A 127159-nucleotide genomic window follows, 5' to 3' on the forward strand; every position below is an offset into this window, starting at 1 on the left:
ACCAACACACACAGGCCACACTGACGTCCTAGTGTGGTGTGGCCTTGTCACGGGGCACCCGCACACTTCTTTTCCCTAAATACTGCCATGTGCCTCTACAGCATGGCTGCAGCATGCACACTCCTACTCGCGAAGCACATCCTCACTGACATGAGGCATACCCACCTTTTTATGGCTTGCCAGTGGCCGTGTCATATTTACTGAACCATTCTCTTGTGGATGGACATTCGTTTTCCATCTTTGCAGATTATAAGAAGCATTGCAGTGGCCCTTCAGGAACATGCCTCCTTATACTTGTCTTTGAATTCCATTTCTCTTCTGCCCCATCTTCCTCCACTCTCCTTGAGCCCTAGTTCCTAAACACGTGCTAACGTTCCCACCCAGCTGCCCTCCCTCGGCTGTGCCCTCCGCTAGGAATGTCCTTTGCTTTCCTTCTCCACTTGTTGAGTGCTTACTCTTCCCTTAATGACCTTTGTCCTAGAAGGCCCTGCCCCCACCGCCCAGGAGGGTTTGCTCTCCTTGGGTCTCCCAGAGGGAGTTGGGTTCTCATTTTCTTCTGGCATCAGTCACCTTCCTATTTTGGACTAGACCAGTTTTTTTCATGGTTTGGGCTTTCTCACCAACCTGGGAGCACACTGAGGCCAGCTGAGATCTAAGGGTGAGTAGAAACAAACTATGCCAATGGAGAGGCTATGGGTAGGGGGAAGGTAGGGAAAGTGCTTTGGCCAGGGGAAACAGCAAGTGCAAAGGCACTGTGGCAGGAGGGAACCTGGAGGAGGCCAATGTGGCTGGAGCCTAAGGAGAAGGGGAGAAGGGCGAAGGAGAGGCTAAATGGATAGGCAAAAGCTAGGTCATAATGGAAGGCCTGGTGGGCAGAGCAAAATTGGAAAGTAGACTCATTCACTTTCTGGACACCAGCTATTACCCAGGAGCTGTGCTGTATCAGTTAACAAGACAGACACGGTCTCTGATCCCACAAAGCTCAATGGGGGCAGATAATGATATTAAGCAGAGGAAGAATAGCTAACCTTTATGGAAGACTTACTATATGCCAGGAAGTGTACTAAGCACTTTCCATGCACTACCTCATTTGATCATTACCACCACCCTATGAGGTAGGATACCCATTTTATTGAAGAGGAAACTGAGGCTTAGCAAGGTGGAATGCTTTACCCATCTGTAAGGAGTCTTGGGGACTTATCAGTCCATTGGAAAGGCCTTTTGCAAGCACTTTCACTCAGTGCTGGTATGTGGAGGATAAACTGGCACAGTCCCTATGGAGGGCATCTGTCAAAACTGTAAACACACATACTATTCAATCAATAAGCCCATTGCTAAGAATTTACTCTACAGATAACCAAAATGGTGTGTCCACAAAGTCATTCACTGAAGTAGGTTGTAAGGGGCAGGAGACAACCTAATTGCGCACAATTTAGGGGAGCGGTGAAGAAGATATGGCACGTGCATGCAACGGAGTGTCCGGTACTATGAAAGAACGAGGTGCTCTCTGTGCACTAATATAGAGCACAGAGATAATCTCCAAAAATGCTGCTATATCAAAAAATGCAAGGTACAAAACTGTAAATTAGGCTGTCATTTGTTTTAAAATGGTGGTGCGTATTGAGATAGGAAAAGGAGAGAGAAGAGAGAAGCAGAGCGGAGGAGAGAGGGAAAGAGAGAGACACACACACACAAGAAATCTTGGTTGCCTTTGGGAAGGTGAGCTGGCAGCTGGAGGACAGGGTAGGAGAGTCACTTTTCCATGTGTCCCCTTTGTACCTTTGAGTTTTGAACCATGTGGAATATATTCACTATTCAATAAATAAATCCAATTATGTTTATTTAAGGGACTTTCGGATTCTATAGGGAAGAAAGACAGTGGAATGGAGAAGGCATCCCAGGATTGTTGAGTTGAAGGTGTCTTAGTGATTCTCTTATTTTACGAAGGAGGAAACTGAGGCCTACAGAGGTAAGGTGAGTTGCTCAAGGTCACCTGAGCAGGTAATGGCAGAATGGGGACTGGCTGTCACCCAAATTGTAGACCTGTGCCCTTTGCTGCCACACAGGGATCTGCTATGTGCCAGGCTCCAGTGACCTCTGAGGGTACAGCGGTGAGGAACATAGGCAGGACTGCTCCTTCACAGACCTTACATTCTAGACAAGAAACAAATAAGTATGCATTATAATGTCGGGTGGTGATAAATGCTAGGAATAAAAAATAAGGCAGGTGAGAAGATAGAGTGTCAAGGGGGAAATGATCAAGAAAAACCCTTCTGCAGAAGCAGCGTTTTAGAGGAGAGAGAGATGGAGCCCTGTGAATATCTGGGGGAACAGCAGGAACAGAAGGCCCTTGGAATGAAAAAGGCTGGTTTGTTAAAGGAACAGCAAGGAGCAGTGTGGCTGGAACAGAGCAAGCAAGGGAAAGACGGTAGGAGGTGAGGTCAGGAAGGTGGGCAGGAGAGGATTGTAGGCAGGGCTGAGGACTTTGGCTCAAAGTGAGGTAGGAAGTCGCTAAGAGGTGCGAAGCAGATGTAGGATCTGATCGGATTTCCCTTTTAAAAAGGCCCCTCTGGCTGAGGGTGGAGATGGAACATTAGGAGGGGAAGGAGAGACTGCAGGGGAAAGCTGGGGCAGTCAGGTCACCCAGAAGAGAGGTGACAAGGCCTTGGCCTGGGGCAGTGTTGTGGGGAGCAGAGGTTGGTGTCCCCATCTGTCCAATGAGGGAGTTGAACAAAATGGTCCTTTAGGGCCTTTGCACCTTTGGAATTTGGTGACTTGGTGAATTGTCTCAGCATACACTAGCTGGGTGAGCCAGCCACTATTTCTTTTCTCATCATCTCTAGGTTTCTCTCTTTGGATTTCGGGTTTGAACAGACCCAGCGATCTGAAGCTCAGCTCGGGGACTCCTGCCCACCCCTCCCTCCCAGCCCACTCCATCCCCACCTCCCAGGGACAGATGGGTGGGCGGCAGGAGCAGCTGGGCCTTGAAGCCTGACGGGCCCCAGGGGAGGGAATTATCTAGAGTTCATAACCCCTCTCTGCCTTCTAGCTCTTGAGTTAAAAGCCCCAAATGTCATAGCCCCAAGAGGCAGGGGTTGGAGGGTGCCAAGAGAGGGGCAGAGCAAGATGCTTTTCTGTCATGCAGCTGCCCACAGGGGACAGGGACCTGGAGTGCTGAGAACTCCAGGAAGCTATTAGGGTTGAGGCTGAAAACTGGTGGCCCTCAGGCTGCATCTAACCCACAGACTTATTTACTTGGCCTGAAAAGTGTTTGACAAAAAATTGGAGCCAATGTTTAAAAATCAAGAAATTTTACAGTAAATCCAGATTTCTGACTTCTCTTGAATAATTAAAAAATCTGACCATACTGACCGCCCATTCCCATATCACAGTATCCGTATAAGCAGAGTAGCCACTGTCCCCATTATTATTTTATTTTATTAATAAGTGAATACACTCACATGATTCCAAAAATAAATTATAAATAGGCAGATAATGAAGTCTCCCTCCCATCTTGGCCCCCCTTCCACCCAGTGCCCCTTCAGTAATCTCTTCTTTCCTTATGTAAACTTGCAAAACTTCTTTATGCATATACAAACACATAAAATATAGGTTAGTATCCCCCCTGTTCACCCAGCTTGACCCCCTCTTCTGTCTGTTCTGTCCCTCGCTTTTCCCTGGGGAAGCCTTTCTGTATTAGGACGTGGAGAGCTTGCTGCTGCGTGCCATCCCATTGTCAGGCAGTCCCATAATTTATTTAGCCAGTTTCCCACTGATGGGCATTTAAGTCATTCTCAATATCTGCTGTTGTGAACAATATTGTATCAATTATGTCATGTATGGTTCGCACAGGTGCAAATATTTCAGTAGGGACTAAAGGAAAATTATTAGGAACTGGTCCGAGCAGAGAGTGCAGTAGGCTGAGCCCTCAGTGAGGCTAAGCGAGGAAACACGATGAAGGCTGCTTCTGAGAGTGATTCAAACAAATCCCAGACACTATGCCCTTGGGGGCAAGGGAAGGGCTCCCAGATTTGCTTCTGCTACTTGCTAAATATGGGACATCAGTCTGGGCCTCAGTGTCCCCATGTGTAAAATGAGAGAGGGGCTCAGGGAGCTGGATGAATCTCAGAGCCTGTCCGTTTCCGACCAGTCATGGCCCACCTTCTCCCTCTGCTCAGCCAGCCCTGCATGTGCCTGGCTCGGTCTCATTGCAGAGCCTTTGCCCAAGCTGCTCCCACACACACGCCTGCCGCTGGCCCCTGGAGCAAACTCTTTGTACACCCCTGTTGGTCCTAGTCTGAATCTCTGAATTTGTGGGCCACTCAGAGTACACCAGTCCAAACTCCCTCAGGGCTGAGTCCCCCTTATGGTGCCCCTGTAAGGTGGGTCACCCTCAAATCTCACCCACACTTCAGACATCCCATCTAATCCTTCCTCTATGTCGCTTCCTCCAGTCTCCTGAACTTTTAGAATAGAGTTCTTAAATGCCAACTCTGCTACATCCTATCAAAGGGCCTTGTGACAGCACATCCCTGAGTCTCAGTTTCCACCTGAAAAGTGGCTGGTTTGAGGATAACATGTGACAATATCAGCAAAGTTCTTAGCACAGCCTCTGACAGTTAATAATTCCATTAAGTCACTGCCCTGATGTGAATTAGTCACCTTGTTTATAAAATGAGAATAGCAGAACCTATTCCATAGGGTTGATCACTCATGTCTTAATTCATCCAGTGACTTTTATAGAATAGCTATTGAGTGCCAGGCACAGCACTGGGAACTAGGAGATTTGGTGGTGAAGAAAATAGATGAATTGTCCCAATCCTCATGAAGCTCCCGGGCAAACAGCCAGTGTGCTGATATTAAGAAGGAAAAGATGAAGGTGTTATGGAAATTCATAACCAGGGGGCATCAGGGGGACTTTTCTGAGGGATGGAGAGCTGGGTGGGAGATCCAGGAGGCTTCCTATGGGAGACATCATCCCAGTTAATAATTACCACTTAATTATCCTCACCAGAGCCCTAGGAGGACAATACTAGTTATCTTCCATTTTACTTTTCTCTGAAGTTAAAAGAAATGAAGTGACTCACCCAAGATCATGGAGCTAGGATGGGATGGTTGGGTTTCAGACTCAGGTTTCCTAGCTCCAGAGTCTCAGACTTAAGAAATTGTTTTCTCCTGCCTCTTTGGATAGGCCAATCCTGGGATACAGAGAGGCATGAGAGGCACAAGGGCTGCCTCCATTTGGGTGAAGCCCAAAGGTGGAAACCTAACTCTGCCAGGCTCTACCCAGACACCGGTGAGAGGGCAGAGATCTAGACACATGCAGGGACTGGCCTGGGACCAGAGCCTCTCCCCTGTCTCCCACCATCCAGGGCTCTGTCCTATCAAGCCAAGAGTGTCCCTGCCTAGGGTTGTAGGAGAGAAAGAAAAGGCAGAGTGGATCTCATCCCTCAGAACTCCCGACCCTGTCTTTCCTTTCTAAATCATACTGGGACTCAGACCTTCAAGCCCAATTCACAGACGTTCTTACTAAACATGCCCGTGGATAGGGAGCTGTCAGCCTTGAATCTGGCCTGGAAAACTCCCTTAATCCCTAACTCTTCCCTCTCTGTTTTCAGCCTTGGGCAACAGCTGGTACCCCAACCTCCTAAGCATTGCTGAGACCAAAACAGTCCCTGGACAGGAAAGGGATGCCAGGCTGCAGGACTGCAGATGGCTGCTCCTTCCTGACCCAGGGCAGCTGTCTGCCTTCATCTTCTCTTCCCTGCCACTCTGAGGCAGGGTGGTCCTCCCTCCTCCCTTTCTCAGCTCCCCTTTCCTCCCCCCTTGCCTTTTTCCCCTCCTCTCCTCCTCCCCTTGAGGAGTAGCAAAGCCTATTCAAAAGGCAGGTAATGGGCTTCAACTTGGCAGTAGCTCTTACTGCGTGAGACTGAACAAATTATTTAACTTCTCTGTGACTCAGTTTCTTCAGCTGCAAAATGGGAGAAAAAAATGTAAACTACCTCACAAATTGTGAAGATAAAATGAGTCAATAATTGTGCAGTGTTTAGAACAGTGCCGGGCAAAAAAGAAACTACTACATGAGTGTTTGTATAATAAATGCTCCCGTATATGCAATCTGATCAAAGGGGGTGAGCTGGGGGTATCCAGGATGTGTGAGCACCACACCCCCTCCCGTGGGTTACGGTTATAATCTCCCTCAGGTCTCTGCAGCCCCAGCCTGCTTCGCTGTGATCAATTCTCTACTCTGGCTGCTAGGTCTTCTTGCTAAATCCTGATGGGACCACATAACTCCCCTGCTCAAATCCTGCAGTGGTTGCCCATTGCCTGCTGGATAAGGGCTACCTTCCGGCTCTTTAGGATCTCATCCCTCAGAACTCCCGACCCTGTCTTTCCCATCTTTCCACCCCCTGGATCTGCGATCCAGACTTCCTTGAAAACAGGACCCCCAGACTCTGGCCTCCAGGCCTTTCCACTTGCTCCTTCCTCCACCTGGCGTTTCCTCCCGTGCCTTTCCTCTACATGTTGGATATTGCCCCTTTACCTCCGCCTACTCTACTAGGGCTACCGCCAGATGAAGGCAGTCCCTGAGGGAGGAAAGGGGAGGGTGAGGAAGAGAAAGCAACTCTCAGAGCTGCAGTTTTCTCAGCTTCAAAAGGAAGACAATAAGAAAAGGGCCCTCTCAAGATCAAAGAAGGGTATGGAACAATATGTGAATACTCAGGAAACTAGGAAGCTATGCGTTATCATCACTGATTGCTACACGGCCACTGGGGGGCCCGCCCAAGCAGCCTGTCCCCCAGCCCCTTACTTCCAACTCCCTGGTCCACTCCTCACCACCCCAGACCCAGGCCACCGAAGGTGAACACAGGAGATAAAGGAGGAGGAGAGGATGGGGAGGAGGGCGGTAAAGGATAAAGAAGGAAGTGGAGTCCGAGGGGAAGTGAGAGACACAGAGCATGTGGCTGGAACCCCACACTAACGAGCAAGGAAGGATAGGGTGACCTGGGATGCTCTCCCCTCCCCGCCCCCGCTCCCTTCCCAGGGGGGCGGCCCCCATCCGGCCACAGCGCGGGAGGGGTGGGGGAGGGGCGGGGCGGCGCCGAGAAGAATGAATAATTGAAGTAGAGGGGAGGAGGAAGAAGAGGAGAAGGAGGAAGAGGAGGAGGCGGGAGCCGCCCGCACAGGGTCCTCCCCACTCGGCACCCCACCCCCTCCGCCGCCCGGAAGTCGCTCCCCGCCTCCTGCTCCGCCAACATGGCCGCGAAGTCGGATGGAGCGGCGGCCGCGGCCGGCCCGGGGCCGGAGGGGGCGGCCGGAGCGGCCCGGGGCAGTGCGGTCGGGCGCGGGGACGTGGCGGCGTTGGCCGGGACCCCAGGGGTGGTGGCGGCGGGAGGCCCGGGGCCGCGCTACGAGCTGCGGGACTGCTGCTGGGTGCTGTGCGCGCTGCTCGTGTTCTTCTCCGACGGCGCCACGGACCTGTGGCTGGCGGCCTCCTACTACCTGCAGGGTCAGCGCACCTACTTCGGCCTCACACTGCTGTTCGTGCTTCTGCCCTCGCTCGTCGTGCAGCTGCTCAGCTTCCGCTGGTTCGTCTACGACTATACCGAGCCCGCAGGGGCCCCGGGACCCGCCGTCAGCACCAAGGACAGCGGCTCCTGCGAAGCCGCCATCAGCACCAAGGACAGCGCCGCCGCCTTCCGGACCAAAGAAGGCAGCGCCGAGCTGGGTCCCCGGCCCGCGCCCTCTCCAGCCGGCGCCTACCGCCGCCGCTGCTGCCGCCTCTGCATCTGGCTGCTGCAGACCCTCGTCCACCTCCTGCAGCTCGGCCAGGTCTGGAGGTAGGAAAAGCGCAGGTGAAGGGAGCTGAGTCCAAGGAGTGCGGGTGGCGAGGGGCTGCCTGCTGCCCTAGCCCTGCTCTCACCTTTCCAGACCCCCTCCCATGCTGACCTCACCTGCCCCACCCCACTGCAGCTCTCATTTCTTTCAATCCACTCCCCCCTGACCTCTGCCCCCAAACCCTGACCAAACCCAGTACCATCCACTCCGATCTGGTCATGAAGTCGGGAGGAGATGAGACAAGAAGGGAGAGAAAGAGATCCTCAGGGGTGTGTGAGGAGGGCTCAGGGCTCGTGGGGGATAAGTGTGAGGCTTGGAACAGGGCCACAGGGCTCCCTCCAGTCCTGACCCACTCCTCTCGTCTGAGTACTGAGCAGGGCTTAGGAAAGATCTTAGAAGTCCTTTCCTGCTCTCTAAGATTCACACTTTGGAATTGCAGCCGATTTCCAACCTTCTAGGAGACACACAGAATTAGAGGCAGCTAAACGAATATCCCGCTTAAACTTCTTGGACTATTTGGGAAAACAGTATGCTGGACCCAGCTGGGACAGGTTCTCAAGCTCCTTCTACTTCCTAATGACTCCCCCAGCACCCTCCCCTCACAACAGGGTCAAGGGGATTTGGAATCTTGAATCTGAGATTAGATGGCCACTAGCTGCCCTTTAATCCCAGAACAGTAGGGCAAAACTGAGGCTTCATTCAAGCTGCCCACTTCCAGGCTTCTTCCTCTGCCAGGACTGAGGGTGCCTGCTGTGCTGAGTTAATTGGAGAGAGAGGGAATTCTAAACCTAAGGCTACTCTTGCATCTGAATTGCTGTAGTAATTTAGGCCCTACTGTGCACTGACAGAGTGAACTTGCTTACTGTGTGATCTTGGGCAAACCTCTCCTCTTTCCAAGCCTCAGTTTGTTCACCTGTGAAATGAGGGAGAATCCCTTCTTCTCTCATCTCACTGGTTTGCTGTTACATTATTCTTACCTGTTGGGATGGTCAGGTGAGAGGTCTGCATGAGAGTGCTGCAGACTGTAGCGTAGTTTAGGAATCCAATGGATTATCATGATTATAACAGATGTGGGGAAAGCATGGAAAAAGTCACTCTAGAGATATAAAGCGTGATTATTACTGTTGTTATATTTATTCTGCTACTTGTTAACACATCCTGCCTAACTCAGAAGATTCAGTTCTGGGCTGAAGGTTGGAAATAGGACTCCCAGGGTTTGTCCCAGCTGCTCACTTGCTGTGTCACCCTTGTTGTGTTGTGGAATCTCTCTCTGCCTTGGTTTCCCTAACTAAGCCTGCCCAGATAATGTGTATATTCCACTTAGCTTGCCCTGGGGGAAGAGGGGGAGTGGAGCTGTAACCACACAAGGTGGTATTATTATTATTAGCTTGACACATAAAAATATTCATGTCTACATCCAGGAACTAATCTGCATTTATCATTCTGTGCCCAAGTGGACAGATGGTGAAAGATATTTTTAGATTCTGAAATGGTAACTTCCTATTCTTGGTAGCCAAGCTTCAGCCCCCTTTTCCTTCAGCCTAAAGTGGGCCAGCTGCCCCTCGACTCACTGGCTGTCCCCCCATTCAGAACCCACTTACAAGAAAATAATACTTCTCTTCTTTCTTGAATATAAACTGAGTTTCCCTCAAAAATGGCAAAAAAAAAAATAGCCACAGGGGATGTGGGGGGTTGTCCCAGGTGAGTAGCTGGAATGGCCAAGGAGCCACTCAGTTCTGGGGTTTCTTGGATAAGAGAGTGAGCTATGTCTACTATGCCGCATTTGTAAAGAGAGGACGTTGGGATGAGATGATTTTGCAGGGATAACAATCTAATAGTTCTTTGGTTGAATGTGGCCTACTGAAGTGTTTTGTGTGGCTTGTATAGTATTTTAAAAACTCAGAGTCATAGTTCTCTTAAAAAAATTTTTGATCTAGCAGTAACAAACCTGTAATAATTTTGACACAGTATATGTGTTCATATGTGTTCAATGTGTCCACTTTTCCCTTTGACCACATCTGTATCATTTTGCTTACACATTCACTTAGGCACGACAGCCCTCATTTACCGTCCTGTAGCAATTATTTTATTAAGCACTCACTTTGTGCCAAGCCTACTGGCTGCCTTTTTACTGCTTTATCTCCTGTATCCCTTCTAATAATCCTGTCATGTGGTTAGCATTATAAAACTCCCACTTGACAGGTGAGGGAAAGAAAGCTCAGAGAGGGGGCATCCTTGCCCAAGGTCACACAGCTAGGGACTGGAAGAGCTGGTGCTAAAGACTGTCTGCCTTCACTCTATCCACCTTGCAATTATGCCACTAACGTGTCCCCCAAGCTTGAAGAATTACGAGTCTTAGGTTCCAAGATTCCAGGGTGATAGAAAGTCAGGGATTCTGTTGCACTGAGATAAGAAAGTGAAAGGGGGAGGGCAAAGAACCATGTGAGTAAGGAGGGGAAACAGTGTGGATTGTGGGAAAAGTGCTGAATTTGGAGAGGAGGGGGTTCTGGTCCAGAGACTTACATCTTCATCCTGGTTTGTAACTAGCTTGCTAGGTGACCTTGAGCAAGGCCCTTCCTAGCTCTGGGCCTCAGTTTCCCTGTGTGTGAAATGAGATTAAATTAAAAGCCTTCCCTGTTCTGAAATTCTGACTCTGGGTCTATAAGCAGAGCTACAGCCTCTGTGCCCTTGCCCCCACAAGCTTTGAATTCTAAAATGGATGAGGGGTCTGGATAAATGGGGGAACATCCAGGGAAGGTATAGAGAAGCTGCCAGGGCTGGCATTCCTGGAAATTAAGCAATGTTGACCTCACATGTTTGTTTACCGTGTGAGATGTTCCCATAGATGTTCCTAGTGACAGGGCTTGGGGCAATGAGGAAGGAGAGGTGTGTCTGAGTCCTCCAGGGTCACACTCACCTGATCAAATGTCCCCAGTTCTGAATATAATAATCTTAGTCACAAAGATATTTTTCAACTTTTTAGGCTTATGCAATGCTGAATCAAAAGTTCAGATGCTTCAAGGAGCCAGGCAGGTAACAGACCATAAGATACATGGGATGTCAGACAGGAGGGCTTTGTGGAGCGAGTAGGATCCCAGGCAAGGAGAAGCTACTACCTGGCTCCAACCGATGTTGCCATGAGAAATCATGGACCCGGTATTGTCAAGTCTTGACTCTCTCACTCTAGCCTGGGCAACAAAGCGAGACTCTGTCTCAAAAAAAAAAAAAAGTCTTGACTCTCAAGAGAAATGAGAAATTGGGATTTTTGTGTGAACTCTCCCAATTTTCAACTATGAATTAAGATTTTAAAAAATAGTGTCAACTGGCACTCTAGCCCAGGCAACAGAATGAGATTCTGTCTCAAAAAAAAAATAATAATAATGTTAACCAAAGGAATCACGTGTGTGGGCCTACCTTCTTTGTAACCTCTGCTCTAGTTCTTCACAATTGATAAGGTCCTTTCACACAGAAGATTTTATTCTTTTGAACATAAAATGAGGCTCTGGGGAGAGTGAGGAGGAGAAAGAATTCACAGGCACTGCACACCTGTCACGTCCCTGCAGGCCCCATGCAAGGTGGTTCAGGCGTGTAATCTCATCTTACCCTGAACCCTTCCCTCTGGTGGCTATTGGTAATACCCATTTATCAGATCAGGAAGTGAGGCTCAGAGAAGTCAGGTAACTTGCCCCTTGAGGAGGTAGGGGACAGGTGAGGTGACAACACAATTTTGTCCTACTCCCAAGCCCAGCTCTATCCTGGGTACCACACAGTGGCTGTTCCGGGAGATCCTGGAGCAATGTCTTTGTGCACAGACAGACTGAATGCCTGGGAGAAGAGCAAACAGATCCTTTGGTGGGGTGTGAAGCTGGCTGTGGGCTGGACACCAGCCAGTCTCCATGCCTCCCCGACCCCTCACCCCTCTGAGCTGTTAAGCCACCCAGGGCTGTTAAGCCAGTTAAAGTCCTAACCCTGTCTCCTCTGACCCTGTGGGCAGCAGAGCAGTAAGCCATGAATCCTGCTTTTCCTAATCTTGAACTCACTGGGCCCCAGCTTTGTCCGGATAAGCATGGTTTGCTAAGCCAATTAGTGGGAGACGAACTGGCATGAGATTTCTCCCAGGCTGTCAGGATCTTGGGACCCAAATATGGGGAGGGAGGGAAGCCACTGGGCTTTGGAGACCCTCCTTCTAGTACCCCCTCTATGCCTGGGCCCCCGGCATTGCTCTCTGTGCCGCCTAACAAGCCCTGGGCTCCAGAGAAGTTCAGAAATGAGTTAGTGACATGCTGGGTGTGAATGTCAGGTTCTGGGGCTTCCCTTTGGGAAACTATTCTTTGCATAATGGTTAAGAGCACGGACTCTGGATTTGCACATCCTCAGTTCAGATTCAGACCCTACTACTTATGTGTGACCTTGACAAGCCACATAATCTCTCATCCCTTGTAAACTAGAGATCATAATGGTATGCACTCACTTCTTGGGTGTTTCAAGATTTAATGAGATAATGTGTAAGGGTTTAGTGAAGGGCTCCTTCCATCACCAAGTGTTTAGACACTGTCGGTAATGATTAGTGCCATCAGCCTGGGCTTTGTTCCCGGAGCATGTGGCCAGTGAGGGGGCAGGAGGGCAAGGGGATCCTGAAGTCCCCTGGAGCCATAGTGACACAGCAGCCATTCATTTAATCTGCAGCTATTTATGGAGCACCTGCTGTATACCGGGCACTGTTCTAAGTGCTGGGAATAGGGTGGTGAATGAGACAAAGTCCTTGTCCCCTTGGAGCTCAACGGTCTAATGGGGGAGATCAATAAACAAATAAAATATCATCTATATTATGTGTGATATATGATACAGTGGGTCAGGTGGTGGTAAGTACTGTGGGAGAAATTGAAACAGAAACAAGGGAGGGAACTACGGAGTGCCAGGGGGGAGGGTGCGGCTGTTTGAGATAAGGTGGTCCAGGCAGGGCTCTCTGGGGAGGTGGCATGTGGGCAGAGGGTCGAATGGGTGAGCACGAGCTGTGGGGAGGTCCTGGGAAGGGTGTTCGTTGCAGGCGAAGGAAGGAGAAGAGCAGGAAGGCCCTTGTGGCAGAAGCCAAGTGAGGGGCGTGTGGGAGATGCTGGTGGCTAGGTTGGCAGGGCCAGGTCGGGCAGGGCCTCAGACGCCACATGAGTCTTGGGCTTTCACCCTGCAAGGCATGGGGAGCCCAGGAGAACTTGACCAGGGGAGGAGCAAGGTCTTGACTTAGGTTTTTCCCTGTCCACTCTGGCTGCTGGATGGAGAATAGACTAGAAGGAGGTCAGGGGAAGCCTGGGGACCCACGAGGAAGTTGCTACGAAGACCCAGGTGAGAGATGATGGGGGCTGGATCAGCAGCAGTGGGGGCAGGAGTCTGCTTCAGGCTGAACTGACGGGATCTCTTTCCTTCTTTGGTCCTCAGTTTCCCCACTGGGGTAGTTAATGGTTCAGAACCCATTCTCTGGAATCAGCCATATCTTATGTCTGACACTTTCTGTGATTTTGGGCATGTGGCATAACTTGTGTGTGCCTTGATTTTCTCATCTGCAAAATGGACATTCTAACATTATCTATCTCATGTGGCTTGGAGGAGTAGCAAATTAAATAGTATATGCATAGTGTTTAGCACAATGCCTAGAACACGGGAACAACTCAACCATTATCATTAGCCATTGTTGTTTGTATTATTATTTGTAAAACACGTCAGGGGTTGGGTTCCACAGTCGTTTTCAAACTGTGTCAGGGCTCTCTCACCATCATTTCAACGTGAGTATCTGAATTCCTCTTTTTTCATATGTCTAAAATTTTGTTTTGAATAGTCAGTCCCACAGCTGAAACATGTTTACAATCCCCTGAACTCGGTGACCATCCACAGGGTCCCTCCCAGCTGTGACTTTTCAGGGCTGCTCCAATCTCTGCCCCACCGCCCACCTCCAGGGAGAACTCTCCCCAGCATGCGCTTCACCTCACCCGCCCTCTTCCCCCACCCACCCAGCTGCCATGGGCCATTAGAGCTGCTCTTAGCAGCCGTCCCCAACCTTTTTGGCACCCAGGGACCAGTTTCATGGAAGACAGTTTTTCCATGGACATGAGGGGGAGGCTGGGCTCAGGCAGTGATCCGAGTGATGGGGGCAGCTGTAAATACGGATGAAACTTTGCCCTCACTCGCCCACCGCTCACCGCCTGCTGTGCGACCCAGTTCCTAACAGGGCATGGACCAGTACTGGTCAGCAGCCTGGGGGCTGGGGACCGTAGTCCTAACAGACACAGCAACGGTTGGGCCCGGTGTCTCCTGTTTGATCTATGAAGACCACACAGGAGAAGCCTTGGGGAGTAGGAGGGGTGGCTGCCAGGAAATGGCTTTGAACCCCAGCAGCTGGGGCGAAGGTCCCCAGGGAGAGGAGGGAGGATGGTTGGGATCTACTCTGGTCTCTCCATTCACCGCCCTGCCTTTGTTTGGGCGTCCAAATTCCTCCCCTGGGAAATCCTATCAGCCTCCAGTAGTCACCCCATCCCCCAATCCTGCCTCCACCTGCAGGCGGCCCTAGAGAGTCCAAGCATGTAGCCTGGCTTCAAGGCTCTTTGCCCCCTGCCCTGTTTTCTTTCTTTGCTGCTCTACTCCTGTGATGACCTGCTGCTGCACCCCACCCAGCAGCTAGCCACTCGCTCTTCCTGCTCCGAGTAGCTGCTGCGCCCTCCTCCTCAACGCCCTGTCCATTCCCCTCCCGGGAAATGCTGCACAGCCTTCAAGGCCGAGCACAAATGCTGCCTCTTCTGAGAAGCTTTCCCTGAACAAACCCAACACACGCCACCCTCTGCCCCTCAGACCCCACCTCCCACTCCGTCAACCAGGCAAAAGTTACTGTGTTTAATCTAAAATGGAAATTGCTTAGCTGTTTTGTCTATTTATCAAAGAGCTCTATATGCACTTTTGTTGAAACCAGGCAGTATAGAAAAGGCACAAAGAAAGACTCCCCTCTACCCTTGGGGCAGGAGGGTTGGGTTAGGGAAATTTTCACTTACTAACTAGATATTTCTTGTATCGCTTGAAGATTTTACCTCTGGTTTTTAATTAGCCAAGAAATACATGTATACGTTCACCTATGTTTAAAAAGTCAGATATTACTGGAATTTGTTGTTTAATACGACTTAGATTAGATCATTCATCTTATGACAATCCTGCCAGGGAGGGAGTGTGATGATGAAGAATAAGGACTGTAGAGCCAAAACCCTGGCTCCTCCACTGACTAGTTGTGTGGCCTTGGGCAAGTCACTTAACCTCTCTGGGCTTCAACTTCCTCATCTGTGAAATGGGGATAATAGTCCCTACCCTAATGAATTAACGTATATGTGCTCTGCACAGTACTCAGCACACAATAGTGCTCAATTAGTGCTAGCTAGCATTATTGGCTCCATTTTACAGATGTGAAAATTGAGGCACAGAGAAGAATAGCTTTCCAATTAGTTAGTAGCAAAGCCAGGGTTTGAAGCCATGTAATTGCGCTCCCAAGCCCATATGTGTAACCACCAGGCCATACTGCCTTCTGCTAGTTAAGTATATGCTTACAAAACATCAATCATGTATTGTTTTGAGAAGCAGAAGGAAAAAAAAATCAGAAAAGTATTTTAAAAGTACTTTAATATACAGTACACACTGTTAACATTCTGGATTCTTCCTCTCAGACTTTCCCCCCAGGCAGGATTACTCATTCCCCTCAGCCCCACAGCCCTGCTCGCATTGCGTTGTGATCATCTGCACACTCGCCTGGTTTTCCCAGCAGATCACAAGCCCCGGGGACGTCAAGGCCTGTACTTCTTCTCTCTGTCCCCCATGGTGACTGGCTCAGAGCAGCCCCACTGTTACTATGGGGTCCTTGCACCCCGCCGTTCTGGCGAGGTCCCTGGCAGGCTCTCGCCTCGAGAACTCTGCGAAGCGGCTCTGCGTCTGGAGCTGGTGTGCGGGGCGCCCAGGCTGCGCGGGCCTCTGCGGCTGTGGACACGGCCCTGAAGTCTGGGTTTTGGCTCTACAGTCCTTATCCTTCATCATCACACTCGCTCCCTGGCAGGATTGTCATAAGAGGACATCCTCAGCCTCCCAAACTGTCAACAGGCTAAGAATAAGGACAGTGCAGGAGATGTCCTAGGAACAACCCCGGGGTGGCTTCCTGGGAGGACACGGTGTGGTTGGCTTAAGAGGTGGAGGAGAGTGCTCAGTGGATGTTGATGTGAACTGGATAGACCTATGAGATCAGAATCTTGGGCAAGTCACTTCATTGCTTGGGGTTCAGTTACACCATCTGTAAAGTCTAGTTGGAGGCTTGTGTATCCTGGTTGCCCAGGACTTGGACAAGAAAGCAGGGTAGCAGAGAGCTAGGGGCGCTGGTGCAGATCAAGGCGCCGTGACTTCGTAGCTGTGTGACAATGGAGAGGTGGCTTCACCAGCCAGGGCTCCCGTCTCCTCTCTGAATGGGGACACTGATAGTATCCACCTTTTAAGTTTCTTCTAAAGACACCTTGAGATAATATAAATGCACGGGGCTTGTCAAATAGGAAACATTTGCTATCACTAGGATTATCGGCCAAGTAGCAGCCCACCCTACTTGCTTAGTAACAAGATAGGGGTAGGAGAGGAACATTAGGGGTCCTACCCCTCTATAACCCCCGTCCACTGATCTGTTGAGGAAGGAGACTTGTTCCATCGCCCTAGAGATAGCGAGAGGACAGATGATGACCCAGAGTAAAGGGAGACAGAGTCATCTGAACGGAAGCAAAAACAGCCGCCAATCAGGCTGCGCAGAAACACAGCTGTCCCAAGGATGTGAACTCCAGTCCCCAGAGGCGTGCAGACGGAAGTGCTATCTTTGGCAGCGATGGTGTAGCAGGGACTCCTGCTTCAGTTTGGAGGATAAACTGGATGATCCCTAAAGCCCCTTACTGCCTTAAGTGTCTGTGGCTCTAACTTTGGGGCTTTATGAGGCTCAGTTCCACGATGCTTAACCGCCAGACCACAGGTTGCCAATCAGTGGCCCAGGGGCAAATCCAGCCTGAGGACGTGTTGAGTTGGCTCTCACGGTATTTTTTATCCTGCTTATTAATGACACTTTGTATTATAGAAAATGTTACACATATACAGAAGTAGAGAGAATAGGATAATGATCCCCCATGAACCATCGCCCTGCTTCAACAATTGCTGACTCCTGGCCAACCTTCTTTTATCTAGGGCAGCACGATCCGATAGAACTTTCTGCAGTCATGGAAATGTTCTATATCTGCTCCATCCAATACAGGAGCCACTGGCCACGCATGGCTCCTGAGCACTTGACATGTGGGTAGAGTGACCGAGGAACTGAATTTTAAACTTTGTTTACTTTTAATTAATTTAAATTTAAATAACCATTTGTGGCGAGTGTTGGACATGTAGGTGTTGGGGAGCATAGCACTGCCTTCCCTTCCATGTTATTTTGAAGCAAATCTCAGACATCATATCATCACATCCATAAATATTTCAGGACATCTCTGTTGTGGACACGGCACTGAAGTCTGTTAGGACTACATCCTCAGCTTCCCAAACTGTCAACAGGCTAAGAATAAGGACAGTGCAGAAGATGTCATAGGAACAACCCCGCGTGGGTTCCCAGGAGGACACAGGTGTGGTTGACTTAAGAGATGGAGGAAAGTGCTCAATGGATGTCTATCTTTTTAAAAGGATAGACTTTTTGGCCGGGCGCGGTGGCTCACGCCTGTAATCCTAGCTCTCTGGGAGGCCGAGGCGGGCGGATTGCTCGAGGTCGGGAGTTCGAAACCAGCCTGAGCAAGAGTGAGACCCCGTCTCTACTATAAATAGAAAGAAACTAATTGGCCAACTAATATATATAGAAAAAATTAGCCGGGCATGGTGGCTCATGCCTGTAGTCCCAGCTACTTGGGAGGCTGAGGCAGGAGGATTGCTTGAGCCCAGGAGTTTGAGGTTGCTGTGAGCTAGGCTGACGCCACGGCACTCACTCTAGCCTAGGCAACAAAGCAAGACTCTGTCTCAAAAAAAAAAAAAATAAAAAAAAAAATAAAAGGATAGACTTTTTAAAAAGCATAACTGAAATATGTAATACTGTTATCACACCTACAGAAAGGAATAATAATTTCTTAAAAATTCATGTGATATTTCTTTAATTTGTTGCCAACATTTCCAAATTGAGATTTTCTTTTCTTTCTTCTTCTGTCCCTCCTCCCTCACCCCTTTTCTTTCTTTCTTTCTTTCTTTCTTTCTTTCTTTCTTTCTTTCTTTCTTTCTTTCTTTCTTTCTTTCTTTCTTTCTTTCATAAATGTCCTCATTTACAGCTATTGAGAAATGGGAACTCTAGCCATGTTGGGCTCACATTCTCCCAGGGCAGCAACTGGCTAGAGTTGACAGGTGGCTGTCACTGTAGACAGGGCACCTCTATAGTTCCCCAGAGTCCCTCATAATGACATCAGCTCAACCCCTTTGAGCACTGGCATTTGAGACTCTGACTACCATCTAGTGTCAGGCACCCACACTAAGATAGAAGTGATGCTTTCTCCCTGCCTTGACCTCCTGGTACCTTCAGAAGCCATCAGGAGACCGGACTCTAACTCCCCTGCCCCACTGGCTCATGACATCCAACTCCATACAGGGATATCAGGAAAAGAGAGAAAGGGGGAGCAGGGGCCTTGGGTTAGAGTAGAGGGTCCTGGGTTTTAGTCTCTGCCCATTTCACCAACCCGTTTCACAGATGGGGAAACTGAAGCCCAGAGAGGGGCGGCAAGCTGGCTGCACCCCTACAGTTAGGGATGAATCTGGTCCCTAACGCTTTGCTGGAGAACGGCTGCCTGCTTCTCTGCTGGGCAAAAAGAAGGACACTGGCTGGGAGTGGATGGGGGTGAGTGGGATGGGAGAGGGTCTCAGCTTCTCAGTCAGAGCCTAAAATTAGTGGCTGGGAAATGCTTGGCCTGAGCCCAGCAAAAATAAGAAAAAGAGGTGCTTTGACTCTGTAGGGGGCTGCTGAGGAGGAGGGAGACAGCCCAGCTCCCAGCGGCACATGAAATGGGAGCCAAACGTGTAAAATCACATCCTTTACTGACATTTATGACTCATTTGGCTGCCAAGCCCAGGAAGGTCCTATTTTGCATCCTTGCAGGCACACTCAGCATTAGGGGTAGGCAGGTGTCGGTAGGGGAGGGCCATTGCCCCCCAAGAGCTTCTCAGGCCCTATTGCAGGTATATATCGGGGGCCCAGTGTTCTGGAAAACCCACAGACTGGATCTGGGTCCTAGGGGCCTGGGGATCCGTGCCCCATGGCGGATGGGCAGTGCACGCCAGTCCAGGTTCAGGTGCAACTCAGGTGCTTTCTGACTCTCTGGCCTCAGGCAAGTCGTGTCTCTACTGTCTCTGGAATCCATCCCCCTTTGACTGGGCCATCCTGACCTTTCACCTGGCAACTGGTCTCTTGTCTTCTACCCTTGTCCCCCTGCAATCTGTTCCCGGCAGCCAGGAGGCTTCCTTTAAAATGCAGCAAGTGGCATCTAATCCTGTCACTCCTCATCACTCTGAAGATAAAGATCAAATCCTTCACCCCAGCCTACTTCATCTCTCACTTTCTCTCCTCCTCTGAGCTCCAGCCATCCCACCACCTGCTGCTCCCTCCCCATTCGGGACCTTTGCCAGAAACTTCCTTCCTTCTTTCCTTCATTCCCTTCCTTCCCTCCTGTACCTGGTTAACTCCTGTGCCTGCTTCAGATCCTGGCTCAGCAGTCACCTCCTCCAGAAAGCCTTCCCTGACTGCCATGCCCTTCCCAAGCTGGGCCGGGTCCTTTCCCAATAGCACTGCCGTCCTCAGTGCTGGAACGTGGGCCTCATTTGGAGTGTGCCTGGCACCCATGGAACATGTTTGTTGCTACACGTTTGCATGACACTTTAATCTTCCATTAGATTGAGTTCTTAGCGGGTGGGCTGGGTTTGCCTTGTTCACCAATGTGTCCACTAGTGGTTTTGCACAGTTCCGGGTGCACAGTAGGTACTAAAGAATGCTTGGTGAACGAATGTCAAATGAACGTTGCCTTTTCTGAAACTCATTTTTCTCACCTGGAAAATGAGAATACTATCCATGAACCTCACAGGGCTACAGAGAGGAATGCAGAAAAGTACACACAGAAGGTATTTGATGAGTTATTTTCTTGGGGGCAGGCAGAGACCCCAAAAAGACCTACCTTGTCAACTCTCCCCAGAGGGGCTTCTCTGACCCTCTGTCCCCTGGGGACAGATTTAGTGAGCACCAGGGAAAGCCAGCCTGGGAGTGGGTTCAGCTCTGCCTGAAACCAGACTGGAGACTACAAGGCCCCCTCCTTCCTCCTGGGGCCTCTGATTCAAACAGCTCCATAAAACCTCTCACTGATCGAGTGTGCAGCCCTGGGCTAGCGTTTTATACATACTACCACTTTCCTATCTCGTGGCTACCCTGCGAGGTAGCTGTTGAGCAGATGGGTTCAGAGAGGGGAAGCAACTTGCCTAAGGCCACACAGCCAGTTAGTGATGGAGCCAGGATCTGCGCCCAGGCTTCACTGCCTCCCTAGCCCGGGCTCTTGCCCTCTGCATGCGGCCACCTTTACTTAGGGAGCCCATAAAGCAGAGTTTGTAAAGTCTATTCACTCACTCACGTAAGGTGTGCCAGGCATGGAGACAGCGCAGAGGACAGGCAGACAAGGTCCCTGCTCTCATGGAACTTACAGTCTCCTGGGGCGAGACAGACAGTAAATATGTAAGTGAGTAATCAGGCGGCTTCAGTTTTGTGAGCTGTGTTGCTGAGAAAACAAAACAGGGTAACACGGCAGAAAGCCATGGGAGGGGTGCGGTGGATAGAAGCGATTTGGGGGTGGCCGGGCCTGGGAGGCCTCCGAGGCGGTGACACTGAGCTGAGGCGGGAGGAGAGGGCTTGGCAGCATTAGTCAGGGCCGTCCTGGGCGGAGGCCCCGAGGCTGGCGCAGCGGAGGGGTGAGCGGGCAGCACGGAGGGACAGGGTCCTGGAGGGGGACAAAGGCTGGATCCTACTGGGCCTCCAAGGTCAGGGTGAGGATTTCATTCTAAGTGTGCTAGGGCAGGGCCTACCCAACCTAGGAGTTTATAAGATCCCTGGATTTAAGATCCCCATGAGTTGATAGGAAGGAGCCCTAGAGGGGGTGCAGTAGCTGCTGGGGTGCGGTCGCTTGGCCCAGGGTGGTGATGGAGCAGAGGGAAGTCCTTGGGTTCAGGACACAGCTGTGGCGCCCGAATGTTACCAGCATCGGGTGGCTGAAAACTCCTCGGTGTACGCAAGAATCCGTGACTCAGGCCCATTTTGTAGAGGAGGATTGAGGCCCACGGAGGGGCTGGACTTTCTGGGAATCACCTGGGTTTCCTGACTCTCCAATTGCTATTATCACCCCTCCCCTAGTTTTCTCTAAACCTGCGTAATCCCAAGTGACGATTTTAGGTCCATCATATCCACCCAGGGTCCCGGTAGGGTCCCCGGCAGCCGCGTGGCATGCCCTCCACGTGAGGAGCCACCATGGCAGGCAGCTGCGGCACCAGAGGGACAGAATGGGGGCTTGTTGAGCTCCCCTGTCCCTGCTCGGGCCCAGGGGGCCATGGAGCGCCAGGTCTGAGTCCTAGATCTGGCGCCAGCTAGCCATGTGACTTTGGACGAGTCCCAGTCCCTTTCTGGGTCTCAGTTTTCCCCATCCGTGAACTGAGGGTAAGAGTGGTACCCACCTCAAAGATCTGCTGCGAGGAATGGACAGGTTCATCTGTATAAAAAGGCTCGGCACAGCCTGTCTGACGGGTGACACTCCATAAATGTAAGCTGTTGTCATTATTATTAACCCTGCAGGCCGGCCATGGGCTCAGCTGGCAGGGGTGTCCTGTCGCCTCCCATCAGCCTACCTCTCCTGCCTCTCCCATCTGCCTGTCCGCCCCGCCCGGGTCTCTCTGCAGGGGTCTGCGGGGCCACGCACCTTGGAGACAGAGAGCTAGCCAGCGCGGAGGGCGCTTCCTGGAGGGAGAGGAGCCGCTGGAAGCTGCTGTGTTTTGGGCCCGGAGCTGTGAGGGGGAGTGGGGAGGGGCGGGAACACACTCGGAAATGCAGGGACCGACAGATGGAGGAGCTGAGGATGTGAGAGACGCAGACAGACAGAGACCCGGACTCAGGGAGGGGGGCAGGCAGGGAGGACGGCCGGGAAGCTGGCAGTCACGCCACACCACGGGCTGAGCAGCAGCCCAGCAGATGGACCAAGCACCCGAGGGACCAAAAGACACAGACAGACAGACCGCCAAGGAGACCCAGTGTCCAACACACAGACAGAAAGATGGACAGAAAAGCAGACCCAGGATCCATAGGGACAGACAGACTGAAGTTTCTGGCCTCTGAGGCCAGACAGACAGGCCGACCCAGGAGCACAGGGTCAGACTAACAGATGGACGTAGTATGTGACCCGTAGTGCAAGGGACAGACAGGTGGACTGACCCAGGGTCCAAGGATGAGACTGACAGTAATGGAGAGACAGATGAAGAGGCCTGGCCCTGTATTCAAGGGACAGACATGACAGACGGGCTGATCTGAGCCACAGACAGAGACAGTGACCCAGGATCTGAGGTCAGACAAAGTGATGGGCCCAGGTTGGACTGCCTGAACGGAATGAGGCCCAGGCCAGAAACCCTGACCTACAACCAGAGACTCAGGAACAAAGAACAGGAGCGAGACAGGGTGACCCAGATGCTTGGCCCAGAAGCTTCCTGGCTTTCCAGGAACGTAGGGTCCCTTCATCCTTCTCCCCTCCCCCCACCCACTAGAGAGGAGCCTCTGAACTCAGGGATTCTGGGAGGTTCCTGGGTCAGGAGAGGAGACCAGGCCTGGGAGAGGGAGTGAGTTCCCGTTCATTTCTTGACCCTGTCACCTGCTCGTGGAGGCACTGTGTCCAGAAGAGACAGCCCTTTGGCTCTCTGAGCGGAAGGATTTCATACCCCACTGCTGGCTCCCCCTCCTCTCTAGGCCTGGCTTCTACGCTCCCAACCCCGGCACCAAGGCACACTTATCTGCTCTTCCACTTTCTTCCGGGACAAGCTTCTTCAAGCATGAGACTGGGAGTCAGCAAATTAGATCCAAAATAGACTCAATGCCTGTTTCCTCATCTATAAAACAGAGGTAGCAAACATTGCCTGTTAGGTTAACAGCACTGACAACAGTGCCCGGCTGTACCCAGCCTCAGGCAGTTTAAGGCTGAGAGCTGTTAGAAGAGGGGAGGCCTGGCTACCTGGAGGTGCATCAGGGAAGGCTTCCTGGAGGAGGAAGGACAGAAGTGAGTCAGCAAGGGCAGGAGGAGCCTGTGAGGTGTCCTGGCTCTTTGCAAACTCAGCCACAGAAACCCCAGGTCCCTCCCAGGTCAGGAGGGAAACACACACATAGACTCACATGTATTCATTCAACAAATATTAATTGAGTGCCTACTACATGCAGTGATGCTGGGGACATGGCGGTGACCAAGACAGACAGGGTACCTGCCCTCCTGGATCCACGGTGGTAGAATAGAAAATATATAAATAAGGTTATTTCATCCCGTATGTTAAGAAGAAAATAAGACAGGGTGGCTCGGTAGACTGCAGCGACTTGGCAAGGGCGGAGCTGCCAACAAGGCCCGGGTGGCGTAGGAGGCCTCTCTAGGAAGGTGACACGTGAGCGGGTGACAGCCCGCCACAGGCGGGCAGAGTGAGCGGCAAGTGCAAAGGTCCTGAGTCAGTGCATCTGGAGTGTGGGGGACACGGGGGACAGCGGTTTGAGATGAGGTAAGAGACACAGAGCCAGATGGTTTCGGGCCTGCGAGCCAAGGGGGGAAGCTTGGGTTTTATTCCAAGAGTGATGGGAGGCCCCGGGAAGGCTTTACGAAGGGGAATGACATGATCTGACAGGTTTTAAAAATATCCCGCCGGTTGCCATGTGGACAATGGACCGTAGGGGGGTGGCAGTGGGTGCAGGGAGCCCACACAGAAGGTTGACATGGCCACTGGGCAGGAGAAGACAGTGGCCCGTACCAGGTGGTGGGCGCATTTTGGAGAAGAGCTGATCTACGACCACCCCAAGGGAGTATTTTTCTCTCAAGTGAAGATCAAAATTTTCCCAACTTCCTTTCAACTAGTGGGAGAGGTGGGATTGGGTGGACTTCCTGGAGGAGGTTCCAAGAGAGGTTGCTCAGTGGTCGGCAGGAACAAGAGGCCTCCAGCCAGTGTGTGCACCCGCTCTCCACGTGCACATCCCTCTGCAGTTCATAAATCATTTTAAAGGCCCATCAACCCACTTAATGCTCATAATAAGGAGAAAAATAAGGCTCAGAGAAGCAGAGAAACTACCCAAGGCCACACAGCAGGTCCAGGACAGGGCTGGGAAGCGAACCCAGAAGCCTAGCCTATACATTGCCATCTCACTTTTCTGATCCTCACCCCAGTGGCTGTGATGTAGGCAGACGGCAAATGCCAGTCCCATTTTAGAGACGGGGAAACTGAGGGACATGGAAATTAGGTTGCAAGTCCTGGGCAGGACTGTTTTAGGACCCCTGTGGGCCCCACATCTATCAAGCATATTAAAATGCAGCCACATCAAACATCAAATGTAAATTATATATCACCAGATAAAAGCCAAATTGCAGTTGACTGGCTGACATCATGTTCTGTTTTGCAGACATTTAATTAAACATTTATTAATTTTGATTCTGTAGTTTTTCCCTGTGTTTTGGAGCCAAGTTTTGTTTTTTTTTCAGGCTTCAAACGTTTTCCTAGGCCCCTGAAAATCTCACAAGCCCTTGGCAGCGAGCATTAGTGCCGGCTGGAAAGAACGGCCAGTTTTGGTCCTGTTGCCAAAAGGGGCAGAGGGAGGCAGAACCCAAGCCTTTCATCCCGGACTGCAGTGTGGTCTTTCCACACTCCCGGGTGACCCGACATTCCCGGCCTCCCTCTCCCCCTCCCCCATGGCTGCTCCTGCCCACAGGGCGCTGGGCTGTGTGAGCCCTTTGTCTGGGGTTGGCTGGGAGCTGGCAGAAAGGGAGGCAGGAGTGGGCGGGGAGGTGGGCAGGCGGCCTGTCAGGTGCTGATGGATGCTGGCCGGGGGCCGGGGCCTCCCTCATGCTGACCCGGGCCCGGAAACAGATGGCCTTCCAGCCTGAGAGAAACTTCCAGGGTGTCACCCTCCCCCAACTCCCCAGGCCCCTTCACATTAGACCAGCTGGTCTCTCCTTCCTTTGCAAAGCCGGAGCCCAGGGAACTCGGAAGGAAGTGAGGTGGAGGGGAGAGGGTGGCTGGGCAAGGTGGCCTGTGTTCTAGGCCCCTTGGAAGCTCTGGGGTCCACCCTGGTCCCTCCCCTAGCCCCTTACCTCTGGCCACCTCCAGATCTGCTCTCTCTGTCCCTTTTCTATCCCCTGCCTTAGCTCAGCCCTGTCATTCCAGGGCTGGACCAAACCCCATCCTTTCCTGGCTTTCCTCCAAGTCAGCCTCCAGAGCGAGCTTTCTAAGCTACTGAGCTGATCACAGCACCCCTGGTTCTGGGATGGAATTCAGATTTAGAATAAAATCTGAACTTGTCAGTCCAGAATTCGATGCCCTTCACGATTCTAGTCTGCTAATGCCCCTGCCCATGGAAACCCCTATCCAAGCCCAGAAAACCACTGGCCGTTCCCCAAAAAGGCCGTGTTCTCTCTGGCCACTGTGCCTCCGTGTTGCCGGTTCTTCTGCCTGGAACACCCTTCTACCTCTTGTCTGCCTCCCAATGCCAGGCCATGCTTCAAAGCTGAGGTCAAACGTTTCTTCCTCCAGGAAGTCTTCCCTGATCCCCTCCCCCAGGTAAAGCTACTCTTCTCTTCTCTGGGTTCCAAAGCATCTTTTACCACCTATTTCACCTATCTTGTCTCTCTCCCATGGAACTGTGAGATACACAAGGGCACAACGCCTGGCACAGAGCAGGTGGTCAAAATCCACCTGCTCTAAGAATGAATGACTCCGGCTGTTGGGATCCTAGTATGTCCAGTAGGCGGGGGCCTAGGCAATGGGAGACACAGGGAGACAAGTCTCTGCTCATCGGAAGAAACACAGTCCAGCCCTGCAGCTGCTCAGAAGCCAAGGGCCCTGCCTCTGGTGGTAGGGACTCCCTCTCTTAGGAAGTACAGGAGCAGTGGGTGTAGACCACCAGGCTGGGCATTGCCAAAGGAATTCCAGTGTGGCAGGGGAGAGTTGGGCTGAGGGGCCTTTGATTTCCCAAGTCAGCTTCTGAGGGAACAGCTGCCTTCCCCAGCTGGGTGCCAATCCTGTAACATATCATGTTGAGGGGGTGTCTACACCACCATCAGTTGGTGCCAGAACGAGCCAGGAATGGGGAAGAGGGCCCTAAATGGGATGTTCCTGGCCATGTTTTGAGAGGAGAGTCTGGCTCTCAGAATTTAAGCTCTGAAAGGATTTCCAGAGTCATCAAGTCCATCCTTTTCATTGGCAGATGAAGAAACTGAGGTTCTGAGTAGGCCACACAGCTGCTAAGACCAGGATACTTATTTGAGGAAACTCTGAATATCAGCTGGTCCCCAATTCCAGGGAGCACTGTGACTCCTCCTTTGGGCTGGCAGCACACAGTGAATAGAGTTGGTTCCCTGGTTCCCAAATAATGTCTTGGAAATGCCAGCACTTCAAACCTGAGAGTAGACCCCTAAATCCCTGACTCCCCAGTTTCAGATTCAGGCAGTAGGGTCACTCAATCTATATTGGGATTGTCCCCCCAGGTTTCCTGGGGAAGCCACTTTTGAAAGAGCCCTCTATGGGGGCTCTGAGACATCTGTGTGGACAGGTCCCTTCTCATCCTGCATGGGCATCGCACTTTACAGTATGCAAAGTTTCTTTTCATCCACATAATCCTCACAGCCACTTTTAGGAGCGATTGACTAGGGCTCAGAGAGAGTCTTGCAAAAGATCACAGAGCAAATTACAAGCAAAGTCAGGAACTGAATTCAGGACTTTGGAGTCCCTTCCATGCCCCCTATATGGTTAGCTGAGATCTATTCAGGTCAGCCAGTCTGCAATCATGCACACATTCATTCATTCAGCGCACGTGGATTGAGCACTTACTTTGTGCTAAGAACTAAAGATGCAGCAGTTAGCAAGCCAACCTAGTCACTCTGGGGTGCATGCATAATCAGGCAGTCACGATCCACTGTGACAAGTGCTAGATTAGAGGAAAGCCTGGGAGAGGCCCTTTCCCCAGGTGGAGGGTGGTCAGCGTAAGCTTTCTGGAGGAAGTCGTGTAAAAGCTGAGCCTTGGAAGAGAAGCGAGAGTCATCCAGGTTTGGGGCTGGGGTGGGGTTAGGGGACAGGGCAGGGTGTTCCAGGCAGAGGGAACGGTATGTGCAAAAGCTCAGTGATGAGGGAGACATTGGGAGCTCTGGAACCTGAGACCTGAACAGAGTAGCCACGGAGAGACATGAAGTCTGTTTGGAGGAGTGGCACAAGAGAATGCAGCGAAGTCTCAAGTGCCGGGAGAAAGTGTCTATGAGCAACTTCCGTGTGCCCTGTGGTGAGAACTGGACACTCAGAGATGAGGTCAGGAAACAGGCCACGGAGCTGCTGGTGACAACAGAACTGGGGCTGTCACCAGGCACAAGGGACTGTCGCTGAAGGAACCTATGTGAGCAAAACTTCATGGCTTACAGTGTGAGACAGTGTGGTTAGAGTGTGGGCCCTGAGGCCAGGCTGGCTGGGTTTGAATCCTGGTTCCAATGCTTCCTAGCTGTGTGACCTTGGATAAATGACATACCTCTCTGGGTCTCCGTTTGTTCATCTATAAAATGGGGGATAATAAGGCTCTTGTAAATTCAGGGCACTCTCAGGTGTCAATAACCCTGCAAGGAAAGCAGGCCCCAACCCATTGTGGAAATGATGACGGTACTGCGACAGCAAAGGCTTGCTTCGTGCTGTACTTTGGCCTAATGAGCCCATTCAGTGCTCTCTCAAAGCTCCACGAGGCTATCCTTTCAATATGCTCATTTTACAGCTGAGGAAACAGGCTGGGGCAGAGCGACGTGCCCCCTGCGCCTGCGGGGTGGCTCCGGGCGGGTGGGACGGGCGAGCGGAACGAGGCGCGGGAGCCGAGCACCTGAGCACCGCGTCCCTCCCGCTCCCGCAGGTACCTGCGCGCCCTGTACCTGGGGCTGCAGAGCCGCTGGCGCGGGGAGCGGCTGCGGCGCCACTTCTACTGGCGGATGCTGTTCGAGAGCGCCGACGTGAGCATGCTGCGCCTGCTGGAGACCTTCCTGCGCAGCGCGCCGCAGCTCGTGCTGCAGCTCAGCCTGCTGGTGCACCGCGGCGGCGCGCCCGACCTGCTGCCCGGTGAGCCCGCGCCCCTCCGCGCCGCCGCCCGCCCGCCCCTCCTCCCCGCGACTCGCCCCCTGGGGTGCCCGGTGCGCCGCCCCCTCAGGGCCCGCCCAGTCAGGGCTTAGGGCGGCCCGCCCTTCTGCCCTCACCGCCCTCCAGGCCTCTCGAGAGACCGTTCCCCTCCGATGGTCCACTTACCGCAGAGTGAGGAAGGCCCTGGCCCCTCCACTCTCTCGCCACCCCTCAGGCCCCCTGGGCGCTCCCCGTCTCCCGGCCTCCCTTCCCCATTGCCGGAGCCGCCCAGACCCCATTCGTGCCAAGTCTAAATAGGCCGTTCACCCCATCAACACCCTTAGACCCTCTGGGCAAGCCCCTGCCTCTTCATTCCCCATACTGCCCTGAGCTCAGCCTGCATCTCCTGGACACCCTCTGCCCCATGGACCGCCCAATCTCCATCAGTTTCCAGAGAACCTGTCCATCTACCCCTTCGCTGTGGGCCCTGGGGCCTCATCCCTCCATAACAGACAGACCAGGTCAACCCCCACCCCGCCTCCATGTCCTGATTCCTGAAGCACCCCATGTTCTCCCTACCCAGACCCTGTCCACCCTCAGTGTCCCTCAAGGCTCTATCACCATGCCTCAGGCTCCCTGGGGATCCTTTGCCCCAAACACTAGGTCCCAATCACAACTCTTCGCACCCCGGGTCTCCTCCCCAGACCCCACCTCATCCTGGGAGCCACTTCTAACAGTCCCCTCCTGGCTCCTCCATGCCCTAACCGTGAACCCCTCTTCACCTCCTCTCCCACACCCAGAGTCCTGGACCCTAATTTCCTATCCTCCCACCAAGACCCCTGAACCCTACCAGCCCCGCGCTAGGGTCCTAGACGGGACCCTTATGGAGACCAAATCTCCCATCTCCCTTTATGCTCCCACCGCCACAGAAGCACCCAGTCCCGCATGGCACTTCATCATTGCTCTTGAAGCCCCCCCACCGAGACCTTCCCCACAACCCTGCTGATCCACAGACCCTCCCCTCACACCTGGAAACCCAGCTCCTGACCCAGAACCCTCCCCCTCTCCCCAGACCCCAACCCGAACCCACCCCTAACCCAGCCCACCCCGCCCCCGCCCTGTCTCCACAGCCCTCTCCACCTCCGCCTCCCTTGTGTCCCTGGCCTGGACACTGGCCTCCTATCAGAAGGTGCTGCGGGACTCCAGGGACGACAAGCGGCCACTGTCCTACAAGGGCGCAGTGGCCCAGGTGCTGTGGCACCTGTTCACCATTGCGGCCCGCAGTCTGGCCTTCGCGCTCTTCGCCAGCGTCTACAAGCTCTACTTTGGCATCTTCATTGTGGCCCACTGGTGTGTCATGACCTTCTGGGTCATCCAGGGGGAGACGGACTTCTGCATGTCCAAGTGGGAGGAGATCATCTACAACATGGTGGTGGGCATCATCTACATCTTCTGCTGGTTCAACGTCAAGGAGGGCCGCAGCCGCCGCCGCATGGCCCTCTACTACTGCATCGTCCTGCTGGAGAACGCGGCGCTCACCGGCTTCTGGTACTCCAGCCGCAACTTCTCCACCGACTTCCACTCGCTCATCCTGGTCTGCGTGGTGGCCTCCAGCTTTGCGCTGGGCATATTCTTCATGTGTGTCTACTACTGTCTCCTGCACCCCAACGGGCCCATGCTGGGTCCCCAAGCACCTGGCTGCATCTTCCCACAGTCCCCAGGGTCCTGTGGCCCACCAACCGATGCTGTCACAAGCCCCCCAAGGTCCCTGCCGAGGACTACAGGCGCTGAGCGGGATGGGGCCTCTGTGGGGGGCGAGCGAGCGGGAACCCCCACGCCACCTGTCTTCCAGGTGCGGCCTGGCTTGCCTCCCACACCAGTGGCCCGCGCCTTGCGGACAGAGGGGCCTGTCATTCGGATTGACTTGCCTCGGAAGAAGTACCCAGCATGGGATGCCCATTTTATTGACCGCCGGCTCCGGAAGACCATTCTGGCACTGGAGTACTCCTCGCCTGCCACGCCCCGGCTGCAGTACCGGAGCGTGGGGACCTCCCAGGAGCTGCTGGAGTATGAGACCACAGTGTAGGCTATGGTCTCTCCCCAAAAAAGGGACAGACTTGGCTGACCCCACATCAGCCACAGTATTGAGCCCGGAATATCAGGGCTAACAGGCTACAGGGGAGTGGATCTCCTGGTCCAAGGGTGGAGCAGCCCCGCTATTGGGTTCCTGCAGGGGAGGGGACAGCCTTGTGAGGCCCCAGCCCTAGGCCCCATTTTCAGCCCTGTGGCCCATTCCCTGGATTCCCCTGAACCAGGGCCCAGGGAACCAACTGGTGCTACACTCCTCACGAGCTGCCCTGCTTTCATGGGGCCCCACACCTTCTCCCCTGCCTGGTGTTGCCCATGTGTCACCCCTGCTGGTCCTGCCAGAGAAAGGGCACTGTCTGGGGTCTGCAACCTAGACCTTGTGCTCCTCAGGGGGGTGTGGGCAGTGGTGGGAAGAGATCTCTTGAGAAGGATGGCGGAGGCTGCAGGTATAGGGTGGGGTTGGACTGTCTTGGGGACAGGGATGGTGCAGCGCCTGCAGGGTCTGAGGCCTGGAGCCAGGGCAAGGAGGGAGCAGAAGGAGGGAGTTGGGGGGATGGGGTGCTGGGGGTGGGGGGCTGGCAGTGCTGGAGATGGACAGGAGAAAGAACCCCAGGGCTTCAGCCTGGCAGAGCAAAAAGGGATGGAAGACTTGGGGGAGGGGAACGCGTAGTCCAGAGCATGGAGGATAGGGACAGTGACTCCTCAGGAGACAGGCTTTGTTGTGGGCTCTGTCATGGATGAGGTTCCAGGCGCCTCTGGTGAAATGTTTCAAGGAGCCATTCTTTGTTCTAGATGAGCATCTGGAACATTTCTTCTAGATAAAGGTATTGAACACAGCAGAAAAAATGTCTAGGAAGATCTCTGTGTGGGTCCAGGTATAGATAAGGTTCTAGTACATTTAGTACATTGAGGAATTGTTCTAGAGACGTGCTTAGTTCTAGATTAAGTTCTAGAACACTCAGCTGATAAAATGTCCTAGAGGGTGGCTCTGATCTATGTTCTGTTATGAAGGGTGGGGACATGGAGCTCTGCTGCTCTGTGGTGGGGGATGCTAGCTCCTGCCATAATCAGGGAAGGGGCTCTAGAACCCAGTATGAATGGAATATTCTAGGAAACGGTGTTCCAATTCTAGACTTTTGGGGCTTATGGGAGCTCTAGGCCCCTGTCCACCTTGGTCCACAGCCATCTTCCTAAAAGGAAATTGTCCGCAGAACCCCTGAGACATTTCAGCTGCCAACTGGTTTCGAGATAGGAAAAAATAGCTCTGGGGACGTGACATGAACCCTGGCTCTCAGCCACCCTGCAGATGGGACTCCCTGGGGCGGCATCTGGGAAACTGACTTGTTTTGCCTCAGACCCCACAACTCCCCAGGACCTGTGGTCCATTCCCATGGCCCAAACCTCCCAGGGGGCCCATGGGACCACTCACCCAGGGCCCCCCCACCTGTGACAGCCAGTCCTGGGTGGGGGTGGGGAAGCAGGCAATTCCATGTGGTGAGGGGACAGAGCCTCTAGGCAGAGCTTGGGACCTCCTCCACGCTCCCCCATGCCAACTAAGGTACATTCACTGGGAGGGGACAGCAGGGGACATTAAGGACAGACACAGACCTGGGCTGGGGTGAGGTGGGCCATGAGAATCCTAGACTATGCAAACTAGAGGGTGCTCATCCCTTCCTGGTTCAGCCTCTCTCGGTTACAGGTGGGAAACTGAGGCCCAGAGTGGCAGCTGCTCCCACAAGGTCCCAGACTCTGGGCTGTCCCATCAAAAGGTGATGGGTACTGGTGACTTTGCTGGGGATGCAGGGAGAGGGCCACACTCAAGGTGCAGGGGAAGCCCAAAGGCAGAGAGGGTAGGACTGCACACATGTACACAAACGAGCACACATCACACTTGTGATACAAGCCACCTCGGCCTGACACACAGGTCAAGATGGTGCGTGCATCCCTGTTGCCAACGCTTTTCCTTCTTTCTTCTACTTCCCTGGTCCCTAAGAAGCCTCAAGAGTGATGGGTAGTGGGAGAAGCCCAAGGCTGACCCAGGCCAGCTCTGGAGGGTTCATCCACCCTCCGTGTCCTTTGCCCAAATCTGGCTGAATTCCATGGCCAGGCACACACGGGGCAAAGCCTTTGTGAGATGGGAGCTTTGAAGACACGGACCCAGGAATTTTCACCCTGCATCATTTCACTTACACCCTCCCCTGCCCGCAACATCCCTACAAGAGAGTTATTATCAACTCATCTTACAGATGAGGAAACTGAGGCCCAGAGAGGTGGCATGAGGGTAACTTGGCAAGTTATTTTACTCCCCAGGGTCCTAGAATGGCCTGTCTGGCTGCTCCAACATCTGAGAAGAAAAAGTCAGAAATGTCCCAGCTGGGTGTGAGGAGTCCTTTACAGCCCCAGGAGACTCCTGGAGAACCAGGCAGCAGGAGCTGGCTGAGCTTTGAGTGGCAGCCATGCCCGCCCCAGCCCCCACGCCTTCTCAATCCCGCACAGCCTGCCCTCAGGGCCTGTCTGCAAGGACGTCTGAGCACCAGAAATGGCCACAGTCCAACTGCGCCAGCTCCTGCTTCTCGTCCTTAGGAAAGTCTTAAGGATGCCCCACCTGGGAGCTCAGCACTCCACCCCTCCCAGGCCTGAGGACCCCTCTTGGCTGGCCGGTCCCTTTGTTCCACGGGACAGGAGTCAGATGAGACAGGGCCCATCCCTTAAAGCAGTTGTTTTGTTTTCTTTTCTATGACATAAGCTACCTCAGTGGTCTCTTTCTTCCCTGCCAGAATAGGACCCCCAGGTCCTCGGCCCCTGCTTCCCTGTCCCCCCTCCCCACAGACTGGATGCTCAGTCCTTCCCAGAATCTGTACAGGGTTCTTGTTGCCCAGAGTGTCCCTTAGGGTTCGCTAAGCCACCTGCCCTCCACATCCATTATACAAGAGAAAGTGAAAGCCAGAGAGGGCCATGTGCTTGCCCGAGATCACACAGGAAGTCAGTGGCAGTTAGGATTTTCCTGGGGATGAGAGGTGGTCAGGTGCATCTTAATTGTGCCAGGAACAGAAGAGAACAGGATGCTCTGGGTACCAAACATGGCAGGCCCTGTCCTCGGTATCTCTAACCCCAGGAAACCAGTGTCCCCATTTCCAGGGCAAGCTTCCGCCTCCCTGTTCTCTTGAGCTCCCACCCTGGAACCGACCCTCCAAGCTGCTGTGTTCCCCAAACCTCTCCAAGCACCACACACCCCTCATGGCACCCACGCACTGACATACCACGTGCCTTGTAGCTGTCACCCCAGCTGAGCAGTGCAGACCTCCACCCCTCCCCAGGAGGGGCTCCCCAACAAGGGAGGCTTGCTTGGTCCCCTCCTCTCATCTGCTCACCCTTGTGTCTCTCCAAAATCTGCCTCACCCCCAGCCAGCCACACTTGTGTCACCCAGGAGAGTTGGGGAAAGCAAAGGGCAGGGAAAGTGAGGCCTAGGGAGCATCCAGGTCTCTGGGTAAGGTCGGGGGATGGGCTAAGAATATCCAGGGAAGGTCTTGCCTGGCAGCCCAAAGCCCTCCGAAGTACTGAAGTTCTGCAGGTCCTTCCCTTGGGACTCACTTGGGCCTAGAGTCCACAGAAGCCTCAGACGGTGAGGAGAAGGTTTTCTGGGGCAGGGGGTGCATGGGTTGCAAATTCAAATGCCTCAAGGTAATGAAAATAAGAGAATGGACAGACAATAGGGAGTGGTGGGGACTGTGGCTAACATGAGAGTATGTGCCCTGCCTCTAGGCACTAAAATTCAAATTTGGGAAAACGCTTTGCTGGCCAAACTACACACTCGTATTTGGCCTACAGGTCCCCAGTGTGAGATGTCTGGTTGAAAATGTTGAGAAGGCTCTGGGGAGTCCTGCAGAATCTGAAATCCCCCTGGGGTAGTCAGGGACAAAGGCCCTGGCTCCCTACCCCTGAGATTTTGCTAGTGCAACCTTAGATCCCCACCACCTGGCCATCTGAGAGCTGACCCCGCTGCCCTCTCTGCTGAAAAGGGGAGGGAAGTCTAGGCATCCACAGGGTCCCAGGTTTGGGGAACCATCATCTGATAAGGGCTATAGGGCCCCCCACCCCAGTGCCTCAGGGGTTTAGGGGCTGGAGTTCTCCAGCTTGGGGCCCCTTGTTAGAGGGAACCTGCATTGGGTAAGAGGGAGCAGGTGCAGGATGAGGGCTGAAAGCCAGGACCCAACTGCCCCCTCCTGTGCTGGCCCCTGCCACCTTTGGCACCTGTCTCCCTCCCAGTTTGAGCTGGGGTAGGGCCTGGGGTTGGGGGTTGGGCTGTCAATTTCTGTATTGAAGTGCTTTGTGCTGTCTCCATGGGAGGGACTGAGTGAGTGCCAAGCCGAATGGGCAGCAGTGGGGAGTCTGAGTCCCTCTTCTCAACCAGAGAAACTACTTCTGAGAGCCTGGGGAGGAAAGGGACTGCAATGTGCCATCCTGGTTGGGGAGGGAGCTGGGACCTTCCTGGGTTCTTGGTGGCTGGGTGAGAGGTGGGGGGAGGACAGACTCTGCAGCAGGAAATTGTGGGAGTGGAGAGGAAGGCACAGTCCAGGCATGGCCTGGTTCCTGGAGGCAGAGAACTCCCCAGGGGACAGAGGCATCACCCCTTGTGCTTGGCTTCTTGCACCCTGCCCTTCTCATGACAGGAGGGGGCTGCCCTCTCCTCAGCAACCCTGGCCTTTATTCTATGCACAATTGCTGTAAGAGCACCCCGAGGCCAGGCTGAAGGGGTGGGGGCCCAGGGGCACCTGCAATAATCTCAGAGTGGAGGGTACCCTGAGACAAAGAGGGGGTAAGAAAGGCACCAGGTGGGAAAAGGATGTTCCTCCATCTCCCTCTCCCCCAAATCCCAACAGACCTACTAATAACCCTCCTTCCACCCGTGTCCATTGGGCTAAACCACCAAATTTGGGGGGCCTCATATAAACACAGCCCCCAACCCCACTGGTTTTCTGAATCAATCATGAAATCGCTGGAAGAAATCACAATGATTCCCAGAGCCATCTCTTATTATTTTCTTCCCTGAGGACCCTATGGTTTGGGAGTTTTTTCTCCCAAAAAGCCTCATTTCTTAAAGAAGAATTCATTTTCCCACATTAAATTAACTCAAGCTGAGCTTCTGATTGCAGATAAATGCTGCCGAGGCTTCAAGTTAGCTTCTAGGGCTCAAGGGTGGGGAAATGTTTGTTTTCTATTGGATTGCTTAATGCAGAATTCTGAAAAAGCACTCGTGGGCCCCCATTCCTGCCTTCATGGACCCTCTGGGGCTGGGACCCCATGTTGAGAATCAGTAATTTAGTCATCTAATGTCCCATTTGACTGAAGGGGCAGGCCCAGAGACAGGAGGCAGCCAGCCCAGGGTCACACAGCAAGTTGGTGGTGGGATGGGACCAGAACCCAGTACCTTTGGGGATCCCACCAGAACACCCCCGGCCCTGATCCCCCACTCCACTCTCTCTCCCCTACCCCAGGAATCACTAGCCATGCCTGAGGGGCTGATTTCCTCTGTCAACACAATTCCAAGTGATTCTTCCTCCATGTTGTCTCTTCCCTCCCTAATTAGCCCTCACCCCGTCCACCTGTTTTCTATTCCTGGCCCCACCACCTGGTATTTACTACATCTGTGCCATCCCCGGTCCCTCAACCCCCACTGCCCCTCTGCGCTTCCCCCAGGACGGGGAGTGGGCTTCAAGCAGGGGGCTTCTGTACTGAGACTCTTTTGTACACCACAAACTTTTTGTATATTTTTAATTTTGCTGCAACATGAGATATTAAAAGTCATTTCAGTACGTGCTGCTTGTGTCCTATTGTTTTGGTTGTCCTGGGCCAGGGGAAGGAGGGATAGGAAGGGTACCACCTGTCACAATCTCTGAGGCCCTTTTAAGAGAGAAAGACCTTTGTCTGGGAGAGGGTGGGACATTACACAATTTCGCTGTTGATTGGACAGTGTCTCAATCTATCAGCCAGAATTCTAGGGCCAAAAAGTTCAAGGAATTATCTCCAAACTCATTTTACAGATAAGGAAAAAAAAGAGATAAGGGGTGGGACATACTTGTCAGAGGTCACAGAATGGGTCTATGACAAAACCAGCACCCAAATTGAAGTTCCTAACTCTACTAAAAACAAATATTTATTGCATACTATGTGCCAGGCAAAGTTCTAGGCATAGCAGGCAAGGAAGACATGAAACAGGAATTGCGTCATGGAGCGTATTGCCTCCAAAAGGTCCCCTACCACCAGGGTTTCCACTTTCTAATCCAGTGGTTCTCAAACTTCAAAATGCATCAGAATCACTCGGGAAAGAGCGGGGATGTTTTAAATGCAGAATTGCCATCTCCATAACCAGGGCGGTGGATGGAACATGCCTGGGAATCTGCATTTTAAAAGTTCTCCAGGGGATCTGGTGCAAGGGGGTCTGAGGACTCCACTTTGAGGCCCACTATTTCAATGCATCCTCCACAGATCTGATTGTGGAATTTCCTTGCTCTAGAACCTTCCATGGCTCCCCAGAGCCTTCGGGATAAAGTTCAAAGCCTTTTGCCTGACTCTGACTTTTTATAAACTGGGCCTATCTCCAGCGCGACCCCACCTGGCCTGCATAGCCTCTCCAAACCACCCATCTTCCTGTTCCCAGGAGCGTCTCCTAACTGCCACCCAACAACTTTTCTCGCCATTCTTTCATGCAGGTAGAGCCCCAGTTTCCTAGGGGTCCCCCTTCCAAAGTGCTCAGGGAATGTAACCCCAACCTGGCCCCAGGAGGCAAATCACGATCAGCCTAAGACTGGTTTTCAAAGTGCGGTCCCAGACTGGCAGGACCAGGGAACTTGTTAGAAATGCAGATTCCGGGGCCTCATCTCAGACCTACTGAATCAGCCACCGTGTGGGTGGGAGCAGCAATCTGCATTGACGAGCCTTCCTGGTGACTCTGGTGCATCCCATGTCTGAGAGAGAACCATGGGTCTGAGACAATTTCCCTGACCAGGGATTAACGGGAGCAGGGGCACGTGACTCGATTCTGGTGAGGTACAGACTGCTAAGTGTCCCCCAGTATGCATGCTCCCTTTTTTCCAGAAAGGAGTTTATAGCTAGGCCCTCGGCCACTTAGAATAAGACATTTCCCAGCCTCCTTTGCAGCTGGGTGTGGCCACAGAACCAAGTTCTGGCCAATGAGATGGGACCAGTAGAACTTTGTGCGACTCCCAGGTCATCTCTTTCAAAAGGAAGGGAGCTTGTTCTCTGTGCCTGTGTGCAGAGCCATCTTGCAGCGAGGGCAAAACCACAGTGAGTAGAGCAACAAGACAGGGAGCGCCAGGGTCTTGGAAACATGGCGCTGCCATACCCAGCCTGGACTGCTTCTGCCTCGACTGTTATGTGAAGAAGAGATAAACATCTCTCCTGTTTAGGCCACTGTTATTTGGGTCTTTGATACAGCTAACGTACATCCTGGCTAATGCATTGGGCCCCTAGGTTCTTAAGGGAAGTCACCTGAAGAGTCTCTGGGAAAGGTTTTCCTCCACGATAAAAAGACATACAAGAAGGGAAACCCTTGGCCCCAACTCCCACAGCCCCTGCTGCCGTCTTGCCGGCTGCGTGAGTCAGCTCGGGCTGCTGTAACAAAATGCCACAGACCAGGAGGCTTAAACAACAAATTTATTTTCTCTCAGTTCTGGAGGCTAGAAGTCCAAGATCAAGGTGTTGGCAGGGTTGGTTTCTCCTGCGGCCTCGTTCCTTGGCTTGCAGACAGCTGCCTTCTCCCCGTGTCCCCGTGTGGCCTTTCCTCTGGGCACCAGCGCCCTGGTGTCTCTGTGTGTCCAAATTTCCTGCTCTTGTAAGGCGACCGGCAAAATTGGATTAGGGCTCGTCCCAACAGCCTCATTTTAACTGAATCACCTTTTTAAAGGCCCTATCTCAAAATACTCTTACATTCTGAGGTCCTGGGGTTTAGGACTTCAATAATAAAAATGGGGAGGGGACACACTTCAGCCCATGACCCCAGCAAGGTAGAAAATATAAGGAACTTGATGCCACATTGAGCTGCTCAATTAACTAGCCCTGAAAGCAAACATCAGACTTCTTGTCTTGAAAGGGACTAAATTGTCCTTCTTGTCTAAGCCACATTTGGTGGGGGCATCTGTTCCTTGCAGCCAGAACTCAGGTGTTTGCTCAAGCTGTTCCCTCTGCCTACAATAACCTTCCTTCCATTCACCCTTCAACTTCTGTCTTGAATGCCAAGGCCACGTGGCAAATGGCTTCTGATCCTGCCTTCCCCATACAAGTGGCTTCCCTTATATCAGAGTTCTCTGCTTATGTGTCTTCTCTTTAACCAGGCCAGGGCCAGCATATGCACTGTCCACCTGCTGCCACTTTCCTTCCTCCTGCCATTGGCAGGAGGCAGCCATTGATAATCAATCCCTTTTTCCCCGCTGGGAGTAGACCTGGTTTTTATAATCCTCTACACAGCCCTCCAGGCAGCTCCTGCCAATCAACTGGAGGTGGCTCAAAAGAGATGAATTTTATCTGCCACAACTGTTAAGACTTTGAGAGCAGGGACTTTGTTTGCTCATCTCTTTTTTGACTCATAAGATAATTTTAATAATATAAGTTATCATTGTATAATTCTGTTTCCATTTAATCCCTGCAGCAGCCTTCGGAGGCAGGCACCGTGATTATCCTGCTTTTGACACGAGGGCTCTGAAAGATGAGGTAACTTGTTCAAGGTCATATACATTTGAACCTAGGTCCCCCTGTCTCTGTCTTCTTCCACTGGTTTCTATTTTTTTTTAATTTTTACTCCCCACTATGCTGAGGATCCTTCCACTGGCATTTCCTAAGCATTTCATCTGTTCATGACTGCACTGCAGCGAATTCGCAGATAGCTTTCTATTTCCAGTGGCATTCGAAACACTTATTGTCCTATTTGGGATCCCCAGCCGTTCAGTGATGTTTGGAGTTAGTCCAGGAGTACTGTAAGTTCCCATTTTATAGATAGGGAAACTGAGGCCCAGAGAGAAGAAAAGGCTGCAAAAGCCAGTCATACAGGCGCCAGAGCAAGAGACCACCTTCATGCCCTGCTACCACTCCAAAAGTGGGAATTCTAGACTGGCTCGAGGGGTTAAGTGGAAGTTTTCATGCCCAGAGCAAGGTCGGGGATTGGCTCACGTGTCCTAGCCTCTTCCTGTTGGCCCGGCAGGCTGAGTGGAGATGTCGCTTCCTGTATTTGGGAGGTGGCCGGCTGGCAGGATGTAGGGGAGCAGGAGACAGTGTGGTGAGAGCCAGCACTAAGCAGCCTGGGCCATTTCCCCTCAGAGGGAGAGAGGGACGGAGGGCAGGAGGGAGGGCGGGCTAGTGGCTGGGAGTTTCCTGTAGCTCTCACACCCAGAGGCAATGGGGACCTCTGACCCTCCCCACAATGGCACTGACCTGGCATTCAAAAAAAACCTCTCAAAACAATCCAATGTATTGGCACCTGCACCTTACAATTTCCAACTGCTTCCTCATCTGTGGCCTGTGTCCTCCTTGGCACACCTCCGACTAGCAAGGCAGGCATTTGGGCATCATTGTTCCCACTGGAAAGACAAGAAAGCTGAGGCCAAGAGAGGTTGCAAAGAGCAACCTGGCCTGGGTCACACAGCAAATCAGTTCCAGAGCTTGGGCCTCCAGAGCCTATGTGTCATGGCAAGGTGTGGATGGGCCGCTCGGAACCTTTCCGGCTGTCCTGGGCAGGGCACGCAGAATGCATAGGTCCTGGAGGTCAGGAACACTAGCCTTCCGGTCCAGACCAGCCAGAAACCCCAGGTCCTCCTCTTATTCACTGTGTGACTGGCTTGAGCCACTCTCTGCACTTGAGCCTCAGTGTTTAAAATCTGTATAATAGGAATAATAATGATACCCCCAAATTGTGAGGAATAAGTGAGATGAAACACACAAAGTGTTCAGCACAAAGGTGGTCTTGCCTCTCTAATATTCTCCTGAGAGAGTAAAACAGACTAGGATTTTGTAAAGTTGTCAGAATCAAAATGGAGTCACTAATGTTAAGAAAACCTTGACAAGTAGAGTGACGGAAGGCCATAAAGAGAGGGTTCTAGGCCGGGTGTGGTGGCTCACGCCTGTAATCCTAGCACTCTGGGAGGCCGAGGCGGGCAGATTACTCAAGGTCAGGAGTTCGAAATCAGCCTGAGCAAGAGTGAGACCCCATCTCTACTACAAATAGAAAGAAATTAATTGGCCAACTAATATATATAGAAAAAATTAGCCGGGCATGTGGCACATGCCTGTAGTCCCAGCTACTCGGGAGGCTGAGGCAGCAGGATTGCTTGAGCCCAGGAGTTTGAGGTTGCTGTGAGCTGGGCTGACGCCACGGCACTCACTCTAGCCTGGGCAACAAAGCGAGACTCTGTCTCAAAAAAAAAGAGAGGGTTCTCACACAGGCATGCCTGATAGCAAAGAAAGACTGTACAAAAATCACAACCTTGCACAAAGACCGTAGCAACCTTACACACAAAATAATACTTTTACAAGGATACTGGCCCAGCAACTGCTTGTCCTACCTTGGACTGGCGTCACACTTGTTATTGATCTTTGTAGCCAAGGACAATTATTGCAAAACAATCATGGAATCCTCCTTATTTTTCCTTGAAAAACCTTTGTTTTCCTTTACCTCCCTGAATATGCACATAGTTCACCTTAATGTGAGTATTCCCATTGCAATGCTTTATCCCCAAATAAACAGCTTTTCTTTCATTTATTTATTTATTTTTGAGATAGGGTCTTGCTCTGTCTCTCAGGCTGGAGTGCAGTGGCATCATTGTAGCTCACTTCAATCTCAAACTCCTGGGCTCGAGCAATCGTCCTGCCTCAGCCTCCCAAGTAGCTGGGACTACAGGCATGCACCACTATACCTAGCTATTTTTTTCTATTTTTTGTAGAGATGGAGTCTCTTGCTCAAGCTGGTCTTGAACTTCTGGCCTCAAGAGATACTCCCACCTTGGCCTCCAAAAGTGCTAGGATTACAGATGTGAATCACTGCACCCAGCCCAGCTTTTCTTTTAGAGAGCCTCTCTCTGTCATTTAGGTTGACAACCCATAGACTGTAAACAGTTTTTATTGAGCACTTACTACATACCAAGAGCTTTTGTAAGGCCACTATGAGGTCAAACTAGTATTATGCCTATTTTACAGATGAGAAAATCTAGGCATAGCTGAGTAAGGAACTTCCCTAAGGTCATAACCCTAGTAAGTGGCAAAGCCAGGACTCAAACTCAGGCAGCCTGTCTCCAAAGCCCATGCATACTGCCTCCCTTAATAGTAATGATTAATTTTTTTAAATCATAGCTTGCTTAGACACAGTACTCTATAGTTGATGAAGCACCTTCCATCCACTTTTTTATTCATTTCTCACCACAGCCCAAGGAGGAAGGCAATGCTTACTCCCACTTTTAGAGGGATAGTGGGGAGGGGGAAACAGGCTCTGAAAGGGACAACTGACTTGCCTTGCCAAGGTCAGACAGCAAGGTCAGTGGCAGAAGTGGGGCTGGAATTTGGAATTTTCCAAATTAATGACTCTGAATATGGGGGTTCCTTCCACAGCCTCACCCAGCTCCCAAACCCCCTCAGCAGCAGATCTTCTGGCTGGAGGCCTTGAGTATTTCTCCCCAAGTCCGTTGTTCTGCCTGGGTTCCCACCGTTCAGCTGTAGGGGCCCAAGGCTGCGTCCTTCACCACCACCCCCACCGGCTGGGAGGGGCAGGAACTCCAGGGCTGGTGGAGTTTCCGACCAGGCAGGAAAAAGAACAAAGGAACTGGGATGGGGGGGTGGAGGGGGTGGCCAGGAGGGTGGCAGGAGCAGAGGGGACGCTTCACCATGGAATATGAAGTCAAGAAAGGGAAGAAGGTAGGTGGGAGGTTGGGAGGGACACAGGGTAGGGAAATGTCCCCAAAGTTGAGGAGGGGACAATAGGGGGGGGGTAGCAAGTGGCATAAGCAGGGCCTTTCTTCTTATTTGGAAAGATCTTCCTTCCCACTCTTGGGCAGCCAGACATTTGGGCTCTAAACTCCCTTACTTGCTTCTCCACTCTCCGTGGCCTCTGCCATCCCTGGAATGGACAGACAGGGACCCTCCCTGAAACTGGCCAGGCAGAATCAGTTTGGGAGAAACTACAACCTGCTTCCCTGGTGTTCCCTTCCTGCGGCTTCTCAGACACCTTGCTGACCCTCCTCCTGCTCCCCACAGCTGCAGACAGGACAATTCTGTGCTAGGAGGTTGCCTGTGCAGGCTTGAGTTCTCACCTGTCCTCACTCTGCCCCCTCCCTATCTTTACACAAGGGCCTCAGGCCAGGATCAGTCCCTGTCCCTCCCCCCCCCTCCACATTTTCTAATATGCTTCTCTGGACATCTTACTGGCTGTCTTTGGGGTTCAGGGAACTGCTCAGATTCCAACTTCCACCCCACCCGGCTCCTCACATACCCCCCTTCTCCCAACAAATCTGGGTATAGGCTGATCCAAAAGGTGCCCACATGAATCATGTAGGGCTCAGAAGGGAGCCAAGACACACGTGCACGTGCACGTTCTCCCTTTGTTCATCTTTTCAGTAGACATTTATTGAGCACCTACTGTGTGCCAGGCACTGTGCCTGGTGCTGCTGATGACGCAGTGGTGAGCAAAGTCAGGCAAGGACCCTGCTCCCTCCCTAGACCTCACAGTCTAGTGGGGGAAGCAACTATTGGTTTTTCTAAAAAGGCAATAAATAATAATTGCATTGTAAAATTGCATAAAAGGCCCCATACTCAGTACTGGAAGACAGAATATTAGAGTGCCCAGCCCTGTACTGGTCAGTTTGTATTGGGAGCTGATGGGTGGGTGGAAGGACAGGGGGTAGGGAAGCGTGTTTTGGGCAGAGGAACAGCATGTGCAAATGGATGGGGAGGAATGTAGCAATAGGAAGGACGGAAAGATGGCTGCGCTGCAGGGGGTGAGAGGGAGGGGGATGAGGCTGGAGAGGAGGGTAGGGCCACAGACAAAATGTTCACACACACTCACACCTGCAAGACAAAGTCCCAGCTCCACAGCCCTCATTCAAGGCTCATCTCGTAACTCAGCCATGACAGACGGCACGTAGCTTCTCCAGAGTCACCCTCGCCAGCCTTTGAAGCCACCAGGATTTTGCACATACCATGCCCTCTGCTCAGCATGCCTCCTCCCAGATAGTGTTCTTTCATTTCTCAGAGCTTTTATCCAGGCTCCACGACGCCGGTTCTAAAACGAACTGAGCATGTGTCAGAATCACCCAAAGGGCTTGTTAAAAAAACACACATCATTGGGTCTCACCCCCAGTGTCTGAGCCAATAGGTCTGGGATCAAAGTCAAGAATTTGCATTTCTGATACACCCCCCCCCCAGGTGATGCTGCTGCTGCTGGCTGTGGGGATCACACTTTGAGAACCGCTGGTTTAGATCCCGGCTGCTCAGAGTTTGGTAGAAATGCCGAATCTCAGCCCCTAACTTGGACCTACTGAATCAGAACTCATGGAAAACACAGAAAAGTTTGTGACTCACTAGTTTAGGTCATTTATCACAAGCCCTGGAGGCAAGCATGGGGTCCTGGTCTCCACTGAATCCTCAGCACCCAGCACAGGGCCCAGCCATATGGGTATGAATAAGTGTTTACTGAATGAATAATTTACTGAGTGAACAATTGTGAGCTTTTGTGGACTTGTGGACTGTCTGCTTATCCAAACTAGAAGGTGAGGGCAGTGGGGTTTTTGCTCACATTTGTCTTGTCTCACTGCAAGAGTTAAATAATCAGACCACACATTCTACACAGTGGTTTTCAGCTGAGCTCCCTTTTGAAATTACCTAAGGAGGCTTTTTTAAGAGATAGGGTCTTGTTCTGTCACCCAGGCTGGAGTGCAGTGTCCCAATCGTCCTGCCTCAGCCTCCCAAGGAGCTAGGACTAATCACCATGCTCAGCTCTAAGGAGGCTTTAAAAATCTTGATGCCTGGGTCCCAGTCCCAGAATTTCTGATTCAATTGGTCTGGGGTGTAGCTTGGACATCTGAAGTTTTAAAAGCTCCCCTGGTGGTTCTAAAGTACAGCCAGGGTTGGGCACAATGGCTCTGAAGTACCATTCTCACACTTGAGCATGTGTCAGAATCACCTGGAGGGGTGGTTAAACCTGCCTGCCTGCTCAGCCCTACTTCCAGAGTCTCTGAACAGCGGGTCTGGGATGGAGCCCAGGAATCTGCATTTCTCTCAATTCCCAGGTGGTGATGCTCCTGCTGCTGGTTCAGGAGCCACATGTTGAGAGCTGTTGCTCTAGATCAGTGCTCTGCTCCATCTTTCTTTTGAGATTTAGATTCTATTGGTTTAGAGTAGGGCCCTGGAATTTGCATCTTAAACCTTGATCCAGGCCATTTTTATGCAGATGCCCCTGGATTATACTTAAATTTACTTTTTATCTTTAACTTTTAGGAAAGCACAGACAGAGCCTAACAAATACCTGTGCACCCACCACACAGCCACACTGAATCCTAATATTTTTCTGTATTCACCCCAACCTAGACCCATTCCATAAACCTGGTTGGAGGGGCTATACTCACCTGGGTGTTTAGAATGAAGGGTTTGGACCCATACTGCTCAAGGTGAACTACTGGTTGCATCACTACTACCTATCAGACAGTTCCCTCTCTGGGGTTAGTTTTTCCATCTGTAAAATGGGAATTGCAGAGGTACCCCTTCGGCAGAGTTTTTGGGAGAACTAAATTAGGTAATATAAGTAAAAGTGAGGATGGTAAGTGCTCATTATGACCGTCATTCCCCTGTCCTCCCCCAGGGCTTTGTGTCCCCCATCCGAAGGCTGGTGTTCCCCAAGGCCGGGCGCCGGGCGGCCTTCAGAAGCAGTGTGAGCCGCCGGCCCCTGCACTCGATGCCCCTGTACCCCCCTGACTACCTCATCGACCCCCAGATTCTGCTGTGTGACTACCTGGAGAAGGAGGTCAAGGTGCGTGTGGGATGAGGAAGGGTGGGAACAATCTTGGGCTGAGGAGAGACCTCACCTCCCCTGGACACCAACCCCTGGCCAGCCCTGTCTCCCACAGGGGAAGTCGTGGCTCATAGGAATGAGGCCTGAGTTCATGTCAGCCTCGCCCCTGCCTTATGCTATGTATGGGCAGCAAGTGACTGCCAGCCACTGAGCCTCGGTGTTCCCATCTCAGCAAGGGGCTCAACAGCTGCCCCCATGGGAGAGTGGATGGCAGAGCATTCTGTGCACCCCAAAGCCCTATCTTCTGTCAACCTAAACAACAAACAGAGAGGGAGACCCTCAAAAAGGAAATGTTTATTCGGGAATAAGTGTTCAGAAAAATAAAGGAAGACGAATGCTTTTAAAGGAAAAGTGAGGAGGACTGCCTAATTGTTTTGAGATGACCATCCTTGGCTATAAGGATCAATAACAAGGGTGGTGCCAGTTCCAGGTTGGACAGGCAGTTGTTGGGCAGATGTCCTTGCAGAAGCATTTTTGTGTGTGCAAGCTTATGATGGCCTTTGTGCAAAGTTGTGGTTTTTGCAGTTTTTTTGTGATAGTTCTTATCATCAGTCATTAGTGCATGAGAACTCTTGCTTCGTGGCCTTCCCTGGCTCTATTTGCCAGGTTTTTAAAAACACAAGTGACTCCATTTTGATTCTGACAACTTTCACACTTCCCTAGAGATTTTACCACAGTGACCTTGTTGTTGCTCAGATGGTATCCAGGTTAACAGCAAACCACAAAGGACTTTGACCATTCGAGAGCTTTACTTCTATTTCATGAACACCACGAAGGAGTAGCCAGGGATCCTCATCTAGCCTAGAAAGATGATGGGGGAAGGGTTATCAGATTTAGCAAACAACAAGCCGCCTAAATTTGAATTTCAGGTAAGTAAGTAATACTTTCTTAACATAAATATGTCTCAAATATTTCAGGGGACTAAAAGTACTAAAAATCTTTTTAAAAATTTTGTTGTTTATCTGAAATTCAGGTCTAACTAGCATCCTATATTTTATCTGGCAACCCTATACAGAACGAAAAGCTAACAAATAAGTCCACTTAAAAATTAGGGAATGACATTTCATAGAGAATAAAAAGAAAAGGTTTGATTGGTGGAGTTCACCTAGAAGAATACAACTAAAAATAATGGAAAGAGTTATTCTTATACTGAATAACATTTAAATGATAACATTAGACTGTAATGGAGAATGAATAAAAAATTTATTTAGAGCATGATTTTTCTGACAAAATGATCTACTGATTTGACATAACATCCTTCCCTTTGCATTTGACTTCTGCAACAAGACCATAAAGAGGGCAAGTGATTTGCAATCAGTTTGACCATGATACTTGCGGTGGAGAGAGCTACTCAGTCCAGAGGAAATTCACAGGTGGTCAGTTCTTTCAAGTTATTATAGTGACTTTTGCTTCCCTATGGAATCTTATAGCTAAATGACTATGTGTTAAGGTAATGTAAAGTAGCAGTTGAGAGTATGGGCTCTGGCAGGTGGAGTCCAGTTTTACCCTTTTAGCTATATAATCCTGGGCAAGTTTTTTATCCTTAAAGCAAGGATGAATGACTACATAGAAAACGCTCAAGGCCGGGCGCTGTGGCTCACGCCTGTAATCCTAGCTCTTGGGAGGCCGAGGCGGGCGGATTGCTCAAGGTCAGGAGTTCAAAACCAGCCTGAGCAAGAGCGAGACCCCGTCTCTACTATAAATAGAAAGAAATTAATTGGCCAACTGATATATATATATAAAATTAGCCGGGCATGGTGGCGCATGCCTGTAGTCCCAGCTACTCGGGAGGCTGAGGCAGAAGGATCACTTGAGCCCAGGAGTGTGAGGTTGCTGTGAGCTAGGCTGACGCCACGGCACTCACTCTAGCCTGGACAACAAAGCGAGACTCTGTCTCAAAAAAAAAAAAAAAAAAAGAAAACGCTCAGAACTGTGCCTGGCTTCTATTATGGGATCAGTAAAATTTAACATCAGGTTATTATTAATAAGATATTTCTATCTCAATCTATCTGCACTGCATCAGTGAGGATGCCAGGGTACTCCAGGGTTTCAGAGTGATCTTTCTGTGCCCTTGTCCCTCCTGGTTTCCCATCCAGTTCTTGGGCCACCTCACCTGGGTGACTTCCTCACTGAACCCCTCCAGTCGGGACGAGCTCCTGCAGCTTCTGGACACGGCCAGGGTAAGGCTCTGGGGAAGGAGGAGGGCAGGGTCTCGTCCCCTTCTCCCTCTTCTACCCACGCGGCCGGGGACTCAGGAGATCCGAACCTCCCTGCAGCAGCTGAAGGAGCTGCCGCTGAAGACCACGGCGGAGCAGGACAGCATCCTGAGCTTGTCTGCCCGCTGTCTGCTGCTCACCTGGCGGGACAACGAGGAGCTCATCCTGCGTATCCCCACGCACGAAATCGCCGCGGCCTCCTACCTGCAGGACGACGCGCTGCACCTGCTAGTGCTTAAGACCGGTACAGCTGGCGAGGGCGGCCCGGAGCGGCCAGGGGAAGAGAAATGGCCCAACACCTGGTCTGGGCGAATGGGCGTGGCCTGCGGCAGGGGCGTGGCCTGAGGCTGGGTGAGGGGCGGTGGAAAAGGCCTGACCGCACTACTCTGAGACCAGGGGCGGAGTCTGGATTGGGGGCGTGGCCATGTGCTCGGGGGCGGAGCTCCTGGTGGGAGATGTCAGACACGCCAAGCTAGGGGCGGGGCCCGAGTCAGGGGCGGGGCTGAGAGCAGGGTCGGGGAGGAGTCGGCATCCAAGGCGTGGCGCCCCTGAAACCTGGGACAGGGTGCGAGTTGAGGCTACAGAGGGAGGGGACAGCCTGCCCACCACCCTCGGGTCAGAGAGCAGGTGTGAGACGAGGGCTAGGCAGTGGGTCCAGGAGGGTCGGACACTGCGGGCCACACCGGGCCAGGGGCGGAGTCAAAAGTAGGAGCGGAGCCTGAGGGCGGGGGCGGGGCCGAAAGTGCACCCGCGGAGTGGGGCGGGGGTGGCCGCACTGCTTTGAAGCCGGCTGGGGGGCCTAGGCCGGGGGCGGCGGGACCCCAGAGAGGCGGGGCCGGGTCCTCCAGAGGGCCTCGGTAGGGTTCTCAGCCCGGATCTTCGGCGGCTGACGCTCCCCGGACTCCCCTAGGTCTGGGCGTGGACCCGGTGCCGGCCGGCGTGGACGCCAGCCCTGGGGGCGCGGGGCGAGACCCGGGCCCGCCGGGCGCGGCGCCCGAGAAGCGGCGGGTGGGCACCGCGGAGCGGCGCCACACCATCTGCAGCCTGGACTGGCGCATGGCGTGGGGCGGCGGCGCCGAGGCCCGGGCCGCGGGCGGCGGCGGCGGCGGCAGCCTGGAGCGCCAGCGCGCGGGGGCGCGGGCGTCGGGCAGCTGGGAGCGCCGGCAGACGTTCAGCGGCAGCTGGGAGCGGCGGCACGGCGCCGGCGGCGGCGGCGGCGCGGGCAAGCCGGGCGGCAGCTGGGAGCGGAGGCAGGCGGGCGGCGGCGGCGGCAGCTGGGAGCGGCGCCACCCGGGCCCCAACCCGCTCGACCCGCAGGACCCCAGCCCAGATGCCTACTGCAACCTGGTCATCCTGGCTGTGGCCAACAGGGTGAGCCCGAGGGCACCCCACGCTCCAGAGTCCTGCCCGCGGGACGCTGCTTCTCCTGTCTCTCCGGCCCGGTCCCGCGCCATTCACGAGGGTGCTGGTCTGCCCCCGACTTTTCCCTTCTCCCTCCTGGGCTCCTCCCAGTCGCCCCTTTGACGCCTAAGGCCTTCTAAACTCCAGCCCTGGACACTTCCAGGACGTCTCCCCCGACTCCCCCAGTGGGGCCTCACAATAGCCCAAACAGACTCGACCTAACCCCTCCCCCAGCCCAGCTCCTTCTCCAGCGTGGTCAGGGTTAGCACCACCACAGTGACAATCAGAGCACATTAATCACCAGCATGAATTGAGTGCCAACTCATGCCAGACACGGACAGCTTCAATCCCTTGCATTCTCACAGCAACCCCTAGAGGTAAATAGTACAACTATTGTATCCCAGTTCTACAGAGAAGGAAACAGATCCAAAGGTTAAGTAAGGTGGGCAAGGTCACACAGGAAGCAGGTAGCGCTTTTTCGAACCACGAAGGTCAGAGCCCGTACTCATGGTAACTAAGGTGGTCACCCAGGGCAGAAGGCTTCCTGCCATTCTTGCCTCTCCTCCCCTCCCCCATCTTCCATATCACTCTGCTTTTATTCATCTGACCGTGTTCATTCAGTGCTAGGCATTGGGCTAGTGCTCCCCATACAGAGGCCAACAAGACATTTGGTGTCCCCCTTACGGAGCTCACAGTCCAGCAGACATCTTCAAGCTCTGAGCCTTCTAAGCTTTTCCTCTGACCCCAAGCCACCACCTCCCTCTGTATATAAACAGTGGTGAAAAATTAGACATGGTGCCTGTCTAGAGAGAGAGAGACGGATGATAACCAGTAAACTCAGACACTGCAGCCGTCTCCCTGCCCTTGAAACACTCTCTCACTCTGCTTCCGGCTCCACATCCTCCCACCTCTCTGGCTCCTCCTCAGAAGCTGGATCCTCCTCTTCTCTCCAGACTCTAAAAGTTGGAGTGTCCAGGCTTAGTCCTTGGTCCCCATCCCTCCTTTATCTACTCGTTTCTAAGTGATCTCTAGTCTCATGGCTTTTAAGACACTGCAAACTCCCCAAATTTCATCTCTCACCAGATCTCTACCCAGCCTCTCCATTGGAAGGTCTAATGACCATTTCAAACCTAACACGCTGAAAACTGAGCCCCAGTCTTCCCCCCTAAACCTGCTCCTCCCTTGGTTCCCCGTCTCTGTTAGTTGACATTATGTTAACTCCATCCTTATGTTGCAGTGATTCTTGGCTCCCCACCCCTTTCCATCTCTCTCTTTCCCTCTCCCTTTCTCTCTCTCCCTCTCTCACCTCCCTCGATCCATATTCATTCCGTCAATAAGTCCTCTTACTTCTTCCCACCCTCCACCATCCCCACCCAGCTCTGTGCCCCATTCTCTCATCTGGACCACGTAGTCACCCCCTCACTGGTTCACCCCTTGCATACAATCTGTTCCCCTAAGCAGACAGAGTATTCCTGTTAACATGTAAGTCACATCCTGTCACTGCTCTAAATCTTCCAACGCTCCCCTTTTCACTTACAGTGAAAGCTAACATCCTGACAGTTGTTTACAAGGCCACCTACAGCTGCCACACCCATTTCCTCTCCACCTCAATCTTTCTACTCTCCCCTTTTATTCAATCCACTCCCACCCGACTGACCTTGTAGAATGCAAGAGGCCTGTGTGTTCTGGATGGTTCACTGTGGCACCCCCAGCACCTAGAACAGGTGCTAGTACCTAGCACCTGGCATGTAACAGGTGCTCAATAAGTATCTGTTGAATGAGTGGATGAGCTAATGCAAATCGAATCATTATACCTTGCCTTGGGGACCTAGAGGAAAACAAGCAGTTTGCAGTGATGGAGAATGGGGGAGGAGATCCATTTCAATAGGGAAAGTGAGTTTGTGCCATTTAAAATGAAATGTGAAGGAGAGCAAGGAGTCAGCAGAGTGAAGAGCCTGGAAACAGATTCCATACAAAGGCAACAGTGACACCCCTGGAATGTGAGAGCTTTGGGGTACAGAGCCTGGCCCAGCCCCTGCCATGCAATAGGAATAAATGAGAAATTGTGGAATGAGTAAATAAGAGTTGCTTTCTAGGCATGTCTGAGCCTCTAACCTCCTATCTGAGACATGCTGGTCCCAAGGAGGGTACAGGAGTTGGAGATGAAAAACTTGGATGCTAACTAAAAGCGTGAACCTGCTGTGTGAGCCTGTGCAAGTCACTTAGCCACTCTAAGCCTCAGTGTCTTTAACTATAAAATAAGGATCATCTCGTCCCTGTCCGCTTATTTTTTTATTTTTATTTTTTTACAAAGTCTCACTCTGTTGCCCAGGCTAGAGTGCCGTGGCATCAGCCTAGCTCACAGCAACCTCAAACTCCTGGGCTCAAGCGATCCTCCTGCTTCAGCCTCCAGAGTATCTCGGACTACAGGCATGTGCCACCATACCTGGCTAATTTTTTGCATATATTTTCAGTTGGCCAATTAATTTGTTTCCATTTTTAGTAGAGACAGGGTCTGGCTCTTGCTCAGGCTGGTTTCAAACTCCTGACCTTGAGTGATCCTCCTGCCTTGTCCTCCCAGAGTGCTAGGATTACAGCAGACATGAGTCACTGTGCCTGGCCTTCCCTGTCCATTTTGTGGGGTTATTGTAAGGCTCAATCCTGGTTTAATGATTAGTGCACCCTTACTATCCCAAAATGCCTATCTTGAGTTAGATTTTAATTTAAACCTTGAGCTTTTTTAGAGACACAATATGGGAACAGCTTCATGAAGATGGTCTCTTCATCAGTTATTGTCTGTGTGTCTTGCTTAAAGACATAAAGAGGTAAATTTCTCTTCAGATTTGCAATCTCAAAAACAATTCACCCAAGAACTCAAACTCTTTGCTTCTACCACAGACTGAAGTTTATGTATTTATCCTGCTTCCATTTTTGTACTGGATGCCAGGAAGCTCATATCTAAATACAGCAGTTGAGCCTAAAAATTTTGATACATTTAATTATTTCTCCTCCTACTAGATATAGGAGAACTGGATTCTAGTCCTGGCTAATCACTTTCCCTCTCTGGGCCTCAGCTTCCATGCCTATACATTAAGCTAAATTTGGGCTTGTTTTAGGTTTATTTAGGTTATTTGAGCATTTATTCAGGAATGCTCATGAATCCTCTAGAAATTTGGGATGTATTTTTCATGGCACAGGAGTCAGAGTTGTTGCTGGATTCTCTAAAGGGGTTCTCTAAGACCAGAGAGTAGCCATATAATTTTGATGAAAAATGTTTTCAAAATCCATTTAAAGGGACCCATATGCGTGTGTTTCTGAGAACCTCTTTACACTGTGTGTCAGGAAGAGGGCGTATCCTGGTCTTGGTGAGGACCTGAGCCTCTCTCTCCCTGGGCCAGGATGCTGCTGAGGAGTCCTGCGCACTGATCTGCCAGGTCTTCCAGATCATCTATGGGGACCAGAGCATTGAGTGCGTGGACCGGGCTGGCTACCACTACACGTCTACACCCGAACGGCCGTGGCTCTGCAGCCGCAGTAAGTAACCACTCCTGGCCTTCCCTCCTGTGGAATATCCTAAAAGGCCAGGGGAAGGGGATGCCCCAGGACTCGGGGCCAATGAAGGCCTTTAGGAGCCGTGATCTCTACCACAATTACAGTGTAGGTTAAATAAAATGTTGATTTTCACAATGACCTCAAACTTAGCTTCTTCAAGGATGTCTGGGTTGCCAAATTTAGAATGAACCTCCTCGCAGCTGAACTCCTTCCCATTTGCTTTTATGTCCCTGCTTTGCAGAAACTGAGGCACATGCATTGTCTGCTCACTGTGCATCCACCCCACTAGGACCCTAGGTCAACACCAAGATTTCCAGATGGGTTCTTGAATGCAATCAAGAGCTAGAATGAGGCCGGGCGCGGTGGCTCACGCCTGTAATCCTAGCACTCTGGGAGGCCGAGGCGGGTGGATTGCTCGAGGTCAGGAGTTCGAAACCAGCCTGAGCAAGAGCGAGACCCCATCTCTACTATAAATAGAAGGAAATTAATTGGCCAACTAATACATATAGAAAAAATTAGCCGGGCATGGTGGCGCATGCCTGTAGTCCCAGCTACTTGGGAGGCTGAGGCAGCAGGATTGCTTGAGCCCAGGAGTTTGAGGTTGCTGTGAGCTAGGCTGACGCCATGGCACTCATTCTAGCCTGGGCAACAAAGTGAGACTCTGTCTCAAAAAAAAAAAAAAAAAAAAAAAAAAAAGAGCTAGAATGAGAATGAGACTAACAGAGGCATTTACTGAGCACCGATTGTATGCCAAACATAGTACCAATGTGCCATGTCTTAATCCTCACAGCAACCTGTTTGTCACTGTATCCCGTGCCTAGCTTGGGATTGGGTACATCACAAATGCTTGGGAAGTATTTTTGAATGGATGAAAGAACTCTCTGAGGCCTTATGATTCCAGTTTCACAGATGAGGATGTTAAGGCTCAGAGTAGTCAATAAATGCTCAAGGTCACATAGCGGGTGAGTGGCAGGGGCAGGATTCAAACCCAGGTTTGTCTGATTCTAAAGCTTCTCTCTGCAACAGCCCCACTCCCCATGCTGCCTTCAAGGCCAGTAGGTGCATTCCCTCAGCCACAGTCCCCTGCAACGCGGTCCCTGTGTGCCCGGCTGCAGCCACAGGGTGCTGGCTCTGTTTTTTCCGAAGGCCTGCCCATCTGTGGGAACCGCTTGTTGGGAAGCTGGGATAGTTCACCGACTGTCACAAGGATGATGGGCAAATAAATGAGATAACTCAACAGATAGCTCAACAAATTCACTCACTCTATGAGTATTTATTGAGCACCTACTATGTGACATCCAGTATTAATCACCAGGATACACAGATGGGCAACACTAGACGTGGCCCTGCCATCACGAAGCGGGCATTGCTGAGGCCGGCTGACAGTGATTAATTAATGACACAAATAAACATGTAGCTACAGATTGTGCTGTGAGAACACACAATGAGGACCTGGCCTTACCTGGGAAGTCAGGGCCAGGAAGTGACACTGAGTGGGCCGAGATCAGAAGGCCGAGGCCACTACCTGGATGGATGAAATGTCAGGACTAGGAAGAGAACATGTGCTCCGTCAGCAGTGCCTCTTTGCTCTGGAGGTTTTGAGATCCCCCTTCACAAAGTTCTTTTTTGTCTAGCCTCAAGCACACACAGTTTACAAAACACTCCTTCACCTGTTCCTTCACCTGCTATTCCCGAGGCCCCACGAGGTAGGGAGGAAGGTGGTATTGTCCCCACGCTGGGGAAGTTGAGGACCAGGAGCAGGGGGTGAGTTGCCCAAGGTCATCAGGGCAGACAGGACTAGACCCCAGGGCGAGGCTGAGGTTGGGGCCTCAGGGAGCCGGGGGATGTTGGTCCCTGCTTCGCCACCTCTGACAGTCCCTCTGTCTGCTGGTCCCAGGTGAGAGCTGCCGCACGGACGGGACTTACGCCTATGACGCCGACTTCAGCTGCTGCAGCTCCTTGTGGGTACCGTCCTGAAGAGGGTGGGGTAGGAAAAGAGAAGCCTGGACCCCTAATGACCACGAAGCCCCGAACTCCTGCTCTATGTTATGTAAGAGATAAGGGAAGAGACTACAGGCGTGAGCCACTGCGCCCAGCCTCCAAGGTTGACTCCTTATTAGGCAGTGTTTATTGAGTACCTTCTATGTGCCAGGCACTGTGCCGTGTGCTGTGGGTGCAGCAGGAAACAAGACAGAGGACAAGACCCATACCTGGCACATAGTAGATGCTCAACAAATGAAGAAAACCAAGGTCCCTGGTCTTTCCAGGTTTACAGTCTAGCACAGGAGGCGATGAAATCATCATCTCATAGTCATAATCACTAATGTTAGTAAGCACTAAAGAGAAGCTCGGAGAGCTGGGAGAGAGGCTAACGGGGACCCCAGCTCATCTGCGGAGTCAGGTGGGCCTCTCAGAGGTGATGCGTGAACCGAGGCCTGGAGGATAAAAAGGGGAAGAGTAAACCAGGTAGAGGGAACAGCAAGTGCAGGAATTCAGAACAGGATAAAGCTTAATGGGCTTGAGGAGCAGCAGGAGGCCACTGTGCTGCAGCAGGGGGTCTGAGGGACAGGATGTTTGCTGGGGGAACTTGGAAAGACCTCGCGTGTCATAGACTACAGGCTGAGGGAGCACGTCTGACAAAGGGTCTAACCCAGCTGGGGGGGTCAGGGAACACTTTCCTGAGCAGATGATACTTAAAATTCAACAATGAGTGGGAGTTAGCCGAGCAAAAGGTAGGGGAGGAGAGGCACTCCAGGCCGAGGGAACAGCATGTGCAAAGGCCCAGAGGTGAGAAGGAGTATTGGAGGAAAGAGGAGAAGGCAGGTGGCTAGAGCATGGAGGGCAAGGGTGAGCGCAATGAGAGTCCAGGCTTGAGAGGTGGCAGGGGCCAGGTCACTGGGGGCCTTGGGGACCAAAATGGGGTCCAGGATGAGCCCCAGAGCATCAGTAGCTGTGCCCTCCCATCTCCAGCCTGCCCTGGGGAGAGGAGCTAGAGGGAGGTCGTGCAAGCCCCTTTCCCCTGTCCCTGCAGCAATGGCTCCCAGGACACTTTTGAAGCGTGTTATAGCGGCACGTCCACACCCTCTTTCCATGGCTCCCACTGCAGCAGCAGTGACCACAGTGGCCTGGGCCTCGAGCAGTTACAGGATTACATGGTCACGGTGAGCTGGGGCAGGCGGTGGGGACAGCACACGCACAGGCCTGGAGGCTGGAGGAAACACGGAGTGTTTCAGGGATTGTGCGTGGTCCTGACACAACCCAGGCAGAAGACCTCAGAGGTCGGGGCGGGGGATGAGGTTAGGAGAGTAAACTGAGGCCAGCCTGTGAAAGGCCCTAACTAATGTTAGCTTGCATTCATTGAGTGCTTGCTGTAAACCAAGCACTGTTCCAGACACCTTTCCTGCATCATTTCTTTTAATCCTTTCAACAGCCCCAAGAGGGAGCTGCCGTCATTATCCTCACTGTGCAGATGAGGAAAGCAAGGGTAGTAGAGGTTGTCACTTACCCGAGATCACAGAGCTGATTAGTGAGGGGCCAGGATTTGAACTGTGGCTGCTCGAGTCCACGTCCCATTCTTAGGTGCAGCCCAAGGGGTCTAGATGTCCCAAGCAGGCCATGAGGGGCTTTCAGAGGAGGGTGGGGCCCCACATACCCTTAGAGAAGGCTCTGGGTCTGTTAGGCAGGGTGGGGGGGATTGCTCCCTGGGATTGATCTCAAGTGTTGTCCCCCCACAGCTGCGGAGTAAGCTGGGGCCCCCCGAGATCCAGCAGTTCGCGGTGCTGCTGCGAGAGTACCGGCTGGGGCTGCCCATCCAGGACTACTGCGCGGGCCTGCTGAAGCTCTACGGGGACCGGCGCAAGTTCCTGCTCCTGGGTGAGCCCCCGCCCACCCTGCGGTCCGCTGAGGCCCCTACTTGGTCCTCGCCATTCCCATTCCCGGTCAGGCACCAGGCTAGGAACATTTTCCTCTTCTCCTTCAGGCTCTGATAAGATGATGAGATCCATGGGGCAGATGAGGAGCCCAAGGTGCAGAGAGGGGAAATGACTTGTCACAGTGCCAGGAGACAGAGCTGATAAGAACAAAGCACTGATGTAGCCATTTCATTGTCACAGCTAAGCTGGGAGAGGGAGCGATTCTTCCCATTTTATCCCATGAGGCTCAGAGAGGCTAAGGAGGTTCTCTAAAGGTCACACAGCTAGTAAATAGGGCCAACAACAGTAATAATACTAACAACATGTATTTGGCAGTTACCCTGTGCCAAGCATCATCTCATTAAATGCCCCCAGCTCTGGGAAGTAGATGCTATAATTTGTTCCCATTTGGCAGTTAAGGAAACTGAGGCTCAGCGTAGCAAAGTAGCGAAGTTACATGGCTAGTAAGGGATGGAAGTAAAAGCAAAGTAATGTTTATGGAACACATGGTGCATGCTAAGTTCCTACGGGGAGAACAGGTACAATTATCTCAATTTTACAGGTGAGAAAAGGGAGGCTCAGAGTAGCTATTTAATGAAGGTGACAAAACTAATAAATGGGACTGTGACAATCATAATAATAGTAACAATAATGAGCTGGCGTGCAGCAAGCATTTACTATGTGCTGAGCGGTGTGTCATTATTTGCTGGCTCAGAGAGTTAAGGAACTTGGGCAAGGCCACAAGGCCGGCGCGTGGCAGAGCAGGGACTTGAACTCAGATCTCCGGAGAGGGCGACTCTCTGCCGGAGGGGAAGGGGCTGAACCTGGGGGGCATCGCCCCACCCCTCGCCCCGCAGGCATGCGGCCCTTCATCCCTGACCAGGACATCGGCTACTTCGAGGGCTTCCTGGAGGGCGTGGGCATCCGCGAGGGCGGCATCCTCACCGACAGCTTCGGCCGCATCAAGCGCAGCATGAGCTCCACGTCGGCGTCCGCCGTGCGCAGCTACGACGGCGCGGCGCAGCGGCCCGAGGCGCAGACCTTCCACCGGCTGCTGGCAGACATCACGCACGACATAGAGGCGCTGGCCCCCGACGACGACGATGACGACAACGACAACGAGGGCGACGATGACGAGTCCCAGCGCTCCCGGGGAGCGGGTGACGCCGCTGAAGACAACTACCTGTAGCCGCCGCCCATCGGGGGGAGTGGACGGGGGTGGGCCCGCAGCCCACCTCTGGCGCTCACTCTTACCTGTGGGACCCCTTCCGCAGGGCCCCTCCTGACACCCTGGCCGGGGTCTTCACTCCCGGGGTTGCTGTCCCTGCCTCCAGGCCCGGATCCGTGCAGTACCAAGGATGTCCTGCAGGGGGCGGGCGAAGCCGGCCCCTCGAGTCCGGGGCGGTCGCCCGGGGCTCAGCAGGGCCCTCTGCCAGCCCGGAGTTGGGCAGCGTCCCACTCCGTCCCCCTAGCCCAGAGGGCTCGGGCCCAGGACCCACCCTCCTCCCCAAGGCTCCCTCGCCGCTTTCCGGAAGGGATGACGGGTGGGCTCCACCTGCTGGCCGACTGAGAAAAGAATTTCCAGAACCCAGAAGCGTCTGTTGGTCCTATTTTACAGAGCGGGAAACTGAGGTTCAAAAAGAGGGGAAGGGACTTGAGGGGATCCCCTGATTCTTGAGATAATTCTTATATTACCTCAAATAGACCGTACTAAACAGTGTAGAAGTTCTTTTTAAGGTCCCCTCTCCTGAGAGCAGGAGTTGCCTCCTCAGTGCAGAGAGAGGTTTCCATTCCCTGAGGTTTGACTCGGTGGGTGATCTGGCTCTCGTTTGGAGTCCTAAGGCCCTAAACAACTTGCTTGTTCAGGTCTTGGATCTGGAGCCCGATTTGGATTTGGGATCTTGGATTTGGAGCCAGACAGACTCGGGCTCTTATCTGGTTAGTGTCCTAGCCTCCCATTTCCTCATCCTCCCTGTGGGGTCAGCCCATCTACCTCCCAGGGCGGCCGTGGAGAGTAATGAAAGCCAAGACCTTAGTTTGGGGTTTAGCCCATGATAGGCACTCAATAAATGACATTCCTTGCCACTTCAAACACTTTCTGATCGGTTTTCCTGTCTTTCCTGGATGCGATGGGATGACAACTGGGGGTGGGGGGTGTTAAGAAGACCCTCATGCAGCTCAGTTCAGGAAGAAGAGACAGGACTTGCCCTTTGAAGCTCAATTACAGTCTGGCTCTGTGTGCAAGGCCCAAACAAGAAATACCCAGGACTCCACAGCCATCTGTGGGTCTGGGGTAGTCAAATCTGACGGCAGGTTGGAGAGGTAGGGAGGTCAGGATCGGCACAGCACTGGACATCCTCTGAGTAAAGACTTGGCAGCTAAGAGGAACGAGGCTGGAGAGGAGGCCAGACACTCATGTAGAAGAGCTCAAATTTATGTACAAAACTGTGCAAAGCTTTCCACAGCCTGGTATATGGTACTTACCATGAGATAGGTACTGTTATCCATTTTCACGTAATACTATTAGGACTTCACATCCAGAGAGTTCCATGATTAATACTACGTTTGTGGCAAGTGATCATCCTATCATTATTGGTCCAGGCAAGGCCATTCTGATGTTTTGTTTTATTTTATTCTCCCCTCCCAATCCACACATTCCCCACATTTCTTCCCTCTCCCCACCCTGAGCACCCACCTCTACGTGCTGATGTGTATCCCTGGACATAAATACACAATGCTTTGTGTGGCTAGTTACACTGCATAAATGGTATTGTATGAGAATCTCATTTTAATGCTTCATTTTCTCTCTCCATACTGTTTTTAAGGTCTACCTGTGTTACTGTGGGAAAATCTAGCTATCTCATCCAGTTGCTGCAAAATATTGTGAGCTGAGCATCCACTGTTTTATTTATCCATCTCCCTAGAGATGGATACCCAGGTTGCTTCCAACTCCCTCTTACCACAAACAACACTGTGATGAATGTCTTTGTACATGATCCTTATGGGCCTATGTGAAAACTTCTCTGGGCTCTACACCCAAGAGTGGAATTACTAGATCACAGGGCATATATGCTTATGTAGATTTCACTAAATTCTTCTAGAATAGCTCCACCTACAGGGTGTGAAAGGTACTGTCTCTCCACATCTTCATTAGGTTTTACACTGACTATAATTTTTGCCTATTCGTTTGTGTGTAAAGTGGCATCTCATTGTTGTTTTCGCTTGCATTTCTCTGTTAATCCTGAGATTTAGAACTTTCTCCTATACTTGTAAGGCATTTGGGCTTTTCCTTCTGTGATTGCTTGTTTGTATCTTTTGTTCACTTTTTCCTGGGTTTCCTCTTTTACTTGTGGCTTTGCAAGAGTAGATGGTAAATTTCAGATATTAAACCCTTTTAGATGTTGATGTTCCAAATATCCTCACCTAATGTGCTGCCCATCTAAGTTTATCTATGGCAATAGTTCTCACACTTCAGCATGCATCAGAATTTCCTGGAAAGCTGCCCAAAACACAGATATCTGAGCCCCACCCCTGAATTTCTGGCTCAATAGAGCAGGGGAAGAGTCCAAGAATTTGCATTTCTAACAAGTACCCAGGCAATGCTGACAGTCCAGGGACCACACTTTGAGAACAGCTGCTCCATGATGCTTTCTATTGAACAAATTTGTAATATGGAACAAATTCCTTAATTTTGATGTTATCAAATTCATTTATCATCATTTTGTGTTTGAAGGAACTGGAGCTCAAAGGTGAAGTGAATGGCCCAAGGTCACAAAGTGGGCTGGGATCTGGACTCACACCTGGCTAACCAGAGCCCATGCTCCTAGCCTCTCCACTTCCCTGACTCGAGCCTTTGGGTGTAGTGGCCATAGGCTGGGGCATTTGGACCTGAGGCTAGAAGGAGACTTAGTGAGTTCCTGAGTGAGGCAGTCATAGAAGGAGAAGTTGGTTGAGTAAGGACAGAGGCCAAAGACACAGGGGTCCCTCTTGAAGGCCTGGAGGCTTTGCAAGAGAGTCAAGCTCAGAAACTGCCCACAGTCCTAGCCAGGGTATGGTGTTGGGGCTGCTGAGAAGCACTGGGTTGGTTCTTACCCCATAGTTCCGGGGATGGGGCAATTTCCCTCACACCCCAAGGAAGTTCCCACCCACCCCAGAACTACCCTGTTACCAAAGCCATGTTACCTCTTCATTTCTGAGGTCCAAAGGGTCCTGGCTGGGGTAGCCAGACTGTGGCCACACTTCCTCCTGTAGCATCCAGAAACCCTGCCAGGGCCACTTCCTTTCATGGTTCAGTTCCTGGCATCGCAAGAAGGGAAAACCCTTGTGGGCGGGACTGCTGGTTCCCAAGGACTTCTAGGGGTAGTGCAAGTATGGAACTTCCCCACCAGCTGGGTCTCCTGGGGACAGTCCTGACCCAAAGACAAGAGGTGAAATTGCTAAATTGTCTCCAGTTACCCCTAGATGGACAACCCTCCCATTGTTAAGCCTTGCAACTTCCTACTTCTTCCCCACTTCTGGCTGGACACTCCTAGTAGTCCTTCCCAACTATGTGTTGGGGAGAAGGAGTCCTGGGGCCACTGTCATTCTGTCACCGAACATTTAGAGAGCATGCATTCTGCCAGGCATTGTGTGAGACGTGGGAGGAAGACGCAGCGCCATCTCTGCCCGCTGCGGGCACACGGTCTGGTTGGTGGGGAAGACAGGTCCCCAGATAATCATGGCACAAAGTTTGCACTTCTATAATCAAAGGGTGAGATGCCAGCTCTTTCTGGGAAAGCTGCAAAAGGCTTCACAGAGGAAGTGACCCACAAGCAGGAGCTTAAAGGACAAACAGGGGTTTGGGTAGGTGGACGTGGAAAGGAGTGCCCCCCAGGTGGGGACCCAGCATGAGTGAAGGCAGGGGAGCTTGAATGAGCATGGCACACTCCAAAACTGGTAGCCAGTTAGGACTGGTGCAGCGACTGGGGTCCCCAACCAGAGGGTCAGACTGCACAGTGTTGAATCCCAACTCTGGCATCTGCTGGTTGGGTGACTTTGTCTAAATGTCTCTGGGTCTTGGCTGCCTCGTCTATAAAGTGGGGAGAATAATGGTATCACCCTCATAGATCTCATAGATTAAACAAGACAATCCATGCAAAAGTATACACAGCAAGTGTTCAATAAATGGGGCCATTCTTATTGCTGGAGAAACATGGTGTGTGTGAGGTGGTGGACAGGACTTGTAGGAGAAGAAACCAGAGAACTAGGCAGATCAGGAAGCCCTTGAAGGGCAGCTGGGAAGGGCAGGCACTGGAGAGCGATCTAAGGGACTCTTGTTTTCCTGGAGAGACTCCAGCTGCTGGGAGGAGGATGGATTGGGGAGCAGAGGAGAGTCTGGGAGGCGGGGGATGGGGCAGAGGGCTGGAACGAGGACCAGATGAAAAATGCTAGGACCTGAGTCAGATGAGGTAAGAGGAAGGAAGAGGAGAGAGTAGATTCAAAGAGGAAGGGGGAAGGGAGAGAACTCCCTCCAGGTTCAGAAATAGCAGCTCTCACATCCTTTAACTAGACTCATTCATTCATTCATTCATTCCATAACTGTTTAGCCCTTTAACCCTCTTGGAGTTTACATTCTACGAGTCTATATAGCTATTAAATAATGCTACCTGGAGTTTACAGATGCAGTAACCACCCGGCCAGGCCTAGGTGACCAGAAATTGATGCCCTATTGGTGGGTCCTCCCACTTCTGACTTGTTGTTTACCTGTAGGTGTCTCAGATGAGGGGCAAAGGGGTCTTCAAGCCAGGCCAGCTTGTTTTGCTCACATCCTGCAATGGGAAGTTCACTGTCTCCTTGGCAGCCCCTTCCATCTAGTGCCAGAGCTAAGAACTGCCTCCCTGTCCTCCCCCTCCTGCCCCTCCCCCACCCCAGCTTCTAGCATCACCTTCTAGAGCCTTACATAGCAGAGCTGCTCCTTCAGCCCAAGGGCAGTCCTGCAGTGATGTGCAGAAAAGGATGTGACCTGCAGAAACTTCTCATTTTTATCTAAAAGCAACTTATTCAAAAAAAATTATTTTTGAAGCTTATCATGCAGACAAGGGGATAGCGCCTTTGACGTGTAAAGCGGACCTACAGATAAGACCCACAGCCCAGTAGAAAACCAGGCACATCATTTACACAGCTAGAAAAGAAAATACAAATGATTCTAAAACTTGTGACTAATGTTCAACCTCACTCCTAATAAGAGAAATGCAAATTAACACTACACGGAGAAACCATTCTTCAATTACTAGATTGGCGAAATTTGGAAAGTGTGATAACTTACCATGCAGGTGTAGGAAAGTGAGGAAACAGGACTCTCACACAGTCCAGGTGGGACAGTGAGTTGGTATAAACCCTACAGAGCAATATCTACCAGTGTTTTAAATGCACGGACCCTTTGCTGCAACAACTCCACAGCCAAGAATTTCTCCCTCGTTTATACCCACATAAGTGGAAATTAATATGAAAGGAATATGCAGCGTTGTCCTCTAAAGACAAGAGATTAGGAATAAACCAAATGTTCAGTGCTAGGGGACTGGTTGAATAAACTGTGGCTTGTGCAGACAATAGATTACCATGCAGCCATAAATAAGAACAAGGCAGCTCTCTGCATACTGGTATGGAATTGTTTCCAACATAGAGGAAGTGGGGGGAAAAAAAGGCAAGGTGCATAACAATGCACTTTGAATAGTGCTGTCTTTTTGTTTAAAAAGGTTGGAAATGTCTTGTGTCTATGTGTGGAATAGTTCTGGAAGGATATACAAAACAAGTTATAGTTGTTGCCTCTGAGCTGGAGGGGTGTGCGTCTGTAGAATAAGGAGGGAAGGGGATTTTCTTTTCATGATGTGTCTTTTTTTTTTTTTTATTTCGGCATATTATGGGGGTACAGATTTTAAGGTTTCAATAAATGCCCATTTCCCCCCCCCTATGATGTGTCTTAAGTTGTGCCACGAGTATGGATTACAGCAAAGCAATTTTTAAAAAACGCTATTCCAATATTACGGTATTTATTGAACTCTATCAACACCCTCTGTTTCCATAACTGACCTCCCCACTCCCACCCCCACCCCCAACACACACACACACACACACACACACACACACACACACACACACACACAGAGATCTTGAACAAAGAGGGCTGGTTCTGACTCTTTCCTAAGCTCCCTGGAGCCCAGCACAGCACCTGGCACAGAGCCTCCTGCCAACAGTGATGGGAGTGAATTATCCTGGAAACAGATCCTCCAGCCCCAGTCCAGACTTCAGATGATTGCAGCCCAGGCTGACATATTGACTGAAGCCTAGTGAGAGACGCCAAGCCAAAACCACCAGGTGAAGCTACTTCCAGATTTCTGAGCTACGGAAACTGCATGAGATAATAAATGTTTATGATGTTTTAAGTTGCTAAATTTGGGGTAATTTGTGGCCGATGCAGTGGCTCACACCTGTAATACTAGTTCTCTGGGAGGTGGAGGTGGGAGAATTCCTTGAAGTCAGGAGTTCAAGACCAACCTGAGCAACAGCAAGACCCTGTCTCTACTAAAAATAGAAAAAATTGTCCAGTGTTGGTGTTGCACACCTATAGTTCCAGCTACTTGGGAGGCTGAGGCAGGAGGAGCACTTGAGCCCAGGAGTTCAAGGCTAGCCTGGGCAACATAGTGAGACCCCATCTAAAAAAACATATACTGTAGGACAAGTGGGAACTTTCTGGAGTGATCAAAATGTATATCTCGATAGTATTAAGTTGCATGGGTATGTATGCATTTGCAAAAACTCAGCAAATGAACACTTAATTTTGTGTATTTTATTGTATGTAAATTTTCTGTCAAAAGAAAAAATACTGTAAACAAATATTAATACACATGCTGAAATAATTTCTTTAAAATGCATTTTAAAAGATGAATTGATGGGCCGGGCGCGGTGGCTCACACCTGTAATCCTAGCACTCTGGGAGGCCGAGGCAGGTGGATTGCTCGAGGTTAGGAGTTTGAAACCAGCCTGAGCAAGAGCGAGACCCCGTCTCTACTATAAATAGAAAGAAATTAGTTGGCCAACTAATATATATAGAAAAAATTAGCCGGGCATGGTGGCACATGCCTGTAGTCCCAGCTACTCGGGAGGCTGAGGCAGGAGGATTGGTTGAGCCCAGGAGTTTGAAGTTGCTGTGAGCTAGGCTAACGCCATGGCACTCACTCTAGCCTGGGCAACAAAGCGAGACTCTGTTTCAAAAAAAAAAAAAAAGATGAATTGATGGATGGATAGGTGGACAGACATGTGATAAAGCATGTAAAATGGTAATGGTAGAATGTAGCATAGAGAATTTGTTGTAAAAGTCTTTCAATTTTGCTGTATATTTGGAAATTTTCATAATAAGATGTTCAGGAGAAAGGACCCTGCAAAACTATGTACACCAATTCCCTCAGTTAGTATTATTATTATTTGTTATACAAATAAACACAAATGCATTCTAGTTAAAAAAGAAATAAAAAACAAATACAAAAAAGTCACAAACGCACCCCCATTTCAAAGTTCTTTTCCTTTTCAGTGACAATGCCTCTGTCTCTTGTTGGCTGTGAAACTTCCAGACTTTTCTTTTTCTTTTTCTTTTTCTTTTTTTTTTTTTTCAGACAGAGTCTCCCTTTGTTGCCCAGGCTGGAGTGAGTACCATGGCGTCAGCCTAGCTCACAGCAACCTCAAACTCCTGGGCTCAAGCAATCCTGCTGCCTCAGCCTCCTGAGTTGCTGGGACTGCAGGCATGCGCCACCATGCCCGGCTAATTTTTTCTCTATATATTAGCTGGCCAATTAATATCTTTCTATTTATAGTAGAAACGGGGTCTCGCTCTTGCTCAGGCTGGTTTTGAACTCCAGATCTCGAGCAATCCACCGACCTCGGCCTCCCAGAGTGCTAGGGTTACAGGCGTGAGCCACCAAGCCCAGCCAGACTTTTCTTTATACATTTAAGTACATATAGAGGTAAATATAAAACCACGTTTGTTTGTTTTTTTAAATGAATATACTCTCTATTCTGAAACCATGTCTTGGGGATCTCTCGTGCTAATTCATGCACATCACTTCAGTTTCAAACTGCTGAGTAAGGATGTGGCCTCTTCTTCAAGAGGCAGGCTCAGAGAAGAGAGGGCCCTGTTTAGGCACACAGCGCAAGTCAGAAGAGCTGGGATAGGAGCCCACTCTCCCAGCTCCCAGGCCTGGCCACGCCCTGCTTGAGGGTGTCCACAGCTGCATGGGGCGCGGGGCCGGGCACAGGCCTCCTTTCTGGCAGAGTACAGGGGGCAGGTCCAGCACTGGTCGGACCCAGGAGGAAGTCTGCAAAATGCTTCCTCTTTTTTTAGCCTCCAGGGACACTGGGGGGATGGGAGAGGGGGAGTTGTGAAAGTGAACCATCCCCCAATCTCCCTTGGGGGACCCATCAGCTGGGGGTGGCCATGCAGCTGGGGACAGAAAAACAATTTCATGGGATCCCCAGCATCCCCCATCCCCACCCAGTCCCACTGCGCCCTGAGCAGGTGGTCGGCTGCCTCTAGGATGGCACCTGGGTAGGTGAGCTTCGAGGACACCCATGTCCTCATGCCCGTGTCCCACGTGAGCAAGCCCCAGCTCCTTATCTGTTCCCAAGCCTCGTCTTCCAAAGACAGTCTATGCCGGGGGCTTCGGGCACCGAGAACACGGAAGTGTCTGTGGTTCCTCAAACAAGCCAGGCTGTTTTCCCCTCACGCCTTTGTCAGCTGTCCCTTCTGTCTGGAATACTCTTTGTCCTGATCTACTAGCACTCTTTAAGCCTCAGCTCGTATCTCACCTTTTTCAAGAAGGACTCCTTAGGCTGGGCATGGTGGATCAGGTCTGTAATCCTAGCACTTTGTGAGGCCAAGGCAGGAGGATTGTTTAGGGCCAAGAGTTTAAGACCAGCTCAAGCAAGAGGAAGACCCCGTCTCTATAAAATATCAAAAAATTAGCTGGGCGTGGTGGTGCTAGTCCCAGCTACTCAGGAGACTGAAGCAAAATAATCGCTCCAGGAGTTTGAGGCTGCAGTGAGATGTGATGACACCACTGCACTCTAGCCTGGGTGACAGAGCAAAACCCTGTCTCAAAAAGACAAAACAAAAAAGTCCTGATGCACCCCAGGCTGGCCTCTCTGTCCCTCCTACTTGGTCCTAAGACATCATGGGCCTCTCTCTGCCTCCAGCAGTCTTTTCTTCTCTGTATCTAAGTTTTTTCTGCATCTAAGTTATTTCCACTCTGTATGTATATTAAGTTATTGGTTTAAGTATTTGTCTCCCTAATTGAATTGGAAGTTACTTGAGGGCAAAAACTATCTTATCCATTTGTGCTCCCAGACCTCAGCAAAAATGCACATATTAGATCTTTAATAAATATTAATGGAATTAATCAAAGAATGAAGGGTTTAGATCCCAGCACTATTGTTCACTGGCTGTTCATAAACCTGGGGCTTCAGTTTCATCTGTAAAGTGAGCACATGAATAGTAACTGCATGGAACTTGCAAAATAGTAGAGGAGACAGGCACTTGAAGGGTTAAAGTACAAGTGTGTAGGATAGTGCCTGGTGGTGACAAGTTCTCTGGAGAAAAATAAGGCAGCGTGGGGGTTAAAGAAGAATGGGGGGTGGAGGAGCTCTCTAAGAAGGGAGATGGGGACCTGCTGGGGGCTGTTGTGAGTTTCTCAGGCGCTAGTCTTCTCACACTTTCATTTGCCCCTCTTGGAAAAGGAGGGCAGCTGTGACCTGCAGCCTGGGAGGGTGTAGCTATGAAATGAAGGCTGATTACTTTGCAAGTAAAAGGGGAAATACTTGAGCCTGAAAAGATGATAGTGGCTCTCTCCCCCATCCCCCATCCTGTTTTGAATATAGAGACAGTGGTCCCAAAGAATTGGAAATATAAAATGCAAATGCCCCTGGAAATAGGTAAATACATTTTTGAAAGAGCCAGCATCTGACTCGCTGAGGAGAGAAGCCTACACCGCGTTCCAGCTCCCACCCTCCCTCCAGGACCGACCCCGGCATCCTGTCCTGCATTCTGCATCTCTCTCTGGGCTCCTTAACCGTCCAGGGACCCTTGCTGTGGTTTGTGTGGTGGTTGCCAGCACAGCTGACGACAGCACACTACACTCACATGGGTTCGAGCCCCAGCTCTGCCCCTTACGGGCTGTGAGGGACATTCAGCAAATGTCTTTACCTCCGTGAGCCAGCTATTTATAATCATTCTTATTTGTGGGAGAAAAAAATGAGATAATGTAAGTGAGGGCAACCACCTGGTGAAGTAGGTACTCTTTCTCTATTTGTAGGCGGGGAAACTAAGGCGGAGAGGACATGCCCAAAGTCACAGCTAACGAGAGGCAGACAGTCCAGCCTCCATGTGTCCATTGTCCATTTCCGTCATTCCTCCACCCTGGCTCCACTGCCAAGCACACACCCCAAACGCCTTTCTTAACTCTTTCATCCCCTAAAACTCCCTCCCAGCTTCAATTCTATCTTGTTCATGAAGTCTCTGGTGTAGGGGTTTTTCTGAGACAGTTTCACTTTGTTGCCCAGGCTAGAGTGTCGTGGCGTCAGCCTAACTCACAGCAACCTCAAACTCCTGGGCTCAAGCAATCCTTCTGCCTCAGCCTCCCAAGTAGCTGGGACTACAGGCATGCACCACCATGCCAAGCTCATTTTTTCTCTATATATTTTTAGTTGTCTGGCTAATATCTATTTTTTTTTTTTTTTAGTAGAGACAGGGTCTCACTCTTGCTCAGGCTGGTCTCTAACTCCTGAGCTCAAATGATCCACCTGCCTCAGCCTCCCAGAGTGCTAGGATTACAGGCGTGAGCCATCGAGCCCGGCCTAATGAACTTTATTTTATTTTTGAACAGCTCATATATTCAGATGGCTCAAAATTCAAGAGCACAAAGGATACACTATGGGGTTCCTCTTCCTGGAGGACACCGTGGGAGCCGTGTGCTGTGTGTGCCCTTCCCGACTCGGCCCAGGCACATGCTAGCAAATTCTCAAGCACGTTTGTTCTCTTGTTCTACCCAAATGGCAAAACACAATACAAGCTGTTGTACACCTTGCTTTCTTCTCTATTTATCGACATAGCTTAGGCACTTGTTTTCTATTAGTACATAAAGAGCTTCCTCATTCTTCTTTTTAGAAAGCATTTTTATTGGATTATTATTTACATACCACACAATTCACCTGTTTAAGTTTTACAGTGTAATGGTTTTTAGTATATTCCAACGTTTGTACAATCATCACCACAATCAATTTTAGAACATTTTCATCATTTCTCCACCCCAGAAAACCTGGTACCCATTGCAGTCACTCTCCATTTCTCCCCAACCCGAAACCCCAGCCCGATGCATACTGATCTCCTTTCTGTCTCTATAGATTTGTTTGTTCTGGGCATTTCATATCAATGGACTCATACAATATGTGGTCTTTTGTGACTGGCTTTTTTCATTTAACACAATATTTTCAAGGCTCATTCATGTGGAAGCACATATCAGCACTTCGTACCTCTTTGTGGAGATTTATATTTAGTATTGCATTTGTTTGTCCATTGATGGACATGGGAGTTGTTTTCACTTCTTGGCTGTTATGAATAATGCTGTTATGAAGTACAGATCTTTGTGTAGACATATGTTTTCAGTTCTTTTGGGTATATACCTAGGAGTGGGATTGCTGAGGCAGATGGTGATTCTATGCTTAACCTTTTGAGGACCTGCCAGACAAATTTCCAAAGCAACTGCACCTTTTCTACTTCCACCAGTAGTGTATGTGGGTTCCGATGTCTCTATTTTCCCACCAACATTTATTATTTGCCTTTTAAAAAACTATAACCATTCTAATGAATGTGAAGTGGCATCTCATTGTGGTTTTCATTTGCATTCCCTAATAACTAATGACATTAAGCACTTTTTCAGTGCTTATTGGCCATTTGTATAGCTTCTCTGGAGAAACATCTATTCAGGGAATTGAACCCCTAACCTCAGTGTTATTACCACCCCACACGGGAAACATCCATTCAAATCTCTTGTCCACTTTTAGATTATGTTGTCTTTTTATCATTGAGCTGTATGTGTTATTTATATGTTCAGCCTTCCAGTCCCTTATCAGATCTGTGATTTGCAAATATTTTCTCCCACTCTGTGGGTTGTCTTTTCATTTTCTTGATAATATCACTTGCATCACAAAAGTTTTTAATTTCGATGAAATCCAATTTACCTATTTTTTTCTTTTGTCCCTTGTGTCACAACTACGAAGGATTTGCCTAACCCAAGGTCATGAAGATTTACTTCTATGTTTTCTTGTAAGAGTTTTATGGTTTTAGCTCATTCATTTAGGTCTATAGTCCATTTCAAGTTATTTTTTGTGTATAGTGTAAGATAGGAGTTCAACTTCATTCTTTTGCATATAAATATCCAGTTGTTCCAGCACCATTTGCTGATAGGACTATGCTTTCCCACCATTGTATTGTCTTGGAACTCTTGTTGAAAATCAATTGGCCATGAATGTGAGGTTTATTTCTCAACTCTCAATTCTGTTCCATTGACTTATATTTCTGTTCTTGTGCCAATGCCATGCTAGCTTTGTAGTAAGTTTAGGAAATTCAGAAGTGTGAATTCGCCAACTTTGTTGTGCTTTTTCAAGATTGTTTTGGCTGTTCTGGGTTCCTTGCATTTCCATATGGGTTTTAGGGCCAATTTGTTTATTTCTGCAACAACAAAAAGGGCAACTGGGGTTTTGATAGGGATTGTGTTGATTAATTTGGAGAGAATTATCATCTTAACAGTATTAAGTTTTCTAATCCATGAGCATGGGATGTCTTTCCCCCAAATGTCCTTTCTATCCCAAAAGATGATTTTATTTAGGTTTTAAGTTTCTTTGAAGAATGTTTTGTAGCTTTCAGAGTATATTGCACTTCTTTTGATAAATTTTTTCCTATTTTGTTCTTTTGGTGATAGTATAGATGGAATTGTTTTCTTTACTTCATTTTCAAATTGTTCATTGCTAGAGTATTAGAATACAACTGGTTTTTATATATGCCCATGACAATGAATGAACAAATAGACAAAATGTTTGCCACCCTAAAGACTGGTAAAACAGTTTCTTAGAATAACATTTATATTAATTGTAATAAAATTATATCAATATTCTTTGATGCAAACATGAGTTGGATGGGAACTTTTTTAAAATTAAAAAGAATGAGAATACCAAATGTTAACAAGAATGTGGAGCAACTAGAAATCATACATCACTGGCGGGAGTGCAAAATGGCATTAACCACTTTGAAAACATATTTAGCAGTTTATTATAAAGTTAAACATACACTTACTATATGATCCAGCAATTCCAATCCTAAATATTTACCCAAGAGGAATAAAAACATGTCCACACAAGATTTGTACATGAATGTTTATAGCAGCTTTATTTATATAGCTCCAAACTGAAAATGATCCAAATATTCATCAATAAATAAATGGATCAACAAATAGTGGTACATCCTTATCATGGAATATTACTCAGCAGCGAAAAGGAACAAACTACTGGAACATGCAACAAGGAAAATCTCAAAAGCAATATGTGAGTAAAAGACAAACATAAAGGAAACATACTGTATTATTGCATTTATGTGACATTCTAGAAAAGGCAAAGCTAATGTGTGACAAAAAGCTAATTGGTGGTTACTCAAGGCCACCTAACATTGGGAGGGTTGGCTACAATAGGGCATAAGGGAACTTTTTGGGGTGATAGAAATGTTCCATATCTTGATTGGGATGGTGGTTATACAAGTATATATATTTGCAAAAACTCATCAAACTAAATATTTATAATGGTGGATTTTATTTATAAAATTAAGCCACATTAAAGGTGATAGTGCTTTGGGAACATGCACAAGGATTTTAACTGGCCTCATTAATAGCAAAAATACTGGAAAATTGTCCATCAGCAGAAGAGTGTTTCAGCTCTCTGTGGTCCTTTGCCAACAGAATGGCAAACTTTTGGAAGCAGATGTTGCTGATGTTGATGTGACCTTCCAATGTCCCCTGGGCCTTTACCAGGACCTGCATGTCTCTTCCTGGAGGCTCTCTGGTGGCTGGAGCATGCATGGGGCAAGCCAAAGGTGCTGGAGGATTGATAACCCTGCAAGTATCCCTCATCCGATATCTGACGGGAGTTGGTGAATAAATGCCCCAACGCCCTCATCTCACTCGTGGGATGACTCTGAAGTAGGTGTCCAGAGTCCCCAGCAGAACTGAACTCCAGCTGCCCACAGTGCTTGCTAATACTCCTTGAATTGGCTTCCTTCCCTTCCCTGTCTCATTCACCCATGCCTCTGCTGGTGTCTTCCGTATCTCCTAAATAAACTACTTCCACCTGAAGCCATGTCCAGGGTCTGCTTCTGGGGAATTCAAATAAAGACCAGTGGATGATACCAAGGGGTGGTGAAGATACAGGAAAATGGTAGGAGAGAGAGGGCAGTGGCCATTCGGCAAGCACCTGTCATTCTTGGCAAGGCAAGCCTTTCCCCACCCCAGCCCCAGAGTCTCACTCTACGGCCAGGGCTAGAGTGCAGTGGTGTCATCATAGCTCACTACAGCTACAACTCTGGGGTCAAGCAATCCTCCTGCATGAGCCTCCCAAGTACCTGGGACTACAATGTGTGCCACCACATCTGGCTCATTGTCCTAATTTTTGTGGAGATGAGGTGAGGTCTTGCTATGTTGCTCAGGCTGGTCTCAAAACCTCTCGAACACTAGGATTACAAGTGTGAGCCACCACACCCAGCCATTTCTTTTTTTAAGTTTAAAAGTCTCAATTGGTTTTATTTGTGATTCTAGAATCAGGCAACACTTCATTCCATAAAATACAATAAATGCTCCTGGCAAAACAAATCTTTACAAAATGTTCACACGTGTCCATGAGGGGTGTGTATGAGGATGTCCACTGAACATTGTTTACAGGAGTGGCGAACAGTGTGCAGTCTAGGTGACCATAACTAGGAGAATGGGTAAATAAAAGGTGAAGATGTAGGCAATGACTACACAGCCTCCACCTTCAGCAACATGGCTAGATATTAACAACAGCGATGGCACAGGGGGAAAGTTCAAAACTGAATAAGTAAATTCATTCAAGTAAATTAAAAATGAATGCATGAGCAGACAAAAGGTCGTTCATTACCTGTTTTTATAAAAAGTGCGTATAGGTACATACATTCAAGCATATATACCAAAGAGATCAGAGTAGGGCATTGTCATTCTCATTCATGGTTCTCCCCCTCCCCACCAGGGGACATTTGGCCTCTCTGGAGACATTTGATTGTCACAACTGGGGAGGAGTGTGGCTACTGGCATCTAGTGGGTAGAGCCTGGGGATGGTGTCAAACACCTACAGTGGGGTGCACAAGACAGTCCACCTCAACAAAGAATCCTGTGGCCCAAATGTCAACAGGGCCAATTCCCAGAAGCCCTGCATACCGCAGCCACCAGCACAGTAACGCTGAGTGAACAAATGCATGCGTGCAGAAAGAAAGGGAGGAAGGAAAGAGAGATGATGGTGGCCGGGACCGGCTAGTAGCGGCGGGAATAGGAAGATGCAGTAGGATTCCTGCACATTTTGGAGGTGTGGGACATAGAATTTAGCGTGATAGCCCCTGTCTTCTCCCAGAGAGGATGTGCTCTGCCCTTGCCTGGCGCTGGGCACAGTCCCATCCTCAGTCGCCCTCCAGCCTCCCCCTCGCTCCCCCTCGACTCGGGAAGTCCTCTGAGCTGCCCAGAAGCCTGCCCGAGATAAGCCAGGGTGGTTCCTGCGGGCGAGCGACTTTGCATGGCGTTTGAATAGCGCACATCCTGCGGGAGGGAGACCGCTGACCACAGAAGGGCCTGGAAGGTTTAGGACTCCGCGTGGGGCAGGGACCAGGGCCAGGAGGGAGGGATCGGAATGGTGGGGGAGACGGATCCTAATGCTTCGAGGGCGGGCGTTAGAATCCTGTGAGAGTGATGAGGGTAGGGTAGCTTCCAGAGCGAGGTTAGAATCTGTGGCGAGAGCGGCTGGAATCCATCGGAAGGTGGGGTTAGAATCCCTGGAGGGCGGGGTTGGAATTTTTGGAAGGGCGGCATTAGACTCCTGCGGATTAAAGCCATGGGGTTGGGATCACTCAGGAGCAGTATTAGAATCCTTGGGGTTAGCGTTGTAAATACTGAGGGTGGAGTTAGAATCCCTTGAAGAAAGGGGTTAGGATCCTTCGGTTGGATGGACTGGGATCCTTAGGTTACGCATCCTTCAGATGTGGGATTAACAATCCTTTGGGAGCAGGGGTAGGATTTTAGGAGCAGGAGGGCGGCAATTGGGGTTCTTGGGCCGGCGGTTAGAATCCCCGGGGGGCGGGGCTTAGAATCCTTTGGGGACAGGGTGAGGCTGTAGGGAGGTGGGATTAAAATGTGTTAGGAGAGGTGTAGGGCGCTTTGAGAGGAGCAGGACCCGGGTTAAGGTCTTTGGCCGACAGGTTAGAATCCTAGATCCTAGGGCCAGGGTTATTATCCTTCAGCGACGGGGTTAGGATCTTGGGGGCAGGGTTTGAAGCCTCGGATGGGTGGTGGGGATTTTTCTGTTTTGTTTTGGTTTGGTTTTGTTGCCGGGTTGGGGCTCCTGCGAGCAGGGCACGTTGGCTATGACCCTCGGGTAGCCGGTTATGATCCTGGGAGCGGAGTTAGAATCTTTGGGGGCGGTCTTAGGGCACTTCGGGGCGGGGTTAGCAGCGCTCTGGGCGCGGCTGAGGCGCCCAGATGGCCTGTGGGCGCCACCGCGTCCCTGGTTCCAGCCCGGGCGCAGGGCGGGCGCTTAGAAGCGGTGGGAGGGGACCCGGCCGCGGCCGCGCGAGGAAAGCCCGAGACCGGCCGCGGCACAGAAGCCCCTCGAAGCGCCGCCCCAGCTTCCTGTTCTCGAAAGTCAGTCCATCTTCCTACGGGCACCAGCGCCCCGGGACCCCGGGGGCTGCGGAGCTGGGGGGGCGCTCGAGCTGCGAGGATCCGGGCTGCCCGCGGGACCAGGAGCGGGCGCCCAGGTGAGTGCGGCGGACTGGGCGCCGGGGACGCCGGCCGCGAGGGTCCTCGGCGGCGGAGGGGCCCAGCGTCCTGGCCAGGGCTGGCCGTGGGTGCAGCTGGGGGCAGCGCGGGGAGAAGGGAACGTCGGGGCGCAGCGGGTAGGAGTGGAGGCGCCCAGGTGAGGGGCGGCACTGCCTCGGCCCAGCCGCGAACCTGGGGTGGCCTGACGGAGGGGAAGCTCCGGCGGGTGGAGTGACTTTATGCTCAAGCTGCCACTTCTCTGGGCCGTCTAAGTTCCCCTTCTGCAATTTTTTTTTTTTTTAAAGAAAGAAAAAAAGGAAGAGATGGGGGCTTCACACAGCCCAGGAGGGGAAGGCCCCTATCGTTCCCAGTGGGGTGGGTGATGGGTCACACCGGGTTGACAGCTGGCGTGGGGAAAGGGGCAGCAGGGCGGAGGCGTGACGTGCTAGCCACACCCCGGCCCGCTGCAGCTGGGTCGGCTCGCAACGCTCCCTCCCCTGGCCCCCGCCACCGGCAGCTCCAAGTCAAACCCCAAAACCTCCTGGACAGAGACTACAGGATGTCTGCCCTGTCACTTTCCTCCTTGTTGGGCAAGTTATTCTCTCTCTGAATTCGCTTCCTCGTTTGTAAAACGGGGCTACCTAAGTCTCTCTTCCGAGGATGCCGTGAACTCGAGCATGTGAGAGGCGACGTGTGCGAGAGGCAGTTAGTGCCGGTTCGGGGCGGGAGGGGCTTCCAGGGCAAACTGCCCGTTGGACCCTGTGCAGAGTGTCTGGCCTTTCTGCGCCTCGGTTTCCACAACTGCAGGATGAGGAGAGTAATAATACCTCCTTCACGGGGTTGTTTTGAAGATTAAATGGAGGAAAGCTCCCAAGCACTTGACGAATACACATGCTTAACCACGCTAACTATTGCCCTGACTGCTGCGCACAGCCCAGCGATCTCGGACATCAGTGTACATCAGCATCCCCTGGAGAGCTTGATAAAACCCAGGTTGCTGGGCCGCAACCCCAGAGCTGCTGATTCAGCGGGTCTGGTGCAGGCCCCTGAGAATGTGCATTCCCCCTTGGTGCTTGGTGCTGCTGGTCCCGGATCCACACTTTGAGAACCGCTGGTGCAACCTATGCCTGGCACACAGCAAGGTCTCAACAGGTACCATTCACCCTACATGCTTTTCTCTTCACTCGCCTGTTTTTGGTTGGTGGGGGAGGAAGTTAAAATACAGAAAAGTGAAGAGAGTGATAAGTATCCCAGGAAGCCACCCCCCACACCCAGAATTAATAAATCTTAGCATTTTGTTATGTTGGCTTCAGATTTTTTAAAAATAAATTTACTAAAAGTGATAGATTAAAATTGTAGCCTCCTACCTTGTATTCTCTGTCAGTTCTGTTTCTCTCCCTCCCTAGGGGCAGCCGGTCATGAATTATAGGCCTTCCAGTCTGGGTCTTTATAAGTGTATTGCATGTATGTGTGTTTGAACAATACATATAATTGTTTTCTGTGTTTTAAAGATCTACATAAATGCTATCTAACTGTGAGCCTCCTGCAATTTCCTTTTTCTCCTATTTCTTATTATTAAGTTGACAAGATCAATCCAGGATGAGAAATAGAGGTCTCATTCATTCATTCCTCCCAGCTGTGGAGTAGCTCAGCAGGTGAAACCTCACATTATTTCTCATTCCCCTGTTGATGGACGTGCAGGCTGTTCGTAGGTGTTCACTACAATAAACAATATTTCCGGGGCCATTCTGGATGTGGAGCCTTGAGCCCATGCATGTTCAGGTGTTTCTTGAGGACACTAAGAGGCTGAGTGGTTCCCCAGAGGGGGCACCTGTCACCCTCCTCTTTGTATGAGAGGAGTACTGAAGCCTGGAAGGGTCACTGAGGGTGTCTGGGGTGGAGAAGAGAAAAGAATCTGGCCCTGCTGACCTCCCAGCTCTTCTTAGACCCAGGGCCCTTCTCCCAGCCCTCATGTTCTCTGCTGCAGACTTTCTGCTGCAGACTGCCCTGGCCTTGCTCACTGTGCTTGGGAGTTAGCAGATACTCAAAAAACAAAAGCGTGAATTTTTTTGTGTGCAGGGGATAGCAAACATTTTAATATATTTTTACGTAGTCTTTTCTATGTACTCTTAAATTAACATAATTAGTATAATGCTGCATATATGCTTTTTATCTTACCCATTTGCTTAGCATTACATTGTGAGCTTCTTTCCAGGCCATTAATGGCTGCATAATATTTCATTGTTTGGATGTACTATAATCTGTTTAACCTTTCTAGCATAGCACTCTTGTGTAGTTTGTAGTTTTTTTAAAAATATATATTTAAATTAAAAATTAAAAATTTTTAATTGAGGTGAAATTCATAACTTTATAAAATTAACTATTTTAAGGTAAACAATTCAGTGGCATTTAGTACATTCACAGTGTTGTACAACCACCATCTCTATATAGTTCCTAAAGGTTTTTCATCACCCCCAAAAGGACACCTGTACCCATTAAGCAGTTACTCCCATTTGCCCATCCCCAGTTTCTGGTAACCACCAATCAGCTTTTTGTCTTTATGGATTAATTTATTCTGGATATTTCATATAAACAGAATCATACAATATAGTATAGGACCTTTTGTGTCTGGCTTCCTTTAATTAACGTAATGTTTCCCAGGTTTACCCACATGGTGTCTTGTATTAGTACTTCATTCCTTTTGTGGCTGAATAATATTCCTTTGTATGCATATACCACAATTTCTTTACCCAATCATCTGTAAATGGAAATTTTGGTTGTTGCCACCTTTTGGCTATTGTGAATAATGCTGCTATGAACATGCATGTACATACATGTATTTGTTTGAGTCCCTGTTTTCGATTCCCTTGGGTATATACCTAGGAGTGGAACTGCTGTGTCATATAATAATTCTGTATTTAACTTTTTGAGGAATCACTAATCTGTTTCCCACCATTTTATATTCCCACCAGTAATGTACGAAGGTTCCGACCTGTTTCACTTCCTTGCCAATACCTGCTATATTCCATATTATTTTTATTATTATTTTATTATGCCATCCTCATGGATGAGGGAAGCATGAATCTTAATCTCATCCAAACCAGGCTGCCGTCTGGGGGTCTTACACCATGGGGCAAGGCTAAGGGTGTCTGCATTCAGGGGACCAGCCAGGGCTTGGGCTTTAAACTCTTCTAGAAAGTAAATTCCTTAAAGCTTTGAATATGTCTGTTTCGTAAACCACTGTATCTTCTAACTCCTGGCACCCAGCACATAGTAGGGCCTCAAGAAAACATTGAAAGAACAAATGTAACCAACGTTGAATATCTCCCCTCCCTGCCTGAGATACACAGGCACACACGCACACATACACAGTGATTCTTTTAAATGAGTTGCTAACATTTAAAGTTAAGAGAGCTCACGTAGTCTGGATTTATCTTTTGAAAAGCTGGAAGAGTTGGCAGCTCTGGGACTAGAACCGGCGTCGCTCCTGCCCCTGTGCTATTCTCTTGGGCAGCCTTGCTGTTGCTGGGCAGGGCTGCCCTGGGTACTGCACGGAGCTGTCCAGTGTGCAGTGCCCTTGCCTGGCCACTTTCCTCGTGCCCCACACCCTCCAGGCTCCTATAGCCATCTGAGTTTTCAAGCCCCACCTTTCAGTCATGACAAGGCTTGTCTTTCTAACAGAAAAGGAATGTGAAGCATAGAGAGGACAAGTAACTTGCCCAAAGTCACACAGCAAGTTAGTGGTACAATCTGTCACAGCCCCTGTCTTTCAGGGACGGGGAATCTGCGGCCTTCTGAGTTCAAGATTGTTCTTTTTTAAGCACCAAAGGAGGCAAGAAAAGCTATGTCTTTCTCTGCTGCAGCCCTTTTAAGAAAAGGATTTGTTCTGTAAAATTTGGATTCGGTCAAAAGGCTGCACTTAAGGACCTAGAAGGCCACAAGTGGCCGTAAGGCTGCAGGCTCCCCACTGAACCAATCCCACAGCACTTTAGTCCCCCCCCATTTCTTCAATTCCCTCCAACCCAGGACTGGGAGTTTGAGTGGGCAATGAGAGGCACAGGCAATGATACAAGAGAAACTCTTGCCTGAAAGTAAAATGCGTCATGTTCCTGGGCAGCGGCCATGACCACACACGCTGCACCCTCTGGACGGTGTCAGGCGCCGGGATGTGCACTCCTAATCCTCCCCTAAAGGCACCTGCTTGATGCCCAGCATCACCCCGAATCCTTTGGCCCAGGAGATACAGGTGCAGCTGAGAGAATAGGAGTTCCACCCTCATCTCTGCTGGAGCAACAAACGGTAGACACAGCACGGGAGACAAACTTGAGTCTGAGTGCCAGCTCCGCTGCATACAAATTTGGATGCATTAGGCAAATCCTTTCACTCTCTGAGTCTCAGTTTCCCCATCTGAAAAGTGGGACTAAAAAGGATACTACCTCAGGATTCCTGCAGCATAATTTCTTTTATGTTAAAATGGACACATGCGCACACACAGACACACGTGCAAACTATACTCCCTAATTCCTGTGGGTATACATGTCTTAGTTTGAGTTTCCTAATAAGGAGGCTCTAGACGAGGTTTGAAATGCATATAGTTTGAGAGCTGATTCCAGAAACCCTCAGAGAGGAGTGGGGAAGTTGGACAGAGAAGAGAAGGCAGCCAATGAATGTGTGTTATCAAGTCAGTTTCTACTGTGGGCACCTAGAGTTCAGTCCCACTGGGGAGTGCTGGGAGCCAGCCTAGAACACACTCAGGAGGCGGGGGACTAAGATACTTGTCCCTCTGATCTTGTCAGTCACTGGTTGAAGGCTGCTCCTGGGGCATCATAATTTTCTAGCACTTTCAGCTTGCCAAGCTCACGGGCAGAGCAGGCACGAGTCGCCTCAGAGATGCAGGTGCTAGCAGTTGAAAGTCTAGCCAGGCTGTTCCGACTCTTGCTAGGCAAAGAGCAAGAACGGTAAGGGTGGGGCACGGGCAGCATCTGCCTCAATATGCGTGTATGGAAATGCAGAGGCAGAGGGAAGAGCTGGCCACAGGGGGCTTATAAAACGAGTAATCCAAGCATCCCTTAGACTTATCTGTAATGTGTTAATTTTTAATAAGAAGGATGCACTAATGTTTTACTAGGTGATGAAAGATAATTTAAAAAAGAAAACACAAACCCCTTCAAAAAATGAAAGAAACTGGCCAGGTGAGGTGGCTCACGCCTGTAATCCTAGCACTCCTGGGAGGCCGAGGTGGGATCACTTGAGGTCAGGAATTCGAGACCAGCCTGAGCAAGAGCAAGACCCCATCTCTACTGAAAATAGAAAAAATTAGCTAGGTATGGTGGCATGTACCTGTAGTCCAAGCTACTTGGGAGGCTGAGACAGGAGGATGACTTGAGCCCAGGAGTTTGAGGTTGCTGTGAGCTATGTATGATGATGCCACTGTGCTCTAGCTGGGCAACAGAGCGAAACTCTGTCTCAAAAAAAATAAAAAAAAGGAAAAAAAAAAGGAGATTTTAAAAAATAAAAGAAACTGAGGCTGGGAGCTTTGTCAACTATTTAAAAAACTGTAAGAAGGTCAGAGCATGTGTTACTGTGGCCGTGAGGGTTCCATTTCTGGAGGCTGACTTCGGAGCACCGCGGCAGGTTAGAGAGGAAAGTTACCGTGCAGCGGGCTGGTCACCGTGTCCTGTCTGAAGGCGGCAACCTCCACTCAGCTCCAGCCAGGGAAAGGCTTTGCTTCTCTCTGAGCGTAAAGGAGCAAACGTGGATGGCCCTTCTCAGCTTAAACACATATTCACAGCCGCTGTTTAGATGGGACTCTGGGGCATCCAGGAAGCTAAAGGGGGCTTCGTTTCATTGTTCAACAAGAATGTATTGAGCCATACTGTGCTCTAGTCTTACGCACTGGGGATGAAGCAGTGAGCAAAACAGCAAAGGCCTTACCCTCCGATGTCGTACACTGTAGTGGGCAGACAGATGACACATCAATAGGAAATACAATAAGGTGTGTTAGTTCAGGTCCTGTGAGAAGCAGATTCCCAGAGTATTAAATGTGCGAGAAATGTATTAGAGGAAACGCCCCTGAGAGAAAGGGGGGAGAACCAGGAGAGGCACGTCTGACCCCTAATGACAAAGGAAAGGGAGGAGAGAAGGGCGGAAGGGCACTCGAAGTGTCTTGGACTGCGGTGCAGTTCTAAGGAAAGTTTGGCAAGGCTGTCAGGGAGCCCTCAGCCAAAGTGTGTTGCTAGAGGTCCCCCGGATGTGAGCCTGCCTCAGTCTCCGCGCCATGCTCAGTCGTTGGCTGGGAGCGGCCCCGAGAACAGCGACGGACTCCAAAGCACAGTGGTCAGTTACACTCTCTGCAGTTGGAGATCTGAGAGGTGCATCCTCATGGCCACCACGTTAAGAGGTGGTTCGGGCCATAAAGAATATAGCTGGGAACGGGCTAGAAAGGGATGTGAGTTGGGGGTAGGGGTTCCTGTTTTAGCCAGGGTGACAAGGTGCAATCTTGGAAGAGACTAGACGAAGGGCAGGAGGCTTTCTGGGTGAAATACGTTGTAGAAAGCCGCACATACGATGGCCCTGGGGGGAAGCATGGCTGGTGAGCTGAAGCGGGTGGCGTGGCTGGAGTGGAATGATCAAGGTAGAGCTGGAAGGAGACTGGTCAGCGAGGTTGAGAGGGGCAGATCATAGTGGTCCTACCCACCGTGGAGGGGACTTGGGTTTTCGCTCCAAGTGAGATAGGAGCCCTGGGAGGTTTGGAGCAGAAGAGGGATGTGACATGACTTATGTTTTGAAAAGCTCGCTGATTTTTAAGAGGCAGAACGAGGATGCAAACCCAATTCCATCTGATTTCAGATCTCATCCAAATCGCCCAGTTTTTCCAAATTGCCCCGCCCCCTGCCTACCTTAGAGATAAAATTATCCCAAGGAGATTCACAGTTGCCCTGGAATTCTGAAGTGGACCAAGTGACCCAAGGGTAACAGCAAACATGTTAAGAGTTTAATAGTTGGAACAAGTCGTTGGAACACGTGCCTCTCAGAGCCAGCCCTCTGGCCGAGCCAGGCAAATGACCAGTGGTGCTGAGTTCTCAGTGTGCTGTTCTGCCGCTCGCTGCTGTGTGAGCCCGGGCACAGCGCTCGCCCTCTCTGGGGCTGTTACCCCACCTGCGCAAGGAAGGCGTTGATCTCCCAAGTCCTTTCCTGTTTGCAAAATCAAAGTTCTGAGCTCTACAAAAGAGATGCTGAGACTCAGAAAAGGGAAGAGGTGAGGAGTCAGGGGTGACTCCCAAATGTCTGTTAGAGACAACAGCCACTTGGGGATAGGGTCGGTTCATGCAGGAGACAGCCAGGGACCTTGAGGAGAGGGAGCTGTGGGGCTCCACACCCCAAGAAACCGCTCAGGGAATTGGCCCCTGTTGGGGGAAGACTTTTCCCACCCCCACGGCTGAGCTGTTCTGAGAAGAGAAAGTTCCTCTAACTGAACAGTCTTGGGCCCTGGGCCCCTGGCGGTCTGCCTTCATGAGCTTTCTGTCTGGGTTCCTCATCCCCCCCCTCCGCTGCATTGCCTACAGCCTCTGGGGCTGACCCCAGTGGATGATGAGAGGCAGGAGAGCTGGGTGCTAGTTCTAGCCGCCACTGACCACCTGGGGGACCCTGTGTCCCATGGGCCTCCATTTCCCTATCTGGAAAATGGGTTCATAATTCTGGTCTGCTGACTTCAGCCAAGTATGGTAGAGAGTAGAACACAATACATTCATTCCGTAAATGTACAGGGATGGCCTATTACATGCCAAACACTTTGAAGACATGGCTTCAGCACCATGAAGGTCCATATTCTACCCATCCTCACCTGCTCTAATGGGTCTAGTACCATCTTAACTTCTCTTCTATCAAAACCTGGTATCAGGGAAGTCTTTGCCATGAGCCATTTACACTTGAGCGTGAATTACAGTCCCTTGTAAGAATTTCCTCTGTACTGGGCAAAATTCTTTGATGTTTAAGGGGGAAGAAATCCCACTGAAACTGGCTCAAGCAGACAAGGGAGGTTATTGAAAAGTCCATGAGATATCAGCTTCAGGCAAGGCTGAATCCAAGCTTGGGAATCTGTATTTCTCTATTTCTTGTCTTTGCCTTGCTGCTGAAAGCCTTTACTGTCATTGGCCAGAACTGAGTCACATGTCCATCTCTGCCTCTATCATTGCAACTCTGGTTGGCCAGACTTGGTCACCGACCAACCTCTACAGCCGGAGGTTGGAATCAGCTCTACGTCAGTCCATGAACTGATACTCGGGGAGGGGTGATGCCCAAAGGAAAACTGGGGAACTGTTGTTAGAAGGAGGAGCAGCTTCTCTGCAGAAAGGAACGACAGCTGTCCCTTTCATACAACTTCTCATCCAACATCTCACTTCACATTTGGAGAAACTGAGGCTTAGAGAGAAGTTGAGACTTGCCTAAGATCACACAGTGAGCTTGTGGCAGAGATGGGACCAGAATCTAGGGCTTCACACCCACAGCCCCTGCAGGCCTCTGCTTGAACATAGAAGCTTCCAGAAAACCATCTCTGGCCCACTCCATGGATGCTCAGGCAGGTTCTGGGCTTGGGCTTGACTCTGAGAGCATAGCAGGACAGGAGGCTCCGCAGCCAGCGTGGTGACCGTGGGAAGCAGCCAAGGCACGCAAGCCCTTCCCTCTTGTGCACCTGGCAAAAGCTGAGGAGGTGGAGCAGGTTTCAGGTTCCCGGGGTCAGCAGTGGCCTGAGGAAGTGTCTTTGCCAGGAGTCAGCAGTTCTGAGTGTGAGGCCAGGCAGGCTACTTCTGCTCTCGGAGCCTAGTTTTGAAGCACATCAGACAAGATATGTGTATGCAGAGGTTTTCAAAAGTCTTTCACATCCCTAGTTACATGGGACGTAAGCCGAGCCTGAGAGGCAGGGGTCCCCTATTTAACAGGAAAGAAAGTGAGGCTCAGAGAGGGGAAGTGACTTGCTTAAGGTCACATAGCCGGTGGGTAGCAGGACTGCCATCCAAACCCAAGTACTCTGACTCCCAAGTTCAGCCTTCATTTCACTAGATTGGTGGGTCTCAGTTTTAGTGTGCGTAAGAATTTCCTGCAGAATGGTTGGAAATGCAGATTCCAGGCTGTCACTCCCAGAGACTCTGGCTCATTTGAACCAGAGTATAGCCCAGGAATATGCAAGAGTCAATGAAGACTCTTTGGGTGCAAGTGGCAGAAACCCAACCCAAATTGACTTAGATGAAATTAAGAATTTATTTGCTCATGAACTGGAAAATCCTGAGGTTTACAGGCTTCAGGCACAGCTGGATCTAGTTGCTCACCATATCTTCAGGAATCACTATCTCCATCCCTCAGCTCTGTTGTCCTCCGCTTTACTCTAAAGCAGCCTTTCCGTTCCCGATGTCAAGTTGGCTCCCAAGATCTCCTACATTCCAACAACACTTACAGAAGCCTTTTTCCTCATTTTTCCAGCAAAATCTCAGAGCAAAGTCTGATTGCCTCAGTGAGGATCACATGCATGTCTATAGCTGAACCAATCACTGTAGCCAGGGCACATGGGATTCTCTGATTGGCCAGGCTTGTATAAACTTGCCAATCCCTGAAGGCAAGGGCGGGATTAGCCCCACCAAAGCTCATGCACTGAGTGGGAGAAGGCTGGTTCCCCAAAGGAAAATCCAGGGGCTGTTGTCAGAAGAGTGGTGGATGCTGAGGATGCAAGAGCAAAAGGGGTTCTCTAAGGCAGGGCTTCTCAACTAGACTGTGCACACAAATCACCTGGGAACCTTGTGAAAATGCACGTTCTGATTTGGGAAGTGGGGCCTGAGATTCTGCTTTCCTAGCAGCTCCTGAATGAGGCTGATGCTGCCAGCTCACAAGCCAGCCACACTCTGAGCAGCCAGGGCCAGGCACCCTGTTGCATTTCTAAGCTCACTTCAAATGTTGTTATTCAGGTGATGAATACCCTCAAAGCCCTGACTTGCCCACTACACGATTTAGCATGTGACAAAATTGCATGTGTGCCCCATAAATGTGTACAAATTAAAAGGAAGAAAAATAAAAATTAAAAAAATAAATTAACTCACATTAAGCCACTCTGTAACAAGGCACTCTGCAGAGAGGCCCTAGGCTAGGTAAACCTCTTCTGTCATCCTCTCCCCACCTTAAACCCATCCCGTGGTCCCCAAACTCACCTGAATAACATCTGTGTCATCTGTCTGGGAGCCACTTATTAAGGTACTATAGACTGCTGCCAAACCACAGTTGGAGAAATCTTCCATTGTGCCCTTCAGTGACCTTTTTATGAGGAGCCGCATAAATTCTCTTTTGAATTTAGTGCTCAAAAAGTATCTTTTTCTGTTGACAAATTGCTGTATTTCCTGGGACCTTATGGTGACATCATACAAGTTTCCATTTTTCTCTTGGCTACTAGGAAGCTCAGAGATAAATCTAACACTCAGTGGTAGTAGCAGTCCCACCCTAAGCTTTGGTTCAATAATCTTTCTCTCCTAAATTGTGGAGAGTTACACTTTTTGAATCTTGAAGTGCTCCATATATGATTTAGTATCGTAAGCCCGCTCAAATTCTTTTTGGAGGTCATTTCTTCTTAGGAACAGTCTTGACTTTCTCCAAATCTTTATCCTATTGAAATCCTCCATGCTCTTTAAAGTTCAACTCATTATCCTGCTGCTCAATTGTTATGAACAGGTTGCTTTTTCTATGAACATACTAACACACACATACATAACATATATTCATTTACAAGAGTGGTTTAGTATTGTACATATTTTGCAGTTGCTTTTTTTCACCCAGTAAGTATCTTAGCAATCTTTGCATGGCCCCTACTATATTTGCTACTCTTGAATAGCTTCTCTTTTTTCTTTCACTTTTTTATTGTGGTAAAATACACGTAAATTTTATCATCTTAAACATTTGTTAAGTGTACAGTTAAGTGGTATTAAATATTTATAATGTTGTGCAACCATCACCATTATTCATCTCCATAATTCTTTTCATCTGAAACTCTATACCTATTGACCAATAACTTCCTATTCCCTTCTTGGTCCTTTTTTATTGCCAAAAAAATGAATGTAAAATATCTAATAATTTTTGTATTTATTACATGTTAATCATTTGGACTTATTAGGTAAAATAAATACATTTTTAAATTAATTCACTTGTTTTTCCTTTTAAAAACACGGCTGTTGGCCGGGCGCTGTGGCTCACGCCTGTAATCCTAGCTCTTGGGAGGCCGAGGCGGGCGGATTGCTCAAGGTCAGGAGTTCGAAACCAGCCTGAGCAAGAGCGAGACCCCGTCTCTACTATAAACAGAAAGAAATTAATTGGCCAACTGATATATATATAAAAAAAAAAAAAAAATTAGCCGGGCATAGTGGCGCATGCCTGTAGTCCCAGCTACTCGGGAGGCTGAGGCAGAAGGATCACTCGAGCCCAGGAGTTTGAGGTTGCTGTGAGCTAGGCTGACGCCACGGCACTCACTCTAGCCTGGACAACAAAGTGAGACTCTGTCTCAAAAAAAATAAAAATAAAAAAATAAAAAAATAAAAAAAATAAAAACACGGCTGTAGAAAACTTAAATTATGCATGTGACATTTCTGGGTCTAGTGAACATGAGAATGGACATTTCTGATGCCCACTGCACACCAGGGAGTGCACAGGATTCTCTCAATTTAGGGGGACAGTCACATTTTATGCAAATTTGACTTTTGCTGGTATATCCCTTTTAAAAATCACACTTTATTGTATAAAAGTGGAAGGAATGGGAATTCCCTATTTTAAAAAGTTAACTTCTCCAGTGTCGCAGTGTCTCTAAGCCTGTGGGCCAAAGGCATTGCATGCAAACTGTGTTTGCTTGCTGCTCCAGGGTAGGGGGCCGTTTGCTAGTAAACAGAAATGATTGTGGTTGTTTCTGCAGTGCTTCCTGTATGCTGGGCACTTCTGCATCCATCGGCTCACTCTTGCCCATCACCACCCTGGAGATAGAACCCCCACCATTCTTTCTCAGAGGTGGCCTTGGACTGTGAATGATCACAGGGCCTTCCAAGACCTATCCCTTATGAATATGCAAATATAATGTCATGAATATGTAAATTAACCATATAAATGATACTTAATAGGTGCTCAGTATGTGTGGGATCAAGAATCATGATTCTGGTCTGCCGCTGGAGCTCTCCTGCCACGCTTTCGCTCCCATCTTGACCACTTTTCAGCTTTCCTGGGACTGGTCCTCTAAGAGTCCAACTTTTGTGCTCTGTAACCTTTCCCGGCTTACCCGGAGGCATAGTTCAATTCTACTTCTCCTTTTTATTTGGAGGGCTTTGGTCTTGGTTGGGACTCAGTTTTCCTCTTCACTCGTGGTTCCTGTGGTCTGCTTGTGTCACAATTCTTTGCAGTAGATTTGAGAGTGCTTTGTAAGCTCCGAAGCGCTGTTATAGTACATGCAGTGTTATTATTTCATTGATGCATTGCAACTCAGTTTTCTTTGCCTTTAAATTACTTTCCCACTCGGCTTTCCCTCCTTTCTTCCCCACCTCTTGAGTTTTTAATCTAATTAGTTGCCCGCACATCTCAACTGTCACCACTTTGGGCTCTTAACCTTGCTTTAGGGGTTGATCCATCATTTTTTAAATATCCTGTTTGCCATAGTCTGTCATTTTTTTTTTACATTATTTTTTATATACTTTTAGTTGGCCAATTAATTTCTTTCTCATTTTTATTTTTTTAGTAGAGATGGGGTCTCACTCTTGCTTAGGCTGGTTTTGAACTCCTGACCTTGAGTGATCCGCCCGCCTCGGCCTCCCAAGAGCTAGGATTACAGGCATGAGCCACCACACCCGGCTGATAGTCTGTCATTTATTACCACCTCTATTGGACATTTAGTATATGGTCTACTAATATTTAGGCTATCTAAAAAATAATAATAAAAATAAATACAAAAAAAATTAAAAAAAAGAATCATGATTCTCACAGCTGCAGATCAGCAGCTGCTCAGAGAGGTGGAGGGAGATGCCCTACCTCACACAGCAGTGCTCTCCCCAGAACATCCTTATGTTGAACAAAATGTATGACATGTGGCGTCATTTTATGTCATATAGAACCACGAAGGTGCTGCTTGTTTCCTAGACCTGTAATACATACTTATCACACATCAAAGAAAGATGTTGACTTTAGTTTTAAACGTACACAAGTACATTATAAAACAGTGATTAATTGCGATAATTTTTCAAATTAATGACGCAGCACTCCCAGAGTCTGAACGTGTCCCTTCCTTACTTTACTCACAAAAGGCAAATGAAGCAAAACCGGCCAAGTCTTGAGGTGATAAATCTTTCGCAATTCCCATAAGAACAGACAAATCTCTGCAAATAAAAGGAATCTTTTTTCCTTTTGTAAAAAGTAACTGCCCTAAGCCTAGGAATTTGGGACTTTTTCTTCCTAAACCACAAGCACATGTTTATTTTAACAAGATAAGTATAACTGGGTTCTGACTGCCTTAGAAGAGAATGGTAATTGTGCAGAGATGAGGGAAGCAATCGCTTCCTTACGTGGCTGTCACAGCCTGCCTCCTCAGCAAGCATATGCACACATTTTGAGAGAAGAAACATTTCTGCCACTTTCGTAATTTTTCTTTCTATTAATTTTTTTTCTTTAGAAAAAGGCTACAGGACCCGGTATTCCCACACTTTTACAATTAACTTTTGACTGTACTCAAGTAAATCTGTTTTTTTTAAGCATCTTTAAATTAAATTAATACAGGAGCAAAGTCTGTGAGCCCTTTTTTTTTTTTTTTTAGACAAAGTCTCATTGTCACCTAGGCTAGAGTGCCGTGGCGTCAACCTAGCTCACAGCAACCTCTGACTCCTGGGCTCAAGCGATTCTCTCCCAAGTAGCTGGGACCATAGGCATGAGCCACCACACCCGGCTAATTTTTCTATTTTTAGTAGAGATGGGGGTCTCACTCTTGCTCAGGCTGGTCTTGAAATCCTGAGCTCAAGCAATCCTCCTTGGCCTCCCAGAGTGCTAGGATTACTGGTGTACAGAGGTGAGCCACTGCTTCCAGCAGAAAGTCTGTGAACTCTACCTCCAAAATGTCCCCCAAATCTGTCCACTTCTTTTTTTTTTTTTTTTTTTTTGCGAAGTGGTCTCGCTCTGTTGCCCAGGCTAGAGTGCAGTGGCATCATCATAGCTCGCTGCAACCTCAAACTCCCAGGCTTAAACGATCCTCCTGCCACAGCTTCCTGTATAGCTGAGACTACAGGCGTATGCCACCATGCCTGGCTAATTTTTCTATTTTTTGGAGAAGTGGAGTCTCACTCTTGCTCAGGCTGGTCTCAAACTCCTGGCCTCAAGCAATCCTCCTGCTTCGGCCTTCCAGAGTGAGTGCTAGGATTACAAGTGTGAGCCACCATACCCAACCCCAAACCCATCCACGTCTTACCTCCTCTACAGCCACCCACCCTGAGCCAGGCCACCATCATCTCCTGCCAGGACACCTGCAGCAGACTCCGTATGGGTTCCCTGGCCCACTGTCTACAGTCCATACTTCACCCAGCAACTGATGGGATTATTTAAAATACAACTTGAATCTCATCATTCTCCTACCAAAAACTTTCCATGGTTATCCATCATCCTTAAATAAAATCTGAATTCCTCACTGGCCCTACAAGATGTGGTGGCCTCATCACATGACCCCCCTCCCCTGCCCACAAGCTCCAGCCATACTGGCCTCCCTCCTGTGCCCTCTTCCCTCCAAGCACGTTCCAGCCTCCAGGCCTTTGCACCTGCTGTTCCCTCTGCCTGGAACACTCGTCCCTCAGAGAGTCACATGACTGGCTCCTTTGTGTCATTCAGACCCCAGTATCACCTCCTCAGAGAGGCCTTCCCCAACCACCCTATCTCAAGGGGTCCTGCACTGCTGCTCCCTATAACCCCCTCTTTTATTGCCCCCACACTTTTCACTAACTAAACTCGTTGTTGTGTTAGTTAGCTGTTACCTGTTTATTGTCTGTTCTGCCATTCCTCTCCAGCTGAGCTCCAGAAGCTCATGAACTTGCTTGTCTTGATCACAGTTTATAAAAGTGCTCAGCAGCTGGGCGCAGTGGCTCATGCCTATAATCCTAGCACTATGGGAGGCCGAGGCGGGAGGATTGCTTGAGCCCAGCAATCTGAGGTTGCTGTGAGCTAAGCTGATGTCACGGCACTCTAGCCCAGGTGACAGAGCAAGACCCTGTCTCAAAAATAAAAGACGAGTGGTCAGTAAATGTTTGCTGAGTAAGTGACAATTCCAGGAATACGGTGCCTTGACTGCTGTAGTCAACCGTGGCTTGGTTGTTTGAGCCACATTACATGACCTCATCTTCATAATTTACTATAAAATGGCAGCTTGTTATACAACAGTAGTATCGTTTTCTGTGCTGTTTGCTCTGCGCCCGGCACTGTGCTGAGTATCTCCCCGCCCACATGCTTGTGCACCCTTCCCACCCCCCCCAGCAGGTTTTCTTATCCCCATTTTGCTGAGGAGGAAGTGAGACTGAGGTGGGGTGGGGAAGAGGCCAGCGAGGTGCTGGTGGGCGGCAGGGCCAGGATCGGCTCGGGCTGTCTGACCTGGCCACTGGCAGCGGCCTCCACCCGCTCCCCACTCTGCTCCACGGCTCTACCTGTTACAGCTCATTATCCTCACGACTTATCCTCTGAATACACTCCCCCATCACACTGGTCCTTGGTACCCACGGCAATGACAACAATGACAGCTTGTCAGCTCTGGGCCAGAGCATGACAGACGTGGACGTGGGGAAGCCCAGAGTGGCCAGGGCAGATGGGCTCCGTTGGGAAGGGTTGTCGGGAAGTGGGCTGGCAGGGGGGTTAAGACAGGGAAGGCCAGTGGGAGCCACCAGGGGCAGGGGCAGGAATGCCAGCATTGGAGGGCTCCCCTGCATGGGGCTCTGGCAACCGGCTCACCTCCCTCTGTCTGCTGCAGGATGGGGTGCGTGAAGTCCAGGTTCCTCCGGGACGGAGGCAAGATCTCAAAACCTGAGCCCAGCACCAACACATACCGCCGTGGGGACATGTCAGACCCCACATCCATGGCCAAGCTGGTGAGTAGGGGAGGAGCCCGGCATCCTGGGGGGGCTGCCTGAGGCTGCCCCAACATTGCCCTAACAGTCTCCTGTGTTCCCAAGGCTGGGCAGGGTGGTTTGGGGTGAAATGGAGCTGACCAGCCACCAGCAGTGCCCTGACTGTCCAGGACACAGATCCAGGATGCATCCAGCACAAGAAAGTCACTTGTCCTTCTTCTGCAGTCCATGCCTTGGCCCGGCAGCCTGGGCCCCAACCAGATCTGAGTGAGCATCACAGGCCTCGGGCCAGGGCGGCAGCAGAAGTAAGAAGCAGCTGACAGCAATGAGTGGATCAGATGAGTAACAGCGACAGTAATGACAGCATCAGCATCATCACAAAAATACAATAACATGTGTAGTGATAACGGTAACGAGAGCAATGGTGAGAGTATAACAGCAGTAGTAGCAGCAGGAACAACAGCAAGGGCAGTAACTAAGAGAAGTGGTAATACTAGCAGAGTCTTTACTGACTTCTGTTATGCTTACCTAGAGCTTGTTATGAACCAAGCACTCTCCTGAGCACTTTGTGATTAACCCCCTACTCCTCACAATAATCCTATTGTAGACAACAATTATTATTACACCCATTTTACAGATGAGGTACAGAGATTAAATAACTTGCCTCAGGCCCTGTGGTTAGTAAGGGGTGGAGTCAGGAGCGCAAACTCTGGGCAGTGCAGGTCCCAAAGTACCAGCGGGAGCAGCGAGCGTGGCAGAAGCAGAAGCCAAATGCTACTGACAGGAACAGCAGCTTGGGGACAGCAGTCACAGTGGCCACGGTAGTGACGGCAGTGGCGGCAGCCTTCGTTGTGGCTGCTAGTAATGGTAGTCATGAGGTGCCAGGCATGAGAGCAGTAATGGTCATGGCAGTAATAGTGGCGGTAACAATTACAGTACTAGCTCGGCGATGGCGACCACAGTACTGACAGCAGCAGTGACAGTTGTAATCGTCGTTACTGTCCTGTGTGTGTGTGTGTGTGTGTGTGTGTGTGTGTGTGTGTTTGAAGAACACAAAATGTGTATGTGTTGGCGAGAGGTCGGCACTGTGGAGGTTAACGGGGTGTAGGGAAGGCCTGTCTGCGGTGGACACTTGGGGAACAGGACAAGGGGGCCACGTGCGTCTGCTCCTGGTTCGGGGCCCGTGTTCCAGCAGAGACGCACTGCCCGTGTGTTTTTTTGATTTTTTAAAATTAATTAATTTATTTAGAGACAGTGTCTTGCTCCGTCACCCAGAACTGGGGTGCAGTGGTACAATCCTAGCTCCCTGTAACCATGAATTCCTGGGCTCAAGAGATCCTCCCACCTCAGCCTCCCGAGTAGCTGGGACTACAGGCATGTGCCACCATGTCCAGCTAAATTTGGGGGGGGGGGGTTTATAGGGATGGGGTCTTGCTAAGTTGCTCAGGCCGGTCTTGAACTTCTGGGCTCAAGCAATCCTCTCACCTCGGCCTCCCAAAGTGCTGGGATGACAGGCGTGACTCACCGTCATTACTGCTCCTTGAGCAGCTCCCAGGGCCCAACCCTGGAGCGAGGCGTTTCTGTGTCGTTGACCCTCACCGAAAGCCGTGATGCGAGGCAGGAGTACGCGGCTTCACAGAGTGACTGAGGCTCGCAGAGGTTACATGGCTGCGGGGGCCACAGAGCTGGGAAGCGGGGTAAAGTCAGGCCCTTCTAACCCCAAACCTGCAGGTCCCTCTCCTCTGCGGCAGTGTAGCCCATCCCCCATCTGAGGTTGTCTGGGGGGCGCAGCCCCTGCTGGATGCCTCCCGAGGAGGGGGTGCACCCCCTTCCTTAGAAAGTTCTTCCCTGTGTTGAAGGAAGGCCTACTGCCCCATAAGCCTTGCTCCTTGATCCCAAACACACCCACTCCCTTCGCCCCATGACAGCGCACAGAGATTGAAGGCAAAGGCCTCATCCCCACCCGCCCAGCCCTTCCCAGTCATCTTTCACAGCACACGGGCGCCTGGCCTCTCCCGATCCTGCTTGCCCTCTCTAGGCACGATGACCAGAACAGGACTGATTCTGGAAATGGGAGAATAATGGAACGGCCACCTCCTTCCCTCTGCCACTCAACCTCTATTAATGCAGCCTGAAATTACACACGCGTCTTGCCCTGGTGGCCCCCTAAGCTGACCACAGGCTGTAAAGGCTAAGTCACTCCCAAGTCTGCTCCTGTCCTACCCTGTGTGTCCCTGGGTCCTTTCTCAGGGAGGGTTCCAGGTTCTCAGGTTCTCTGAGGTCCCCTGGCTTGTCCCCAGCAGAAGGCAGAGGGTTTCTCCCACCAGTTTCTGGTTGTCCTTTTTGAACATCAGATGTGAGGGATGCAGTTATCAGCTGTTCATTGTTCTCTTCCTGCAGAGCTTCAGTTCAGTAAAGTGTTCCTCAGAGAAAGGGTTCCCAGGTCAGTCAGTTTGAGAAACACTGGGTGAAACAGGCTCCTTCCCTGCAGGACTTCTCAGAGCCTTTGTGAACCTCTGTAATGGGTGTTGTGAATCTCCCAAAATACGATGTACTCCTCTGTGTTTCCTAAACTTATTTCTTCAAGTTAACGTTTACTTACAAGTGTGGCACACAAATATGTTCTTCTTAAAGATAAAAAACCACAAATTAAAGGTAAAGCTACAGTGTCTCCTGGCCAGTGCTTCCCTCTGGAGAAGTCTTGCACACTCCCTGTTGTCAGTGTGGTGTGGACCCTGCCAAACCCTTTTCGTGAATCTACACTCACATGCACCTAGTGTGTGTCCACAGAAAACATTTAGGATGTGTGTGTGTATGTACTTTATGTCGATGTATTGCACTTATCATTTTGCAGAACTTTTTTATCATTCAACAAAGTCTCTCTGAGGTCAAGTTATACCATGTAATGAGCCTCCCTCCCTCTGGCGAGACCTGCGTAGAGCACCGTGGCTTACGTGCCAGTTCCCCTTTGGATGGACACTTCTGGGCCAGCCCCATCACGTATATTGGGGGGAAGGGCCAAGCAGCACCCCGAGTCTGCTAAGACCAAAGGTACAGGCCACGACTCAAGAAACCTGCTGGCTGTGCCCCTAACGAGCTGTGTGATATCAGGCACGTCCCCAGCCCTCTCTGGGCCACCTCCCGTGACACGCAGGGCTAGGGTAGGATGCTCTTGGGTGTCCTTTACAACACGGACCTTCCGTGGCCCTCCACACGGCCAGACTCATTCCCTTCTCCGTTTCTTCCCCACAGGGGCCTAACAGCAACAACGGCCACCCGCCGGGGCTCGTGGAGGGTGAGTATGTGACAAGCAGGCGCCGTGGAGTCATGTGTCATGTGTAGGGTTAGGTTCCGTTCTCGGTCAGAGCTGGAGGCAAAAATCCCAAAGAGTCAAAGCTATCCTTGAAAATCCCCTGAGTGGCCCCCGAAGTGCCCTGCACAGGCGACTGTGTGTCTGCACCACTGCTCAGCAACGTGAGCAAAACACTGCTAGCTCTCAACTCAGGAAGCACAGAGGCGTGGAAAGACGCTTACTTATGCCCTGGGTGTGTCCGTGGGTGCAGAGCTGGGTGCCAGGCGCTGGGATGGGGGCCCCCCAGGCTGTGGGTGTGCTTGGGCAAAGCCACGCCGTCCCACCTGTCTCCTTCCCAGCAGGCTCTGAGGACATGATCGTGGTTGCCCTGTACGATTACGACGCCATTCACCATGAAGACCTCAGCTTCCAGAAGGGGGACCAGATGGCGATCCTGGAGGAGTGAGTCCCCACGCCACTGCCCCTAAGACACACCTGCCTCCAACACTCAACCACACCCGCTTTTGTGCTTCAGTAAAGAACCCGCTAGACTGTCTTATCCTGGGGGTAGATGACTGATGAGAACCTGATCAGAGTAGAGGAGGAAGGCTTTGCTGCCAACCCGGGTGACGGCTCGCTCACTAATGGAGCACATCCAGGCCGGGAAGAACAGGTGGAAGCCCTTTCTCGGGGAAGCCTTCCTGGGGTGACTAAGCTACCTGCTCACCTGTGGGCCAGGCCTTACTGAGGTGACTTTGTGTTTAGAAACCCTTAGATCTCTGAGTATGCCACCTCCGATCTCCTACAGCCCCTGCGTCAGTGGGTGTAGTGTCCAGGGTGTTCTGGGGCCCACGCATGGGGACGGTCATGCTTGGCCGGGCTCTGGAGTCCACTCACTCCCGCTCTCGCCCCCCTGAGCCACTTGAGTCTCCCGTGGACACAGGGCCCCGCCTTGGGCGTGGCTAGTAAGGCCAAAGCTGCAAGTCCGGGGAAGAGCAGTGGGGCCAAGGCTTGGGCGGTGGGTTCAGGGACAGGACTTGATTCCAGACCCTCGGATGCCCATCGGGGACTGTTGTAAAGACCCCTACCTAATCTTAGGGCAGCGCTGGGGGCCAGGACGGTCGTGGCCCTGCCTCTCCCCTTACTGGCTTCCTGAGGGTCAGGGGGTTCCTGGGCCAAGGCTGGGAGGCCAAGGAGACTGAAGAATGGTCCTTCTGCCCCATAACACTTTTACTTCCTCCTGTCCCTCAGGTCTGGGGAGTGGTGGAAAGCTCGATCCCTGGCCACCAGGAAAGAGGGCTACATCCCAAGCAACTATGTTGCCCGCGTCAACTCTCTGGAGACAGAGGAGTAAGTATTCCATTTCCTGCCTTCCAGAAGGGAGCAAGAGCCAAGCCAGCCCTGTTCCTGTCTCAGGGCCTTTGCACACACTGTCTCCCCTGCCTGGCACGCTCTTCCTAGGGCTCTTGGCTTGGCTGACTCCTTCTCATCCTTCTGGCCTCAGAAAGGACTTCCCTGACCACCTTGTCTAAATGGGTCTCCTCGGTGGCTCTCTTGTAGAAACCTGTATTATTCCCTTCTGAATGCTTCTCACTGGCAAAATGTGCATTGTCTATCTGCCCCACCCAGCTGAGAGCTCAAAAAAGCAGGGGCTTTGTCCACTGCTGCTGCATCCTTGGCATAGGTTGGCGTGCAGTAGGTGCTCAATAAATGTTTGTCAAATGAAGCCTATGGTCATGCCAAGAGGGGTCTTTGGAGAGGTGAGATGGCTCACGCCTGGCCAGTCCTCTCTCATTTGATGTACCTGAGACTCCCCAGGCCCTGTCCCAGGCAGGGGCCATGAGAAAAAATAAGACACATCCCTGCCCTCGAGAAGCTCCCTCTCATCCGTCACTCTTGGCTGTAGGTTCTTCTTTGTGTCTAGCTTGACTGTGAAATATAGTTTTACCCTAGTCATTCATCCACCCATCCATCCATCCTCCAACAGATCTCTGTTCAGTCCCTACTGTGTGCCTGGCCCTGTGCCAGGGCTACAAGGAGGCCCAGATGGGGCCCCCCCCGGAAACGTTCCCAGCGTGGTGGGCAAGGCTGATGGGTAAAAGATGACTGCACCACGGGGTGGCCAAACATGCAATTAAGAACCATCCAGTCCTCATTGTTTTATCTCCTCTGCCTCCTCCCTCTAGCTCCATGGTACTGTGGGTTTGGGACGCTTGCCTGTTAAAAATTAAAATGTTTAGGCTTTTCCATCTTAAAACCACCCCTTTTCTTAGTGACCATGAAAGTACATGCCACAGGGGGTTCTTAGCTGCTTCTTTCTCCTCCTGGACTTTTTCCTGAGGCATCCCGAGTTCTGCTTTCCACTCCAGGATCTGGGCACTTACAGAGTCCCCACGTCGCGGCATGTGGTCCTTGCAGCAGCCTGGGATTGGCCGGTATTATTCCTCAAAGGCAACATAATTGCTGAGTGGAAAAGGCAGGGTGCTGACAACGTGCATAGTGGGTTATCATTTGCAAACAAAGGCAATAGCTACATGGGTGGTTCTCAAACTTGAGCAGGCATCAGCGGCCTGGAGAGCTGGCTGCTGGCTGGTTTCTGGACCTCACTGTCTGATTCCCAATGAGCATTTCTAGCAAGTTCTCCTGTGAGGCTGTCTGACGCTGCTGGTCCAGGAACCCCTCTTAGGACCATTGGTCTAAATACACGTATTAGTCCTTGCAGCGCACTCACAGGGTTTGTGTCTGCATCAAGAAACTGCCGACAGGCCGGGCACGGTGGCTCACACCTGTAATCCTAGCACTCTGGGAGGCCGAGGCGGGCGGATTGCTCAATGTTGGGAGTTCAAAACCAGCCTGAGCAAGAGTGGGACCCTGTTTCTACTAAAAATAAAAAGAAATTAATTGGCCAACTAAAAATATATAAAAAATATTAGCCGGGCATGGTGGCGCATGCCTGTAGTCCCAGCTACTCGGGAGGCTGAGGCAGGAGGACTGCTTGAGCCCAGGAGTTTGAGGTTGCTGTGAGCTAGGCTGACGCCATGGCACTCACTCTAGCCTGGGCAACAGAGCGAGACTCTGTCTCAAAAAAAAAAAAAGAAGAAGAAGAAGAAGAAGAAGAAGAAACTGCTAAAAGAGTTTGCCTCTGGGGAGGGCAACTGGGACGTTGGGAATCAGGGTGGGACAGAATCTTACTTCCTCCCAGGCTCTCCTGAAATAGACAATACTTTCAAATGTTTCTAAATGCAAATGGTGGGGAAGGATGTATTATATATTATAGACAGAACACAGTGTGAAAGGTCTCCTTCCCACCCTGTCCCCAACCACTTCCCCTTCCCAGAGGCAACCAGTTTCTTGTGAGTCCTCCCAAATGCTTTACACTTACATAAGCAAATACACCTCCCCCTCCTTTACTGTACACAGTGGGAGATACCACACACTGCCCTGCACCTCCTGTTCAGACCCTGCCTGCAGCGCCTCCTTCCCTGCATCTGCAGCGTGTCTGTCCTGCAGATGCCCACGTCTATCGACCAGTCCCCTGTCGGTGGAGGTGCTTCTGGTCTTGTGCTGCAGTCCATGTCCTTGTGTATTTGTCACTTTCCCCTTGTGCAAGGTCTGTGGGATAACTTCCTAGGGGTGGAATAGCCAGGGAGACCGTGCTTACTACCTACCCTCTCGCGTTGTTGAATATTTTACCATGTCACGCATCACTTTACAACATGAAAGCAAACAGGGCAGCATGGTGATTAAGAGCTTGGGCTCTGGAGTTAGACTGCCTAGATTTGCATCTTGCCTCTACAACTTCCCAGCTGTGTGACTCCGGGCAAGTTGCTTGCCCTCTCTGTTCCTCAGCTTCCTCATCTATAAAATGGGGGTGATAAAGGTTACAATGCCATAGAGTTGGTGGGTGGATTACAAGAACTCAATGGATGTTAGCTTTCTCCTCAGTTCATAACAGAGGAAACAGAGGCCCAGAGAGGGAAAGCAACTTGCTCAAAGTCACACAGCAGGTTTATGGCAGGGCCATAGCCTGCTGATGTCTGGTCTGGGGCTTTTTCCATCACAGTAAATGAAATGCTCCTCACCCTAGTAAAGGGAGGAATAGATTTGGCTGCTACTGCTTGAACTTTTCCACCAACATCCCAGATATCCAGGAATAATGAAGAAAAGTCCCCAGGATATGGTCCCCAGTTTAAAATTCTTTGCAATCTCACATTTTAGCTTAGAAATTCAAGCCAACTTTGTATTTGGCTCTGAATACACAGAGGAGGACTGACTGTGAAGCTAACAAACCTCACTCCCACCCAGCCCTCCTCCCACAGGCCTCCAGGGCCCTGAGACAAATCCTCCCCCTCCCTGTGGTCATGTGTGTGTGTGAAATTTGCAAAAGTAAGATTTTTTTTTTTTTTTTGAGACAGAGTCTCGCTTTGTTGCCCAGGCTAGAGTGAGTGCCGTGGTGTCAGCCTAGCTCACAGCAACCTCAAACTCCTGGGCTCAAGCGATCCTACTGCCTCAGCCTCCCGAGTAGCTGGGGCTACAGGCATGCACCACCATGCCCGGCTAATTTTTTCTATATATATTAGTTGGCCAATTAATTTCTATTTATAGTAGAGACGGGGTCTCGCTCTTGCTCAGGCTGGTTTCGAACTGCTGACCTCGAGTGATCCGCCCGCCTTGGCCTCCCAGAGTGCAAAAGTAAGATTTTTTTGACCACAGTTGGCTAAGACTGCTGTCTCACTCCACCCAGCCCTCCTGTCCAGCTCCCTATCCCTCTCACCAAGTGGCCCTGGAATGACCTGTGAGCATTTTGCATTAGCAATGCTGTATTATTTTTCTTAAAGAAAGCCCTCCCTGCCCCCACATTACATTGGCTGCAGTCTCGGCAAACTGGATTTACTACTGGTTGCTTTGATATCAAAACAGTCGCTCTCCGGGCCTCCCAACCAAAAAATAAACCTTTTTTTTTTTTTTGAGACAAGAGTCTCACTCTGTTTCCTGGGCTAGAGTGCTGTGGTGTCAGCCTAGCTCACAGCAACCTCAAAGTCCTGGGCTCAAGCGATCCTACTGCCTCAGCCTCCCGAGTAGCTGGGACAACAGGCATGCACCACCATGCCCGGCTAATTTTTTCCTTCATATATATACTTTTAGTTGGCCAATTAATTTCTTTCTATTTATAGTAGAGACGGGGTCTCGCACTTGCTCAGGCTGGTTTCTAACTCCTGACCTGGAGCAATCCGCCCGCCTCGGCCTCCCAGAGTGCTAGGATTACAGGCGTGAGCCACCACGCCCGGCCCCCCAAAAAATCTTTGAGTAAAAACTGATGGTGCAGGAACCGAGTCCCTCGGTATCCTGACCCCCACGTGGGCCTGTACAGCCACAGAGTCCTGAGTGAGCGGCACAGGGCTGCACACCCCAGGTTCACTGCTCTCCCTTCCCACCAGGTGGTTCTTCAAGGGCATCAGCAGGAAGGACGCAGAGCGCCACCTACTGGCTCCCGGCAACGTGCTGGGCTCCTTCATGATCCGAGACAGCGAGACCACCAAAGGTGACATTTCCCCACCTGGTCCCTCCATTCAGGGATGCCCAGGCTTGACTGGCCACCACTCCTCCCTCGGAAAGGCTGAACAACTCACCAGGCTGCATGACCGGCCGCCGGGCTTTCTCCTGCCCTTTGCCACCCTGAGCCAGGGAGGGTTGAGGTTCTTCGCCTGGCTTGGCCCTTCTTATCCCTGTAGGTGACAGCTTAGGTCAACGGAAGTAGTCCCATGTCATCCAAGCACCATAAATGAACAAACATCCCGCTGAAGCTTGATCTTCACTAGCTTGTATTTTTTAAAAACACCCATCACCACATATCTTGTCCACAAGCCTGGTTCCTCCTCCCTCCCTAAGGAAATGAGGTTGCAGGAAGGGACCCCAACAGGCCTTCTCTGGGACTCTGCTTACAATGCTCCTTGGAAGCATTCGGGAGTCTCAGCATCAGGCGGCCAGCTTCCCGACACGCCCGTTCTGCAAGGGTGGCCTCACGCCGGGTGGGTGCACGAGAGGCAAGAGCAGCGCCCAAAACATCGCAGAACCCAAACTGGCCTCAACCGAGGCTCGTCTCCCTGGAGGAGAGAAGGTCCATAGGATTCTCACGATTCCAGGTTCACACGCAGGTACACTTCACTAACACGCTCAGATTCACAACTGCTTGATCCAAATAAATCAAGGCAATTCAGGGTGTCCTGAAGCAAACAGACTTGGGGACGTCAATCAAAGGCATCTGCATGGCCCTCGACTTGACCCCTAGCTATCTGAGCTGGTGAAGCCTTAGCGTGGCTAGGACAACGCTACTCAGCCCTATGAATGCTTAGGCTTGGTTTCCTCCACCCAACAAGCCCCCTTCCAGCCCTCAAGAGATAAGAAACAGACAAAAAGGCAAAGTTGGGCACAGCCAGCACTTCTCTCCCGCTGTGCCCAGGGCAGCGTGGGGACTGGGCTAGTCCATTCTGCCAGGGTGGAAAACTTAGTATTACAGGTGCTCACACCGAGATTAGGAAATAGATAGATGTATGTGTATGTAAAAAAGTTTATTTTATCTTCTTAGAAGGAGAGAGAATGAAGAGCATAAGAGAGAGAGAGGAGAGGGAGGGCAGGGAGAGGCGTAGCATCCTAAAGAAAGAGAAGGGGGAGCCGGCACTGAGGCCAAGTGGCTTGCTGATTTTATGGGGACAAAGAGAAAGGGGAAAAGGTAGTGATTGCTGGGAGAAACTGTCGACTTTCTTCTCGGAGGCAGGATGAGAAGAGAAGCCTGTGCACATTAGCAGGAGGTAGCGTGAGAGGTCAGCTTGTCCGTCTTTCTTGTTTTCGCTGCTCCTGGAGACTTCGTTAGCTCTGAAATTTAGTCTGAGATTCGATTCCACCCCTGAGATGCAATACAGTTTGGGGCAGGAAGCTCAGGCCTGGAGTTTGCCTCCTGCTGTCCTTCCAGGAGCTTCTCTGGAACACCTTGAGGCTATAAAACAAATTCTAAAGGCAGTGAGCTGGTGAATTTAGGAGAAAGATTTCTGTCTTTTCAGATGTTTGTGAAAACAGAGCCCCTGCAGGGCGCCTGCCGGCCAGGGAGAGAGAGGACAGGGAGCAGGGAGAGCTCATGATTGATCTTTAGTTGTTAATAGGAAGTTATGGGATCCGGTATTTTCCTGTTATTTCAGCGAGGCCGACCCTTTCACATCCTGCAGACGAGTAGAAAAACCAAAGAGACCAAAACAGACCTGTGGGGCAGGAAAGTGAGCCTGGTCCCGTTGTCGTGGCTTTCCAAGATAGAGGCGTGGGGCGAGTAGCTGACATAATAAAACTTGCAGCCTGGGTCCCCTGAATGCCGCGTGCTGCTTCCTGGATTCTGTCCCAGCCCCATCCAGCATCAGCTAAGCCAGTTTCACCTTGACTGGGACAGAGCGACTAAGGGGGAAGTGGCCCTGGAGTCAGCTGCCTGGATTTGAATCCCAGCTGTGCCCCTTATCAGCTGTGTGACTGCAGGTGAGTTACTTCACCTCTCCGGGCCTCAGTTTCCTCATCTGTAAACGAGAATGATGAGGTTATAAAACCTCTACTTCTACCCTGGGGTCATTCATTCATTATAATAAACAATATCATTTACATAATTATAATTCAGTATAATGAATATTATTCATATTCATTCGTTGTTCATTTGTACAGGGTGCTTAGAACAGTGCCTGGCATGTATGGTCAGCTGTTACTCATTCAGAGATAGGGTCTCATTCTGTCACCCAAGCTGGAGTGCAGTGGCACCATCGTAGCTCACTATATCCTTGAACTCCTGGGCTCAGCTTCCTGAGCAGCTAGGATTTCAAGCATGTGCCACTGCATCTAGCTAATCTTTAAAATTTTTTGTACAGCAAGGTCTTGCTACGTTGCCCAGGATGGTCTTGAACTCCTGGCATCAAGCCATCCTGCCATCTCAGCCTCCTGAGTAGCTGGCATTATAGGCACCAGCCACCACACACAGCTTCATTCCGTAATTTAAACCTCCCCAGAATCCTATGACATTGTGCTATTACGGCAGAGAAAACTGAGAGGCAGAGGGGCTAATAACTTGCCCAAGGGCACATGGCTCACAAATTGCAAAACTGTGGTCATGGACTGGGAGACTTATGTGTTTCTGGTCTATGTGATAATGAGTATTAGGTTCATATTGCTGCTATAACAAATTGCTACAAATTTAGTGGCTGAAAACAACATAAGTCTCTTACCTTACAATTCTGGGGGTCAGCAATCTGACCTCACTGGGCTCAAGTCAAGGCATCAGCAGGGCTGGTTCCTTCTGGAGGCTTCGGGAGAGAACACATTTCCCTGCCTCTTCAGCTTCTGAAGGCCACAGCATTCCTTGGCTGACGGCCCCTTCCTGACATCTCTCCAACCTCTTGTTTCCATCTTCACTTCAACTGATGTTGACCTTCTCATCTGCCTCTAGCGAGGACCCATGTAATTACACTGGGGCTGCCTGGATAATCCAGGATGATCTCCCCAACTCCAGATCCTTAATCTCAGCTATAAGCTTTTACCATGTAAGGTAGCGTATTCCCAGGTTCCAGGGCTGGAACCGTGAGGGACCATTGTTCAGCCTCCCACAATGTGTTCACATGTTAATAACTGGACTGGATTTCTGAATAATCTGACTTTTTACCAAACTGGTATGATTTCTTGGCTAAATGATGAAAGAAAGAGAGAGAAGTGAAGGAAGGAAGGAAGGAAGGAAGGAAGGAAGGAAGGAAGGAAGGAAGGAAGGAAAAGATAGATTAGAAATAATAATGAAGATGATGATGATAGCCCACATTGCTGAATGTTTAGGTCCCAAGTGCTTTCCAAGCATTATTTCTTTTAATTGTCAGGCAATGTGGTGAGGTAGGGAGGCCTGACAACTAGTCCCATTTTACAGATGAGGAAACAGAGGCACACAGAAGTGATATAGTCACTTGCCCAAGGTCCCACTAATGAACAAGATAGAGCCTGGACGAGAACCCAGGACGCCTGGTCCACGCACCCACTCTGACCCTTGTGCACTGCTGCCCAGGTGACAGGACGGTGCCAGCGGTGGTCTTACGGGGGTCTCGGGGTGTTGACACGAGGTGGCAGGCCTCTGAGGTGCCATTCTGAGGGGTTTCTCTTTGGCCCATGCAGGGAGCTACTCTTTGTCTGTGCGAGACTATGACCTCCAGCAAGGAGATGCAGTGAAGCATTATAAGATCCGGACCCTGGACAACGGGGGCTACTACATCTCTCCGAGGATGACCTTCAGCACCCTGCAGGACCTGGTGGCCCACTACAAGAGTGAGTCCTGGCCCAGGGCTGTGTCTTGTGGGGATGGGCCTGGGGATCTTAGCCAGGGCGCCCTGCAGCCTCTGAGGCCTGCTGAGCTCTTCCCGGCCCCTTCCGCCCCCACACAGTTGCTTTGAATTCTCCTGAAGGCTCAGCCTGTTGAGCAGGAGGGTGGAGGTGGCCAAGATGTAGAAGTGGACTCCGTCATGCTCTACTCTCTTGGGAATGTCCCTGATGGTGGCAACCAGGTGGAACTGGCCAGAGGCAGTGGACCAGACAGGCAGGCCTACAAGGGTCAGTCTCTGGCTGGCTCGGGTCTCACTGCCCTCAACTGACCAGGGACTCTGTTCCAGAGGGGAGCGACGGACTCTGCCAGAAGTTGTCGGTGCCCTGCGTGTCCTCGAAGCCCCAGAAGCCTTGGGAGAAGGACGCCTGGGAGATCCCCCGGGAATCCCTCAAGCTGGAGAAGAGACTTGGAGCTGGGCAGTTTGGGGAAGTCTGGATGGGTAAGGACCCAGGGCCAGGGGGTGAGAGGGAGGGTACTCACTTCTAGGAACACTTGAAGGCAAAGTGGGAATGCTACCCAAGGCAGAAGGGGAGATTTGAATAGCAACCACAAAAGAGCAGTTCCTCATAGCAAACCAAATTGCCCTGCTGTGCAAAGGCTGATTTGCCTTTGAGACCAGGCCTGTAGGGGTCAGAAACTTCCTGCCTAGAGGAATCTGCCCGCCATAGGGAGCTGGGACAACCTAACAGTTTGGGGCGGGGACAACCGGAGACCTCTTAGGATGACGAAAATTAAGCATGGGGAAATGCAGCCGGAGATTTCCAGACGGGTTCAATGCCAGCAACTGATGACCGGCACAGTGCTGGGGCATCCTGGGCCCCCAAGGGCACATTCCACCCCTGCTGTGCTCACCCAATACCTTGAGAACAGCAGTGGCTGCTTTGCAGGCTGTGGGGTTGAGCCTGGGGCACCCCACTGTGTTCATGCTCCACTGCCTTCCAAATGGGAGCGAAGACAGCCTGCAGAGATGCAAACAACTCAGCCGGATAAAATAGGTTTAAAATCCATGTATTTCGACTACATGCCTTGAGATCCTGCTGCGTGCTAGGCGCCAAATAGAAGAATAGGACAAAAAGATTATATGGAGAGGAAGGTGAGACAGATCTGAGTGGTGTGGTTGGAAAATCAAAAATATTAGACAAGGTCCTGGACTCTTATTACTACAGGAACACCACAGATCTGGATAGGAGCTTCCTGGAAGCCAAGGCAAAATGGAAACCCGAGCAATTATGAGACTGTTGACGAATCAGGGTGGGGTAGGGTGGAGGAGCAGCATGTGCCAAGTCCCTGTGGAGGGACGGGGATGGGGTGCTAAGGGACTGAGTGACATACAGGGTGGTTGGTCCATAAAGGGCAAGGGCGCATTTAGCAGCTGATGAGGCTAGAAAGGTGGGCAAGTCCAGATAAGGGTCTTGTGGGTCATAATAAGTCTGATATTTCTTTTAAAAGCAGTGTTAAAATTAAAGTGGGTTTGGGGCGGGGAAGGAGAGTGACAAACTCTGAGTGATGTTTTGTAATTAGTTTTAATCTTTACAGCACCCCTTCAAAGGGTACAATTATCATTTCTGCTTTGCAGATGAGGAAAGCACAGCTCAGAGAGGTTAAGTGACTTGCCCGAGTACACACAGCTAGGAGGTAGTGAAGCAGCCTTCCAACCCGCATCTGTCTGAGGCCTGGGCAGCCTTCCCCGAGAAGGCAGGTCTGCAGCCAGGCCTTCCAACGGGTTGGGGGAGACCAGCTGGCTCTGACCACTTTCCCCGTTCCCTGTCTGCCTCCAGCCACCTACAACAAGCACACCAAGGTGGCGGTGAAGACCATGAAGCCGGGCAGCATGTCGGTGGAGGCCTTCCTGGCCGAGGCCAACCTCATGAAGACCCTGCAGCACGACAAGCTGGTGAAGCTGCACGCTGTGGTCACGGAGGAGCCCATCTTCATCATCACGGAGTTCATGGCCAAAGGTGCCGCGTGCTGGGCGCTGGGGGTGCAGGCTGTGGCCGTGCCCATCAGTGGCAGGCTCAGGGGTGACTTTGACATGGTTCATGCCCTCGGGGTGCCCCCAGTCTGGCCGGGAGCTCTTCCAGACAGGACTCATTGAGCACCTTAATGCGCAGCAATCCCACCCTCCTGGCCAATGGGGTGAAATGGTGTTAAGGGCCACGGAGGGCAAGGGAGAACCAGGAGAGCAGGGCCAGAGCCCTGCTGGGCCGCGGGAGGAGAGGCTTATGCGTTCACGGTGAGCCTCAGAGGCCAGGGGTGACACGCCCATCATCAGCCACCATCCCTGGGAGCTGGCAAAACAGCAGTTCCAGCCTCATCCCGCCAGGGTTCAGCATTTCTCAGGGATGTCTTTAGGCCACCCTTTCATAGCCACTTCCAACCCCTGCCCATTTCTGCATAAACAGAAACATCTCACTCGATCTCATTGGGTGTGATTTGAAATCTGAAACCTTGTTGCATTTTCTAAATACACGACTATGCCAGCCCTGGGAAGCCATGACCCCAGGCATCCAGCCTCAGAAGGCTTTTCAGCCACGGCTTCCATCTAGCGATCAAAAAGTCACTTCACAAAAACTCCAGTTCTCTTTCTCAGTCGCTAGGAATGGTAAACAAATATTTTCATTTAAATCCACTGCTATGAAAAGTTTTAACCACGCATTGAAGCAGTAAGAGTAGTAAACGTTCCTGTCCCCTCCCCACGTAGGAAGCCTGCTGGACTTTCTGAAAAGCGACGAAGGCAGCAAGCAGCCCTTGCCAAAGCTCATCGACTTCTCAGCCCAGGTGGGAGCCTCGTGGGGAAGTTGGGGGAGGGGGAGAGGACTTCAATTTTTTATTCAACCAATGTTTTCTGAGCCCATGCTATAAAAATGGACAACATGTATTCCAGGGTCAGTATAAAAGTATACATTTTGTATGTACTTTGCATGTACTAACTCATTTAATGCTCACATTTTCCTGATAGGGTGGGATTTTTGTTATCTATTCTTATGTAACAAACCACCCAAAGCCTAGTAGCTTGAAACAACAGTGATTATTATTTCCATGATTCTGTGGGTTGCCTGGGCTTGGCTGGGTGGTTCTTCCACTGCATGTGGTGAAGTGAGTGATGCGATGCATCCTGCTGAGTGCTTGCCTGGAGCTAGAATGCCCAAGACCATGGCTCGGCCTCCAGGCCCCTCCATGTGGCCCACACCACTCAATCGTCCATCCAGAGCTGCTCTGCAGCACACAGCAGCAAGGTTCCAAGAGGGAGGAGCGTTCCAAGGGGCCAAGCCCTGATATGCAAGTGCTTCATCCGCTGATGACGAAGAAAGGGAAGGATGGTCTAGACCAGCAGTCCCCAGCCTTTTTGGCACCAGGGACTATTTTCATGGAAGACAATTTTTCCACAGACTGGGGCAGGGTAGGGGGATGGTTTGGGGATGATTCAAGAGCATTACATTTATCGTGCACTTTATTTCTATTATTATTACATTGTAATACATAATGAAATAATTATACAACTCACCATAGCTTGGGGACCCCTGGTCTAGACAGAAGAAAAAGCTCATACAAAAAGCCCAAAGGGGAGAACAAGGGAGCTCTTCCCAGTCAGCTGGAGCCTGGAGGGTGATGGGGTGAGGAGGTAGGGTTTGGAGCCTGGCGGGAGTTGAGGGAGATCTGGTCGGGGCCTACTGGAGGCACCAAGGGCAGGGCTCATTTGAGTATGCAAATTCCAGGGGCCCAAAGGCCACCACAAGTGTAATAAAAAGGCTCTACTTTCAGAGCTGAAATGCCAAAGGCATATGGAAATCAAGGCTCCGGCATTTTCACACCAATGGGCCCAGTCACTGGAAAACAATAGTATGGCCTATTGCTAAATTATAACCATCAAATTGGCCAGAACCATCCTGGGCAATAGTCATTGACTGAGGCAAGAGCACTAGACCCAGCTCACAGATGGAAAAACAAACCAAGAAAGGGAAAGAGGTTCTGGGCCTTTGTACATCCAGAAGCAGAGGTAGACTCAGAGCCAGGTACAGGAGGAGCCCACCCTCAGGGTGAGGGTGCCCAGCCTGTCACCAACTGGCTGTTGACCTGGCTGGACCACCTACATGGTTTTCAAGTTCAGCCACTTTTTTAAGGCATAATTCTGTTGTTCAAATGACATTTTATACAGTAGCTGAATATATAAACACAGGTCAAAACAGAGCAGCTCTGACTAAAGTGGGAGGTGGGGGAGCCTCATATGTGCCCTTTCTTTTGGCCCCCACCCCCAGACAACATTGAGTCATCAGCAGGATTCAATTCAAAGAGCCCTGGGCTGGAATGTCCCCACAAGTCCTTCCAGCTCTGAGTCTGTGATTCCCTGATACTCTTGGAAGCAAACCCAGCTTCCAGTGCCCAACCTCATGGCACCCAGTTTGGTGATCATGAAATCTCACCACCTCATCAACTCTTACATCAATTCTTACACCTGGGCCCAGTAAACCTATCCATCATTCATTCAGTTGACAAACCCTTGAGAAGCAACACTCGGCAAGCATACAGGCTTAGGAGAGACTTGTTTTGGTCCCAGCTCTGCCTGTGCAGCTTTGAGCATGTTGCTTAAGCTCTCTGAGTGCCACTCCTCCCACCAGCAGCATCGATGGCCACCACCGAAGTGAACACTTACCATGTGCCAGACACTGCCTTGATGTAGGCTTAGACCCCTCAGAGGCAGGTGCTATTGTTGTTCCCACTTTACAGAGGAGAAAAGCGAGGCACAGAGGGGCGAAGTAGCTTGCTGGAGCTCACAGAGCTACGGGGCTTAAGCTGAGCTGGTCCAACTCCAGAGCCGTCCAGCTCTTACCCTTCACTATCTCCTAAGTGGGCCTGGTCATACCTGTCCCATTGAACTCCTGTGAAAACCAGTAATACAAGAGCATCTGCCAGTGGGTGTTAAATAACGGTACCTACCAGCATGAGTGCCTGCTCCAAAGTAAGTATGCAGTAAGAAGGTCAGGTGGAGTAACAGTAGGTGCATGGACCCTGAGCGGGGCTTTTAGGGTTCCAGCCCTGACTCTGCAGCTTGCAAACTGTAACCTGGCGCCCATTATTTATTTCTCTGGGTTTCAGTTTTCTCATCTGTGCAAAAGTACCTCCCCCAAAGCACACAATAAACATTATAAGTAAGTATCCTCCTAGAATAAATAAGCTACAATATCTGCCATTAGCTTGATAACTTTTGCTAACTGTTCATCTAAGGATTCCATATAAATTTCTCACACTCCCCAGGCCAAGACCCTATCTCATTCCATACCCTGGTCCCCACCTGTACCCCCAACCCTACCCCCACCCCCACTGCTCCAAACAAAATCAGAAAGTCTCTTTCCAAGTTTTTATTCCAAAGTCTGGACCTCAGGTCCGACTGCCTCAGGCGCCCTCTGCTGTCTACTCCCTGCAAGTGCGCCACCCACTTGCCTCTGGCCCGGAGCCAGCTGGTGGGGCCTCCCTTGGTTCTGTTGGGTCAGATCCTGGCACCCCCCAAGTAATCTCATCAGGCTGCGCCCAGCTGCAGTCCTTCCTCCAGAGCACTGGGGTGCCGTGTTGTTTAGAGGCAGCGTGGGGCACTAGATTGGGAATCCGCAGGCTGGTTTGAGTCTGCCATTCAGAATTTTCCTGGTGGTGTGATCTGGAATGTGTCCCCTCCCCTGTAAGACAGAGCCCATGGTGATTCCTGGCCCCCAAAAGCTCAAGGCTGGTTTATAAGCTATCAGCGCTGCTTTCTGGGTAGCTGAGGGTTAATCTTAAGCCTCTTTTGTCCAAACCTTTGTAATTATTACAGTAAAAATGTCTCCAAGGTGTAATCTCATGTCTTTTGGGAGGCTTCCAGGGCCCCCAGTGTGAGTAAGAACCCCCCCACTCAGTCTGTTATTCACTCGACAGCCACGATGACCCTTAGATGTACATCAGAGCATGTCGCACTCCTGCTCAATGGCTTCTCACGCTCAGAATAAAATCCAGCCTCCTCTCCTGGCCTGCGAGGCTGTTCACAATTGGCAGCCTCCCTCTCGACGTCACACTGTCCTCTCCCATGGCATCTTCTGCTCAGCCACCCTGGCCTCCACGCTGCTCCATGAACACCCAGCTCATTCCTACCCCCAGGCCTTTGCACCTGGTCTTCTCTCTCCCTGCCACGTTCTTATTTGACACACTTATGATCATCAGCATTCAGATCATAGCTAAATGCTCCCCTCCTCAGAGCAGCCTTCCCTGACGCCCAGTCCAACAAAGCCCCCTACACGTCATGTCTTCTGGCTCGGCTTCATTTCTTCTTCATGGTACTTGTCACCACCTGTTCAAGTAACGTGTCTGACACCCAAACACGCTCAGTAGACTTTTGTTGAATGAATTAATGAATTTTCCCTACCCAGGCTTGGGGAGGAAGGAGATACAAGAGAGACAGCAGAATACGACAAGAGCCTGGGTTGTGCCCAGAAAGAAGGTTGAGGGGGAAAGTGGTTCATAGTATCCTGGGGGGGGGGGGGGTAGGTCCTGGAGAAAGAATCCCATTGCCTTTTTGTGAGAACACTTCAAAGTGCTCTCTGGAAGTCTTAGAACTCTAGAGAAGCCCCTAAATGGAGCCAGGCCTCAAAGATACCCCCAAATTGGGTGAGTAGACAGAGAAATGCCAGCCTGAGTTCCAAACCCTCCAGTGGAAAGGGAGGAGCTAGTGCAGATGTTTTCTAGTTTTCTCCCACTGGGACACTCTGCTGCTTTGGGGCAGACCACCTTGGGCTGGGCCAGGTCTGAGGACGAGGGTGTCTCTGTTTTGGATGCAGATTGCAGAAGGCATGGCCTTCATTGAGCAGAGGAACTACATTCACCGAGATCTCCGAGCCGCCAACATCTTGGTCTCTGCGTCCCTGGTGTGTAAGATTGCCGACTTCGGCCTGGCTCGGATCATCGAAGACAATGAGTACACGGCTCGAGAAGGTAGGGACGCTGCCAAGCAGGCCAGTGGTGCCCACTTGGATGGGCCATGAGTGTTGAGAGTTGATACCTGTGAGTGACTGGCAAAATGCGAAGATCTCTCCCAGTATTAGCTGTGCATTGTTAAGCTTGATGAGGTCCTTCTAGATAGTGTCCTAGACTGCAGTGTCTTACCCAGTGACTTTGAGAGGGAGAATTAAACCAGGCTGGGAAGTACTGATTGATTTCAGACTTAGTTAGACAATTACATGTTGAAATTAAAGGTAAGAGCAACTTTGTGCGTAATAGACAAAAACTGGGAAAAACCCAAATGTCCTCTAATAGGAGGATGGATGTATAAATTGTGGTATGTTCACACAACGTAAACCCATCCAGCAGTGGAAAAGCACAAAGCTCTGGTACATGAACAAAATGGGTGACTGTCAGATATAATATCAAAATGAAATAAATCAAACAAAAAAAGAATAGGTGCTGGAGGTTCCATTTTTCTGAAATTCAAAAACAGACAAAACGTGTATACAAATGCCCATGGCAGCGTTATTCCTAATGCCAAAAAATGGCAACAACCCTAATTAATGGCCACCAACAAAACGTGGCCTATCCATATAGTGGAATGCTATTTGGCCATAAAGTGCAATGAAGTACTGTAACATGCTACAACACAGATGACTCTTGAAAACATGTTAAATGAAAGCCAGACACAAAGACCATGTCTCGTATGATTCCCTTTACATGGAACGTCCAGAACGGGCACATCTAAAGAAATGGAAAATAGATGAGCTGTTGTCTAGGGCTGCCAGCAGGGAGTTGGGGAGAAATGCAAAGTGACTGCTATGGGGTTTTTGGGGGGAGGATGTGATGAAAATATTCCAAAATTCACAACTTTGTGAATATTCTAAAAGCCCTTAAATTGAACACTTTAAGTGGGTGAATTTTAGGCCAGGCACAAGTGCCTCACACCTGTAACACAGCATTTGGGGAGTATGTCCTGAGGCCAGGAGTTCAAGACCAGGCTGTGCAACACAGCAAGAACCCGTCTCTACAAAAAATTTAAAAATTAGCTAGGCATGGTGGCATGCACCTGTAGTCCCAGCTACTCAGGAGGCTGAGGTGGGAGGATTGCTTGAGTCCAGGAGTTCAAGGCTGCAATGAGCTACAATTGCACCACTGCACTCCAGCCTAGGCAACAGAATGAGATCCTGTCTTTAAAAGGAAAAAAACGATGAATTTTATGGTCTGTGAGTTATATCTCAATAAAGCTGTTAAAGAAAAAAAAAAAAAAACAGCAAAATTCTTTGATAGGAATAGGTTAGCACAGCAGTGACCTGGAGCAGGGAGGTATTATTAGGTTAATACTTAACCTCAAAAGCTGTCCACTGAGGGGACAAGAAGGAGCCTTCTGAAATCCTGAGAATGTTCCACACCTCAATGTGATGTTGATTACAGGAGCATGTACACATATAAGGATGCATCAAGTTTTACATTAAAGATTTGTGCACTTTATTTCATGTTTGTTATGCCACAATAAAGAAAAAATGTTAGGGCCAGGCGCAGTGGCTCACACCTCCAATCCTAGTACTCTGGGAGGCCAATGTGGGAGGATGGCTTGAGCTCAGGAGTTCAAGACCAGCCTCAGCAAGATTGAGACCCCTGTTTCTACGAAAAATAGAAAGAAATTAGCCAGCAACTAAAAATGTAAAAAATTAGCCAGGCATGGTGGCACATTCATGTAGTCCCAGCTACTCCGGAGGCTGAGGCAGGAGGATCCCTTGAGCCCAGGACTTTGAGGTTGCTGTGAGCTAGGATGACGCCAGGGTACTCTAGCCCAGGCAACAGAGCAAGACTCTATCTCAAAAAAACAAAAAAAAAATTTAACTAAGGGTAACCACTAAAGGAGTAAAAGTACAATGTATAATATAATTCCAAACCAGGAAAAGATCAGCAGGAAATTTAAAAAATCTCCAGAGCCAAAGGAAGGAGAAATGCACACACACACACACACACACACACACACACACACACACACAAATACACACATGCACACACAGAGCAGTTTCAAAACTTGACTATGCACTCAGTCATAAAGCAAGTCTTACCAAATTCCAAAGAACATATGTCCTAAACCATGTTTACCAGCCATAATATTAATGTAATGAAGATAAATAATAAAAAACAGGTAACTAAAGCCACCTCAGATCAGGCAGAAGGTGGGAGGAATGGAAACACCCAGTGACTGGTGGCAGAGATCCAAAATCCTCCCTTCCCGCATTGCCAGGGGCAAGGGGACGGAGGCATCCGCTGTGACCTGGACTCAAGGCCCCCTGAAGTCTTTCTGTCCCCAAAGATTCTGTGACCGCTGGGACCCCACTCTTCGGAGTTATAGTTCACTGAAGTATCAGCTGAATCCACGAGGTGGCCTCCAGAGCGTGAGCTCCCACACCACCCCCCAGGCCCCTCTGCCCACTGCCCCCCACTTTAGTCACCTGTCCTCAGGACAGGTGTTCCTTCTTCCACCGGGAGGCTTCATTGCAGGGAAATCATGGTTCTGCAGATGTTGGCAGCTGTTGCCCTGTCCTGCTCCCTCACCTTAGCAGAGACCAGCCCTGACCACCGCCCAGACTACCCCTGACTCTGACTCTACTCCATCCAACCCTGCAGGGGCCAAGTTCCCCATCAAGTGGACAGCTCCCGAAGCCATCAACTTTGGCTCCTTCACCATCAAGTCAGACGTCTGGTCCTTTGGTGTCCTGCTGATGGAGATCGTCACCTACGGCCGGATCCCTTACCCAGGTAAGGAGGCAGGCCGCAGCTGGGGGCTGCTCCCAGGGCCCGGCCTGGCAAGGGCTGCATCTTGGTTGTGTGTCCCATTCAGACTGAGATCTGGGTCCCCACCCCAGCTCCTGTCGCCTTTCCCCTCTGGGTTAAAGGCACCGCCAGCCATCCAATCTCTTAAACCTGAAATCTGGGGGCTTCCTTGGCCCTTCCTTTCCTCTCAGCCCTTGTAACATCCAAGCAGTCGCAGGTTCTGGCCATTCCACTCCAAAACACACCCCGTGTCTGCCTACTTCTAACCGCGCGGCCCCCAGCGCACCCGGCCAGCATCGCCTGTCCTGTGGATGCCGCAGTGGCCTCCTCCGCGGCCCTGCTGGGGCCTCTCTCTCCTGCAGCCTGTTCTTCACGTGCAGCCAAGGGATTGTTCTAAACTGTGAATCCCACCCCATCCCTTCTCCACTTCTAACTCTTTAGTGGTCCCATTATAATTAGACAAACTCCTGAACTCCCAATGGCATGCAGCACAATCGATAACTGTGCATTTGTTTAATATTTTCCCCATCAGACTCTGTGAGCCATGAGGCCAGAACCGTGTCTGCGTTCCTTACCAGTGTGCCTGCAGTGCCCGCCTCTGTGCTTGGCGCGTAGCGGGTGCTTAGCAACTGTTTGTGAAATGCCTTAACGTGTCCCCACACCTGTGGGCAGCGCCCCACGTTGGGTAGGCCTGGTAGGCACACACAGATATTCCCTCCAGTTTGGTAGCTCAGCAGTAAAAAAAAAAAAAAAAGAAAAAAGATGTGTCCTACATGTAGATTGCCCAGGACTCAGCAAATAATGCTGTTCTCTGTTCCTTTTTTTGGTTGGGGTGTCTCTTGGGATATCTGTTCCCAGAACACTGGGAGAAGGGCAAGAGGAATGTAACAGGTCCCTGACTTTTTATGTAAACAGTGCTGAGTTAAATCCTGTCCTCATCAACGGTTACACTTTGAGAGTCACTTCACTCCTCCTAGTCCAGTGTCTTCAATTGTACAAAATGTAGGTGATGATATCTACCTTGCAGAGGTGGTTGTGAGGATTAGAAATATAAGATGCAGGCCAGGCGCGGTGGCTCACGCCTGTAATCCTAGCACTCTGGGAGGCTGAGGCGGGCGGATTGCTCAAGGTCAGGAGTTCGAAACCAGCCTGAGCAAGAGCGGGACCCCGTCTCTACTATAAATAACAAATTAATTGGCCAACTAATATATATAGAAAAAATTAGCTGGGCATGGTGGCGAACGCCTGTAGTCCCAGCTACTTGGGAGGCTGAAGCAGGACGATTGCTTGAGCCCAGGAGTTTGAGGTTGCTGTGAGCTAGGCTGATGCCACGGCACTCACTCTAGCCTGAGCAACAAAGTGAGACTCTGTCTCAGGAAAAAAAAAAAAAAAGGAAATATAAGATGCAGACACTGGGTTCCTACTGTGCGTTAGGCACTGAGGACACAGTGAGAGACGAGGGCCCTTGTACGGAGCCCTAGTTCAGAGGGAGCTCGCATGCTGGCCTGCAAGAACACACCCCAAACAAAAAGAAAAGAAAGCAGGGGGATGTGAGAGCCAGTGACATGGGGCTCCTGTAGACAGGGAGCGCCTGTCAGAGCAGGTCATAGTTGAGTGAATTTCTGGGGAGAGGATTAGGGTGGAAGGCACTGCGGGCTCATCGGGCCTCAGGTGTGCCGGAAGAACAGCAAGGGAGCCAGGGAGCTGGAGACGGGATGAGAGCAGATGGTAGATGATGAGGTTGGCAGGGGCCCAGGGCCATGGCAAAGAGTGTGGGTGTCAGTCTGACAATATGGGAAGCCACTGCAGGGTTTGGGGCTGGGAAGTGGCATCATCTGATTTCTGTTTTTTGGTAATGCCAAAGCAGCTCGGAGAGTGCATGGGGAGGGGGGGAACAGGGTGGCAACCCTTGAGGAAGCCACAGAAGCCACAGCAGCGGCCCAGGTAGAGGTGGTGACAGCCTGGACAAGGTGCTACTGGTGCTACGTTTAAAAAGAAGAAAAGAGGCCGGGCGTGGTGGCTCACGCCTGTAATCCTAGCACTCTGGGAGGCCGAGGCAGGAGAATTGCTCAAGGTCAGGAGTTTGGAACCAGCCTGAGCTAGAGTGAGACCCTTGTCTCTACTATAAATAGAAAGAAATTAATTGGCCAACTAAAAATATATAGAAAAAACTAGCCGGGCATGGTGGCTCATGCCTGTAGTCCCAGCTACTCAGGAGGCTGAGGCAGAAGGATCGCTTGAGCCCAGGAGTTTGAGGTTGCTGTGAGCTAGGCAGATGCCACGGCACTCTAGCCTGGGCAACAGAGTGAAACTCTGTCAAAAAAAAAAAAAAAGAAAAAGAGAAAGAAAAGAAAAGATACGACTTGCTGATGTAGGAGGTGACAGAGGGAAAATCAAGGATAATTGCCGAGGTTGTGAGTTCGATCTTCACCTGGAGCACAAAAATGAAAAAAGGATGATTACCCTGTCTTTGAACAACAGGATGGGTAAAGGTCTAGGTGTAGAAATTCATAAGCTCAGTTTTAGCCCTGTTAAGTTTGAGGTGACTTACAGCCATCCAAGTAAAGATGTTTAAGGAAGCACTTGAATACATGAATTTGGAATTCAAGACTGATGATATAAAATTGGGGATCATAGACATCTAACGGTTGTTCTTATGAATAATTAATATACACTTCAATTAACCACTTCGGTACGAGCGTCGACTATAGTCGATAGCCACAGATGAAGGCGCACAGCGACTTTAGCCGACAGCCGTGATATGACTTTTCTAATTTTTCATTTATCAAAATAAAATTGTGAACATTTAAAAATAACGTAATGAAAACATATATGTATATGTTACTTATTCTGATTTACATTACAAGTAAAGCTGCCTGTAAAGTAAAACAGGCTTTCAGCGTAAAGCTTTCCTCATCACACAAGAGCAAAACAGATGCGTCGTCAATGCACAGCACAAATTATCGTGCAGACTGTGAGTGCCGGCTCTGGGCGAGGTTTCGCGGTGAGCGCCGTACCAAAGTGGTTAAACAAGGAAATGGTCCCACTCATAGGATGACACTGTTTTGTCTTGAGGGTACACTAGTCAAAACCAGGCAGCAGGTTACAGGCGTCTATGTGCGCTGGGATACAGTAGGCTGCAAGCAACACACTGACAGAGTGGCTGAGACAAGAGGCAAGTCATTGCTCCCATCCTAAGAAGAGTGGCATTGGCGACTGGTTAGTTCAGCAGCTCAACAGCCATCAGGACTCTGGGTTAGTTTCTTGGTGACTGTCTTCTCCATGTGGTTGGATGGTTGGCCGTTGCAGCTCCAAGTATCACAAGTATCTCACAGTGCCCAAAGGAAGGGACACAGAGTGTGTCCCCGACCCCTTCCCCGGCTGCATGGGAGGCTGGGGAATGGAGGGTCAGGCTTTCACAGTGGGAAGGGCCCAGCTTGCAAGGTGAGGTAGGGAGCTATGGCTGGTGGGGTGGTGACAGTGTCCGCGATTTTCCAACCCCTCCCCTTTTAACTCTACCACTCCTTCTCAGGCATGACAAACCCCGAGGTGATCCGAGCACTGGAGCGCGGGTACCGGATGCCACGACCAGAGAACTGCCCAGAGGAGCTTTACAGCATCATGACTCGCTGCTGGAAGAACCGCCCGGAGGAGCGGCCCACCTTTGAATACATCCAGAGTGTGCTGGACGACTTCTACACGGCCACTGAGAGCCAGTACCAACAGCAGCCGTGACAGGCGGGACCAGGGCAGGGCCAGGAGCCCAGAGGTGTCTGAGGTGGCTCCAACACCATCTGCTGGGGCCACCCACCCTTCCCACTCCCAGACACCCACCCACACTCCAGCCACACTCCAGTTTCCTCATCTGTCAAGTGGGCAGGTTGCACTGGACAATTTTTTTTTTTTTGTGACTCTAACAATCCACAATCTGCCATTCTCAGGAGACCCCAAGTTGATATTTCTGTTGCCTGAGATGGTTGGATTTCAGTTACAGCTGTGGTTTGGATGAGAAACTTTCAAAATAACGAAATAATATTTAAATAAATCAAAGATATGAATGCCAAAGTCTTTACCAAAACATTGGCTTTCCTGTCCTTCCAGTTCCTAACTATTTGCCTTCTTGCTGTATGGTAAGTCAGAAAAGCAGAAGGACCCTCCCAGAGACCAGAAGTTCAAAGAAAAGTGGGGTTCAATGCTCACCCTAAATAGTTGCTGTATTAGTTTCCTGTTGCTGCTGTAACAAATGACCACAAAGCTGGTGGCTTAAAACAACCCAAAGTTATTATCTTACAGTTCCAGGGGTCAGGAGTCTGAAATGGGTTGGCAGGGCTGGATTCCTTTTGGAGGCCCCAGGGGAGATGTAGCTGCTGGGAAGTGTCTGGTCCCCAGCGTGGAAGCTCCCAGTAGAATGGAGGGAGGCTTGGATAGGAAGCAGAGAAGACAAGGAGGTAGTAGACACTTCCCAAATGCTCCCTCAGCTGCAAGTCCCTGGCAGTCAGCTTTTGTCACTGGGAAAAAGAAAAGAAGAGGTGGACAAGGGGGTGAGGAGCAAATGACACCTTTTCCCATTATTGTAATCCTCTGAAGGTTTTACATCACACCACCCCCCAGGGGCCCAGGAAACCTTATAATGAATTGATTCTGTGCCCCTGAGTAGTGCAAGGGTCTAACCTTAATCACTGGAAACTGAGGAATAATGGAAAATAAATCTAGTAGTGTTTCAACTTACCTAGTTGATAATTAATTTCTCTCTTGCTTTCTTGTTTGCGATGTGTCTTTGGGTATCTGAAAGCGAAGCCCAGGGTCTTGTGATGGGAATTTGCCTTTGTCATAACAATCCAGTGGGAGGAGTACACTCCCCTGCCTGTTAATGTTGAACTTGGCCATGGGACTTGCTTTAGCCAACGGGATGTTAGCAGATGGGATGCAAGCAGAGGCTTGAAATGTGCTTGTGGGTTCGAACTTGCCCTCCAGCCTTTTGCTCTGAAAAGAACATGGTCCCAGGAAGACGAGTGACAAGGTGGAGCAGACCTGGACCCAGCCTGCAGGCCTGAGCGCAGCCTAGATCAACTGAACCCCAGCTGACCTGTGGACACGTAAGAAAGAAATAGATGCTTGTTAAGATAAGCCTTTGCATTCTGGGGTTGTTTTGTTACATAGAAGTATATGGTCATAGCTCACTGAGACACAGTCTCAGGAGTGGGAGCCTCTTGATGCATGATGAAGAGGTGTCAATTCTGCCTTTCTGCTCTTTCAATTTACACTGAGTCTCGTTAGCCAACACTCTGGGTTATGCCTCTGGTCACAGGAAAGACGGGTGAAAACACGCAGGTAGAGACAGCACCAAAAGCATGATCCATGAAAGAAAAAAGTGAGAAATTGTACTTCATTAAAATTAAAAACTCTGCTCTACAAAAGACACGGTTAAGAAAATGAAAAGATGAGCCCCAAGCTTGGAGAAAATATTTGCAAAATGTATATGTGATGAAGGACTCTTATCCTAAATATACAAAGAATGTTTTAAACTCAACAACAAGGAAACAACTCAATTTTAAAATGGGCAAAAGATCTAAACATACCCCCCCAAAAGGGATATATGGATAGCAAACAAACATAAGAAAAGATTCTCCTTATCTTATTTCACTGGGAAAATGCAAAGAAAACAACAATGAGAAACCGCTACACATCTACTAAAATGGCTAAGATCCAAAATGCTGATGACACCAAATGCTAACAAGGAGCAGTTGTGTTCCTTGGTATTTACACATATGAGCTGAAAACTTATGTCTACACAAAAACCTTCACACAGATGTTTATAGAAGTTTTATTCATAACTGAAAAAACTTGGAAGCAATCAAGATGTCTTTCATCGAGAGGCTGAGGCAGGAGGATCAGTTGAGCCCAGGAGTTGGAGGTTGCTGTGAGCTATAACGATGCCACTGCACTCCAGCCCAGGCAAGAGAACAAAACCCTGTCTCAAAAAAAAAAAAAAAAAAAAAAAAAAAGATGTCCTTCAATAGGTGAATGGACACATTGTGGTGCCTCCATATAATAGAAAATTATTTAGCACGAAAAAAAGAGCTATCAGGCCACAAGGAGATATGGAGGTATAATGCACATCACTAAGTGAAAGAAGCCAATCTGAAAAGCTACATACTGTATGATTCCAACTATATGACATTCTGAGAAGGCAAAACTATGGAGGCAGTAACAAGATCAGTGCAGTTTCCAGGAGTTTGTGGGGAGGGAAGTAGGGTGAGTAGGTGGAACACTGGAATTTTAGGGCAGTGAAACTATTCTGTATGAAACTGTAATGGTTGATACATATCATTATATAATACATGTATCAAAACTCATAGAATCGGCCGGGCGCGGTGGCTCACGCCTGTAATCCTAGCACTTTGGGAGGCCGAGGCGGGCGGATTGCTCAAGGTCAGGAGTTCGAAACCAGCCTGAGCGAGACCCCGTCTCTACCAAAAATAGAAAGAAATTAATTGACCAACTAAAAATATATATAGAAAAAAATGAGCCGGGCATAGTGGCGCATGCCTGTAGTCCCAGCTACTTGGGAGGCTGAGGCAGGAGGATCGCTTGAGCCCAGGAGATTGAGGTTGCTGTGAGCGAGGCTGATGCCATGGCACTCACTCTAGCCTGGGCAAAAAAGTGAGACTCTGTCTCCAAAAAAAAAAAACTCATAGAATCTACAGCACAAATGATTGCTAATGTAAAGTATGGACCATAGTTAATAACGTATCAATATCGGCTCATCAACCGTAACAAACATACCACACTAATGCAAGATGTTAATAAAAGGGCAACTGGGGGTGGGATACAGAGGCAGATAGGAACTCTGTACTTCCTACTCATTTTTCTGTATACATAAAACTGCTCTTAAAAATTTATCTACTAATTAAACAAACGAAAAAACCATGGGGATCAATTTTGTGCAACCAGTTCTGTGGGAAAACTGCATGCACTTTAGTTGCACTCTAAGGAATTAATGACCTGCTTCAATCTAGCCTCTAGCTGTGGCTTTGACTTTAAATCTATATAAAGCATTTGTTTCATCTTTCCCCTGTGATTGGGAATAAAACTGCCTCCTATTCCTCCTTATTCCCTACCTGGGCTCTCAATTTTGTCATGTGTCTGTCCCCATCACAGTATATTCTGACATGGGCTATATCAACTTGCACCATATTTGCATCCCTTCCCTTCTGGGGATGGCAATGACTGCTAGTCAACCCCATATCCATGCTCCCCTTTCTTCTAGAGAAATAAATTTTTATAAGGGACACACGACCACCCAGAATGAAGGTTACACTTCCAACTCCCTCTTACAGCAAAATGTGGCCCTGTGATTAAATTCTGATCATTAGATTGTAAGTGGAAGTGTAGTGTAGCAGCTTCTAGGAAGCTTTCTTAAAAGACAAGTGGTGTAGGCTTTCTGCCCCTTATTATTATTTTTTAAAATCTCTTCCTCTATCTTATAGCCTAGAATGTGCATGTGAAGGCTGGAGCTATAGCTGCCATGTTGGATCCTGAGAAAGATGAATGAACTCCAAGGATGGAAAAGCTGGGTGGAGCCTGGATCCCTGAGGACATCTTAGGGCACTGCCACTACATCAGCCTGGACAGTCCTTCTCCACACTTTTATGTCAAAGGGTGCAGCATGCACTTTCAGTGCCTCACTCATAGCCTTTAGAGTGGGCTGGACTTTCAGCTGCCATTGTATGCATTAGTGTGCCTGAGGTCTTTTTATCTGAAACTGCAAAAAGCCATGTGTCCCCAGAAGGCTGAAAGTGCCAAGAAATTAATACCCTCCTGGAGGAGTCCACAACTAATGGCTTTTGGGAGTTGGTGTAAAAATGCTCTACCTCCCCAACCCCCTGGGCAGGATAAATCCAAGTTCTGTTTTGCGTCATTTTCCAGAGTTTCCCCGCAGGATTAAGCTTCAGTTACCCACAGTGGGAACTTGCTTGACAACATATCCTTTCCAAGTGTATAATAGTTTCCAACATGAATGTAGGTTGACAGTTCTGTTTATATTCACAAATAAGATAAAAGCAAAATAAGGCACATATCAGAACTTGACTTAGTCAAGGTTACGGACAGCTTCTTTGCTGAATAGGGTAAGAGTTTCTAATAAAGTCACATTTTTGTGCTAGTCACCATGTAACAGCTCTAGCCATGACACTGTTAAGTTTAATCTGCAATATTGACATTTTGCTCTATCGCTCTAAATCTAGACCAGAGTTTGGCAATCTATGGCAAACTACATTTTATTGGAACACACCCATGCCCATTGTTTACATATCATTTGTAGCTGTGTTTGCACTATAATGGCAGAGTGAAGTTGTAACAGGACTGTATGGTCAGCAAAGCCAAAAATATTTACTACCTGGCTCTCTACAGAGGAATTTTGCTAACAAAACAAAAATTCAAGCCCTGATTGGTAGCACTTCCTGATTTTTGTGGTGTAAACATTCCCACTGTGGCCAATTTAAAGCTACCAACCAGAGCTACATTATGATTCATGGGCCTTAGGCACCTCCACTTTTGTGGAATTCTTCCTCCATGAAATATATATTATATTTCATATTTATAAATAAAAATAAGATATTTATTTATGAATGTAGACTTATAAAGAAATCTAGATTATGGTTTACAGCTATGTTGATATAAAGATGCATATATTGATATCATATATGAAAATATTTCTTCCAACCTAAAAGTTCATTTTTCTTCTGATTTTAAAAGAAATTAATTTCTCTGAAACATTTTCATAGCCCCTAAAATTATGGTGGGCCATCTGCACTGTGCCTCCTATGTTAATGGATATGTTGGCCCTGCTACCAACCCAACGCTTCTGAACACAAAGCTGGGAAGAGGCGGTCAGTGGCTCACCATTTGCCAGTGTTTCTAAGGTACAGACAAAATCCATGTGCATAACCTCAAGAGCAGATGTAATAGTAAAATATAGTAAAAAAAAAAATTAAGAAGGGATGAGTTTTGAGTATTACCTGCATTTTAATACAATTTATTTCATTTTAAATTTATCTTAATATAATTTAACTTTCAATCATGCTTGTGTTCAACACTTGGCTCACACAATTCCTGAAAATTTACCTATTGACTCTTCCAAGTGGTGTAAACTAACTCCCACACACCACTCCCTTCTGGTGTCCCTTAATCTCCCAAACAAACTACTTGCACTTGAATTCTTGTCTGGGAGTCTGCTTCAGGGCAAACCCAAACCACGACACAGGAAAAGTAAACTTCCGGGTTAAGCCACGGTTATTCGGGGAGGTCACAGCTGGACTTATTCTCAGCTGATTGAGTGAGGCTTGCAATTAATTCATAACACATTCAACAAACGTTTTTTGAGCATACGCTTAATAGAGACATAGCTGCGAACAACACAGATCCAGGCCAGGCCTTCACAGAGATAAAAATAATGAAATTTTATGCATATATTGGGGTGGTCAGGGAACACCTCTTGGAGGAGGTGACAGTGGAGCTAAAACATACACAGGAGGAGAGAGCCACACAAAACGTTGGCAGAGGGTATTTCGGATACGGGAACTACAAGCACAAAGACCGTGAGGCAGGGATAAACTTGGCAGGTTCCAGGGAGGTCTGTGTGGCTGGAGTGTGGTGAGGGAAGGGGAGAATGGTAGGAGACAAGGTCAGATCATGCACTGCCTGGTATGATCTGGGATTTTACGGTGAGGACCCAGCATATCACGTTCATTGCAATGAAAACACTCCAGAGTTTTAAACGGGAGAAACATGGTCTAATTCTTGTTTTTGAAAGACTGCGTTGGCTGCTAACTAGAGAACAGAGATTAGAGGTGACAAGAGTGGAACTAGGAAAACCAGGTAGAAGGCTCCCACAGAGGGCTGGGGCAGAGACAAGAGGTGGCCTGTGCAAGAATGGCACAGTGGGTTGTTGTAAATGGCCCCCGATGAATCATGCCTCCTTGAATTCATGTCCTTGTGTGGGTCCCTCCCGATTGACTTTGAACTGACTTCATGACTTGCTTTGCCCAAAAGAATGTGACAGAACTGATGAGAATTCTGAGGCTTAGTCCTTCAGAAGCCTTCCAGCGTTCATTGTCACCCTCATGGACCCTGAGGCCACAATGTGAGGAAGCTTGGGCTACTCTCCTTTTTGTTTTTTTTCATATACTCGACAAACAAAAATTGTATATATTTAAGGTGTACAATGTGATGTTTTGATATATATATACACACACACACTGTGAAATGATTCCCACAATCAAGCTAATTAACATATCCAGCTCCTCACATCTTTACGATTTTGTGTATGTGGTGAGAACACTTAAGATCAACTCTCTTAGCAAATATCTAGTGTAAAATACAGTATTGTTAACTACAGTCATCATGCTGTACAACCTATTAGATCTCCACAACTTACTCATCCCGCATAACTGAACCTTTGTCTCCTTTGATCAACATCACCCCATTTCACCTTCCTCCTAGCCTCTGGAAACCACCAATCCACTCTCTGCTTCTACGATTTTGATTTTTTTTTTTAGATTCCACATAAGCGAGATCATGCAGTATTTGTCTTTTTGTGTCTGGTTTATTTCATTTAGCAATAATGTCCCCCAACTTCATCCACATTGTTGCTAAATGGCAGGATTTTCTTCCTTTTAGGGCTGAATAATATTCCAATGTGTATATATGCCACATTTTCTTTATTCATTCATCCATTGATGGACACTTAGGTTGTTGCCATATCTTGGCTATTGTGAATAATGCTGCAAGGAACCTGGGGGTGCAGGTATTTATTTCATTCCCTTTGGATGTATATTCAAAAAAGTGGAATTGCTGTATCATATGGTAGTTCTATTTTTAATTTTTTGAGGAACTTCCATACTGTTTTCCATAATAGCAGTACCAATTTCCTTTCCTATCAACAGTATACAAGAGTTCCCTTTGCTCCACATCCTTGCCAACACTTGTTATGTTTTGACTTTTTGATAATAACCATTGTAACAGGTATGAGATGATATCTCATTGTGGTTTTGATTTACATTTCTCTGGTGACTAATGATGTTGAGTGCTTTTCCATTTACCTATTGGTTGTTTGTATATCTCCTTTGAAGAAATATCTGTTCGGATCCTTTGTGCATTTGAAATCAGGTTATTTGCTATTGACTTGTTTGAGTTCCTTATATAATTTGGATATTAACCCCTTATCAGATAATATTTAGTTTGCAAATATTTTCTCCCATTCTGTAGGTTGCCTTTTTACTCTGTTGATTGTTTGATTTGGTGTGCACAGCTTTTTAGTTTGATGCAATCCCATCTATTTTTTTGCTTTTGTTGCCTATGCTTTTTTAGTGTCATATTAAAAAAAAAATCATTGCCCAGGCCAGTGTCAAGAGGCCATTGCCCTGGCCTTTTCCTAGGCCAGGCATGGTGGCTCATGCCTGTAATCCTAGCACTCTGGGAGGCTGAGGCAGGAGGATCACTTGAGGTCAGGAGTTCGGGATCAGCCTGAACAAGAACAAGACCCCATCTCTACTAAAAATAGAAAGAAATTAGCTGGACAACTAAAAATATATAGAAAAAATTAGCCAGGCATGGTAATGCATGCCTGTAGTCCCAGCTACTCAGGAAGCTGAGGCAGTAGGATTGTTTGAGCCCAGGAGTTTGAGGTTGCTGTGAGCTAGGCTGATGCCACAGCACTCTAGCCTGAGTGACAGAGCAAGACTCTATCTCAAAAAAATAAATAAGAAAAGAAGCTTTTCTCCTGTTTTCTTCTAATAGTATTAGAGTTTCAGGCCTTATGTTTAAGTCCTTAATCTATTTTCAGTTGATTTTTGCATATGAGATGAGATAAAAATCCAATTCCATTCTTTTGCACGTGGATATCCAAATTATCCAGCTGCATTTATTGAAGGTATTCTCGGTATGTTAAATAGAATAAATCAGACACAAAAGGACAAATATTGTACAATCCCACTTAAATGAGGTAACTAACATAGGCAAATTCATAGAGACAGAAAGTACACTGGTGGTTGCCAGAGCCTGAGGGAGGGTGCAATGGGGAGTTAGTGTTTAATGGTTACAGAGTTACAGTTTGGAAAGATGAAAGATTCTGGAGATGGATGATGGTAGTGATTGCACAACATTGTGAATGTACTTGATACCATTGAATTGTATACTTAAAAATAATTAAAATAATAAATATTTTATGTTATATATATTTTACTACAATTTTTTTTTTTGACATAGAGTCTTGCTCTGTCGCCCTGGTTAGAGTGCAGTGGCATCATCATAACTCACTGTAACCTCAAACTTCTGGGCTCAAGCGATCCTCCTGCCTCAGCCTCCCAAGTAGCTAGGACTATAGGCATGTCATGATGCCCAGATAATTTTTCTATTTTTAGTAGAGATGGGGTCTTGCTCATGCTCAGTCTCGTCTCAAACTCCTGACCTCAAGCAATCCTCCTGCCTTGGCATCCCAGAGTGCTAGGATTACAGATGTGAGCCACTGTGCCCCACCAAAAAATTTTTTTGAGAAAAAAAGAAACTTGCCCATGTTATAGGGCTTAATGAGTGGTAGAAATGGGATCTGAACCCAGACAGTCTAGCTCCAGGATTCTAGCTTATGTCACCAAAGGGGATTGGGATATGAAAGCCCTTTGGGGAAAAAATACAAAGCATGAGGAGAGGAAAAATGGAAATACTGAATACTAACAGGGCATATATGGAGCTTTGTTTCTTATCAGTCAACCCTCTTCAGGTAGCCAGAAATGGTGGGAAACACCTAGATCCAAACTCCAAGAAAACTAATTGCAAGACTGGAATCTGGTCTTACTATCTATAAAACAGCAGCAAATCCCTCCTAAATGCGCAAACTTCCTCCTCTTGTGGATATCTGATCTGCCACTCTTCAGGATGGACATATGGGTCACAAGAGTTAAAAAGTGTGTGTTTCAATGATCTATTACTGCATAGAAAACCACTCCTCAAACCTAAAACTACTGGGCTCAGCCAGGCAATTCTTTTGTTCCACATGGTGCTAGTGAGATTATGAGTGGTCTTCAAAAAGTTCATGGAAAAAATGGATATTTTGAAAAAAAGTATGCATTGGTTTGCAATTTTTTTTGCACCAAAATAAACTCATACTAACTTGTTATAACATGTCTGAATAGGATCTACTTTGACACTTAGAAGGACAAGACATCATTTTAAAAAGAGCTGCATCAGAGTAACATGAATTCTGCTAAAATTGAAGCAAGAACAAACATCAACTTTATGGTAAAGCTTGAGTGGAAGAATGGTGAAATCATTAAGGGGACAATCATTCTTTATGGTGACAATGCCCCAAAGAAATCAGCAGTTTACAAATGGTTAACTCATTTTAAGAAGGGATGAGATGATGTTGAAGATGAAGTCCACAGAAGCAGACCATCCACATCAATTTGCAAGGAAAAAATTCATCTTGCTCATGACCTTGAAGAGGACCAATGATTAACAGCAGAAACAATGGCCAAAACCATAGACATCTCCATGGGTTTAGCTTAAACAGTTCTGAATGAAAAATTAAAGTTAAGCTAACTTTCCACTCAATAGGTGCCAAAACCCTTCCACCTAGATCACCTGCAGACAAGAGAAAAGCTTACAATGGAAATTTTAAATGAGTAGGATCAAGATCCTGAAGTATTTCTTTGAAAAATTGTAATGGGAGATCAAATATGGCTTTAGCAGTATGATTCTGAAAACAAAGCACAATCTCAGCAATGGCTACCAAGAGGTGGATGTGTCCAGTCAAAGCAAAGGTGGGGCCGGGCACGGTGGCTCACGCCTGTAATCCTAGCACTCTGGGAGGCCAAGGCGGGCCGATTGCTCGAGGTCAGGAGTTCAAAACCAGCCTGAGCAAGAGCGAGACCCCGTCTCTACTATATAAATAGAAAGAAATTAATTGGCCAACTAATATATATAGAAAAAATTAGCTGGGCATGGTGGCGCATGCCTGTAATCTCAGCTACTCGGGAGGCTGAGGCAGGAGGATTGC

General features: G+C 49.7%; 3 protein-coding genes across 4 annotated transcripts; all 3 read left to right on the forward strand.

The window, feature by feature from the left end:
- The first annotated feature begins 7257 nt into the window (after nt 1-7257).
- On the forward strand, nt 7258-30815 carry XKR7 (XK related 7). The gene is made up of 3 exons (XM_012755049.2): nt 7258-7841; nt 28043-28245; nt 29373-30815. Exons 1-3 carry the CDS (start codon nt 7258-7260, stop codon nt 30326-30328), a joined length of 1743 nt encoding a protein of 580 aa, XP_012610503.1. The 3' UTR covers nt 30329-30815.
- Nucleotides 30816-42184: 11369 nt separating this feature from the next.
- Nucleotides 42185-59199, forward strand: CCM2L (CCM2 like scaffold protein). Its single transcript, XM_012755050.3, has 10 exons — nt 42185-42244; nt 45183-45350; nt 47489-47572; nt 47669-47852; nt 48519-48979; nt 52408-52543; nt 54459-54522; nt 55593-55722; nt 56296-56434; nt 57330-59199. Exons 1-10 carry the CDS (start codon nt 42215-42217, stop codon nt 57659-57661), a joined length of 1728 nt encoding a protein of 575 aa, XP_012610504.3. The 5' UTR covers nt 42185-42214; the 3' UTR covers nt 57662-59199.
- A 15091-nt stretch (nt 59200-74290) lies between these two features.
- Nucleotides 74291-117831, forward strand: HCK (HCK proto-oncogene, Src family tyrosine kinase). Of its 2 annotated transcripts, none has more exons than XM_012754987.3 (13): nt 74291-74575; nt 90577-90694; nt 93926-93968; nt 94325-94427; nt 95217-95315; nt 99404-99507; nt 103146-103295; nt 103637-103789; nt 105129-105308; nt 106052-106128; nt 110151-110304; nt 112960-113091; nt 116639-117831. In XM_012754987.3, the coding sequence occupies exons 1-13, from the start codon at nt 74298-74300 to the stop codon at nt 116839-116841; spliced, it is 1794 nt and encodes a 597-aa protein (XP_012610441.2). In that variant the 5' UTR covers nt 74291-74297; the 3' UTR covers nt 116842-117831. The 2 variants fall into 2 exon arrangements, with proteins under 2 accessions (XP_012610441.2, XP_012610442.2); XM_012754988.3 differs by having other exon boundaries at nt 94328-94427.
- Nucleotides 117832-127159: the final 9328 nt, after the last annotated feature.

The sequence above is a fragment of the Microcebus murinus genome, chromosome 16, assembly GCF_040939455.1.
Source record: "Microcebus murinus isolate Inina chromosome 16, M.murinus_Inina_mat1.0, whole genome shotgun sequence".
In the NCBI taxonomy this organism is placed as follows: domain Eukaryota; kingdom Metazoa; phylum Chordata; class Mammalia; order Primates; family Cheirogaleidae; genus Microcebus; species Microcebus murinus.

Bases quoted from the DNA above. Each gene is read 5' to 3' on its own strand.
- XKR7 (XM_012755049.2), top strand. From the start codon at position 7,258: ATGGCCGCGAAGTCGGATGGAGCGGCGGCCGCGGCCGGCCCGGGGCCG. The intron at 7,842-28,042 runs GTAGGAAAAGCG...CCGCTCCCGCAG, and splicing joins CAGCTCGGCCAGGTCTGGAG to GTACCTGCGCGCCCTGTACC. The intron at 28,246-29,372 runs GTGAGCCCGCGC...CTGTCTCCACAG, and splicing joins CGCGCCCGACCTGCTGCCCG to CCCTCTCCACCTCCGCCTCC.
- CCM2L (XM_012755050.3), top strand. From the start codon at position 42,215: ATGGAATATGAAGTCAAGAAAGGGAAGAAG. The intron at 48,980-52,407 runs GTGAGCCCGAGG...TCCCTGGGCCAG, and splicing joins TCCTGGCTGTGGCCAACAGG to GATGCTGCTGAGGAGTCCTG. The intron at 54,523-55,592 runs GTGGGTACCGTC...CTGTCCCTGCAG, and splicing joins TTCAGCTGCTGCAGCTCCTT to CAATGGCTCCCAGGACACTT.
- HCK (XM_012754987.3), top strand. From the start codon at position 74,298: ATGGCCTGTGGGCGCCACCGCGTCCCTGGTTCCAGCCCGGGCGCAGGG. The intron at 74,576-90,576 runs GTGAGTGCGGCG...TGTCTGCTGCAG, and splicing joins GACCAGGAGCGGGCGCCCAG to GATGGGGTGCGTGAAGTCCA. The intron at 99,508-103,145 runs GTGACATTTCCC...TGGCCCATGCAG, and splicing joins AGACAGCGAGACCACCAAAG to GGAGCTACTCTTTGTCTGTG.